This window comes from Phyllobates terribilis, unplaced genomic scaffold (assembly GCF_046119375.1).
Source record: "Phyllobates terribilis strain yellow unplaced genomic scaffold, ASM4611937v1 Scaffold_11__3_contigs__length_659146591, whole genome shotgun sequence".
NCBI classification, from domain to species: domain Eukaryota; kingdom Metazoa; phylum Chordata; class Amphibia; order Anura; family Dendrobatidae; genus Phyllobates; species Phyllobates terribilis.
The window spans coordinates 509,387,151-509,531,329 of NW_027362771.1; the positions used below are offsets into that span (position 1 = coordinate 509,387,151).

General features: G+C 44.7%; 1 protein-coding gene across 3 annotated transcripts; it reads right to left on the reverse strand.

Moving 5' to 3' along the window:
• Window positions 1-7,100: 7,100 nt before the first annotated feature.
• On the reverse strand, window positions 7,101-91,267 carry ANXA4 (annexin A4). Of its 3 annotated transcripts, XM_073653611.1 has the most exons (14): window positions 91,164-91,182; window positions 75,659-75,721; window positions 74,416-74,469; window positions 58,461-58,548; window positions 57,793-57,887; window positions 42,342-42,455; window positions 40,844-40,934; window positions 37,302-37,381; window positions 29,344-29,400; window positions 19,610-19,703; window positions 17,345-17,440; window positions 15,435-15,493; window positions 8,775-8,897; window positions 7,101-7,318 (listed from the first exon to the last, which is right to left on the reverse strand). In XM_073653611.1, exons 3-14 carry the CDS (start codon window positions 74,422-74,424, stop codon window positions 7,259-7,261), a joined length of 966 nt encoding a protein of 321 aa, XP_073509712.1. In that variant the 5' UTR covers window positions 74,425-74,469; window positions 75,659-75,721; window positions 91,164-91,182; the 3' UTR covers window positions 7,101-7,258. The 3 variants fall into 3 exon arrangements, with proteins under 3 accessions (XP_073509712.1, XP_073509710.1, XP_073509711.1); XM_073653609.1 differs by lacking the exon at window positions 75,659-75,721 and having other exon boundaries at window positions 91,164-91,267; XM_073653610.1 differs by lacking the exons at window positions 75,659-75,721; window positions 91,164-91,182 and adding an exon at window positions 88,707-88,841.
• Between the last annotated feature and the right edge of the window lie 52,912 nt (window positions 91,268-144,179).

The window sequence follows — 144,179 nt, forward strand, 5'->3', positions numbered from 1 at the left end:
GATGCCATCAAGTCCACTTGGGGAGTCCCCCAATGGGAGCACAGCAGTGCAAAAACTTCCGGATGAAGACTCCATTCCCCGGGATCCACCTGCTCGCGACTGAGGAAGTCCGCCATGATATTCAGCACTCCTGGGATGTGAATCGCGGATATGGCCGGAACCCTGGATTCGGCCCAAACCAGGATCCGAGAGACCTCCATCACGAGTCTGGAACTCCTCGTCCTGCCCTGATGGTTGATATATGCGACCGCTGTCGCATTGTCCGTCTGAATCCGGACCGGCAGACCGCTCAAAGGGACCGTCCAATGTCGGAGGCAGAGAAATATCGCTCTCAACTCCAAGATGTTGATCGGCAGAGACAACTCTTGACGACCAGACCCCCTGAACCCAGAGATTGTTCCAAACCCCCCCCCCCCCAGCCAGTCAGGCTGGCATCGGTGGTAATGACCGACCACCGTGGGAGGAGGAAGGATTTCCCCAGGGATAAAGTCTCTGGACGTAACCACCATCCAAGAGACTCTAGCACCTTGCGGGAGATACCGACACAGCGATCCAGCGAAGCCAGCGATCAGTCCCAACGGGTCAGAATAAGATCTTGAAGACCCCGGGAATGAAATTGTGCAAACGGTACCGCTTCCATTGCCGCCACCATCAGACCCAGAAGGCGCATACACCTCCGAAGAGACATCGTCATCTCCGACCTCATAGCCTGGACATGGTGACGAAGGATCGCTTGTTTGTCCGGAGGCTGGGATACCACTGCCCGTACCGTGTCGAAATGCATCCCCAAGAACAGGATTGAGTGCGACGGCTCCAATGACGACTTCTTCCAACTGACCAGCCACCCGAAGTCCTCCAGGTGCTGAAGGGAGAGATTGCGAGCTGTCACCGCCTCCTCCGCTGTGGGTGACACAATTAACAGGTCGTCCAGGTAGGGGAGAATCGTAACTCCCTGCTTTCGAAGGAGCGCCATGAGCGACGCCAGAATCTTTGTAAAAACCCTGGGCGCCGAGGCCAACCCGAACGGTAGGGCCACAAACTGGTAATGGGCCTGACCTATGGCGAACCGCAGGAAGCGCTGGTGAGCCCTGCCGATAGGGACATGCAAATAGGAGTCGCGGATGTCGATCGACACCAAAAAAATCGTGCTGCGACAGGGCCGCCACGACGGAGCGAAGAGACTCCATACGGAATTTCCGGGTCCGGACATGCAAATTCAATTCTTTGAGGTCCAGAATGGGGCGAAACTTGTCCTCCTTTTTGGGAACCACAAAAAGGTTGGAGTAAAACCCCCTTCCCTGGTCCTCGGGCGGAACCGGAATCACCACACCCTGCTGCAGAAGAGAGTCGACCTCCCGCAGCAGTGCGGTAGCAAGCCTGGGCTCGGACGGTATGCGCGACTGACGAAACCTGTCCGGAGGTCGAGAATGAAACTATGAAATAACCTTCCGACATAACCCGCGTCCGATACGTGTGACGCCCAAATAGACCCGAATTGTAGCAGACGACCTCCCACCCGAGAGGGTTCCTGACGTCAGTCCGCCTTAGCGGGCTTTTTGTCAGCCTCCCGCTTGTCCTGACGGAAATGTTGTTTCCAGGGAGTACGGGATTTCTGGGAGGTCTTTTTTTCCGGAAGACGAGGGACGATCCGATCTCCAAGAAGGCTGACCGAACCGACCCCTGGGCCGAAAGGATCGACGACCACTACCGGCACTTGACTTGCCGGACGTAGAAACCGCTGCCTTTCGCTGCGGCAAGGCCGTATCTTTGGCCTTGGCTTTAGCAATCAGCTCCGTGAGGTCCGAACCAAACAGCTGACCGCCCTTGTACACCAGACTCAGCAAACTTTGTTTGGATACTGCGTCTCCGGTCCACTGTTTAAGCCACAGTGCTCTCTTGACAGAGACGGCCGAGGATTGAGCCCTGGACATCACCGAAGTAGTATCCAGCACTGCGTCCCTGCCATATCGGGCCGCTTCTTCCAAGAGCTGGAAGAGCCTTTCCACTTTAGACAGCGGAGTTCCATCTTGCCATGCCGTCCGCAGCTGATCCAACCACCGCAGCGAAGCCTCACCAGCCCACATGGCCCCCAAGGCCGCTCGGAATCAGTGACCCGCGGCCTCGTAGATGGACTTTGCCGCTAACTCCGTCCTTCTGTCCAGCGGGTCCTGAAGACTCGCCTTCCCTTTAACAGGAAGCAAAGAGGATTTGCTCAGCTGAGACAATGGCACATCCACTTCAGGAGAGGGGACCCAATTAGTGATAGTTTCCATGGAACAGGGATACAGGGCATCAAACAACCGCAACCCTTGGAAACGTTTATCCGGACACAGGCGTTCTTTCTCCACCGCCTTAAGTTCCTCGTGCATCGGCAGCGTCGAGCGAGCCCGACGCGACTCCTGATACAGCGGGCCGATTTGCCAGGGCGCCCCGTCACCTCTTCAGACAGTTGTAACGCTTCCCGCATAGCTTCAACAAAAGCGTCCACGCGGCCCGAAAGCGAAGCAGAGCGACCCCGCCGATTCTCTTCATCAGAATCGGAGATCTCACCAGAAGAGAGTCTGTCGGCGATTCTGAAGCCTCCGACGCACTGCGCGGAGGGGACGGCGCCGCCACAGGCCTGTGACGTTTCTTGCTTCTAGACGTCGGTTGGGACTTAGCAGAGACCCAATGACCCAGGAGGTCAGACAGACTGTCAATGGAGCGAGTGAGCGCCTCCACCTTAACATCACTGAGACCCCCCAACTAGCGTCGAACCTGACGCCGTTGAAGACCCCGGCGTATCAGATACGCGTGACTGATCCTGAAGCGGACAGAGAGAGGTCCGCGCCCGCTGGTCCCTGATCCGACATGCCCCCACACAGTTGCGAGCGTTGCGGATAAGGTGGTAATAACCTTACAATGGGTGCAGTGACCAAGGATGTGTGAATTCCACTACCACAGCCTGTTCCTGCACAAAAAATCACCTGGCACTGAAGGGTTAAAGCTCCTCCTTAGAAGGAGAAAAGCTACCCCAGTGGCCTGCAGAGCAAAAGTTAACCTGACAGACTAGAGAGAAGCACCCTCTGATCCCAGAAGGGTGCACCTCCAGAGAGGGTTAACAGCCTGATAGGCCAGACCCCGTTCAGAAGGGGTTAATGCTACTGATCCGCACTACCCTTTTTGTGAGGTGTGCGTCAGAGCCATGTCAGCAGGGAAGTAGCAGAGCCATATACAGCACACCCTGTCAGCTAGGACATAAGGAAAGTGCTCTGCGCTGTAGAAGGAACTTTCTGCCTAAAAGGCAGGAGAGACTCACCAGCTGGGGTAGAGACTGCTCTTCTCGGTGTGATGAGAGCGGGGAGCAGGGAGTAGGAGACGCTGCACGAGGATGGACGCTGGCCGGAAGAAGGGGCTGGGACATCTCCAGCGCGCGCTTTCCCGGCACTTCCTGTCACGAACTGACAGCAGAGAGACGCTAAGCCACGCCCCCCACCGGGCTACGAACGGAGCGTGCGAATCCTCCGTCCCTGCTCCCCTGCCAGCCGAGGATCAAACGCTGCATGCAGAAGAGAAATCCCTGCAAGCAGAAAAAAACAGCAGTCACCACAAACACATATAGTGACAGCGGCTGCCGCAGCAGCCGCTGAAAGCACTCAATAAGAGCACTTACCCAGCTGAGCGCCACAGGGACCCCCAGGGATGTGTGGCGCCGTGGCCCTTGCTCCCCCCCACTGCGGAGCTCGCAGGGACCCCACAAGAGCGGTGTGTGTCTCCGCCAGGGAGCGCCCTGTATCTCCCAGGGCCAGCAGGGTTCTGCGGGGACCTCCTTAGGGGGTACGGCAATCCACCAGGGGAGGGTCAGAGGTCCCAGCAGCGCTGAGACCCCCTGAGACCTCTAGACCACGGGGGGTCCAGGTCTCCGGAATAAAAATAAGAAAATCTTCTGAGGAGCTGCAAAGGCAGCGACTATCCTCTGCGACCTCAAATTTAAAACTGAGGAACATGGGAGTAGGAGGAGCCTAAGCTGGAGGGGCCAGTCGTCACTTTTTTCTAATCTGAGGTGAACTATCCTGTGGGGCTCTGCCTACCCACTAGTAATGGATCTGTGTCTCCCTTCCTTCCCTTCTGCTGCTGAAAAGGGCATGACCTGTCATGTCAACCATGCACCAACCAATGAGTAAAATTTGTGCACAAATTTTGACAGCAGCATTAAAGTAAAGCCATTGTATCAGACGACCGTTCCAGCGCCCATATTTCCCCAGCGATATGATCTCACAGTTCTGATAGTATGCCACTAGGGTCAGGGGTCGACTAAAGGCCTTCATCATCACCATCTCTGCTTAGGCTGGGCTTCTTTTGAGATCATTTCTTTCATATACTGCAATACTGTAGGATTACAGTATAAGGCCACGGCCCCACTATCAGTATTTGGTCAGTATTTTTTCTCAGGAGTGGGTGATAAATGCAGAATTGGTGACTTGTTTCTATTATACCTTTTCTCTGATTGTTCCTCACCTGGTTTTGGCTCCCACTCCTGAGAAAACATACTGACCGAATACTGACCAAATACTGATAGTGAGGCCGTAGCGCAAGAAGCAAGCAACCGCGGGTTCAAATCCCCTACAGGGACTATAAATCAAAAACTTTGAAAAAGTATAAAAATATGAGTAAGAGCTCTTTCAGATGTCAGTTTTTCTTGTACAAGAGCTATACATGATTTTCACAGATAGACTATTACAGATACGAGTGCTGGGAGGCTATTCACATGTCTGTCATTCGGCTTCGCACAGGTCCATTTGGTTTAACTGTTTGTTGCTTGTTTGTAGTTAAAAAAATAATTTGCTACTGAAGTCAACATGTTATGCACAGAAATCTGACATGAGTTATGAGTGGAAATAATTACATCTCTTTAGTATTGTCCAGAAGAGAATTAAATTAATATTTTCTTTTGCATTCAATTATTCTTTGTAAATACTTAAAGGGACTGTCAGCACAGAATGACTGTTCAGACTACGTCCCGCCACTAGGTGCTTAATGGAAGCGCCAATCATTTATATACACATCCCCACCTGCTCTACCTGCACCGCCCTCTTCTTTGATTTGACAGCTCTGGCTTCATAGTGTCAGAGATGGAAACCAAGTAGGTGGGAAGCTGTAGTTAAAGGGGTTGTGTGGTACTTTAGATTACTAAAAGTCTTCGGGACCAGGGGGTATACATGAGGGGGGGTAAATACCTTCTGCTGTTGATAATGCCTGTGAGCGGCGCTATAGCTGGCCGCTCACAGGCATCACATGACCCCCGGCTGCAGCCGGCTCTGACATCCGCTGATGTCACAACAAGTGCTGGCAGCAGCCGGGGGTCACGATCTTCCTGGTTCCAGGTGGATGCCAGGCTGTGGGGGGGGGGGTTACCCCCATTGTTGCACCCGGCATCCACCGGGTGTGACGCGGGGACCCCAGCGCTGAGTCACGCCTCACTTGTGACATCAGCGCTGGGGTCACGTGATGCCTGTGAGCGGCCACCGACAGCACCGCTCACAGGCATTATCAACAGCAGAAGGTATTTACAAAAAGTCTTAGGGACCTGGAGGGGGGGGGGGGGGGGAGTAATCTAAAGTACCGCACAACCCCTTTAAAGAGGTTGTCCACTACTTTTACACTGAGGACCTGTACTTGGTTTGACAGTCATCTGGTGCTGACAGTCCTTTTAAGAGAATGTTCGATCCTAGAAATCTGAAATCCGGTCTAAAACCTTCCAAAGGACCTGATTTACCTTTGTGCCAAATATGGGGCAGATTCACCCAGTGGTTTGTCTGAAAAATAAAGCTTTTCTTTTGTATCCCGCTGTAATTGTTGGTGCAAATATGTTGATAGCATTAAGTCCTATAGAGCTAAAACCCTGTGTAAACACGTTGGCCCAATTTACTTATGTGCAAAATTTGGGGAAAATTGGTCCAGTTTGGCTGTAAATTAATATTTGCTTTTGTATTCTTTTTTTTTTGGCGAATGTGTTGATCATAGTAGTTCCTACAAACCTGGCGTAAAATCTTTTGAAGCACCAGGTTTGCTTATGTGTGAAATTTGAGGCAGATTAGTACAGTCATTTGGCCTTAAATTAATATTCACCAAAAAATGGAACATGAAAGCAAAAAAATCTCATGAATGCTTTTGTACAGTATACAGTACATCCTGGAGAGCTGAAACCCAGTTGAAAACTTTCCACAAAATAAAAAAACCACAACACACACCAAACTAATTGTTCAGACCTGGAAAATCCATGTCACATATAGCACAATTAACCTCGTAAGAACGAGACCCAAGAAAATATGGTGATTTTTTTTTTTGACATTTCACGTCACTTGTTTTCCCTGTTTTGCAGTACAATTTGGTAAAGTGAACTAGATCATTTAAAACAACAACTCCTTTCGCAAGGATATAAATCCTCATACAGTTCTATTTAAAGCACCACTCCAGCGTGATCTTTATTTTTTTTATTCAGCGCTGGAGTGGTTCTTTAAATCTAAGCTCCCTGCTACCGGTCATATCCTCTGGGGTGTTTTTTTTTTTTTGGTGCCGCTCGGGTCCCCCTCGTGTCATCTTGTGAGCGCAGCTTCTGACTGTCCGGAAGTCAGAAGCTACATCACACGCTCTCAATACAAGTCTGAGAGGCAGAAAGAGGTGCTCATAGACTTGTATTGAGAAGTGACCGCCGTGCAGCTCCATGAAACACTGGAGCTGCGAGCAGGTCACTTTTCACCGGAAACGGACCGATGCGATGCTGGAAAACGATGAAGGCGGAGGCATGTCAGTATCAGACAGGGGACATACATGTAAAGCACCACTCTAGCGGTGCAATAAAAAAAACATAACGCTGGAGTGGTGCTTTAAGGAAAAAGAAAAAAAAGTTATGGCACTTAGAAAGGGAGGATAAAACAGAAGTGCAGAAACAATCAATCAATCATCTAGGCTGTGCCAAGTCTGTGCCTTTTTAAACCATTTTCTGATTACTTTATGATGGGTGGGATAGAGCAGTCTCTTAAAAGAACAGTGCGGCACAATGAAATATGAATAGATGTGGATCCTAACGAGCATCAGAAAATAAATCCTCACATCAGCAATAAATGTAAAAATGTATATTTAATTAAACATTATACTGTTAAAGTGATATATTGGAATCTTAAAAAATAGTTATTTTTCCTGCGAGCAGTACACGATTGTTAAGCACATGAGATGATCTCTTAGTCTTCGAAGATGTTATTCTGGGAATACTGTAGATTTAGTCTTCCCCTCCACAAAGTTTCAGGAGAACCTTCCTGTAATCTCCAGAACAGTCTCCCTGGAAAGCAAAGTGAAATGTCAGAACATCACACTCTATAAACAAGGAAAAAATAATCAGGTTGGTCTCCCTTTAATAGTTATATCAATGCCTCTACTTTCTTTATTCTTCAAGCAACCTCTTTGTTCATCATTCTTGCAATCTATATTTCAGGCAAATCCTTATGGTTAATCATTTTCCCCCTTGTCAAAACTTCTCTTGTGCAGCACTTTTATTCAATGCTTTGCCTTGGACAATCAGACTTGCGGCCCATTTAGCTGAGCCGACCAAGATAGTTAGATAACGGCTTACTGGCTACGTACAAGCCGATCGGCAGTTTTTATGCCGGTTTAGCCCAGCATTCTATGTGCACAGAGGGATTGCTGTCCTATGTGCGCAGATCGATCATATTATCATTACTGGCAGACCATCTGATTACACAGGATGTGATGTCAAGAACGATGATTTTAATGCCAGCATAAACCATCCAATCCAAGAAATGAGCATTTTGCATATTAGTCGGGTGACTGCACATTTACAAGAGCCGCCAATCCGAGAACAAGTGTATTAATGAACCCTCTTTCCCAAATTATCAGCTCGTATAAATGGGTCCCAAAAACACTATTACCCTGCAGATCAGGGTTAATGTGCATGTTAATAGCGTTCCAAAGCTGGCCAGTGCCTGTAGTATTGAAAGCATAGCTACAGGGAGGGAATTGACTTTATTCCTCTCAGCAGCCTCAGGCTTTCAGTCATAGAGGTGCGGCCGGCACAGCTTCAGTCACCGCTCAGTACACAGTGAGTGGCGGCTGTGACCATGCCCCGGCACTGACTGACAGCCAGCATTGTACTGATGAGCTGGCTGTCAGTCAGTGCTGGGGCGTGGTTACAGCAGCCACTATGTACTGAGCGGTGACTGAAGCCCCGCTGGCCGCGCCTCTATGAATTAAAGCCAGAAGCTGCCAGGAGGAATAAAAGTTAAAATTTCTTTCCAGTAGCCGGGCTTTCAGTGCAGCGGCCGAACAGCTTTAGGAACCAATGTCTGCAGGTTAATAGCATTTTGAAACATAAAAGTTCCCTTTAAACCTTACCATATAAAAAGCTGCCAATCATTTAGCAGACAGGGACAATTTTGCCATTAACATACAACTATCTTGTTTCTGTGACTACAGTAGGGACGCTCCCTGAACGAGGGGGAATTTACATATAACAAAGCAAGTCGTTGCCCATTAGTGGACTTGATTGAATGGCAATAGAAACTAGTGAAATCTCTGCTCAGCGAGGAGTAGCATTTACCTATATAGAGGGCTGAGACTGACTACATGGGGTAAAAGAACATATGCCCTTTTTGGAGGTTTATGTAACGGTTCAGATTCTGTTGATACTTCTAGTAATGGTATGACATAACCAAATATGACGTGGAGTTTGACACTCTGACCAATACTATATAGTTTGCGTCATGGATTAGGACTCTCACCTTGATAAAAGAGTGCAGGGACTTTCCATACAACTTCTTGAACTCTGAGCGGATTTCCAACATGTCAATTTCACAGCGTGAGACCATCACTCTGATCAGTGTGTCATCATCAGTGCCCAGACCCTGTGATGTGAGCACACACATGTAATGGCAGCCTGGATTATTATATGAGACTCTTGGCACATACTGTAGCTTGTATATTGAGCATAATAGCACATGTATGGGTGCATTTGGTTTGCTTTTACCGAAATATCAATGGGTGTTCTAGAACATTTCAGAAATAAACCCATTAAAAAGAAAGAAGCAGTAATTACATTATGCAAACTTTTCCTTAGAAATAATGCTGCAGTGTTATTAGATAGTTCTGTGCTGTGGAAATCAGCAAAAAGTATGTATAGATCTTAAAAAGGCATAAATACTGTGAGGAGCTGACTATTTACTAAAGACTTATCCAGCATGGAGTACCAATTTTCGTTGATTTTATTGTTGTATTCTGGCTGTTTTTTTGTTCTGCTTGCTCAGTGAAGGAGAACAAGTACCTACATGTTTAGTGGGGAGTGGGTGAAATGTCATAGAAGGGATAGGATCTAGTCTGAGGACCTGGACCATGGATGGATTGATGGCTTATGGAGTAGAGCTTAGCTGCTGAATGGGCTGGATAAACGTGCTACAGTTATGGGATCTGTCGTTTGGATTTGATAAACTTTCTTAAAGGACTGTTGCTACTGGATACCTTTGCTTCTATTGTTTTAACTGTCATATGGAGGATAATGGACTGTGACTACAGACTATACTGGCTGGAGATATGAAATCTGTGGGCCAACCAAAAGTTGGGGGACTGAGTATCGCCTGGTACAAAGGCAGTGGAACTACCGCCCCCGGGGAGGGGATCTTGTGGACTGAGACAATTGTATTTTGGACATTTACCTGGAATTGCTGTATTACCATGGATGTAAGCAATAAAATATTGTTCCATAGTTAACCTGCCTGGGTGATTAGTAAAACCAACAATCTCAGATCTTCACAAATACAATAACCATAAAGAGGGGCATACATGTCATAGTGATTGATTGAGTCTGTCACTTTTTACGTCTTCACTTTTAAAAGGGGAATCTGTCAGCAGGTTTGTGCTATGCAATCTGAGCACAGCATGATACAGAAGCAGAGACACTATGGTTCTGGTTCTCCAAAGGATAGGTAGTGATGAGCGAGCGTGTTCTGTTAACCCTTTTGGCAAGCATGCTCGGGTGCTCGCCAGTATTTACGCCTTGCTCGAGTGTTATGTTTTAGTCTCTGCGTATTCATGATTTGCGACAGTTAGGCATTCCTCGCATGTATTAAAGCTGTCAAACTGTTGCAAATCATGGACACGCAGCGACAAACACATAACACTTGAGCATGCCGTAAATACTCGGCAACCACCCGAGCATGCTTGCCGAAAGGGATAACATTACACGCTCGCTCATCACTAGTAGTAACTTATTGATCAGGGGGGACGGACAGCTGGGACCAGCAGAACTCAGGCACTTATGCCAGAATGGAGCGGCCGTGTGCATGCGCGATTGCCCCTCTATTCATTCCCTGGGGGGATGCGGCTAGTTCTGGCAGCCACATACAGAAGAGTTGTGGTCAAGCATTTGCACTGCCGCTAACAGGGATATAAAATGCCACGTTCTGCCTCCACGGATCAATAAATGATCACCTATCCCACAGATGGGTGATAAATGGTTCCCATTTTTCATCTTTACACTGGTGTGAAGATCCAGAGCAGCCATACTTTTACACAGGTGTTAGAGTCAATACACTAATAGATCAAGTTGCAGATCCACTTCAAATATTCATTCAATTAAAATCAGTTTTATTTTTCTGCTCATTGATCGAATTTAAATAGGAAGAGAAATCTTCCATCCAAAACATTGCCCACCCCGTCATACTTCTGTTTCTACACTAATTTCTCATCCGTTATTCGTCCCTCCGTGCATCTCGCTTGCTCTCCTTATTCTCTATCTCTCCCGCCTGCTCTGAGCAGACAGGAGAGCTGTAATGAATGCCGAGCAGAGCTGCCGCTTCTCCGCTCATTTGTCACTTGTGGTTCAGCTTCACTGGAGCTTAAAAAGAGCAAATCCTTCAGCAAGTGAGAAAGATACCGGGGCTGTACCAGGAGAGTATGCCAGACAGTGTCCCTCCTGGGAGAAGGCGGCAAAGTGACATGACCGAAAAAAAAAAAGTATTACAGGCATTTATTTTTATCCAGTCATATTCCTGCAGTCCTATCCTAATCCAACACTTCTAATTTATTCTAGATCTTAATAGGTGACGCTCATTAATATTTATAACCACAAAATAAGTACTCTAAATAAGCATTCATTATGTCACGGTTAGGTCTCATACGGTGTCAGTCACATGTATGAAAGCCTTGTCCTGTTGCCCTCTCTTCCTCGCAGAAGGTCATCACAAAAAGCAGCCCCCATAATCTGCTCCCATCACTGTTGTCAGGAAATCCAAAGAGAAATCATCATGCCTTCTGTGAGAAAGCTAAAGCCTGGGCGTCATTGGACCATCCAAAATGACAATGATCCCAAGTATACCTCCTAGGCGACCAAGGCTTAATTTCAGAAGTAGCCCTAAAGAGTTTGGAGCAGCTGTCACAGTCCCTGACTTGAACCCCATTGGAAAACTTTGATGGGTTTGGTGCTGCACCTGCCTTCTTCAAAAGATCAAAATTATCCAATGAACTGGAAGCCATTGCCCATGAGAAATCGGCTTTGAAACCTCAGGAATGCTCCCTAGAAGCTGGTGTCTGGCTATGCATCATATTTGCAGCAGGTCTTAACATCCAAAAGGGGCTCAACTAAGAATTATTGAGCCCCTTTTTAACAAGCATCTTTACACTGTGTGCAGAATTATTAGGCAAGTTGTATTTTAGAGGATTATTTTTATTATTGATCAACAACTATGTTCTCAATCAACCGAAAAGACTCAAATATCCAAGCTTAATATTTTTGGAAGTTGGAGCGGGGTTTTTTTTTAGATTTGGCTATCTTAGGAGGATATCTGTTTGTGCAGGTAACTATTACTGTGCCGAATTATTAGGCAACTTAATAAAAACCAAATATAATCCCATCTCACTTGTTTATTTTCACCAGGTAAACCAATATCAGTGCACAAAATGTAGAAAAACATTTCTGACATGCAAAAACCCAAAGCAAAAAAATTAGTGATCAATATAGCCACCTTTATTTATGAGGACACTCAACAGCCTACCATCCATAGATTCTGTCAGTTGCTTGATCTGTTTTCCAACAACATTGCGTGTAGCAGCCACCACAGCCTCCCAGACACTGTTCCGAGAGGTGTACCGTTTTCCCTCCCTGTAGATCTCACATTTTATGATGGAACACAGGTTCTCTATGGGGTTCAGATCAGGTGAACAAGGGGGCCATGTCATTATTTTTTCTTCGTTTAGACCTTTACTGGCCAGCCATGCTGTGGAGTAGTTGGATGCATGTGATGGAGCATTGTCCTGCATGAAAATCATGTTTTTCTTGAACGATACCGACTTTTTCCTGTACCACCGCTTGAAGAAGTTGTCTTCCAGAAACTGGTAGTAGGTCTGGGAGTTGATCTTCACTCCATCCTCAACCCGAAAAGGTCCCACAAGTTCATCTTTGATGATACCAGCCCATACCAGTACCCCACCTCCACCTTGCTGGCGTCTGAGTCGGAGTGGAGCTCTCTGCCCTTTACTGATTGATCCATCCATCTGGCCCATCAAGAGTCACTCTCCTTTCATCAGTCCATAAAACCTTTGAAAAATCAGTCTTAAGGTATTTCTTGGCCCATTCTTGACGTTTTATCTTATGTTTCTTGTTCAAAGGTGATCGTTTTTCAGCCTTCCTTACCTTGGCCATGTCCCCGAGTATCGCACACCTTGTGCTTTTTGATACTCCAGTAACGTTGCAGCTCTGAAATATGGTAATACTGGTGGCGAATGGCATCTTGGCAGCTTCACGCTTGATTTTCCTCAATTCATGGGCTGTTATTTTGTGCCTTTTTTGGCCAACACGCTTCTTGCGACCTTGTTAGCTATTTTCCATGAAACGCTTGATTGTTCGGTGATCACGCTACAAAAGTTTGGAAATTTCAAGACTGCTGCATCCCTCTGCAAGACATCTCACAATTTTGGACTTTTCAGTGCCCATCAAATCTCTCTTCTGACCCATTTTGCCAAAGGAAAGGAAGTTGCCTAATAATTAAGCACACCTTATATAGGGTGTTGATGTCATTAGTCAACACCCCTCCTCATTACAGAGATGCACATCACCAGATTTACTTAATTGGTAGTTAGCTCTCAAGCCTATGCAGCTTGGAGTAGGACAACATGTATAATTAGTATCATGTGATCAAAATACTCATTTGCCTAACAATTCGGCACACAGTGTAGTACTGAGATTACAGTAGTCAGTAAAAACTTCATTTTGGCCCATATTCATTACAATGTTTTTGCATTTTTTTTTTTTTTTTTTTTTTTAAGTGATTTACGTCCGAATTCTGGCATAATTCTTGCAGAACCCCATGGTGAGCCAAAATTTTGTAACTTTTTCGTTTTCACACCAGTTTTGACTAGCTTTGCCATCATGGGTGGAGCTAGGATGGGACGGAGGTGTCCCAACACCCGCCTATCTAATTCATAATCAGTTGTGGCATACCTTATGCCAAAGAGGTTACTCCAGTCCCTGAATGGAATAAGATTTGTAGCAAGGCTTAGGCACCTTTTATTCCACCATGCTCCTTCATCGAGACTGGCGTGTACAACGCAAGTGTTAATGAATTGGGGCTGTGTGTACAAACCACATTTGTTATATTCCTTGTGTTGAGCTATTTACATGGTCTTTGTTTGATTGGATTATTGCAAACAGCAGAAAGTGTGTACATTTTTCTAAAACCTAAATTTGCAAATGGGGAAGTTGAATAATTTTGCTTGCAACTGTATGTAATAGTTAAAAGGGTACTTTTTTGGTTTTGAGTGGAGAATGGTAATAAATGATAAGCCCCTTAAAAAGATAAGTTGCTAGCATGTTATTCTGCCTTACAGCATATCCAAAAGGGTTGTCTACTCTGGCTAGTGAAAGATCCTACACTATTAGATATACATGCCTTACAGAGGATCTTTCACCAGTTGTAGCATGATAAACTGTCCACACTATGGACTCGTGGGTGCAGAGCTGAATTTTTTTTTTTTTTTTTAAATTTCTCCCCTCTATTGTGGATATATTAGCTAATAAATTGAAGTCATAATTTATCTCAGTTCAACTGGATGTTAGCAGAGATTTGTCTCTGGGGGCATGTACTGTATGAGGTTGACCAATCATTAACAGCCAGTGTCATGCAGAGGAGAAAAGAACATTTCCTCCTCTCCTCACTGATCTCTGCAGCTACTGTGTAGAGATACTGCAGTGCTGAGTTATTACAAACACTTCCAGATTTCATCTCACGACAGTCAGTGTGGGATGAGTGAGAGCTGACAGAACTATGAATTGAGAACTGGAACTGTGTGTAATGATGCATACCTCAGCTGAAATATGTTTCCAACATGCCAAAAGGAGCCCACTTGCTATGTTAGGTCAATGAGGGTCTATGGATACTTTTAGTTTTGTACAAGGAGCCTTCAGCTTACCTTGTGCATGCTGTACCACAACTACATAATGTTTGAATTTGAACAAATTAGGAAAATTGTCCTGGTCCTTAAAGAGACCCTGCATCCCATGAAAGATAGGGGGACTATAAAATTTCTCATGTACAGACTATTCCTGATGCCCTCAGTTTGCCTCCTCCGCTTATATTGGCGTTCCATTTCTCCTGGTTCCAAGATGTCCACTGCAGAGTCATGGGGAGCACCGTTTTAAGTTTACACCACTCCCTTTATGATTTTTACTGTGCAGTGGGATAGGAAAAGCAATAGAGGCATGGTTCAGATTCACCACGGAGTTCTTCATGCCACTTCAGTGGACAACTTGGAAGGAGAAACGCAACTCCGATCTGAGCGGAGGAGGCAGCGAGAGGCAAACGGAGGACAGGGTGACCATTTATGAGAAAGGTGTAGTCATTTTCAGTGACAGGGTGTAGGATTGCTTTGAGGGCTCGCTTACACTTGTGTATAAATTGAAAGAGTACAATCAAAATCACCTGCCATACAGACCATCAGTATGGCATGCGATTTTTGCGGACACATTGCAACTCTAGCATGGGAAACTGGAAATGGTCCTATAAATGATTAATAGCTGCTGAGTAAAAAAAAAAAAATCAGATTACATACAAATGAGAAAAAACTTATAAGCAAGTGTGAGCGAACCCTAGATGTTCCACTCACTGGCTTCACAACGTCCAACACTTATGATCATGTAATTGATAAACTCTTGTTTTACATAACTGCAAAATTCCCAGAATTTAGTCTTCTGATAATACTGAGAAAAAGACTTGCCAGAAGAACTTGTATCCTCTGCAACGCGCAGCAGTCACAGCTTACAATTATTTATGTCTCTGCCTAGTATATAAAGGTGAGGATTTCACACGTTACAATCCCTAGAGGAATTATTATTGATCTCATGTATAGATTTGTTAGATGCAATAAAACCTTTCATTTAGCAGAGAACAACTCACCTTCATGGATTTATATAATCTCTCAGCAAAGTAAGTGGGTTTATTTTTGATACACTTTACTGCAAAATGAACAGAAAAAAAATGGCATAGATTAGAAATACAATTCCTATGCCTGGTTATTCATACATAGCCGCCATACAAAAAGTCTCTTCTGTGGGCTTAATACACCAGGAAATATGGATGATTAATAGGATAATGTTATTTTACAGGGGCAGAATGGAACAATGCACACAGTGACATCACAGTACAGAAGTAATGATCAACATGAAGCCATTAAGAAAAGGTTTGTTAAAAATTGTAGTGCCCAGTATGGGAGTAGTATGCACAGTGATGTCACAGTATGGTGTTCTGACCAAAGCAAACTAACAGTACAGGAATAGTAGAACTACACTGTGCAGTATCACTGTAACTGTGTACATCATTATAAATGGATGATGCAAAGTGACATCACAAGACAAGAATACAAAGCACAGTGAAGTCCGAGCATAGATTATGAACACTAGTCACTGGAAAGGTTTGGCACATAGTGATGTCATTGTGCATAGAACACACAAAAAAAAATCATCTTTAAAAAACAAAAATACATGATTTTTTTTTTTCAAGTTTTCCTGTATATAAACGGATTTGTTGATTTGGTCTTCGAGCGGTCGGCTCACCATTACATATCACATTCTCTGTATAAATCATTAGTATGAAAAAAAAAGAAGAAAATTGAGTAAAAGTTATAACTTCCACTCCAATATGGCACCACCTGGTGGTCAAAGTGTACAGCAATATGCAGGTCCGTCTAAGGAGCTGAACAATACTGGTCACACATGCTCAGTCACTGCCTCCAGCCAAGCGTCTGCATAGTAAGCCCTTTGGTCACTGCAGAGCAGCTAATACAAATGGGAAATGGGGTAGAAAGCCAATTCTCTTGGCTGCTCTGCAGTGAACAAAGGGTTATGATGCAGACACTTGACTGTAGGAGAGTATTTGAGCAGGTGTGACCTTTTCAGCTCCTGTAGAATTTGACCACCTGGTGGTGCCATATTAAAAAGGCCATAACTCTTAAAAAAAAAAAAAAATCCAGTAAAGAGTAGTATCAGCAGGTTTTTGCTATTTAAATCGGAGCATAGGGTAATGTAAGGGCAGAAAACCTGATTCAAAGCAAGTGTCGCTTGCTGTAGTTTCAACACAATTCGTGTTTTATCAGCAGGATATTATCAGGGCAGGACTAGGTCTCACGTGCAGGCCAGTCAGGCTAACCTGTGTAAACCCGCCCTGTCCACTGACTGGCAGCTTTCACTGTACATTGTCAGCAATCTGCCAATCAGTGGTGAGGGTAGGGTTATAAACAGCTCAGAATTCATTGCTGCACTTAGATCTACAACCTAGAATACAGGCATTTTATCAAACCTGCACCAAGCAGTCCAGTAAGTGATACATTGCTGGAATCAGGATCTCTGCTCCAACATCATTCAGCTCTCAGATTCTTTAGCTAAAACCTACTGACAGATTCTCTTTAAACAGCGTGTTAATCTAGGTTTTTTTTTTGTAAGAATAAATAATTTTTGCAGTGAGAGATGGGGAATGTGTGACACAAAAAGTAATATGCCACCTTAAATTCTCTACACTATGGGACCTGAAGCCTTCTGTTTTTCCACACACAGATTGATACAGTATCTCACCACTGTAGAGTTATACAGAGATCTGCTCAAGCACAACCACAACACAAGCCTATAGGAAGGGCAGCAGCATTCGGCATGTATCTGGCCGCCTTTCTCAGACAACTACAAGTTTCAGCAGGTCTATTTGACATAACTAGTAATGAGAATGTTACCTTACAATGACTAAATATTCAAGGTTTATAGCATATCTTTCTATGTCTTGCACAGAAGAAAAACTTAACAGTATGATCAACACTGTACCGATAGCCAAGAGAGCGTCTTCAAAGTCACCAGACATCTCAGACTTGATACTGGCCTCAATATCCTTCTTTGAAATCTTCTTGTATTCATCAAACACTGGAGACGGCACAGAGCAAAGAGTTAAGTTAAAGCTGTGTGCACAAGCTAGAAAATCCATTTAATAGTTGCGTTTATCTTTGACTTGGTACAATGATTGTGCTGAGAATTCAGCAAAGCTCTAAATCTCCTACATAGACTCAGGAGTAGATTATTGCCATCGGGCCAGTTCCTAGCACTCGGAGCATGCCGTATTTATGCTAAAGGCCAGTACAGTACAGACAGTATAGTGAGCAATGTCTGTAGCTGTGCCAGCACACCTGTATGACTGAAAGCTGGCAGCTCCCAGGAGGAATAAATGTCTGTAGCTGCGCCAGCACACCTGTATGACTGAAAGCTGGCAGCTCCCAGGAGGAATAAATGTCTGTAGCTGCGCCGGCACACCTGTATGACTGAAAGCTGGCAGCTCCCAGGAGGAATAAATGTCTGTAGCTGCACCAGCACACCTGTATGACTGAAAGCTGGCAGCTCCCAGGAGGAATAAATGTCTGTAGCTGTGCCAGCACACCTGTATGACTGAAAGCTGGCAGCTCCCAGGAGGAATAAATGTCTGTAGCTGCGCCGGCACACCTGTATGACTGAAAGCTGGCAGCTCCCAGGAGGAATAAATGTCTGTAGCTGCGCCGGCACACCTGTATGACTGAAAGCTGGCAGCTCCCAGGAGGAATAAATGTCTGTAGCTGCGCCAGCACACCTGTATGACTGAAAGCTGGCAGCTCCCAGGAGGAATAAAGTTAATTTTCTCCCAGATGCCGCTCAGTCAGTACTGTGTTTAAGTAGCTTCATAGCATCATTAGACTGCAGATTAAGAGTGTTATTCAGCCTGACAGGATCCCTTGAAGATGCGCCATTGTAGTGCCACATCTGTTTATGGCATCATTGACCCAAACCCAGAGTCATTATTGTGTGGTGCATAGCAGATGAGGACATGCTGAAATGGTTATTGTTTTTTTAATACAATTTTGAACTACCCTTTTTTTTGGCTCATCTAAAAATAATGTAAAAAATTATTTAAATATTTGATATTACCATGTCCAGAAAAAAATATATATATATGGGTCTCATAATGGTAAACAAACACTTTTTCCCCACGACTTAAAATAAACAAAATAAATATACACATTTGGTATTGCTGACATCATATTGTTAACTCTTTAAAAACCAACCCCAAGAAAAAAAATGGCGGAATTGGACTTTGTTTTTAGTTTTTTTCCTCACCATGTTACCGCACTTAGGGTCCCTGAGCAGGCCGGGGGGGAATCCACTCGCGGTCGGGCACCCCGTCGGGCTATGGGCGGAGGAGAGCGGTGCCAGCGCCCGCCCTTCTCCCCCGCTTGCACAGGGCCCCGGCATGCCTCTGCAGATCCGCTGTCTTCGTGCTGCACGCTCCCTGTGACGTCTCAGGTGAGAGGGTGCGGTGACGCCTTTCCACCACACCCTCCCCTGAGCCATCACAGGCAGCGCAGAGCGGGAAGAGGCCAGCGACTTTGGAGTCTGGACCTGAACAGCGGCAGCAGGTGAAAAGTGAGGTGAGTATTTGATTTTTTTTTTTTATGTATGGAGCATTGCATTGGGGGCCAGTACTCCGCATGGAGCATTGCATTGGGGGCCAGTACTCCGCATGGAGCATTGCATTGGGGGCCAGTACTCCGCATGGAGCATTGCATTGGGGGCCAGTACTCCGCATGGAGCATTATATGGGGTCCATAAGACTGTATGGAGGACTATACTGTCCTGTCTGCACTGTGCGCTGCGAGAATTCGCCGGTTTCTGAGCTACTGTGGAATTTATAATAGATATCACTCATGTAATGGAAGAAGTGAAATCTTCGGCATTGTACTATATATAGATATATTTCTCTGCGGTATCTGTGAATCATGAATCGTGTATGTGTTAAAGGGGCCCACCGAGAGTTTTTCGTCCGGGGCCCAGAAAAACCTGGAGCCGGCCCTGGACCAAAACTACAACTTGGTCAGCAAAAAACAAGCCCTCGTATGGCCAAGTTGACAGGGAGTGGGGGGGCACGAAAACAAAATTGGTCAGTGGCATTTTGGGGTTAATATGGTTTATTTGTATTCATGAGAATGACCTATTAACACATCTGAATGTTCCAGGATAGAAAATGAAATTCAGAACAAAGCCATGTTATAAGAGGTGTACATATTTTACCTTTAAGTAAATGTTTCCTGTTCCTTGCGCAGAGAATGGTCAAAAATTTGACTTCGTCTGTTCCCCATTTCTTCTCACCAGCTTCGTACAAGTCCTGGAACAAGTTGAGCAAAGTTCAAGGTCAATGTACCACTTAAACTAGGGTGCTGTGTAAAGAGAAGAATCGGTGTGGCGCTAACAGAACCAGATTTTTTTTCCCTATTCAGAAGGGAATTCAGTCAGAATCCCAAAAGGGAAGAGCAGCTATAAAGGACATCTTCTCTGGGGGTCCTAATAGTGAGGCATCTTATCTGTGTACTGCTGGAGAAAAAACTCTGGAAAAGTGAAGACAGAATTTCCAAGTTGTGAAAATTAAAAAGGTCTTTACTGTACATTTCCATTCATTAACAGCAAGCAAAAAGGTTGAACATGTGAAGAACATTAAAAAGTTCAGTTACTTTCTATCATACAATGTCTAAGAAATAGTTATTTAAAATCTGTAAACTAACATTAAACCTAGACAGAAAAAAAAAAAAAAAAAAAAAATCTAGTCACCCTCAGTTTTCTAGTCTGCAAGATCCTTAAAAGGGGTAATCCAAAACTTTTTTTTTAGATGGACTACGGGACTTCTCATAGGCAAGTACTTAACTACCGGCTTGTGCTTCCCTACAACGATCTTTCCTGATTCCTTAAAATCACAGACCGCTCCTGCAGCCAATTCTCCCGCTTCCTGTGATGCCACATCGACAGAGCAGTCCCTTCTCTTCCGCTCTGCTCTGTCCATGGGGCATCACTGCTTACATCATTGATTGACCTCCAGCTCAGCCTAACAGCAGGGAGCCGGCTGTCAATCAACATAACAGCAGTGAGATTGTCATGTTGACAGAGCGGAAGAGAAGGGACTGCTCTAGCGACATGACCTCACAGGAAGCAGGAGAACCTGCGGCAGGAGCGGTCTATGACAGCTTTGAGTCCAGAGAGATGATCGCAGGGCAGAACAGGCAGGCATTTGGCAATTAAATTTTTCCTGGGTCTGATCAATATGGATCATCAGTTGATTGAATTACTTCTCCAGCTGCTGCGATATATCCTTACACAATTTTTTCCTGTTTAAGGACAGAATATATCTCCAGGAGAGGGGCATGGCTATGGGGGCGTCTTGTGCGCCCTCATATGCGTGCCTCTTCCTGGGTTACTGGGAACATGGTATAAACTACCCGGACAAAGACGATGGAGTGGTCTACATGTGGGTCCGCTTCATTGATGATTTGTTTCTGATCTGGCAGGTTGGGGCGCACCAGCTGGAGAGTTTCTTTGATGAATTGAATAGAAACGCACGAAACATACGACTGACATTCTTTGAGCCCTACGGACATCAAATTTATTGATTTACGAATTAAGAAGGAGATGGATGCTCAAATTTCAACTGACATACAGTACAGACCAAAAGTTTGGACACATTCTCATTTAAGGATTTTTCTGTATTTTCATGACTATGAAAATTGTACATTCACACTGAAGGCATCAAAACTATGAATTAACACAAGTGGAATTATATACTTAACAAAAAAACTGTGAGACAACTGAAAATATGTCTTATATTCTAGGTTCTACAAAGTAGCCACCTTTTGCTTTGATGACTGCTTTGCACACTCTTGGCACTCTCTTGATGAGCTTCAAGAGGTAGTCACCGGAAATGGTCTTCCAACAATCTTGAAGGAGTTCCCAGAGATGCTTAGCACTTGTTGGCCCTTTTGCCTTCACTCTGCGGTCCAGCTCACCCCAAACCATCTCGATTGGGTTCTGGTCTGGTGACTATGGAGGCCAGGTCATCTGGCGTAGCACCCCATCACTCTCCTTCTTGGTCAAATAGCCCTTACACAGCCTGGAGGTGTGTTTGGGGTCATTGTCCTGTTGAAAAATAAGTGATGGTCCAACTAAACGCAAACCGGATGGAATAGCATGCCGCTGCAAGATTCTGTAGTAGCCATGCTGACTCAGTAAGCCTTCAATTTTGAATAAATCCCCAACAGTGTCACCAGCAAAGCACCCCCACACCATCACACCTCCTCCTCCATGCTTCACGGTGGGAACCAGGCATGTAGAGTCCATCCGTTCACCTTTTCTGCGTCACACAAAGACACGGTGGTTGGAACCAAAGATCTCAAATTTGGACTCATCAGACCAAAGCACAGATTTCCACTGGTCTAATGTCCATTCCTTGTGTTCTTTAGCCCAAACAAGTCGCTTCTCCTTGTTGCCTGTCCTAAGCAGTGGTTTCCTAGCAGCTATTTTATCATGAAGGCCTGCTGCACAAAGTCTCCTCTTAACAGTTGTTGAAGAGATGTGTCTGCTGCTAGAACTCTGTGTGGCATTGACCTGGTCTCTAATCTGAGCTGCTGTTAACCTGTGATTTCTGAGGCTGGTGACTCGGATAAACTTATCCTCAGAAGCAGAGGTGACTCTTGGGCTTCCTTTCCTGGGGCGGTCCTCATGTGAGCCAGTTTCTTTGTAGCGCTTGATGGTTTTTGCAACTGCATTTGGGGACACTTTCAAAGTTTGCTCAATTTTTCAGACTGACTGACCTTCATTTCTTAAAGTAATGATGGCCATTTGTTTTTCTTTGCTTAGCTGCTTTTTTCTTGCCATAATACAAATTCTAACAGTCTATTCAGTAGGACTATCAGCTGTGTATCCACCTGACTTCTGCACAACACAACTAATGGTCTCAACCCCATTTATAAGGCAAGAAATCCCACTTATTAAACCTGACAGGGCACACCTGTGAAGTGAAAACCATTTCCGGTGACTACCTCTTGAAGCTCATCAAGAGAATGCCAAGAGTGTGCAAAGCAGTCATCAAAGCAAAAGGTGGCTACTTTGAAGAACTTAGAATATAAGACATATTTTCAGTTGTTTCACACTTTTTTTGCTAAGTATATAATTCCACATGTGTTAATTCATAGTTTTGATGCCTTCAGTGTGAATGTACAATTTTCATAGTCATGAAAATACAGAAAAATCTTTAAATGAGAAGGTGTGTCCAAACTTTTGGTCTGTACTGTATATAGAAAAAGAGGCAGTAAATTCACTGCTTAGTGCAAAATCCTCTCATCCCCCTCAAGTAATTAAATCGATCCCTACGGGACAATTCCTCCGGGCTCAGAGAATATGTTCCTCAAATGCTCTATTCGTAAATAAAGCTAATGAATTGCAAAAACGCTTTAAAGCCCGTAATTATAACAATGATGTTATCCAACAGGGCTATACTAGAGCAGCGGCAACCTCAAGGGATCAACTTCTGAGAAATAAACAAAAGAAAAAAGATGATCAGGTGAGATTGATAACTCCATATCATGCACATTGAAGGGAAATGTCTGCAATATTTACAAGATACTGGCCGGTGCTTATGTCGGATCCCATCCTTAAAAATATCATATCCTCAAAACCTTTGATAACCCCAAAAAGATCTCAAAATTTAAATGATGTACTGGTAAGAAGTCACTATATACCACCTTCAATAGAAGGGTCATTTTTTTGGCTCCTGTAGTCCGAAATGGGGCTGTTACCCCTGTGGCTCCTGTGGAGCTTTCGGTTTTCATGATTCCTCCAATACTCGTACTTTTAAAATTCTTCATCGGATAACTTGTCGCTCAACTGATGTAATCTATTTGGCAATTTGTCCCTGAAAATTAATTTATGTGGGACTAACATCCAGAGAATTTTGTGTTAGAACCCTAGAACACATACGGGACATCAAGAATGCGGCTAAAATTTCTGATCCAGAACAAATAGCCAAACTAAAAAATGTCCCTAAAACATTTTCGTGAGTGCCATAACTAACTGGCGCCTTTTACGATTTCGAGCGATCGATCAAATCCATTTAGGTGCGAGAGGAGAAGAAGCTAAAAATCTACGATATAAAACGGAAGCAAAATGGATTACCGTTCTTGATACAGTCAAACCTAAGGGTTTGAATGACCTAGTGAGCTTGGCCCCATTTCTGCGGTGATCGTGACATTGATGTGATTGCATCTGTACTACTTACTCTACTTACTCCCATGCCAATATACCGTACTGCTTTTCCTGGGAAACGTATATTATTTAATAATGCATATAATAATATTTGAATAAATGATAAATGTGAAATATTCATGAGGGATTGATTAGCTTGTTGTTTTCATTATACTAATGTATGAATATGGAAATTTGAATCTATTGATTTTTTTATCCTTAAGATTATGAACCCGGATAAAATGAAGATAATACCCTCTGAAACGACATAGGAGATTTATTATATATATATATATATATATATATATATATATATATATATATATATATATATATATATATATATATATATATATATATATATATATATATATATATATATATATATATATATATATATATATATATATATATACACACACACACACATACACCTGACTTTCCTGCATGTATTGTATTATATGTGGTTATAAATGGATACTGGGGAAACTTTGCCCTAATCCAAAATGGCGCCATGTGATCTCCCATGTGGTGCGCGTGTGTGCCGTGTCATCGTGGGCTCGCCTCCACCACCCGGCGTCCAACTGGAACTCTGGCCTTGCAGACATGCACAGTTTGACTTCCGGGACGCTGGCCGTGGGAGTGCGACGCATGATGGACGCAATACACGCGCCCATGATCATGGGTCGCTCCAGGTGACCCGGATCTATTCACTAGATAAAAACCCAGGCATAGCACTGCCTCAGTACCCCCCGACGAAGCAGAACGCAAAACGCGTGTTGGGGTACGAGGCAGTGTGGTTCCTTACAAGATGGCACATGGTCTGTATGTTTATACTGACTAAACAGATTCTCATCAAGCTGTGGGGGTCACAGCATGTTTCTTTGGCTGCTACTTTCTTGATTTATCTCTGGGTGGCTTTTGACACTAGCTAACCAGATAATCTTCTGACCCATTGAGATAATAGACATAACACTTTAATTTCTGTATATGAGATACATATGCTGGCTTCTAAAATTTCAATATTATGCACTACAAGTAGAATTATTGTTATGATTGACTTATTATTAAGCTATATGTATATGAATTCACAATATATACTATTTATGTAACCATATTTTTTTGAGTATGTGTATTGAACTTCTGTATCATGTCTGTTACTATAGTTGAATGAACCAATCATGATCCCAAATTAGATTTTCATCTAGAACCACACTGCCCTAGTCTTTTAAATGGGTCTTTTTTAGGGGCAATTTTACACAAGGGGTGTCTGTTGATCGTGTAATGTAACTCTTTGATCTAATAAACTTATAAATTTTGATAGCACATAAACTTTCATTCTTTGATTTATTCCAATGAGGGATGAGAATTAATATAGTTAATATTGGGTATCCTCATTGTCTTTCTAAATAGAGTTTTATATTTGAAATGAGCCTGATTGTCCAATTATGTGTATTTATAGGCAGTTGGCAATTACCTTCCAGTAAGTGTTTAGTCCCACAGGGAAAATAAAAAGTCCCTGAATCTCTTTAAACTCTCAATACCATGCCACACCTATAGAGGCCATATTATGGCCGCAAAAAAACACACGACCGCTCTATGGTTGTGTACGTTTTGTAGAAATCCTGCAGGAAGAAAGTTGCGTAAAAAAATACAAGTTTTTGCTGAGTTTTTGACTTTTTACTGCATATTTTTCTCCACTCATTGGTATAGGTGAAATCTGCTGCAAAAATGCTGCAAGAATTGACATACTGCAGATTAGAATCTGCAAGCATAAAATAAGCAACATGTGCATGAGGCTTCAGAAAACTCATTTTGCTAGTCCTGTAAAATGCTGCAGAATTTCTGCATCAAATCCGTGCAGAAAAAAAAAAACGCAATGTGTGAACATAGCCTAATGGAGAAATTGTTGTTAAAGGAACAGTAAACACAGAAAAAATACAGTTTGACTAAAAGAAAAAGGATGACACTAAGCGCAATAGGATCTTATCCAGAGTGAGGAATAAGGTATTAGGTGAGCAGTTCCTCAATTTCACCTGTCAGGGTTATATTAACCCACAATAGAGGAATCGGGATGTATCAGTTGATGCAGCACCCTTAGATCGGCTGTCCAGTTTTAACAATTAATTGGTAGGAGAATGTGGGCGAGTCCAGGGAGCAGCAGTGATCAAATCAAGCGGTTTGTTCTCTACGCATTTCTAGGTTGAACTAACTTCTTCCTCAGAAAAACCACAATAGTAAATCAGGAAATACAACTGCGAAACGCGTAGAGAATAAACCGTTCGATCTTATCGACACTGCTCCCTGGCCTCTTGTTCTCTACATCAACCCCGAGGACTATCACCCACACTCTCCTACCAACTGATTTTAACAAAAGTTTAACAGAATGAAGCTTACCATGCGCCTCAACGTTTAATGGTTTAGTCAATTCCATGTACGGTCCGTCCCCAGTTCGTTAAACCACTGTTTCCCAACTGCAGTCCTCAAGGCCCATAAACAGGTCATGTTTTCAGGATTTCCTTAGTATCGCACAGGTGATAATTACATCACCTGCACAGGCAATAATTCCATCACCTGTACAATACTAAGGAAATCCTGAAAACATGACATGTTGGTGGGCCTTGAGGACTGGAGTTGGGGAACACTGCGTTAAATGACATCTGAACCATGTTAGTACAATTCCTTGCCATTTAAAGGGCTGCTCCACTACTTTTAGAATAGATAATATCAGATTAATGGAGGTGTGGTACCCAGCACCACAATTGGTCATCTGATCTCCGTGCCAGCTGTGACCAGATGTTAGTTGATGGACCTGTGCATTTTAGGTCCGCAACTGCTTCGTAGTAGTCGCTGCCAGGTAATGGAGATCCTATACTATTCAGTATGGTGCAGCGGCCACTAAACAGTTGATTGAGCTGTTCTGTTCAGCTCCGCAAATGTGAATATTTGGCTAATGGCAGCACTGAGAACAGATGATCAGTGGCAGTGCCAGGTGTCAGACCCCCACTGATCAGATACGGATTACCTATCTGAATTGGTTATGAATATAAAAGGTAGTGGAATAAACCCTTTAACTAAATGGAGGAGCAAAGGCCCCTCTATGGTTTCCAACTGCACGTACAGTGCTGTGGCTGAACAGATGCGCCTGGTACTGTAGTTCACTTTAGCTTTGAGATGGAGCTATGTTGAAGTAAGTGAAGGCAACTTCATTTAGTTATTTGCTGGGTTTTCCTGGCAGCTCTAAAAATGGCCCGATCCCAGACATTGTCCTGACCTTTACCCTCTAACTGCTGTACAGGAACCTGGACTTATGCAGGGACTCCAGGGCTGGGGCTACGGGGTAGGCTGCTGGCCTGTGATGCAGGCTGGCAGGTTGCTGGGTCAGAACCGGTGGGGGTTGAGGTGTGGGGGAGGGGGGCAGTAAAAGCACGTGATAAGATGCAAGAAAAGTCCCTAAATGGGCTGAGATCAGAATAGAAAACCAAAATACAGGAGTTGAGGAGCAGCAGCAGCAAACCAGAGGAAGAACAAACTATATGTGGCAGCTACCAGCAATAAGCTGCGAGCTTTAGTAAGGTGTGGTGCGTTCCAATTGGCTGAAGCAGGGAGCCAATTACTCCAGCTGGACATCAGACATACCCATACTGCAAGGCACTACAGGTCCCAGCCATCCTAATGTTAGTGGCTGGACAGAACTTGCCCCACACAGAGCTACTGGTCCCAATGTCACCTCCATCACCAGCATAATCAATCAATATAGCGGCGCCTGGTGACCGAAGATGTCGCAAGAGAAGATCTTGAAGGAGATGTGACAGTGGAGGTGTAAGGAGCCAGACCCCCTCCCCAAGCAATAAATAATTGATTAATTGAGAAGGAGGAGTTACTAGACTGTAATTTTCCTGGCTTAAGAACCATAAGGCTATGTACAACACACATGGAAATAGATGCATTGTATACATAGATGCCAGTTACAGACATTTGTAAGTATTCCCTCAGTGGAAGTGCAGAAGTTACAGGAAAATATCTGCTAAATATTTAATAGCGGGCATTATTATTATTCCAGCTGAAGTTATTGTTCACCATTATATTGCTAAAACGCAGCTGCGACAGCAGCCTCCGAACACTGTAAATCTCTTCCTAAAGAAAAAAAATAAATAAGATTCATTTTAAGTTAAAAAAAAAACAACTATGACATTCATAATCTACAGAAAATTCCACCTGAGGTGTTAAAAGAGGCACAAGTACAAAGCATGGACTGAGCTGAAAGGAAGGCAGCGTCTCCGAGGAAGATGTAGAACTGTGAGCCGAATTCCTTGCGAGGGGGAAAGCTCAGCGTGCGTCTGTACGGGGGATGGCACAGGGCGAATAAGCAGCGGAAAAACAATGAAGGAAAATATAGCAGCAAGAAATTTGTCAGAAATGGAGGATTTTTTTTTTTTTTTAAAGCAGAACAAAAAAGACTGAATCCCGCTGTCTTCACAAAGCCTTCACATGTCTCAGACATTCTGCAGACGGCTCGGAATTATCCATGTGAAACCTGCAGTTTATTTTAGACTTTACAGTTCTGACAGGAGCAGCGCTGGGGAAAGATTTGAGAAGGTTAAACTCACATTTCAGTCTATATGTAGATGTAATTTGCTTATGTGGAGTATCTTAGTAAAGATTATTGTTTTACTGATCTTGAGCTCACATTAAATGATGCGTTAGAAATTCTACCTGCAGTTTCTTAAAGGGGCTATCCACAATGGGGGGTGTGAGGGAGGGGCACTGGAAGTTGGGGAAGAATACAATAAAAACAAGGATTCCCTACTTATCTACCGTCACTCAAGCTCCTCCTGCATTACCGTGCTCCAAACATCTACAGGTAACCACTGCAGCCAATCACTGACCTCAGTGGGGAAACCACTCAGATCAGTGATTGGCTACAGAGGTCATAGCTGCGGGACAGTAAATCAAGACAAGCTACACACAACAGCAGTGGCGTCGATGCTGTATAAAATCTAACAGGCAAGTGATGCTTGTTTTATTATTTTCTAGTGTGACTCCCTTTTATCCAAGTTAATGAAACCCCTTTAATTCTCATCACATTGCCTACATTACCCTTCACCCTCAGGATCTGTACAAAGCATATTCTGCTGTATTGCATTTTGGGTGATGTGTAATTTACCCCATGAACAATAGAGCTAATCTGAATATATAATATATTCCTCCCAGAATATACTCTGGTGGCAGAGCAGTCGGCATCCATTCGGTCTTTTATTACCCTTGACTGGCAAAATTTCCTTCTGAAAAGGGGTTGTTTTGCCTTCTTTTGGATCAACACTGGAGAAACTAGTTGTTGAACTAGGTCACTTTTAACCAATGTATTCCAGCCAAGGACACACAGGAAATCTAGGGAAACACAAGTCAATTGCATCGGCTTCAGCTTTGATACTGGATTGATGAAGAAGTCAAGAACATCTGTTTTCATGTAGATGTTAAGAGCCATACTGAAGCCAGTGATTTACTGAACACTACAGGCCCAGATGCTGAAACCCAAGAAAATTCACTCACAGTGCCCACTCTAATGAAAGGAGACCCCGATCGTGCCACTTTGGCCAGTAGAGGAGGAAATGAAAAATGAGAAAATCCATTTAGCTTCTTACCATGCTTTCAATATAATCAGGACAATTAAGTTTAGATCACCTAATCGAGAGGAGTTGCATTAAGAACCGTGAATTGCACAGAACACACACACATACCTTGGCATCCTGCTTGGCAAGTGAATCATCAACATTATCACTTTGGTCTCGGCCGCCCTGTAGAACAAGATCGTTAATATATTAGGTCTATAAGATTACACTAGTTTTCAGAAGCGAACATTTGCATGTTACCTATAGTCCACCTCTGCAGAAGAAGAGTATTCCAATCTTACTGTTAAAATAGTATTTAATACAACTCCTCAGCAGCGCTATGTGCCGACGACTGCCAACAGGGTGGAACAGATTTGTCCACAGATGGGTTACTTTAGTTAGCTAGTATTAAAGTCACTTAATTCTTTTGTACAGGGATAGGAATTATTTTACTATTAAACTATGTAAATTATTAAAAAATAAATAAAAACACGCATCTACCAGACCCCATAACTAAACTTTACTACCAATCCCTTGGCTACTACTTCCTGCAAGGGTCATCACTACAGTGGACACATTTTGTCTGAGCTGTAAGAAAGTCACCCAGATGCCCTCACCGGAAGTGGAAGCCAGCGGCAGCAGTACGGAGGTGTGGGTGGGCTAAAATAAGTCAAATATGTGGATATTTCTAGATTAGCTTCAAAGCTAAGTGAATGTAGTGGACAGCCCCATTAAGTCATGCGTTTTATTAATTTATGCGGCCTTATTTTCACGCCTCAAATAGCACAAAGAAATTTTATGCCGTTTGGCTAATAGCTATTAGAATACAGCTGAGGGGAGCTGTCTCACAACTTCTCAGCAGTGACTGATGGGCTGTGGGTATCTACTTCTATACCTGCAGCCTGTAAATCACAGGACGTAGACAGGGGCATGAATGCTTCAAATATTTATTAAAACACTAAAAAAAATAATAAAAAAAAAAAAGGCAGGAACTACTCGTGTCATCATGGAGGGTTCTAGAAAAAGAATTACCATCAAGTCTTTTTCCCATTTTCTCCAATCACCCTCCAGGACAGCACCACAGGAGGAATACCAAAGAATAATGTCAGAGAGGGACAACAGTTTGGAAAACTTTTCTTCCAAAAGCCAGGTCTTTATTGGACATTAAGTCTAATCTATAATGCTTAGATAAGGTATGGACCTAGGACCTGGTAGAGACTCTGCAGGTGAGCTTGATGGAGGCACTTGCTCTTAGTCCAAGATACAGACACGGCCCTACTAGAATGAGCTGCTAATTTCTCCAGAGGTGATAGATTCTCCTTTCTATACGCTCCACAGATTGCCCTCTCAATCCAGTTAGCAATTGTGCTCAGACGTCTTTCCCCACCCCTTGATTTGACAGTAGTGCCAAACAGATTCTGATCCTTCCTCCAGGATTCTGATTGTTGAAGATAGTTAAAGGGGAGCCATTTCATATGAATGATGGATCCAAGCAAAAAAATATATTTTCAAGAAACTGTAGGTAGGGATCTCTGATGGAGAGGGCATGAAGTTTATAGATTCTCCTAGCCATTGTAATTGCTACCAGGAAAGCCGCTTTCCAGGATAGTTATGCCAAGTCCAGTGAGTATATCTGTTAGAATGGAGGCAGTGTTTTTCTGGGATCAGAATATCGTCCTTAAAAAAAGTCCATCTTGGATGTAGAAGGCTACAGATATGAATCTCATTATCCAATGATTGTCTGCCAGGCTCAGATCAAAGAATGAGCTTAGAGCTGAAACCTGGACTTTGAGGGTACTAAGCTTTAAGTCTCTGTCTAGACCACTTTGTAGAAAATCTAGAATTTGGGCCATTTCCGGATGAAGGGGTCTGGAGGATTAAAGCCACACCATAATAATAATAAAAAAAATCTTCCATATCTTGGTATAGATGGTATTTGGTTTCTTCTTCTGCTTCCTACCTGAAGGGTGCCAATGACATAGTCTGAGAGTCCTTTAGCATTTAGGATCATGAATTCCGAAGCAACGCCACCAGATACAAGCTCTGGGGGTCTGCATGATAAATCTGACTTTTTTTGAAGGCTGCTGATTGGTGGGAGAATTAAGGAGCCTTCTAATCTCAGGCTGTTCAATGTCCTGAACCAGCTCCTCTTTGGCTAGAAAGGCACTGGGATGAAGAGACCAGATCAGTGGGGGAACAGGCAGAGGTGAGTAGTTATTTTTTTAATGTGGGGCCCATTATACTGTATGGAGGACTTTGTGGGGCCCATTACACTGTATGGAGGACTGTGTGGGGGTCACCATTATTTGTCGGGGGGGTTTGAAGGAGGGGGATACAGTAGGGTCATCATACTATATGTGTAGAGTAATTCACTGTGGGGGTATCATTGTATTTGAGGGCACTTTTGCATCACACTGTTTTATACAAGGTTTTTTTTATCCTTTGTTATTACATATTTAAATTAGGCTATTGGGCCATATGCTTTTTATTGCTCTTACATAACATATTATTCCACTATAATTACTAAAGTTAATTGTTTTATTTGATAAAAAAAGTCTACAATTTGAAGTTTTTCCTTATTTCTTTTTTTTTTTATAAATATTAAAGGTTGGCCAAGCTTTTAATTTTGGCCCCCTGTGTATTGGAGTTTGACATCCCTGGCTTAAAGGGTTATGCTCATCATGATAAAGAGTTACAATTGCAAAGAGGCTGTAAAAACAAAACAACTTTGCAGTTTTACTTTTGGATTAAAAAATCCTCTCCATTCTCAAGAACAGACCTCCTCTGCAATCCATGGCTGATATTTTAGGCTTGGAGTGCAGCGCTTACAAGCTCTTTGCTATAGACTATCGCGCGCTAATGTACAAGTTGTTTTTCTAAATGAAAACATCAGTATTCAGGTTAAATTGCCATGTTGGCACTTTGCGATACATAAGTGGGTTTTGGATTGCAGTTTGGGCACTCGGTCTCTAAAAGATTCACCATCACTGCTATACGTGTTGTCAGCTGTAGTTTACACGTCGTTAAATCTTTTATTAAAGCTTAATATAGAATATAAATAAATGTGAGGCATTTATCTACATGGATATGAGGGGACTGCAAATGCAGCAGGTAACCTGAAGTCTTTTTTAATCTAGAAAAGAATCTGCTTAGCATCATCAGATGAGGACCTCCAATCCTGCACTCACGCAGCTGATCGCTATAGATAAAGCTCCTTTTTGCACATGTGACACTGACTTCAGCAGTTCACATCAGCTTTTAAATATGCTTTTATCACATTAGCTTAATGCGTATAATAATCTGTTCAATTGACCCAATTATCTGCTCTGATTGATCCCTTCACACTGGGCTCATTTACATTACATAAAAGGGATATTCTATTTATAAAACTCTTTAGGGTTCAACTTAATGAGTGACCCAAAACTGAAAAAAAATCCCCATTTTGTGGAGAGGACATGCAAGCCATCTTTATTAATTGGACATACATGTTATCTACTTATGTAAGGTTACTGTAGTGCCCATGAACACAATATCTTATATGTACGTGCACCCGCATGGTAAAAAGGAACACCACTAGGGAATTATATGAATTAAGTGGTATTATAGTGCACCATTATAGCATATCTGTACAGGAGAGGGGAGAATTCAGAGATTCCTCGAATATTTTTCTTCAGATATTACGGGGTGTGATTTAGGTCCAGGCGCAGTGTTGAAAGGAAAAAAAAACAGAAAAAAAAATGTTTGACACAGGAGCTTTATATTTACTTTTATTTTAATTTATTTTTTTTTGCAGATGTGATGTTTAATTTCTTTATAATTAGTAGTTTTCGCCAGAGATCATAAAAAAAAAAAAAAAAATCCCGGAAAGATCTTTTTTGATAAATGGAGAAAAAAAAAAATATATATATATATATATATATATATATATATATATATATATATATATATATATATATATATATATATATATATATATATATATATATATATATATATATATATATATATATATATATATATATATATATATATATATATATATAATTTTTTTAATATTTTCTGCAAAAAAGAAATAACGTACATGTAAAGTGTTAATGTGAGGTTTTTTGTTTTTTTAAAAAATGTTTTTAGAAAATACAGCGATCAGCTGGGCGAGTCGAGCACGCCGACTGCGTGTGTAGGTAGCGGGATCAGAGGTGTAAGGAGTAGTCCGGACCAACGGACTACCCCTCACCATGACATTACATCAGTAACCGCCTGACAGCTTGGCAGCTAGGTGATCATGCTTTACCGGCGGCGAACAGCCGTGCCGATTAGCTAGGCTGACATATGATATGCGCAGCAGCACATTCACATTGCTGCTGCCGTACCGTCAAGCACCCTATCCACAATTCTAATCATATAACATACTTAGCTGGGGTGAGGATTGATAGTGGCTCAAGCCCAATAACTGGATGCCTCACCTGTGAGCTGTGCCACGGCAATTACTTGCTGTGACATATTAAGGCAAATATCTATCTATGGGGAATTCCATGTACAATATACAGCTATAGCCCAATGAATTAAGGGTCTGGGCTATAGCATTCCAAATTTGAATCCAACACACCATTCAACCAGATTTATCAGTGGGTACCGTCTTTGGCTATAACAGTATGGTCACCCTATATGCATCTGTGGATGCATGAGTAATTTGCACTCATTATCTATTTTAATAACCTAATAAAGTATATGAGTTTTTAAATTCGTATATATCCACACCTTTTTCCCTTTCCCCCCTTTTTGATATGATTTAATTGGTGGTGTACACCTGTGGATAACAGGTCTGATGAGATTTGACTACGTTCCAGGTAAAAAAAAATAAATAAAAACTAAGCCATAATTGTTTGTTTTTTTTTCTCCTCTATATTGTGTGACTGAATAATTTATACAGAATTTGCTTTGCAATTTAAATGTACTATACGCCAAAAGAAAAAATACACAAACAGCCCCCCTGTTGTGCCAGGTGTCACTGGCAGAGTTGATCTGGGTCTGCTAGGATTTAAATGGTTAACAGCTGCGGCCAGAACATAGTTACATAGTTTATAAGGCCGAAAAAAGACAAGCGTCCATCCAGTTCAGCCTAATTCTTGTGCACTGCAGCTATTCAGCAGCGTTGATCCAGGGGAAGGCAAAAAAAAACCATGCGGTATAGGCCAATTTACATCATTGAGGAAAAATTCACTTCCCGACACAAATCTGGCAGTCAGATTAAATCCCTGGATTAATTAACTAAGCATAAGATGTAATTTTATTGTTCTCAAGAAAGGCGTCCAGGCCTCTCTTGAACTCATTAAGTGAGTTGGACATCACCACTTCCTCTCCCAGAGAGTTCCAGAGTCTCACGGCTCTGACCATAAAGAATCCCCTTCTATGCTGGTGCAGGAACCTCCTTTCCTCCAGACGCATAGTGTGCCCCCTCGTCTTTGTCACCATCCTTGGTATAAACAGGTCATGGGAGAGATCTCTGTACTGCCCCCTGATGTATTTATACATGTTTATGAGGTCTCCCCTAAGCCTTCTCTTTTCCAATGTAAATAGGCCTAATTTTGACAACCTCTCTGGGTATTCTAGTCCCTCCATTCCCTTTATTACCTTAGTCACCCTCCTTTGTACCCTCTCTAGCTCCAATAATGTCTTTCCTGAGCACCGGAGCCCAGAACTGTGCACAATATTCTAAGTGCGGCCTTACCAGCGCTTTATACAGAGGAAGAACAATGTTCTCATCATATGCCCCTATTCCTCTTCTGATGCATGCCATGACTCTATTTGCCTTCGCAGCTGCTGCCTGACACTGGGCACTCCTATTTAATTTGCTATTAACCAAGACGCCCAGGTCCTTCTCACACATCTCATCTGTACCATGGTGCCTGAAGATTGGACTGCATTTTCATGGTGACAGGTTCCTTTTAAAGGGTTTGTACTAAGTTAGAACCCATCTTTTGGATACCGAATGTCATCATCCTGATCACTTGGGGTCTGACCACTAGCTCAGCGCAGCATTTGGCTCCTTCAGTCCCATACAGAAAAAAAAAAAAGTGTAGGGGAGATGTGTACGCTTAACATCTGCTCCATTCAGAAGAGGCCCTGCACAGTTCTTCAGGATTGGTGGGGGTCCCAGGTATTGAATAGGGCAGAACTTAAAGTCTTGGTAGAGACTCTTTAAACATTAACTATTAAGGATACCCTTTTATTTTAGAAAAGCTGTTACATGTGGTTTTATCCACAGCAACTAATATTAGACTCAATTCTTCAAGGCTGTATCTTGTCCTCCAGTCTTGATGAACAGTGCATTGGAGGAAGATGCAGCAAATTCATTAAAGGGGTTGTCAGAAGGCAAAGCATTTTTCCCCTATATAGTCCCATAACTAAGCTAAGATATACTTGCATTAGACATTCCCTACCGTTCCCTCACTACACTGTCTAAAAGCCATTATACTTTTTTCTCTACTTCCTGTATGATGACAATTCGTTTGAGTATATCCAATGCATGCTGGGATACGCAAAGCATCATCACTGTCACAGACCCCGTCTCCTCCCTGAAACGAAGAGTCATCAGTAAACTGTAAGGAATTTTTAAAGGAAGCATATTAGAAGAAAAATTATATATAATACACACATTTGAGTCATCGAAAATTGACTTAAGTCAGGTTTTTATTTCAACTCCGTGAGAAGTCTTTAGAGGAAATCTGTCAGCAGGTTTTTGCTATGTAATCTGAGGACAGCATGAGGTAGGGGCTGAGGCACTGATTTCAGTGAGATGTCACTTATTAGGCTGTGTGGTCTCTGGTTGCCGTGGTTACGCTTCTCTCCAGCATAGCCCTCCTCTCACACCTCCTGACTCTTCGGAGGTGACTGGTGATGTGGCACACCGAACCTGCCGCTTCCAATGCTCTGCATGGTGGCCGTAAGCGCCATTTTCTCGCTGACACTCTTCCTATTTAAAGTAACGCATCACCCCCCTCCCTGCATACACACCCCCAAGAAGAAGCTATCAGCGAAACGTACGTCGGGGTTCCCATCCTGTGCCTCATCAATCCCACCAAGGTATAATCAGTTATTATTTACGAAGTCTTGTGGTACATGCTATTTCCGTATACCAGTGTGCAATTACAAAGTGTTAACCTTACTTGGGTATAACTCCTTTCTTTGCCTGTACACTATTTGTACATATTTCCCTACATTTGTACTTCTTTGTGTCATATTTACAGCAAATATTAGGAAGTATAATAAAGTGCAAGCGCAGCGTATTCTATGTGCATATATAGTTAAGCCTTAGGTAGCACTAACTACTCTTTTGGCCATTTCCATCTTCTTTACCCAAGTTAGCCTCATTTTTTACATCTTTTATAGACATGCCATAGCACATCAGACTGCATTTGCACTTTACTGGTCTATACTACTGACAGACTATCTAGGCACTTTGAGCCTCAAATTTTTTATTTTTTTTTGACCACTAGAGATATCTAACACTTTATAGCATCTGCACTTTATGATTAATGATTTTGATTGTCTTGGCTAAGTAATTATTTATTAATACCTTCTACATGTATGTGGTGATTACTACTGCACAGGACTCTCTCCATATCACCTTTTTATATTTTCACTGTTATACATTTCTCAATAAAGATTTTTGTTAATTTTTTGATATTTGGGCTTAACTGCTTTCCTTTTTAGATTTGTAAATCAGTGGTGTGGCGGGGTCAGCTTTTGAGCACTGCCAATGTACATCTAGAACAGAGAAAACTGATAGTTTACTGGGTGCAGCAGTTGTGATACAAAGTGACATCGCTGGAATCAGGGTCTCTTATCCAACATTATGTTGTAGATAAGATAGCAAATCCTGGTGACCGACTTCTTTCAAAATTCTAACAGTTTTTCTTAGAATATAGAGCTGATCGCAATAGGTGGACATTAAAGAATAATTTAGACTGGTGCATAATACTGTACAGAAGAACATCTATATTAACGACATCTTCTTTACATCTACCATGTATACACCAGCCTAATGCAGGTGGAAGGGATAGCGTTACAGACTGATGAGGACTTACAGCAGAGAGAGATACCAGCACTCTCTGGAACATGCCAGATGTGTCAGAACAAATATCATCCTCCAGGGACTTGCTGTATTCTGCAAGAGATAGAAGAATGGAAAGCATGATCAGGAAGAGGCTTCTGAATACCTGCTGGCAACACACACTGCTCTGCTTTTCATGCGGTTCTTAATGGCGATTTTAGAAATACACCATACATTTATTATGGGGATACATATAAGGCAGGAAAAAATAGTAGTCTGTCACTTTGATGAATTCTACTATGGCTTTTCCCATCGGCTCAGAAACGGATGTATGCTGGGACTATTAAAAAGGGGAAATTTTTAGAATTACAGTAGGAAAAAAAAGTTATATATATTTATATTAAACCCATCACATGACATACACTAAGGCACCATCATTAGTTACTCTTATAGAGAGCTTCTCAGAGAATATATAATCTATATATAATCACTTATAGAGAGCTTCTCAGAGAGACAGAATAATAATATATATTATTCTGTCTCTCTGAGAAGCTCTCTATAAGCGATTGTACTGTCGGTGGTATAATTAGGATAGAGGATTGTCGGATTACATGGGAAAATTCTATCACCGCCGTGAAATAGAGGGTTAAACCAATCAAGTTCTTTTCACTTGTAGCAAATGTCAGATGGGGACCAAGAGTCAGTTATTGATAACCTTTCAAGTAATCATTTATTCTGAATGCTCTGGAAAATATAGGCCTGATGATCATTTATCTTCTTGCAAGCCTATACTCTCATTCTGCTATACAAAGCCAACAAGAGTGATGCGTCATTGTGGATACTGCACACATCCTTCTGCGACAGAGTCTGTCTATCCATCACTCAACATTTAGGACTGAAATACACACAAGCATAATCTGTTAAGTCTCGTTCATTGGTAAAATTAATGTTTATATGTAATAGATAGATAGATATAGACAGATATAGATATGTGTGTCTATTTCTATTTATAGTGTATCTATCCACACATGTACACACACACACACACACACACACACACACACGCGTACAGTGAAGGAAATAATTATTTGATCCCTTGTGTTACTTCTCACTGCAAAAGAAAAAAAAATGTATCCAATGTGATTCTTGATATTCTCTCTCTCAATGTTAAAATTAACCTACTCTTAAAATTATAGTTCATGTCTTCGTCAATGGGCAAACTTACAAAGCAAGGGATCAAATCATTTTTTCCTTCAGAGTGAGTTAGCTTGTGATTTTTGTATTTCACCTTTTAGTTGTTGACATATTAGCAATCAAATATTTGGCACCTAATGAGTTCATTTTTCATTTAAGAGGATGTCCACTACTATTTAAAATGCCCCCAATGTATTTAAACAGTGGAGAGAAGTTTTTTTTGTAAATACCTTGTGTGGTCTTTATTGCGCTATTGCTGACCACTCGCAGTCATCACGTGACCCCGGGCTGCAGCCTCCTCTGGCATCCGCTGATGTCACATCAAGTCGGGCGTGACCCAGTGACGCCCTCCCCGCTGATTGATGGGCTGTGGACGGGAATTCCCCCACGTCACAGCCCAGCATCCACAGCGCGCTTTTCCTCTCCTGCATTCATTGGGAAAGCGCGTGGTGGATGCTGGGCTGTGACGCGTGGGGAAACCCCGCCTACAGCCCAACAATCAGCGGGGAACAAGTCACTGGGTCACGCCCGGCTGCAGCCGGAACTTGACATATCAGCGAATGCCAGAGCCGGCTGCAGCTGGGGGTCACGTAATGCCTGTGAGCGGTCAGCGATAGCGCCGCTCACAGGCAATAAAAGAACACGCAAGATATTTATAAAAGAAAAAAAAAAAAAACCAAACACTTCTCTCCACAGTTTAAATACATTTGGGGGCATTTTAAATATTAGTGGACAACCTCTTTAAGTCTAAGTGGGACTTAGATAGTTTTCACTGGGGGGGGGGGGTACTTCTCCCCTTGTAAAGACTTTGCCCAATAATAAGAAGTCAACACTCAAAAAAAAAACAAAAAAAAAAAACACACGCCCCCAACCATAGCTTAGGTTTCTCAGTGTGTGAGCTATAATGATACAGCTCTGATCTGCTGGTCTAACCACCTGTATGATTAGAAAGTGCTGGGAGATTGGAGTACAGATGACTGCCACCTTTCAGTCAATGTGTATGTAACACAATCAGCTTTGTTGTACTGTCCATCCCGCACACTGACTGTCCTGATTGAGATGTAATGAAACTGGCAAGCTGCTCCCGTGTGAGGCATAAATAAAAGACAGCCCGATCTACTGCTGACCGATTACAGCACACATAAGGACGATTACTGACACCTTTGAGCTCTCTGCCCCTACTCCTCACACTGCCGGTCCAGAGCCAAGGGACAGTGCCATGAGAGAAGGAGAGCTGATAACCAAATTCAGCTGTGCTGCGTCCAGATTGCCGGCACTTATATGAAAGGTATTTGACATCTGTTCCGCCAGCACTGTATAATCATGCCCAAGGTTAAACCAGGAGTCCAGGACTGTGTCATTACATCTCACACACTGAAAAACCTGCGCAAAGTCATCGTGGGGGAGTGTTCTTTTTCTACTGTCTTGCTGCCTGCTTACGATTGGGCAAGACATACAGAGGGAAGAAGTACATTCCCCCAGGAAGTGTGGATTGGGGGGGGCGCACCACACACACACACCTGACACCCATAGATAGGACTTAAAGAGGTTTTCCACAAACAAAAGTTCATTTTAAATGAATAGATCTTTGCATAATAATAAGTTCCACAATTGAATGTATTGAAATAAAATGTTCCTGTGCTGAGATAATCTTATAAATGTGCCCCTGCTGTGTACTGTGTAATGGCTGTGTCTGACCGTGCAGGAACATGGTCTGATCATACCACATCTCCTGGGCAGGGGGGAAGTAAAAGAGTATACAGACATTACAGCACAGGATCACAGCTGATTCTTTCTTTGAAGTAAAATATTGTTTAAAAACAGGCAGGGAAATGTTTTACCTGACAAAAAGAATCAGCTGTGATCCCGTGCTGTAATGTCTGTATACTCTTTTGCTTCCTTCCCTGTCCAAGGAGATGTGGTTTGATCAGACCATGTTCCTGTACGGTCAGACACAGCCATTACACCGTACACAGAAGGGGCACATTTAGAAGATTATCTCAGCACGGGAACATTTTATTTAAAACACATCCAATTGTGGAATTATTATTACAAGATCTATTGATTAAAATGAACTTTCGTTCGTGGGAAAACCCCTTTAATGAAAATTAACTCATTAGAGGTGCCAAATACTTTTATGACAATAATGCTGCAAAGGAAAGGTTAAATAAACACAAGTTTTATTCTGCTCTGCATCCACCATTACATGTCCAGTTCAAGATGGGTGGTGAAGATAATATACAGACGTGGAAAGAGCCTGCAGTCTCCATGCTATCAGGTTTAAAAGACAGACAGCACATGAATGAGAACAACATTTATAAAGTCTGAACAAAATCATTTTTCAGGAAGAAGACGACGCAATGATTTTTCCAGTTTCCTTACTCAATCTATAACCGATATTGATGTGTCGGATCTCTTCTGCAGAACGAGAGGCCAGGATTTCAATAAGACAACCTTCATCAGTTCCGGCTCCCTTAAAAAAAATAAATTAAAAAAAAATGTAATTAAATCTACCTTGATTCAGAAGAGCAATATTAGATATTGTACATATATTTTACTAAATAAATATATATCACACACACACGACAAAAGTATTGGAGACGTCTTAATTATTGAATTCAGACTTTTCATTCAGTCCCATTTCCTTAAGTGTATAAAAACCAGCCCCTCGCCTTATAGTCTGCTTTTATTAAAATTTATTCTAAAGAGCTCACTGGTACAAGCATGGTCCTTTAATAGAAGCCACCGCTGTAACAAGTCAGTTCATGATATTCTTTCCCTCCTAAATATTTCACCATCAACTGAGTTATTCTAGAAAAGTGGAAGGAACCGCAGCAACTCAGCTGCAAAATGGAGACCACGTAAGGTTACAGAGCGGAGTCATCGAATTCTAAAAAGGAGCAATATAAAAGTCACCATAGCGCTGCTGAACCCATAACTACACAGTCCAAAAAGTCCTCTGGTCTTAACATCAGTAGAAAAATTGCCAGGAACATCATGACATGGGTTTCCACAGCAGAGCTGCTGCATGTAGCCTTACATTACCAAGCACAATGCCAAGTGTCAGATGGAGTGGTGTAACGTGTACGATAACCCCTGGACTCTAGAGCAATGGATATGTTGTGTGGAGAATCTAAATCACACTTCTCTATCTGGAAGTCTGGTGGGTGAGTATGGGTTTGGTGCCTGGAGAATGTTACCTGACAGCCTTATCCCTCCTTCACCAAAACGTTACAGTTTGCACAATTCAACTGGGGAGTTTTTCTTTGTTCCAGTGAAGGGAAATCTTAATACTTCAGCATACCAAGACATTTTGGTCAATTGTAATTACCAACTTTGTGGGAACAGTTGGAGGTGGTCATTTTCTGAACTTAATGACTGTGCCCAGCACACAAGGTCCAAAAAAGCTCGATCGACTGCTCAAACTCACCCAATCATGTTCTTCCACCCCAGAGTTCTGACCTCATCCCACAACTTTGGAATTAACTAAAACAGATCTCCTCTCCTCCAATATCAGTGTCTGACCTCACAAATGCTCTTCTGGATGAATGGGAATTTATGCTCAGACACATTCAAAAATCAGAAAGCCTTCCCAAAAGAGTGGGAGCTACTATAGTTGCAGAGTGAGCACCTCCATATGAATGGCTATGGATTTAGAATGAAGTGTGAAAACTCCTGCAGGTATAATGTGTAGGAGTCCCAACTCTTTTGCCCTTGTAGTGTATGTATGGATAAATGTATAAAACACACAACTTATTATATACTTGCATCTTAAGAAACCGCTGTGCATTTGGTCTGACACTTCATGCACCGTGTGCCTTCATTTGATAGCATCATGGTAACTAGTCACTTTATAATGTCCACCCCGCCCTTGTGTTACCTTCATTGCCTTCTTGAGTTCCAGCACATCATACATTGTTATTGGGGTGATCAGGCCTAAAATCACTTTTTCAAAGTTTCCGGTGAGCTCAGATTTTAAATCATCCTCCAAATCCTGTATAATAGAAAATAAAAGTTTTAGTACAGAAAATCAAGATGTTCAAATGGACATGAACTTACTGAGGAGAAATTTCATGGCGGTATTTTTCTTACAAGAACTCATGACATTTTGCATCTTATCCCTATTGTGATATACAGTGCTGGCCAAAAGTATTGGCGCCCCTGCAATTCTGTCAGATAATACTCAGTTTCTTCCTGAAAATGATTGCAATCACAAATTCTTTGGTATTATCATCTTCATTTAATTTGCTTGCAAGGAAAAAACACAAAAAGAGAATGAAGCAAAAATCAAATCATTGATCATTTCACACAAAACTCCAAAAAAGGGCCGGACAAAAGTATTGGCACCCTCAGCCTAATACTCGGTTGCACAACCTTTAGCCAAAATAACTGCGAACAACCGCTTCCGGTAACCATCAATGAGTTTCTTACAATGCTCTGCTGGAATTGTAGACCATTCTTCTTTGGCAAACTGCTCCAGGTCCCTGATATTTGAAGGGTGCCTTCTCCAAACTGCCATTTTGAGATCTCTCCACAGGTGTTCTATGGGATTCAGATTTTTTTCCTGTACTCTATATTGATGCTTTTTCACAAAAAGCTCTACTTTTGTCTCATCTGACCAGAGAAAATTCTTCCAAAACGTTTTAGGCTTTCTCAGGTAAGTTTTGGCAAACTCCAGCCTGGCTTTTTTAGGTCTCGGGGTAAGAAGTGGGGTCTTCCTGGGTATCCTACCATACAGTCACTTTTCATTCAGACGCCGACGGATAGTACGGGTTGACACTGTTGTACCCTCGGACTGCTGGGCAGCTTGAACTTGTTTGGATGTTAGTCGAGGTTCTTTATCCACCATCCGCACAATCTTGCGTTGAAATCTCTCGTCAATTTTTCTTTTCTGTCCACATCTAGGGAGGTTAGCCACAGTGCCATGGGCTTTAAACTTCTTGATGACACTGCGCACGGAAGACACAGGAACATTCAGGTCTTTGGAGATGGACTTGTAGCCTTGAGATTGCTCATGCTTCCTCACAATTTGGTTTCTCAAGTCCTCAGACAGTTCTTTGGTCTTTCTTTTCTCCGTGCTCAATGTGGTACACACAAGGACACAGGACAGAGGTTGAGTCCACTTTAATCCATGTTAACTGGCTGGAAGTGTGATTTACTTATTGCCAACACCTGTTAGGTGCCACAGGTAAGTTACAGGTGCTGTTAATTACACGAATTAGAGAAGCATCACATGATTTTTCAAAGGGTGCCAATACTTTTGTCCACCCCTTTTTTAGGTTTGGTGTGGAATTATATCCAATTTGGCTTCAGGACAATTTTTTTTGTGTGTTTGTCATTGAAGGCAAATTAAATGAAGAGAACAATACCAAAGAGTTTGTGATTGCAATCATTTTCAGGAAGAAACTGAGTATTATCTGACAGAATTGCAGGGGTGCCAATACTTTTGGCCAGCACTGTACAGTAGACGACCTGTCCCGACTAACTACAAGACAGGGCAGCTCAGGTCTTTGTTAGTCAGCAAACGGAATAAGAAACCTATAATTTCAAGGTAAAATATATTAAATGAACACATTTTTTGGACATCTCATGCAATCTGGTCAGGTCATTTTTACTGTGAAGAATTGACTTATAGCAAGACTTCTCTTCAAGGACAAAGAATGTTGTGCTCCAGCCCAATATGTAAATGGCAGTCCAAAATGGCAAAATGTACTAAGTTCACCCTCCTCAGCTACAGGTCCTCCTTAATTTTGCTATGGTTCCCTTATGCCTGTGGATGCCCATATTTGAAGATAAAGTATGTGTCGTATTGATATGTATTTAGATAGTATTGATGTTTGGATCTGTGAGACCTTCTGGCAAAAGAGTCACTGCGGAAATTTGAGTAGAACTAGAATTTACGTTGTCTCTCCTGAACCTAAGAAGGATTTCTTTTGGGCAGATATTATAAGAGGTCTCATCCACACACCACTCACAAAAAGTTGAGATATTTAGCTTGTGGATGAAATATCAGGATGATCTTAAAATGCATTCACCTTTTCAGATGAACTTAATGTGACCATCTCTAAACTTTTAAATACATATGTCCAACTGTTCAATGTTTTAGGACAACTTGCTGTTCACCAACAAGGAGGTTAATGGCAAAATTCACAACAGGTGTTGATCCATGAATCTCCCAATACATTTTGGGGTTCAATTAGAATTAGTATTTAAACAGTCATCCTGAAGCTGTTCAAATTTTGACATCATGAGACCAAGACAACACCTAACAATTGATCAACAGTACGTCGCCATTGCAAGGCTTCAATCAGGATGTTCTCAGAAGGAAGTAGACACTGAGCTTAGAGTGTCACAGAGTGTCAGCAGCAGATTCCAGAGATACAGAGAGACTGGGAGAGTCACAGAAAGGCAGAGAAGTGGACGTCCTTTGGCCACATTTGACATTGATGACGGCTTCATTGTGAACAATGCCCTTCGGAACTGGATGATGAATGCCACACAACTCCAGGCACATTTATGGGAGGTGAGAGGCACCCAAGTGTCACGTTAGACCAATCAAAACCATTTACATCAGCGTGGTCTGCGTGCTAGACGACCTGTAAGGGCACCTGACCACACCACCATAGTCTTGCAGGAAGCATCTACTCTGGACAAGGGACCAGTGGGCCTCTGAGCTGTTCACTGATAAAAGTTGATTCACGCTGAGCAAAAATGATGGCAACCAACAATGTTGGAGACGTCAGGGAGAGCGCTATGTATCAGCCACATGAGCCTTTGGTGGTGGTGGTGTTACAGTGTGGGCAGGTGTGTCTTACAATACATTACTGCCCTACACTTTGTGACAAGCCCCTACTATTTGAATAACATAATTAACCCAGTCATTGTACCTCTGCATGAACACTACAGGCCCAATTTCATCACCTTCACGGATGACAATGCTCCAGCTCATCGAGGTCGCATCATTAGGGAACTGCTGCATCTCAAATAGAGTGGCCTGCACTTTCTCCAGACCTGAATCTCATAGAAAATCTATGGGATCAGCTGTGTCACCGTGTAGAAGCTCTTAACTCTGTAACCCAGAACTTCAAAGACTTGAGGGCCATCCTTCAAGAAGAGTGGGATGCCATGCCTCAGCAGGCAATAACTGGACTTGTGAACAGCATGAGAAGTTGTCGTCAAGCTGTAATTAATGCTCAAAGCCATATGAAAAATTGAGACATTAACATTTTTTTGGGGGGTATAACCAGGGCCGGCTCCAGGTTTTTATGGGCCCCGGGCGAAAGAGTCTCAGTGGGCCCCTTTAATACATACCACGATTCATGATGCACAGATACCGCAGAGAAATATATTATTATATATATATATATATATATATATATATATATATATATATATATATATATATATATATATATATATATATATATATATATACATATATATACACACAGCCTACAAGTAGTATTCAACCCCCTGCAGATTTAGCATGTGTCATCAGCCTGGAAGTGGGAAATGCACTGCAGCAAATTTTGTTTTTGTTTTTTTTAAAAGTTAATTCAGAGTGTCATTTATTACTCAAACCACAAGAATTCTGTTTGGTCCCCCTAAAGTATTAAGAAGTAGTTCAGGCACCAAGAATAATGAGCTTCACATGTGTGGATTAAAGATCTCTTTTGCCAGCCTTTTCTGACTATTTAAGACCCTCCCCAAACTTGTGAACAGCACTCAGACATGGTCAACATGGGAAAGACAAAGGAGCATTCCAAGGCCATCAGAGACAAGATCGTGGAGGGTCACAAGGCTGGCAAGGGGTACAAAACCCTTTCCAAGGAGTTGGGCCTACCTGTCTCCACTGTTGGGAGCATCATCCGTAAGTGGAAGGCTTATGGAACTACTGTTAGCCTTCCACGGCCTGGACAGCCTTTGAAAGTGTCCTCCCGTGCCGAGGCCAGGCTTGTCCGAAGAGTCAAGGCTAACCCAAGGACAACAAGGAAGGAGCTCTGGGAAGATCTCATGGCAGTGGGGACATTGGTTTCAGTCAATACCATAAGTAACGTACTCCAAAGCAATGGTCTCCGTTCCAGACGAGCCCGTAAGGTACCTTTACTTTCAAAGCGTCATGTCAAGGCTCGTCTACAGTTTGCTCATGATCACTTGGAGGACTCTGAGACAGACTGGTTCAAGGTTCTATGGTCTGATGAGACCAAGATCGAGATCTTTGGTGCCAACCACACACGTGACGTTTGGAGACTGGATGGCACTGCATACGACCCCAAGAATACCATCCCTACAGTCAAGCATGGTGGTGGCAGCATCATGCTGTGGGGCTGTTTCTCAGCCAAGGGGCCTGGCCATCTGGTCCGCATCCATGGGAAGATGGATAGCACGGCCTACCTGGAGATTTTGGCCAAGAACCTCCGCTCCTCCATCAAGGATCTTAAGATGGGTCGTAATTTCATCTTCCAACAAGACAACGACCCAAAGCACACAGCCAAGAAAACCAAGGCCTGGTTCAAGAGGGAAAAAGTCAAGGTGTTGGAGTGGCCTAGTCAGTCTCCTGACCTTAACCCAATTGAAAACTTGTGGAAGGAGCTCAAGAATAAAGTCCACATGAGACACCCAAAGAACCTAGATAACTTGGAGAAGATCTGCATGGAGGAGTGGGCCAAGATAACTCCACAGACCTGTGCCGGCCTGATCAGGTCTTATAAAAGACGATTATTAGCTGTAATTGCAAACAAGGGTTATTCCACAAAATATTAAACATAGGGGTTGAATAATAATTGACCCACACTTTTATGTTTAAAATTTAATAAAATTCAACTGAGCAACATAACTTTTTGGTTTGTAAGATTTATGCTTCTGTTCATAAAACCTACTCTCGTTTGCAGTTTGAAGGCTCTAACTTATTTGCATCTTATCAAACCAGCTAAATCTGCAGGGGGTTGAATACTACTTGTAGGCACTGTATATATATATATATATATATATATATATATATATATATATATATATATATATATATATATTACAATGCAAAGATTTCACTTCTTACATTACATGAGCAATATCTATTGTAAATTCAACAATAGCTCAGAAACCGGCGAATCGCTCCACACAGAATACTGGCGCCCATATAAGGCCCCATACGGAATACTGGCCCCCATACGGAATACTGGCCCCCATATAAGGCTCCATACGGAATACTGGCCCCCATATAAGGCTCCTTAAGGAATACTGGCCCCCATATAAGGCTCCTTAAGGAATACTGGCCCCCATATAACGCTCCATGCAGGATACTGGTCCCCTTATAACGCTCCATACAGGATACTGGCCATCATATAATGCTCCATGCAGGCTGTTACCCCCCACATAATGCCCCATACAGGCTGTCCCCCCCCCCCCTTATAATGCTCCATGCAGGCTGTCCCCCCCCCCCTTATAATGCCCCATGCAGGCCGTCACCCCCTCTCTCTATAATGCCCCATGCAGGATGTCACCCCCCCTCTCTTTATAATGCCCCATGCAGGATGTCACCCCCCCCTCTCTTTATAATGCCCCATGAAGGATGTCACCCCCCTCTCTTTATAATGCCCCATGAAGGATGTCACCCCCCTCTCCCTATAATGCCTCATGCAGGCTGTCACCCCCTCTCCCTATAATGCCTCATGCAGGCTGTCACCCCCTCTCTCTATAATGCCCCATGCAGGCTGTCACCCCCTCTCTCTATAATGCCCCATGCAGGCTGTCACCCCCTCTCTCTATAATGCCCCATGCAGGCTGTCACCCCCTCTCTCTATAATGCCCCATGCAGGCTGTCACCCCCTCTCTCTTTAATGCCCCATGCAGGATGTCACCCCCTCTCTTTATAAGGCCCCATGCAAGATGTCACCCCCTCTCTTTATAAGGCCCCATGCAAGATGTCACCCCCTCTCTTTATAAGGCCCCATGCAAGATGTCACCCCTAATATAATGCCCCATGCAGGATGTCACCCCTAATATAATGCCCCATGCAGGATGTCACCCCTAATATAATGCCCTATGCAGGATGTCACCCCTAATATAATGCCCCATGCCTCCATACATTAAAAAAAAAAAAAAAAAACACACAATACTCACCTCCCTCCTCCTCACCTGCTGCAGCTGCTCGGGTCCGGACTCCAGCGTCGCTGGCATCTTCCCGCTCTGCGCTCCCTGTGACGGCTCAGGGGAGCGCGCGGTGGAAAGACGTCTCCGCACCCTCTGACCTGAGACGTCACAGGGAGCGCAGAGCAGGAAGACAGCGGATCTGCGGAGGCACGGGGAGAGGTAAGTATCCGGCTGCCGGGGCCCTGAGCAAGCGGGAGAGAAGGGCGAGCGCTGGCACCGCTCTCCTCCGCCCATAGCCCGGCGGGGTGCGCGACCGCCAGTGGGCCCCTCTGCCTGCTCAGGGCCCCGGCACTTGCCCGGGTGCCGACGCCGGCCCTGGCTATAACCACCTCTTGTTGGCTTTTGTTTCAATTGTTTGAGATGAGGAAATCACCATTGCATGCTTCTACTTAAATGCCCTACAATCATGATAAAATATCACTGTAGCATGAGCATTTTCCTTGAACTAAACTCACCAAAATTTAAGGATATTTAGCTTTTGGGTAGTGTGTATATACACACAAAATACTCTATGGGATCATACTGTGAATAGTGAGTCTTTGAGGACCATCATAGTGTGGAGCGCCTTCATATTGTGTGGGTGGGTGGGAAGGGGGGGGGTTTACACTTTCTATGGGGGAACGTGACGACCTTCATACTGTGCATGTGTGGAGCGTTATACGGTCTGTGAGAACATCATACTGTGTGGGGGGATGCAGTTCATCAAGATACAAGGGCTGAATAACGTGATTTAATAAAAATAATTTATATGGTTGGATTAGCTGCATGTGGTAAGAATACATATTACAATAAGCCTTATTGCAACATGCATTTGCATTAGCAGGGAGTCAGACTGTATTTTGCTCAATATTAAGGGAATTTTTTTTTAATTGTAATAAAGGTTATTAAATTGAGCAGAATTAAAGTTTCAGCCCTCCACAAAACAGTTCAAGGGAACCTGTCAGCAGACATAACGCTGTTAACCTGCAGATATGCGGTTAATAGTGTTATTATGCTGCCAGGCTACCAGCACTCGTTTTCAGTCATGTGGGTGGGTGCGCCACCGCCCTGCTTTCATAGAGCGATGACTGTACTAGCAGTGGCCCCCGCCTCCATGACTGAATCCGAATGCTGGCAGGGAGAATAAAAGTTAAATTTTCTCCCAGCTGCATTCGGCTGCGTACAGTCGGCGGGCAGCATAATAACGCTATTAACCTGCAGATTAACCGCATATCTACAGGTTAACAGCATTCTCTCTCATGACAGGTTCCTTTTAAAGGTCTCAAAAATGAAATTCTCCACCCGTGATCTACAACAATTAAGTGTCAAGTGTACACTTGGTCGCAGTGGGATGGCTTTTACGCTCTTGATCAAACTAGTGATAACCAAGTACCCCATGTTATTTATATGTACCATTACTATTTACTTACTGCAAGGTATTTGCTCATTTTGTTTTTATCCTAGGTTCTCACATACATAAATGCCTTAGCGTGTCATGTGGTCAATCCAATTACACAGTGGGAATATTTAAGTTACAAACCTACATGCTAAGGCATATGATTATATTTACCCCCCCACACACACACACACACATTTTATTAGGATTAGTGGCCTAATGTCTCGTGTAGCTAAAGGCCAAATACTTGCTTAGCTGACAGCTATTCCTCCCGACTCCCTCCATACCCATGCACAGTGCACGCGCGGCATTACATTACAATAAGGCTTTCATGACGGATGTGCCATCTGCCACCTGTTTCATCACTAGATGCTGCCGATGTCCTGGATTAGATACCAGCAATTTGTGGTTTCTTAATATGTCCTCTGTATCAAAATAGTAGGTGTCCCCAAATCAGAACTTTTATTGTAATTAGCTTAATGTCGATGACAAATACCCTAACATTTCCAGGCCAAATATAATTATTGAGCATCTGGCTGATTAATGAGAAAAGGGTGTTTATCCATCAGCTGCTCTATAAAATCTAAAACTTCAGATTTATTAGAATTAACAATAAAAACTTGGAAAAAATAAAATCAGGGCAGTAGTTGTCCAGACGTCTGAATGCCTACTGCCATGATTTTATTTTTTCCCAGTTTTTAATGTTAATCCAAATATATGTGAAGTTTTAAAAAATGTATTTTTTTTTATTATAGCGACTAGATAGTGGATTAACACCCTTTTCTCTTGCATGTTCAACCCAGGAACCATCCGTGCATTGCAGCCTATATGGCGTTCCTCCTTCACAGGAGAGCTGATCCTCCTTCCCCACCCCCCTTCCTCATATTATATATTAATTTTGACTCTTATTAATGTGACCCTACCACTAGAAGGTCACATTAAGGCCACATTCACACGTTCAGTATTTGTAAGCCAAAATCAGGAGTGGAACAATCACCAAAAAAAAAAAAAAAAAATAGAAACAAGTCACTACTTCGGCATTAATCACCCACTCCTGGTTTTGGCTTACAAATATGGATGTAAAATACTGACCAAATTCTGAATGTGGCCCAACAGTCTGATTCTTCTTTGGTTACATTGTATGCAGTTTTTCGATTACACATTTATATGCAAGTGCTTTTGTATTCAATGAGTAACACGTCCATCAGGAAAGAAAAGAAAAAAAGCAAAAACGACATACTTACCATTACCTGGTCACGATGCTGAGGTAATGTAGAATGCTGAAGACACCATGATAAAAGAGGAAGCCGCACTTGTGCAAAGTGCCGATAAGTCAACCAGTCACATACCTACTATCCTGGGGGGTGGGAGGAGGTGGTTCCTTTAGATCAGGGGTGGGGAACCTCTGGCCTGCAGGCTTTTTACTGCCCACGATAACCCCTTTTCTACAGCCCCCAGGAAGACTCCCGGGAACTGCAATGTTTGGACTAGTGGACAAATTCCACTAGTCCAATTTCTTCTTGCACTGTAAGCACGTAGGATTCACTACTGAATGCTGCGGTACATACAATGAAGGATTACATCCCGACGTCCGTGCAAGGACGTTCTTTGTAGGGGAGAGGTAGCAAGCAATGCTCTCCCATCCCACAGATATAGACAGCAGCGGCAGACCTAGCATCCTCTGTGACTCCTATTTAATGTATATGGTCCTTCCCAGTGTCTCCTAAATGATGTGTATACAGCAGTCTCGATGTCTCCTATGTGCTGTATATACAGCAGTCTCGGTGTATCCTATGTGATGTATACTGCAGACCTCCCACTGCTTGAGTTCTATGATACATGAGCAGTGATTATTTTCCCTCTTTGAGGAGACATGCAGTGTAATATACATCTGTGTTCGGAGTAACTTACTGCTGCGAGCTCTTTGCACTTATCCCTCAGTTAGGTAGTGGGAAGCCGGCTGTAAATCGGCATGACGTCGGCAGTCACGCCCAGTCAAGAGAGCAGAAAAGAAAGATGCCGCTCTGTCGACGCGATGCCGGCAGAAGTAGCTGAACCGCCGGCAGCAGCTGTTTGACCAAAAGTAGCAGGCTCATTTTTTAAAGTTCATATATACACCATCATTCGGGGGCTGTACAAACCTATTGAACTAGCCCTTTGCAGAACCAAGGATTCCCCAACTATGCTTTAGAAGCCATTAAAAAAAAAAAACACATGGATAAGTCTTGTAATTAAGTACCACTCACACAGATACATGTAGTGCACCAACGCAGCTTACAGCCCATTGACCATGCTCATACTATTAGATCAGGCGAGCTGCCCAGCACTTTATAAATGCACGCACAGGGACAGAAACCCCAGTTACCCAAACAAAAATTTGATGTTTACTAGCTGCACAGAGAATTATTAGCTATGACAAACCAATCAGGAAATGTGACAGAAAAACGCGTGAGCTGATCATCTCTGATCATAAGTAATCAACTGGGCATCTGTAAGTAGCAACTTAGTCACAATTATTTAAAACAGAAATTTTTCTGACTTTCTTACCTGAAGATGGGAGAAATCCAGTACATTATAGTCTGGGTATTAAAAGGGAATCTGTCAGTAGGATAAACCTTCTTAAGCCGTCTATATGGGCATGTAGGTCATATTAAAATGAATAAGATGACATTTTGAAATCTGCGATCTAATGTCTTATTCCAGAGAAATCCATGTTTTTCTTAATATTTAAGTTAGCTCTTAAGATCTATGGGTGGGACAGATTCTCAGGGAGATGGATCATAAATGAATGGCAGCGTTACCAGTGTGAGACATGTAATGACTGACAGCCTGCTCTTATCATACACAGCTTTGCAGGGAGATCAGAACAGTTAAAGGGGTTGTGTTGCCATATCATGTGTGCCAACACTGTAAAAGTCTTGTAAATAGATATTTTTACAATTTACATGTATTAAAAAAGTGTTCTCTATTCAAAAGATAACCTTTGATGCTTTCTATGGCATCCCCTAGTGCTCCTGCCCACTTTGTCTGTCCATCATAACTTCACTTCAAGTGGCCAAGCAAGTGCAGTTCCACTTATCATTGATCTTCGGAAATGGCGCTGCCACCAGAAAGATCCCTCCACCTAAGCTGGTTCACGCTGGGAGCGTCTACAGTGACTGCAACCACATGCTCCTTGCACATCACCAGGGAAGGAGTTTCTCCCTGGCCACCCAGTATAGATTTTAAAAGCAAGTTTAATATAAATGAATACATTGGTATTTAAGACCATTAGACCCCTCATCCATTCTTAAGAGGAAAGCAGATTCAGTAAGACTGTTTTGTCTTCTCCATTGCTGTTGCCCATCTCCATGTCTAAAATAGTAGTGGAGAGGAGATTGTCATCTTGGTTGCTGCCTATGGAGAGTGCAGCAGGTGATGACAGTCAGTTTAATGAAGTAAGCTACAATTTGTGCTAATACCTATGCAGAGCTAAACAGCCAATGACAAACTCATCTGCACTGCTACGTTCTGCATAGGAAACACCAAAAGTAGGGATTGCCTCTATATTTGACTGAACTCCTCCGATTAGCTTTCGGACATGTGCACATGGCGCCTTTACGATACTGCTAGAGGTTTTCATAGGCAAAGCAGCTTCAGGAAAGTGCCAGTGGTCATTTTTTCCCTGAAGTGGTTTCACCATGGTTTTTGCACCGGCTCCACCACTGGGCTGTTTTCTACAAATTGCACTAGAACTAGTGAGCAGTTTACTAGTGAAAGTGGCCCTGAACATGCTACTTTTTTTATCCACTTTGTTTTTACATTGTATCATATTCACTCTTTGCGGCGCTTTTTCAGATGGGTCAGAATTCACCTGAAAAAGATGCTGTATACACATAGCACAAGTCTATTTCTAAGTAGTGCTGGATCCTACCAGCCCTTTAAATTTGTAGGTTTTAGGCCAGGAGAGGCAGGTTTTATAAAATATTAGATTTTATGTTCTACCAGAGAAAGCGCGCCTTGTCGAGGCTGGTGGGCTCATGAATTGGCCAATTTGTGAGTGAAGCACCCTCATTTTAGAATGCAGAATAATGCAGTCCACATCTGTATATCCAGTGCTTGCATACATCCTAGTGCGACAGTGTGCTGCTGTATTATTTGGTTTGTATATTAATGTTTTACTAAACATTTCCATATTTTTAAAAGCAATACTTGGCTTCTGCAGCTGAAGAGAACTCAGATCTCTCAACTTCACCCACAGGTTACTTCTGCTACAAAGGCCCCGACCTCCTAAGTCTAGTTATAGAAACTCAATAAGTCCTAGTGAAGTGTCCCTTGAGCTGATGTGCTGGCATTACTGACTCATACCTGACAACCTGCTGTAGTTCCTCAGCAACTGAACGTCACACTCGCCCTTCACTAATTTTAGATTCCACCAGAGCTCCTAGCTGTGAATGAGCAGTGTGGCGGGGAAGCGTGTCATTCACGGAGGCGAGGGCATGGAGGAGTTGTGACCTAGAAAGGTGGCATGATTAGATGCTGACCATCACTAGCCCTGCTCTGCTTCGTTACTGTAATTAGCATAATGAGTAGTTAACCCACACATCATTTACTGGATTTTCACATAAAACTCTAAATTTTCCCATAAAGTAAGAGACAAGAAGGGACTAAAAATAGAAGAAAAGTCAGAACCAGTATCTTAAAGGGGACCTGTCACCAAGTGAAAAATGTTTAGTTTTTGCTCTTATTTTATTCCTGCTGCTCCCTTGAGATAGATAGATCTAGTACAGACCAAAAGTTTGGACACACCTTCTCATTTAAAGAAATTTCTGTATTTTCAGGACTATGAAAATTGTACAGTCACACTGAAGGCATCAAAACTATGAATTAACACATGTGGAATTATATAGTTAACAAAAAAGTGTGAAACAACTGAAAATATGTCTTATATTCTAGGTTCTTCAAAGTAGCCACCTTTTGCTTTGATGACTGCTTTGCACACTCTTGGCATTCTCTTGATGAGCTTCAAGATGTAGTCACCGGAAATGGTCTTCCAACAATCTTGAAGGAGTTCCCAGAGATGCTTAGCACTTGTTGGCCCTTTTGCCTCACTCTGCGGTCCAGCTCACCCCAAACCATCTCGATTGGGTTCAGGTCTGGTGACTGTGGAGGCCAGGTCATCTGGCGTAGCAACCCATCACTCTCCTCCTTGATCAAATAGCTCTTACACAGCCTGGAGGTGTGTTTGGGGTCATTGTCCTGTTGAAAAATAAATGATGGTCCAACTAAACGCAAACGGATGGAATAGCATGCCGCTGCAAGATGCTGTGGTAGCCATGCTGGTTCAGTATGCCTTCAATTTTGAATAAATTCCCAACTGTGTCACCAGCAAAGAACCCCCACACCATCACTCCTCCTCCTCAATGCTTCACGGTGGGAACCAGGCATGTAGCGTCCATCTGTTCACCTTCTCTGCGTCGCACAAAGACACGGTGGTTGGAACCAAAGATCTCAAATTTGGACTCATCAGACCAAAGCACAGATTTCCACTGGTCTAATGTCCATTTCTTGTGTTCTTTAGCCCAAACAAGTCTCTTCTGCTTGTTGCCTGTCCTTAGCAGTGGTTTCCTAGCAGCTATTTTACCATGAAGGCCTGCAGCACAAAGTCTCCTCTTAACAGTTGTTGTAGAGATGTGTCTGCTGCTAGAACTCTGTGTGGCATTGACCTGGTCTCTAATCTGAGCTGCTGTTAACCTGCGATTTCTGAGGCTGGTAACTCGGATAAACTTATACTCAGAAGCAGAGGTGACTCTTGGTCTTCCTTTCCTTGGGGCGGTCCTCATGTGAGCCAGTTTCTTTGTAGCGCTTGATGGTTTTTGCAACTGCACTTGGGGACACTTTCAAAGTATGCCCAATTTTTCGGATTGACTGACCTTCATTTCTTAAAGTAATGATGGCAACTCGTTTTCCTTTAGACTGTCAGAATTTGTATTATGGCAAGAAAAAAGCAGCTATTCAGTAGGACTATAAGCTGTGTATCCAGCAGACTTCTGCACAACACAACTGATGGTCCCAACCCCATTTATAAGGCAAGAAATCCCACTTATTAAACCTGACAGGGCACACCTGTGAAGTGAAAACCATTTCCGGTGACTACCTCTTGAAGCTCATCAAGAGAATGCCAAGAGTGTGCAAAGCAGTCATCAAAGCAAAAGGTGGCTACTTTGAAGAACCTAGAATATAAGACATATTTTCAGTTGTTTCACACTTTTTTGTTAAGTATATAATTCCACATGTGTTAATTCATAGTTTTGATGCTTTCAGTGTGAATGTACAATTTTCAAAGTCATGAAAATACAGAAAAATCTTTAAATGAGGTGTGTCCAAACTTTTGGTCTGTACTGTATATGCGCCACACAGTTCCAGAGATCTGAGCCTTTATTAAGTGCTAATATTCATGGTCTTTGCTAAGCTGGAGTTGCTTACAGGGTAATTACATCAAAGAAATGAGCTGGAGCATAAGTTGGTATACGTGCAATGTGTAAGAACATGTTCACACTGTGACCATTTCACAGACAAAACCCAAGAAAAGAACTATATATGCATATGCTCATTTTGTAAGAAAATAACATGGTGTACTTATTTAATACTACTTTGATCAAAAAAAGCAGAAAAGCCATCCCACCACGGCAAGGTGTACACAATCGGGACGGTCCTATCCTGTCTCTAGTATTAAAACTTCACCTTGTGTCAGCCGACCTCAATGTTAATGGGGGCAGAGCAGGACATGGGGCCAACTCCTCAGACACCTGCTCATGGGTCGGCTGACACAAGATGAGGCTTAAAAATACTATAGATAGTATAGGACAGTACCGATTGGGTACACCTTGTCAAGGTGGGATGGCTTTTATGCTTTTTTGATCCAAGTAATGTTAGCTAAGTACACCATGTTATGTACATGTACTAATACCATTTACTTACTACAGGGTATATGCTCATCTTGTTTTCTTCTTGGGTTTTACAGGGTAATAATGCAGAGCAGAGTAACAACATGCCACCAGAGAATCATGTGCACCACGCACACCTGGTAAAGGCTATAAAAAAAGTAGCACTAAATAAGTCCCATATCTCTGGAACTAAATGGTGGATGCAAAATAAAAAAAAAAAAAAGAATCCTGGAGAATGGAGAATCAAATCTGGTTATGAATTTTTTTCTGCAACACACTCTGGTGACCAATAATATTTTTTATTTTTTATTTATTTTTTTGAGTATTGAAAGAGTAATAAGAAAAATAATGTGTCTCAATGTTGACCTATATTGTACGGACCAGTACAAAAACCAGCAGTAGGTGGAGGACTGTGAGAACGGCTTCCCCAGGTATTCTGCACGTATTATGCTTGGCAGATCATTGTTGAAAGGGTTGGTACATGCTAACTAGCAAAATAACATGCGTGGAAAAAGTCAGATTATGGATGCAGTCAATCACACCTTGCCCAATACTAGGGTGAAAACAAGGCCTTCAGCGTCAGATATGGGTGTTATTGGTACCAATGTCCCAATTGTGAGCAGGGGTTTCAGGAAGGGGAGATTTGTCGTCAGTAGCTGGTTTTCGTCACCTCACCTGTACATCTCATCGCCAACACAATTTTACATCGGGTAAATGCGCCCTTTACAACAAGTACAATTTTTACAAAATTTTCGCTACATTATAGAATTTGTAGTTCCACACGTCTAACTAAACTGATTTATATTATGAACAGAGAAAAGAAAGTTTACATTCATAACATCATATTTATGATCTGCGCTGCCCATGTATTCAGGTCTTACCTTTCCAATACTGGTCTTATAAGCAGATTTGATTTCCTGGCGTTGGGCAATTGTCCGGTTTGCAATCACATCAATGATGGCATCTTCGTCCGTGCCTGACAATAATGAGAGGAGGACGAGCATAAGATAAGGTGGGGCAGGAGATCAGGAGTTTTACATCATTACTAAAACCATTATTATTAATTATTATTAAAACCAAACAAAAGACTGTAGAATATATTTAAATATTGGTTTTAAAAACTTCCAGAATACAATAATTAGATCAAATATCAGAAAGAAGATCACACTGACCTGCTCTACTCCTGGGCATTAACATTGCACCATAACATATTTGTGCCGTGTCAGTGATATTTTATAGACTTACTAGCCTGTGAAAATGCCATTTATATCCACATTCCTACAGTCGCTGCTATATACACTGATCTATTGTCTAAAAGCTGCTCATCCGGATTTACACACTATGGAAAAGCCATACAACAGGTCAGCATAAAATATTATGCCCAGTAACCTTATAAGATTTATATCCCCTACACCCTTATGTTGCTCCATCTCAGAATTCACATTCCAAAAAGAAGTCCAGATCTACATTGCTTGGACCAATACGATTAGTCCAAACAAAGTTCTTTCAGAACAGTTACTGGAATGGATATAGACTCCCTGGCACTCACCCATCCCCTTCATGGCTTTCTGCAGTCTCAGGACATCGTCCGCTGCTTTGAAGTTAGAGTAAGGCTTGACGGTTCCCTTAGTTCCAGCCTGCAAATATGAACATGTGAGACAATGACCACCAACAGGGAATTTAGCGTAAAGTTAATAAATAAAAACTGACTGTACAGTATTAAATGTATAGGTTTTTTTTCTGCAGCTGCTGAGTGTAGCCATTTTCTATTTGCTGGTGTGCAAGTGTCTGAGCTAATATGACAGTCCCTGGGTATAAGGGATTGTGGTCGGTGTCTGACCGCATTTCCTGCATTGGGGCTGCCTCCTCCGGTCGCCGCTCAGTGTTCTGTGGTGAGCTTTGACAGGAGCAGTGAGGGTTGATTAGGTAGATCCAGCAGGACAGGCTGCGGTGGTGTCAGGAACTCAAGGAACGTAGTGGTGAGTACAGGTCGGCTGCCTGGTATTGCACTACTAGTACCAGGCTACCGACCTGTTTTCCCCACCGCAGATCTGCTCTGAACGATGAGTGGTGTTGCAGCATTAAGTTCTTCCACTGGTGAGAACAGGTCGGCAGCCTGGTACTAGTGGTATAATGTCAGGCTACAGACTTGTGCCCACTACCGCTGTCACCGTAGTGTCCAGAGTACAGTAGTGTAATCATCTCGCTGCTGTGCTCTGAGCACTGACTGAGCTCTGCAATATCAGCTCAAAGCCTCATTCAGACGTCCCTGCATTATAGGACATCTAAATGAGGCTTTGTGTGATTACATATGCGGCTCTGCTGTCTGCAGAAATGTATTATAGCCCGCAGACCTGCATATCTAATGCCCATCGTGATACAGCCCGCAGATACAAGCATCTAATCCCTGCGTGTGATGTAGACAGATGTTTATCTAATCCAGCGCGTGATTGCAACGTATTTAATCCCTACGTGAGATGCACTTTGGGCATCTAATCTCAGTGCAGAACGCACTTTGTGCATCTAATACTAATGTGTGATACTGTCTGCGTATCCAATCCCAGTTCATAATACAGTGTGCATATCTAATCACAGTGTGTGATACGACGAGCAGCATCAACTAACAGAAACGGTGCTGCCGGCTGTCCTCGGGGACGTTGTCCACATCCCAGCAGTCACCAACAAAGTGTTCTGCAAAATCATAAGGGAGGATGAAGTTTAGGATCACAGTCCAAATGCACAGAAGGGGAGGGGAGTAGTGACGTCACAAACGTGTGAAGATCTCGCCCACATTTACTGCAGTAGTAATGTGAGCTAGCAGTACACTAGGTTTTCATGGCAAATTTCAGCAGCTGCTCCCCCAAGTTGAAAATATCAAGCAAAAATTATTTTTCATATTTTGAACCATTAAAAGAATTTTTTTTTTTTTTTTTTTTTTTTTAAATAACACATTAATACTTTCATTTTTTTCAACAATTTAAAATTTCTTTATGGCACATTCCCTTTAATATGTATTTAAAAAAGGGGATAGCGTGATATGGTAATCCCTTTAAAAAAGGATTTTATTTGCATATGACAGGTTGTATAGCAGCACACAGCCTTATTAATGGAGGAACCCTCACTAAAAAAACAATATACACACTCAAATATTGAACTTGCAACACCAAGAAGGAAAGGTCATGGAATTATGGAAATTAATTTAATGCAGAGTTGTTCGGGTGCCCGGAGGTGTCCTGCTATCATGCAGTGTGCCAAGCCTCACCAAAATCCCAGGAGTAGGACCAATGTAATGTTCCTTTGAAGGCCTCTTCATGGCATTGACCTGGACACAACGTAGACATCTCCAGCTATCGTGTCCAACAAAAAAGCAAGACTCGGTAAAAAGGTTATACCTCCATTCTAGCCTCCATTGTGATCTTTCTCTGCACCATGATAGCCTTTGAGAGCAGAGGCGTGAGGTCAATAGAACAGCTGTAGTGGGACATCTAGCTCACAGGCCAATGTCGTGCAAACACCTCTTGATGGTTTGTGTAGACGTCTTAGGCTTGGTATGCGATGCCTAATGTCACTTCCAGTACAGAATGCATCAATTGTGAAACCAGTGGTATATCCATTTCTTTAAAGTGTCTCAAGAGTTGTTTATCAACACAACAATTCCAGGCCACATGCTGCTTGTGCTACTGAGCTGCCTGTGTGGGCCTAAACATGCAACCATGGCCTGCAGCGTCCAGATTTGTCTCTTATCTGTGATGTCATTGGTCGGCAATTGCAAAGGGAGATGCCAGCAGCAGATCTTGATGATTTGCCCAAGTGCAATCAACGTGGCAGAACATTCCTCAGGCAACCATTAATCTCATTGAGAGCAGCCAGGGTGTACTAGTGTGGGGATTTCTGTGCATGGCGCTCATACTGAATAAATCAAGATGTTTTGAAAATTTTATTTCCATTTTTTTTCCCCATGATTAACATATCATTACCATGCCTAGCGATACAGTGATTTTATACATTTCACAACTTTTCATGGTGTTACAATTTCAATGTTGAGGAGTGTTGAAATCACTAGCATAGGTACAGACTATAGTAGAGTAGGACCTCAGATTTCTCCAGGTGCCACATTACCGCTCCATACAAGTAAAACTGCATACAGTGAACTGAAATTCAGAAAAGATAATTACTTAACGGTAATTGGATTTTCCCGAACCATATGGAGAGAGTATCCACCCCCAGGAACAGGAAGACTACAGAATAAAAAGGCGGAACCTCTCCATACCCATCAGTGTGTTTACAAAGCATAAGAGGTAGCCATGCCATTAGAGACACCAAAAAACATGCACCATATAAAAATATCCCCCCCTCCCCACCAGATGAATTAAAGGGAAGACATTCCACCACCAGTAAAAATAAGGGAGGTAATATGCTCGGTGCTGTCATGTTTCAGGAAAATCCAATTATCAGTAAGTAATTATCTTTTCCCTACACATGACAGCATCGTACTGAGAGACTAAGATAAAAGAAATCCTTAGGGAGGAGCCACCGCAGAAAGAACCTCTCTTCCAAAAGGAAAGATCAGAATCAGAGTATCCAGGTCTAACCTGTGGTGTTTAAAGAAATTAGAAGGAGAGGACCAGACTGCGTCTTTGTAGATCTGAGCAATGGAAGTATTAGCCCTCTCTGCCCAAGAAGTAGCCACTAGTGAGGAGCGAGTACGTTCTGCTAACCCTTCCGTTGAGCATGCCCCAGTGCTAGCCGAGTATATTCAGCGTGCTCGGGGGCGAAGTTTGAGTCACTCTGTGAGCATGATTTGCGACTGACAGTTTTAATACGTGTGAGGAATGCCTAAGAAACAGGCATTCATCACGTGTATTAAAGCTGTCAAACAGTCTCAAATCATGCGCACACAGTAACTCAAACTTAACCCCCGATCACGCTGAAGATACTCGGAAAACACCCAAGCATGCGTGTAAATATCGAGTAACAAGCATGCTCGCTCATCACTAGTAGCCACGTCTCTTGTAGAATGAGCCTAAGGTTATGGCTGTTCTAACCCACCTAGATATGATGGATTTAGTAGCCCCCTTACCTTTATTGGGACCAGTAAACAATACAAACATTGACGAAGACTTACCTTGAAGTCAAGAGCCCCTGATGTATTTAAGCAGTCACCTCCTCACATCCAAAGAATAAAAATTAACTCGCCCTGAGATTTTGGATTCTCACAGAAAGACGGCAAAACCATTTCCTGGGGTCTATGAAAACTGGAAACTATTTTCAGGTGAAAAGCTGGATCCCTTGTCTTCTGGGAAGGATGTGAAGGGTGAGATATCCTGTTACTCACCCCCCCCCCCCCTCCCGCCTAGCTGAGGTTAGGGCCACCAAAAGGACTGTTGTTTTCAGGGTGGATACCCCAATAGTGGCAGATGAAACTGGCTCAAATGCATCATACATAAGGGCATTTAGTACTAGATTCAAGTCCCAGGGAGCTATAATGGAGCTCCTCAATGGTCTGAACGCAAAGGATAAATATATGTACCCATGGGTGGTCAGCAATTTTTTGATCAAACAGAGCTCCTAAGGCAGTGACATGAACTTTTAGTGTACTGGTAGACAGGCCTTCTCTAGAACCTTTTGAAGAAACTCAGCTCTAAGTGGAACCTGCTGTTGCATTGCTAGAGTCCAGCTGGAAAATTCTAAGAATTTATCCCATACTTCTGTAATAGTGGGGGAAGGACGTAGCCTTCCTTTGGCACTGAAGTAGTTAAAGAAAGTGTTCCCGTAGTTAAACCTCTCTGGACTGTCGGAAGGCCAAGCTAAGGGGTTAGCTTCAGTGGTCCAGTTAGTAGAGTACAGGGGGAAACTTAGTGCCCTGATCAAGCCTTGAGTGTTTATAGAGCTTGTTCCTGGCATAATTCCTTGTGGGCTGCAGTGCTTGTAATCAGCCACAAGATGCCACTGTTCCGGGTGCAGATGTCAGGTTGAGTCTGCCAGCAGTGTTACAGACAGTGATGGGGTTAATGTGGTGTGAGGACAGCCCACAGAGGGTGGGCACATCAAGAAAATCTTGGCTTAGTTTCCAGAAGCAGGAAGTGATGAGTCAGTAAGAGTTAGGACAGTGAACCATACGGGCAGCCTGATTATATGGTGGCTGCTAGGGTAGACGGCAGCTCCATACCCTCAGACAGTGGGATCACCAGTGTAAAAGTCTCCCTACGCATGAATCATGTTGGCCGGCCGGAGAAACTCAATGGAGGTATTGAGGACCCGGGGCACTTCTAGTCTGCAGGTAGCAGAGGAAGATAAATAGGACTCCAGCTAAGACATGGGGGAGATATCGGATCCGGAACACTGTTGGTATTGTAGAAGAGTCTCTTGGGCTAGAGATTAGAGTCACAGAGATGCTTCACTTAAAGAGGGAACCAGGGCTGAAGATGTTGCCAGCTCCTGTGAGAGAGATAATAACCTGTCGGGCCTTATCCATTATATCTGCCTGTAAATATTGTACATATTCCTCTTCCCCAAGTAAAGTCCAAGTTCTGGTTAAGAACCTCATGTCCTCTGAACTTATTGCTGCCCTGGTCCCAGAAGAGAAATGCCTGGAGACAGCCGCGATCGGATGGTTTGAAGTAAGTGGAGAACACCACATACACAGCCACACATCAGAGAGGACACGTATTGTCTGCAGGGTGCCAGAGCGAGCCGGGGCTACAGCTCGCCCACGACTACCTCGCTGAGGCACCTTACACTTCATCATATTTTAAAAGGGAGGTAACTTTTTTCCTGCTTAAAAGGAGAGTGGAAACTAACTCCTGTTAAAACCCCCCTGGCTGATAATCCCCTCTGGTTTCAAGCTGCGAGATGCAGATGGCGAACATGAGGGCGCAGGACTTGCCCCTGGTACAGAAGATGGACTGTCGGGCAATATTTACGGGTCTGAGAGTGACCCAATTCTCAGCCAAGTAAACCAAGCCCTTCTGGGCCAGAAGGGGGTGATTAGTATGACCCTGGCTCCAGCTTCCCACATCTTCAACACCATTAGAATTATAGGAAAGGGTGGAAACACCTAGACCAGACGAAAGTCCCACTTCTGTGGAAGAAAATCCAGCCCACTTGGGGATTCCCCTGGGTTCAGGGATTTTTATTTATTTATTTTTTTAAACACACACACACACACACACACGCCACTTGTCGAGTCTCTTTTCTAGGAGACCCCAACAAGGCACAGATTTGGCTAAAGATTCAAAGACCATTCACTTTGAGGGCATGATGACTTAGGCAGTCGGCTATGACTTTTTTTGTCCCTTTCAGGTGGAAATCAAGAAGGAAAGAATCTTTTCTGCTAACTTGAAGGTCTTCATCACTTCGTTTATCAGTGAACCTGATCTGGTCCCCCCAGATTTATGTAAGCCACCAATGTTCTGTTGTCAGACATGACCACTACATTTCTCCTCGACATCCACTTCACTGAAACCTGTATCACTTTCCTTACCACTGTTAATTCTTTAGATTTGATTAACTTTTCTTTATTGTGATGCCCCATAGACCAGGAAAAAAGCGACAATCTAGGTGGACTCCTCACCCTTCGGGACTTGCGTCCGTGGTAATAACCACTAGTTCCTGAACTGTCCACGAACCTCATCTCCGGAAGTTCCTTTTGTCCAACCACCTGCAGATAACTGGAATTTTTGGTCTAGATGATCAATCATTCTGGCCTGCATTGCCAGTATCGCCCATTGAAGGCATCTGAAATTAATTTGAGGGCACTGTACTGCTGGAATTCTAGCTGTTAATGAGCCTAACAGGAAATTGTTCCCCTTATCGAAATCTCCCTATTCGCCTGAACTTTCAAGATTCTGTGTCTAAATTTTAAAATGTTCTGCGGAAGAACGCACCATTAAAGGAGTTGAATCCTGAAAGATCCCTAGAAAAATCTAAACCTGTAGAGGTCTCAACATTGATTTGCCTTTGTTCCTATCTAACCTAGCGGTGATATGATAGCTAGAACCTGATTGTCTGCTTTTGTATGGTCTTCCTTCTATTATCCTACAAATAGGAGATAGTCTAGGTAAGGCACTTCTCAAAATGTCTGTTTTCCTTATGTAGGGCTATGTTCACACTAGGCATTTTTTCAGCAGCAAAACCTGATCTCTTGGCAGGAAAGAAGCTGTCAAAAATGCAGGTTTTGGTGCATTTTTCAGGATCCCAAAGTTCAGCTTTGCTTCCACCACAGAAGCATCAAGACATGTCACCAATGTAAGACATATGTGAAACCACATTAACCAGAATTACAAATGTAACAGTGTGGGATGTAAATTGTTCAGGAATAGTTTTTCTAAGACACTGGCAGTGCATTGAGTTTGTAGGACACCATTTTCGCACTATGGTCTGCCATGGAGTTGCTCAGATTGTTCAATTTCACACCTCCGTGGGATACAGGTTCTGTTCACTCTCACACCTAGCTCAGTCAATGTTTACCCCACTAATTTAATGGAACTGTACTAATCCAAACTGCCATCTCAGGTGACCAAGACAAGATGGTAAAAATCACAAAAATAAATGAGTTTCACATGCAGCTGTACTTGCTTTTTTTTTTTTCACTAAAAACGTAGCAAAACCTGATGGCCATGTTCACACTAGGCATTTTTTTCAGCCTTTTTTTCACCACCCATTACTTTCAATGGGTGAAAAACCCTGAAAAAAAAACGCTGTAAGAAGTGACATGCTTTATTGTGCAAAATACCATGCAATGCACAAAATAGTGTGTGCAGGAGATTTCTGAAATCTTAGATTTTGCTGGTACTGTAAAACACAGCTGAAAATTTGCTTAGAAAAAAACACCTAGGGAGACATTTCTGCTACAATCTTAGTGAAAGCTCTGGGTGCAATGGAAACCCACAAGGGAAGGCACTGGTATTGCAGATGGAGTCAGTTCTCTCCGATCTACACCGCTACCCTGAGGAATTTCTGATGGTCTGGATGTATTGGGACGTGGTAATATGCATCCTTCAGGTCTATCACTGCCATCAAATAAAACGGGTATGATAGCCACACGGTGGCTTTCAGGGTTTCCATTATAATTTTTTTTTTTTTTTTTTTTATGGGAAAGTAAACCCATCTGGTTTTTCCAAAGCCCCAAAAGGCTTTTTTGTATCCAAGGAAAAAAAAAAGTGTAGGGAATTTTTTTTAATTTTTTTATTTATTATTATTTTTTTTTTTTATTTAAATAGGCTGCTTTCTCTAAAATTTCATCTACAGCAGAGACGAACAGATAACACCCCCCCGCCCCTCCCCCCCTTCCCGACAAGGAACAGAACAAAGTTTGATTATAGACTGAAAATCCACCAACCAGATTTTAAGCCAAAGAGCTCTAAGGGCGGAGTTAGAGAGGGCACAGGAGCGGGCGGCCAGCCTAATGCTATCCACGGATGCGTCTGCTAGGAAATCCGCTGCCTTCTGAATCGTAGACATGGCCTCCAAAATTTAATCTCTTGGACATCTATTTCTTACCTGGGAGTCTAATTCCTGTAACCATTTAATTAGGGATCTAGCTGTTCAAGTAGCGGAAATACTGGCCTTAAAATAACCACAGCTGCTGCTTCCCATGCTCCTTGAAGAAAAGTGTCAGCTTTTTTTTATCTAAAGGGTCTTTAAAGGGAGCGCCACATATTTGAGATTTTATCTACAGCAACATCAATTTGGGGGGGGGGGGGGGATTTCTCCCATCCCTCTCACAAATCTTCCTCAAAATGAGTACATCCTCTTAAGTGTGTTAGGATCCGAGACTAACAGTTTTTTTCCACTCTTTCCTAATGAGGGAAAGTAGATTCTTAGGTACTGGGAATTCTCAGTCTAGGCTCCTCTAACCCTCTAAACAAAGACCTGGATAGACAAGTGTTCTCTTGGAGATTACACTCCCATTGTAGATCTGAGGACCTTGAGCAATGTTCCCGTATCTTCAACCGGGAAGCATGGACGCCCATATGCATCATCAGAGGAGTATGACTGAAGAATAATCAACAATTAATTCCCTAGAATCTTCTAAATCTTCCTCGGAACTGGTTTTAACAGGGACGTGGCGCTAACTGGAAGGGGGAGTTGATCTAAACCATCTCTTTCTTAACTTCTTCCTCGCTCCATACGGTGCTGTCAGGGTGCAGGGAAAAACATGTATCTTATAAGGAACTAAAAACCCTACAGCGGCACTAATCCCATATAAACAGCATTGCCTACCTTACATGACCAGCATTAGTTTACCTTCGGGATTAGCATTTTGTTTTTGTTTTAAATATAAAGGAATCCCTATAGTGCTCACTCAGACGATCCCCTGTGCCCAGCAAGCCGCTTGTGGAACATAACACAAGTTAATTCTCTCTTATCTCTATGGTTTACACTATGCCCAGATTTCAAACTATTACATAATAGGGAAAGTTTTTACAGATGAGCAAACACGGAATAAAGCTTGTTACATGATTCATGCAAGCAAATACTTATCCGGTTACCAAACAGATATACGGCAGTCTATATCCACCCCACATTTACAAAAAGGATTATTATAGATGTACAAGAATAGCACAGACTCTATATCTGATATACGGATCATGTAATGCTGCACAGACACCATATTCCGAACCTCCCAATACAATTGTATGATCGGATCCCCTGACAATACACGGTGTGAATACGAATGTGCTCCAACACAGCCTTCTAACTCTTCTTGGGAGGACATCTTGAAAATAGTTTCTTTGGAGACCGTAGCAGCAGGGCTGTGGAGTCGGAGCCCATTTTGGTGGAGTCGGTATAAAATGGACCGACTCCTAAAATATATAATAAATTGGGGACAGTAGTTCAATGCAGTTTGTGGGGAATATTTTTTCAAAAGAATTTGGGAAAGTTATGAAATGTCCTATAAATGTCTGTCCTACTCCTGATCTAAGGGTCTAGACTTAGCGGAGATGAATCTGTGCTACAGTAAATTTATTACTTAAACATGAGCCATGTATGAGGGAGTCAGTGTCATGGAAATTGAGGAGTCGAAGGTTAAGCTTACCGACTCGACAGCCCTGCTTAGCAGGTGAGCATTCTAGCTTATTGTAGAGGGTAGGTGCATGGAATTAAGTATTTAATTTCCCTGCAGCTTTAACACTGCGAAAATAAAGCATTACCCACTCAAATCAGTGATCTGTCTGGCATACTGGACGAGCCCTACAAAGTGAAAGGCTCCTGGTAACCTCTGTAATCGCTGGCCAAGAGTGGACCTCCACTATAAATACTTGAACTTCCCCCAAAAATGTAAAGAGCAATAACAACTCCCATGTTCCTAGAGCCCAGTCTTGAATGGAGTGGAGATATGCATGCTCAAGATCCACTCTACTTACTGTCTATGGGATGGCCAGAAATAGCTTAGCGCTGTATATGGCTTACTAAAGCAGTCTTGTTGACAATGAATGGAACAAAGGTTGACCATTTGGACCTCCACTTCATTCTAGATCTAGAGTCAGGATCAGACTCCCAGTGATCAGCAAATTATAGCCTATCCCATAGACAGGGGGATAACTTGAAGTCTAGAAATACCCCTCTAAATGTATTATTTAGAGAGAAGGAAAGTGACAAGATTGGCAAAGAAAGTATTCTAAAGAAAAGTATAAACAAAAATATGAGCTAATTAATACAGCAGTAGACTGTACAAACAGAGCTTACATCCAGCCTACATTACACAGAGAAACACTCCAAAATGAGGAAAATCTGAAACCTGCATTTCAGGAGGTCCGAATATGAAAAAAAGATTGCATACTGAAACTTCATTAACTAAAAAAAGTCATAAGTTACTTACCGGTAACGGGATTTTTCGGAGACCATGACAGCACCACGAGAGAGGGGATCCGCCCACCAAGGACAGGAAACCTACAGGCTTAAAAGGGGCGGCCCTCTCTCTCACCTCAGTTTGGATTACAGAGCACTGAGAGGACCACCAGGTTAGTAGACATAGCAAACAATCATAAAAATAATATTTTTATACACCACTAAGTGAGAAAATTTTAATTAATAAATGAGGAGTGCTCCCATAAAGTGAAGGGAGGGAATATAAAGTGTGCTGTCATGGTCTCCGAAAAATCCAATTACCGGTAAGTAACTTATGACTTTATCGGTCGATCATGACAGCACCAGGAGAGAATTGCAGAGATGAAGAAGTCTAGGGAGGGACCACAGCCTGGAGCACCCTTCTCCCAAATGTGAGGTCAGATGAAACACCCAAATCCAGTCTATAGCGCCTATAGAAGGTAGATGGAGAAGACCAGGTAGCAGCCTTTCATATGTCTTCCATCGAGACACCCGTCTTCTCCGCCCACAAGGTCGCCACTGCTCGGGTAAAGTGAGCCTTCAACACCTGTGGCGCTTCCTCACCGCTGGAGACATAGGTTAGAGTAATAGCTTCCCTGATCCGCCTAGCTATGGTGGGCTTAGCAACCTTAAGCCCCTTTCTAACCCCTTGGTAGGAGATAAAGAACTATCTTTCCTGAAAGCCTGGGTGACCGAAAGGTACCTAATCACACATCTTCTTACATCTAAGGTATGGAATTCTGCCTCTTTTTGGTTACTTGAATTAGGACAGAACGAGGGTAGGATTATTTCTTGGAGTCAATGGAAACGGGAAGCTACTTTAGGGAGATATGCTGGGTCAGTTCCTAGATTTATTCTATCGTCCAGGATCTGAGTGAAAGGTGAAGCAGAAGACAGTGCCCGGATGTCACTAATCCTTCTAGATGATGTTAGAGCTATTAGAAGCACTGTTTTAAAGGGAGATGGACTTAAGGGATGCTGAATCTATTGGTTCAAAGGGTGAACCAGTTAATGCTTTAAGAACTAAATTTAGATCCCAGGGTACTAAATAGCTTTTGATAACAGGCCTGGATCTAAACACAACTTTGATAAAGCGAGAAATCCAGCAATTTCCTGCCAAGTCAGTTATATAGGGCACCGAAGGCAGAGACTTGGACTTTAAGGGTACTTGATGCCAACCTCAACTCGAGGCCCTTCGGCAAAAACTCTAACATTTTACCAATTGGCGCCCCCCTCACCAACTGTAGAACAAGAGAAAGATAAAAATTTCTTCCAAGTTCTAGCGTAAATCCTGGTAGTGACAGGTTTTCTACTACGCATTAGTGTAGGTCTAGGTCTCGAGAGAATCCTTTGCGTTCTAACAGACCTTTCAAGTTCTACACCGTCAAGTGGAGGACAGGAGCTTGAGGATGGACTATTGGACCCTAGCCAAGGAAATCTGGAATGTCAGGCAGGATTCAAGGATCGGAGATGGACATGTTCCTCAGGCATGAGAACCAGGGCCTCCTGGGCCAGAAGGGGGCGACCAGAAGAACACTCGCCTTGTCCTCGCTGATCTTTCTTAGGACCATGGGAAGAAGATTCAATGGGGGGGGAGGCATAGGCCAGACTGAAATCCCAAGTTACTTGGAGAGCGTCCACTGCCAGGGGTTTTTCTCTGGGATTTAGGGAGCAAAACAACTCTGTCTTTCGATTTAGCCTTGTGGCAAAGATCTACCACTGGAAGCCCCCATCTTCGGACTGTTTGGGAAAAAATATGCTGCTTTAGTTCCATTCGCCCTGCCTCAGAGAAAAACGGCTTAAGTTGTCTGCCTTTAGGTTTTCTTTTCCTTTGATGTGGAGGGCCGGTAAGGAAAGGAGATGGCATTCCGAAATCTGAAAAAGATGAACCCTGATGGTTCACGTAAGCTACCGCTATCCTATTATCTGAAAGGATCTTAAACATTTTTATCATGAAGGAAAGGCAAGAAATGATTAATCGCTTTATCTACTGCTAGCAGTTCTTTAGTGTTGGAGGAAAGACCCTATTCAGCGTCTGACCAGGACCCCTGGGCCACCATATCCCCCAGATGGGCCCCCCACTCACAGAAGCTTGCATCGGTTGTAATTATCTTAGTGACTCTAAACACCCAGGGAACTCCTCGTGACAGGTTCGCCTCGTTCACCAATCACTGCAAGGACTAAACAGATCGGGGTGACAAGGACATTCGTCCTTCTAAGTGCCCATCTAACAAAATCTCATTATGTAGAACGTCCCACTGTAGAACTCTGAAGTGGTATTTTGCCCACAGAACCCCGGGAAGGCAAGATGACAGGGTACCCAACAAGGACATCGCAGCTCTAGGGGACATGACCGAGTTTTGTTTTTTGGCTTCCGGGAGGAAACATATTTGAAGGTCTGAATCCAGCATAACACCCAAGAACTGCTGTATTTTTGAAGGCACTACCCTAGACTTTCTAAGATGGAGGATACTAATTTTAGGTGATTATCACATTGGGAGGCTGAGTCTCCAACTATCAAGAAATCATCCAGGTAAGGGATAATTAAAATATTATGTTCCCCAACATGAGCCATGACTTCCGCTATAACCTTAGTAAATACCCTGGGGGCTATGGCCAGACAGAACGGTAAGGCTCTAAACTGGAAATGTTTAATTTCTCCATCTATGATCAAAGCCACCCTAAGGTATTTCTGGAAATCCATATGTATAGGTACATGGTAACAGGCGTCTTTTAGATCTAACACTACCATGTAACAGTCTGAAAAAAGTAACTTTATTGTAGATTTAATGGATTCCATCTTAAAAGCTGGGAACTATCAAAAACTTATTAAGGGCTTTAAGGTTAATGATGCACCTAAATGAACCGTCACGCATAGAAACCAAAAAGAGAGGCGAGTAGAATCCTAGCCCCTTTTCTGCTGTCGGGACTTCCATTAGGACTGCTTTACGAACCAAGTCCAGGAATTCCACTTGTAGGGCCGTCTGCTCTAATACCGAGGAACAGTTTCGGGTCAAGATGAATCTCCCACGAGGAATCTGCCGAAACTCGAACCTACCAGATCAAGGATCCAGTTACTAGCAAAAATTTTTGTCCAGGCAGGAAAGAAGCCCAACAGCCTCCCGCCTACCTGGGCTGCGAGTCATTGACTCGGTTTCCGGGGCCCTCGGTTAGAAGGAGAAGAGCCGAATAGGAGCCCTCTACCTTTCGGTCTGCGGTCTTCCCATTTTTCCTGACCCTTCTGCGGTCTTTTTCGTAGAAATCATCTTCTATGGAAAGGACGTTTATAAGCGGGAATAGACAAGCTAGGGAAACCTTTCCTTTTGTCACTAGCTTTATCCAGAAGCTAGTCCAGAACAGGCCCAAAAAGATGCTCTCCTTCACATGGAATAGTAAAGAGTCTCGTTCTTGCCTGAATATCACCTGGCCAACATTTAAGCCACAGGGCTCTACAGGCTGCTGTAACATTCCTGGCGGCGTGCTTGCATGGTGCACCACCTCCCACCATGCAAGAAAGCAATCTTACCTGTCAGTCCATGCTGCACTCTTTGTTTCAGCTCCTGCTGTGTCCATGTCTCTAGTCTGATTGCTTAGGGCGTCGGCGCAGCTTTCTGCTTGTTTTTTATAGCTACTGTGTGCACAGTCCTAATGGGTCCCCAGTCTATTGCTGTCAGTCACTGGATACTTAAACCTCCTCCACCCACCTTCACTCAGTTTGTCTTTGCAACTGAGTTGCCAGGTCCTGTCCTGTATTTAGTCTGTTTCCGCCACCCTGGGGGCTGAGTTCCCAGGCTCGTTCCTGTATCTTGTTCCCAGTTCAGTTCCTGTCTGAACAGTGTCCTAGCCCATTACTTGTTTCTCTCTATGTCCGTACCTTCCCTTTGCCTGCAGTGTCGGAACCTGCACCTAACTCCAACTCGTTGTCTCTGTACTTCTGTTTGTGAGTTCTGTGTCCACTCGCTACTTCATTGTAAGTACCTTGTGTGTATCTGGTTCTGCTTGTCCCCTTTCCCTGCCTCCGTATCTACCTCCTGTGTTCTAACCATCTTCCTGTATTTTCCAGTCTGTTCCATGTTAACAGAGCCCTGTACTGTCTGCCTTCACCTTTCGCTCTGCTTGTTCACCGCACCTGCGGTTTTGCTCCGCTCTGCTTGTTCATCGCACCTGCGGTTTTGCTCCGCTCTGCTTGTTCACCGCACCTGCGGGTTTGCTCCCGTATCCCAGTCTGTACTGGTCCCTATCCAGCCTGCGTTCATACCTGCCAGTATCTGCCTGTCTGCATTCCAGCCGTGCCTGCCAGTACCCACCTGCCTTCATACCAGCCGTGCCTGCTAAGTACCCACCTGCCGTCATACCAGCCGTGCCTGCATACCAGCTAACCTGCCTGTTCCTGCATTCCCCAGTGTGGGTCAACAGCTGTGACCGGGGGTCTGACCTGGAGTAGCACCTGGTCCCTCTGCTCGGTTCCTCCCTGGTTCACGGAGTCGACTGAGCCGCCGTGCGACCTTGGTCGGACCGGGTTGATACTTAGTTACGCCCCTCCAGGCACTCCTCGGTTCATGGTACAGTGGGATCACTAATCACGCTCACGCCAGTCAGTCCGGGCGCGAGCGCAACAGCTGTGTTGGACATGGCAGCTGACCTCGCTGCCAATCTGACTGAATCCGCAGAGGCATCCACCAGGAAGAGAGGATTTTACTAATTTCAGACTTGACCAAGGTTTTCAAACATTATTCCTATTGGGATTTAAACTCTGATACTGTAGTTTCAGAGGCTGACGCCTTACCATTGCGCTATCCAGTCAAGTGATAGCAACTAGCAGCTTTTCTTGTCTTATGAGATCAACCATGAAAGTGCTCAGGGTGACAAAGTCATTGTGATTCTGATGTTTGAAGAAAGTCACACATCAGACTCGCACATCAAAAGCAAACATCATTTGAATTTGGCTTGCTTGCAGTCTGAACATAAGTCCCAATGAGTTTCAATCAGGTTTGCACTGAAAATCATATAACCAAATAGAACTCTCAGGTTTTTACAACTGAGTATATAGCTCAGTGGTTAGTGCACTGGCTTCTGGAGATGGGACTTGAACCCAAAATTCTATCAGCAAACAGGGACATATAAAAAAAAAAAAAAAATATATATATTATTATTACAGTTGTAAAAGACACTTGTCAGACAGGGTATTTAGCCTCAAACTGACATTCTGATGTTTGATTTTGATATCAGATCATGTCCTAAAATGGACACTGTACAACTCAGCACAGTGTCAATTTCAGTGTTTTTCACCCTTTAAAATGAATGGGACAAAAGACGTAGTATTTTTCCTGTCAAGAGACACAATTTTGGGGGAAGAAAAGTCTGCTGCAAATACATAAAGTGTGCACATGTCTTTATACAGCCATCTGCTAGGGATTTTTTTAAAGTAAGTACACTAGTCTCATCAGGACTAAAATCTATTTACTAACAGAAAGCAGTTTGTATTGTGAAATCTGGTGACAAGGAAGTTTTAAGACAATAAGGGTATAACAATAATGAATCTGGTGATAAGTGGAAGATTCAATATAAGGTGATTTGTTCTAACAGGTGGAATCACGGCTCTAAAATCTATTTACAACTCATGCAATAAAGATATTGATGTGACAACGTACGGGGACATGGGGAATACTTACTGCAGCCATGATTTGCTCCTAATGACACACCACAGATTATTAGACAGATGTCAGCTGCAATAAAAAACAGATAAGATGTATATTACAAAGAGGAAACAGAATGCTTATATCCACATCTGATCAGCGAGAAGTATAAATAGTAAGTAAAGTCCCTGGTTACACATTACAGGTGATCTGAACATATGTTATGCCAATACATTCTTAGGAAACCATGTTTCAAGGTCCTAATGTAAACAGCGACTATGAGACGTATCTGCTAAGATACATGAACAATAGTGTGAGGGCAACACTGATCAGGCCATGCAAAGCTTGCATAAAGGCTGTACAGCATTTCGCTCTATTTAGACAATAATGTAAAGGCTACCATATACAGTACATTACCATAAGCATTTTTTTTTTTGCATACTTAACATCCCATTTTCAACATCTGTCAGATATTAATCCAGAAGTTGTCCAAATCTGATAACCACTTAAGTGCGAATTAACAATGGGGGTGAAAGCGGAATGAAAACCAGCTTTCTTTATGCTGGAGGTCCCAAATAGGAAAACATCCTCTATGATGTACATATAAGCAAACAGACAAGGCTTGTACATGTAGTAAAACACATACAAAATACATTTTAAAGGGCTCATTCAGATGTCCGTGCAAATGGCTCTGATCTCAGACTGGCCACGGCTCTCCCGACCTGAGCACGACAGCCTCATAGAAATATACGTTGTCACTCTCTGGTCGCGAGAGCTGAGGCCAGTCAGTGCATTGTAGTCCGATATCAGATTGATTTCCACAGATGTCTGAGTGAGCCCTTACGGTGTGTTAAAGGGACCATAGGGAAGCTCTTTGGAAGCCTGGTAATTTCACTGGTCCAACAAGGCAAGTTTTGTTGTCTCCATAAACGCAAAACAAGGGTAAACAAAAAGAAAGCAATCCATACAGGGGCGGTCAATGTCCAGCAATGCGGGCTCACATATATTAAATCCAAGTCCAGCCCTGTCAAAACAGTGGCCGAGACTGTTGAACACTAGAGGGTTTTCCTCCTCCTACACACAGACAGCTCAGCTGCCTTAAATAGACCATGTAAATGCCCAGATAGGTGGGAATGGGCGCTCCCATAGGTCCTAAGTTCTACTGGTCACTCCTAAAACCCAGACATCAAATCTGGTCCATAAAAAAAAAAAAAAAAAAAATACCCACACACTTCTCAGCAAGCTACTGCTGCTGGAACCTTTCATATCCAGGACTTACTTCACCGAGGCTAGCCACTTCGGTGACGCATACCCCGCGTCCAGGACTTTACCAGCTGCTTTCCTACAGGAGATTTAATATAAAAAAAAAATAATAATTTTGGATCATAGAGTTTCCTCTTTTTGAAAACAATTGATTTTTCAATACAGAGATTTGACACTACAATGTGGGTCTCATTTTCCAAAAGTGTGGGATCCCCACAAGTTCTCCATCGGTCTCCACTGTCTTTGATCCTATGCAGCGATAGTCCTAATATTATGTAATATAATGCCAATTAACCAATTTCAAAAGAACAAAGTAACAGATGTGATTCATCACCAAGGGTTAAATACAAATCATTTAAATACAATATGGTGCCGTTTATTTGCATCCCAAATAGCCCCAAAATAATCCTTCTCTCCAGCGTATTTGTTTAGTAGATTGGTTGCCCCCATATATACACCGTCACTATACACGAAGAACATAAACTTCCTGACTCACATTATCAGGAATGCAAATCAATGGCTGCTCCGATCACAGGACTTTTTGCTAAATTTGACTCATTTTGCTTATCTTGATCTTTTTCTTTACTGTGGTTGATAATTTGCAAATATTAGACATTTCTTCCTTGCCACCTGCTCCGTTGTCTCACAATGAAATCTATTGTCTAACTAAAAGCAGCATAAAACACCTGTTTAGTTCAGGAAAGTAGTATTTTCCTTCTGTGTGTGGCAGGTTTTCTAGATTTGAGTTATTAGGAGTCATTACATGGGGCATTATTATAAATGAGGGAATATAAATCTAGATTTGCACATCAATCTGGCATAGTCACCAGTAGTGTTGAGCGATACCTTCCGATATCAGGAAATATCGTATCGGATTGGATCAGACCGATACTCAAAAAGTATCGTATATCGCCGATTCCGATACCGGAAACCAATGCAAGTCAATGGGACACTAATATCGGAATGAAAATAAACCCTTTCTTTCCTTGTAGGTTAATTCTACATGAAGTAAAACAACTAAGAATAATGTAGAATGTATTATGCGAAAAGCCGGCAATTCATCAGCGGCATACACCGGTCCCCGACAATTTACAACAGAAAGAATAGAGCTTCACACATAGATTAGATAGATAGAAACAAGTCAGTCACATATATATGAAGTACAGTGACAGTGTTGGTTACTGTACTTGTCATTTAGTGTAAAGGATTTATTTAAAATAATAGTGTTTTCATGCACCGTCTCTTTAAAAAAGCCGGCCGGCAATTCAGCATCTGTACCCGACAATTTATAACAGACAGAATAGAGTTTCACACATAGATAGAAACATGTCAGTCACATATATATGAAGTACAGTGACAGTGTTGGTTACTGTACTTGTCATTTAGTGTTAAAATAAAGGATTTATTTAAAAAAAAATTGGCGTGGGGTTCCCCTTAATTTTAGGCTCTAGCGGAGGTTAAGCAGACAGCTGGGGCAGATGTTTGAAGCCTGGGAAGGGGTTAGTACCCACGGAGCTTCCCAGGCTACTAATATCAGCCCCCAGCTGAATACCTAGCCTTTACTAGCTATTAAAATGGGGGACCCCCCCCCAAAAAAAAATGACGTGGGGTCCCCGCTAATTTAATAGCTAGCAAAGGCTAGGCAGACAGCTGGGGGCTGATATTAATAGCCCAGGAAGGGTGCCATGAATATTGGCCCCCTCTCAGGCTAGAAACACCAGCCGTCAGCCGCCCCAGAAATGGCGCATCCATAGGATGCGCCAATTCTGGCACTTAGCCTCGCTCTTCCACGCTGCCCTGGTGCGGTGGCAGGGGGTAATAGGGCTGGGGTTGATGTCAGCTTATAATGCCAGCTGACATCAAGCCCAGGTTAGTAATGGAGAGGCGTCTATAAGACACCCCCATTACTAACCCCATAGTGAAAGTTAAAAAAAAAAACACAACACCCAGAATAAAGTCCTTTAATTGAAATAAACACACAATTCTTTATTGTTCTAAATTAAACCATACTTACCGTCACGCCCATTCCAGCTGAAGCCAACGATCTCCTGCAATAAAAGTAAAATAATAAAGCAACCTCATCCTTACCTTTCCATGGTTCCCACGATGGCTCCAGCTCTGCTACATCGAGATGACAGGCTGGACCGCAGCAGAACGCTGCCATCCAGCCTGTCATCCCGCGGACACTGAGAAGCGCAGGAATGCTTCCGCTCCTCAGCGTCTCTCTGTGATGGCATCCAGATGAGCCGACAATGAACTCGGCTCACCTCATGCACGTCACTGACAGCGTGGAAGAATTCTCACGCTGAAGCGCTGAGTGCAGGAGAATTCTCCCACGCTGTCAGTGACGTGCATGAGGTGAGCCGAGTTCATTGTCGGCTCATCTGGATGCCGTCACAGAGAGACGCTGAGGAGCGGAAGCATTCCTGCGCTTCTCAGTGTCCGCGGGATGACAGGCTGGATGGCAGCGTTCTGCTGCGGTCCAGCCTGTCATCTCGATGTAGCAGAGCTGGAGCCATCGTGGGAACCATGGAAAGGTAAGGATGATGTTGCTTTATTATTTTTCTTTTATTGCAGGAGATCGTTGGCTTCAGCTGGAATGGGCGTGACGGTAAGTATGGTTTAATTTAGAACAATAAAGAATTGTGTCTTTATTTCAATTAAAGGACTTTATTCTGGGTGTTGTGTTTTTTTTTTTTAAATACTTTACTAGAAATTCATGGTGGTCATGTCTAATATTGGCGTGACCCCATGAATTTCGGGCTTAGGGCCAGCTGATAATGCCAAGCTGGCCCTAACCCCTTTATTACCCAGTGAGCCACCGCACCAGGGCCCTGGATGAGTTGGGTACAGCGCCAGAAGATGGCGGTTCTATGAACGCGCCATTTTCCGGGGTGGCTGCGGACTGCAATTTGCAGCGGGTGGGGCCCAGAAAGCTTGGGCCTCCCTGCGCTGCGGATTCCAGCCCCCAGCTGCCTAGTTGTTCCTGGCTGGACACAAAAATAGGGCGAAGCCCCACGTATTTTTTTTTTTTTAATTTCATGAAATTCATGAAATAATAAAGAAAAAAAGGGCTTCCCTATATTGTTGTGTCCGGCCAGGTACAAATAGGCAGCTGGTGGTTGGGGGCAGCCCGTTCCTGCCTGCTGTACCTGGCTGGACACAAATATAGGGCGAAGCCCCACATCAATTTTTTTTTAATTATTTCATGAATTTCCTGAAATAATTAAAAAAAAATTGATGTGGGGCTTCGCATTATATTTGTGTCCAGCCAGGTACAGCAGGCAGGAACGGGCTGCCCCCAACCACCAGATGCCTATTTGTACCTGGCCGGACACAACAATATAGGGAAGCCCTTTTTTTCTTAATTATTTCATGAATTTCATGAAATAATTAAAAAAAATAAATACGTGGGGCTTCTCCCTATTTTTGTGTCCAGCCAGGTACAACTAGGCAGCTGGGGGATGGAATCTGCAGTGCAGGGAGACCCAAGCTTTCTGCCCCCCCCCCCCCCCACCGCTGCAAATTGCAGTCCGCAGCCGCCCCGGAAAATGGCGCGTTCATAGAAGCTGGATGCTGTACCTGGCTGGCATACAAAAATATGGCAAAGCCCACGTCAAAATTTTTGGGAAAAATTAATTAAAAAATAATAAAAAAAATAATAATTTAGGGACTGCATCTTTATTAACTCCTCAAATGTCATTTAGTGTTAAAATAAAGGATTTATTTAAAAAAAAAATTGGCGTGGGATCCCCCATAATTTCAGTCTCTATCGGAGGTTAAGCAGACAGCTGGGGCAGATGTTTGAAGCCTGGGAAGGGGGTAATACCCACGGAGCTTCCCAGACTACTAATATCAGCCCCCAGCTGAATACCTAGCCTTTACTAGCTATTAAAATGGGGGACCCCCCCCCCCCCAAAAAATGACGTGGGGTCCCCCCTATTTTAATAGCTAGCAAAGGCTAGGCAGACAGCTGGGGGCTGATATTAATAGCCCAGGAAGGGTGCCATGAATATTGGCCCCCTCCCAGGCTAGAAACACCAGCCGTCAGCCGCCCCAGAAATGGCGCATCCATAGGATGCGCCAATTCTGGCACTTAGCCTCGCTCTTCCCACTGTCCTGTAGCGGTGGCAGTGGGGTAATAGGGTTGGGGTTGATGTCAGCGCCAGCTGCCATGAAGCACAGGTTAGTAATGATGGGCGTCTATAAGACACCCCCATTACTAACCTACAAAGTGTTAAAAAGAAAAAATACACTACACCCAGAAAAAAATAATTTATTTGAAATAAAACACACAATTTTATTTAATTCTTAGTTTACTAAAAAAAATAGTTACCTGTCCACGTTCCTGCGCTGATCTCCCATGCACAGCTGTCACATCTGGAGATGGTGACAGCTGTGCATGGCTGCTGTAAGCTCACGCTGCCGGGAACACGTCCGCTCCCGGCAGCGGGAGCCACTGACTGAGGTCACCGGAGTGCATTCAGGCAGCGCAGCTCCGGAGACCTCCTTTACGGCACTGCTGTACCGTAGGAATTTCTCACGATACAGCGGGGCCGTAAAGCAGCTAACCGGAGCAGCGCTGCCTGAACTCCGGTGAACCCGCTTATGCAATGACGGGGCTGCTTTACGGCCCCATCATTCTAGCGGCGGCAGCGGTTCAGAGCGGTCACATTCTATGTGGCTGCTCTGAACTGGAGATCATCGTGGGACACTCGTGGACTACTACGGAGGGGTAAGGATAAGGTTGTGGTTTATTATTTTATATTTTATTACAGGAGATCGATGGCTTCGGGGAATTAGGTTTTTTATTTTTTACTTTATTTTAGGTTGCGATCGGCAGGGACAGGTAATGTATGAACTAATTTATTGCAGGTAACCACTGGCCACCAATGACATGTATTTAAAATTTATTGGGGACACAGTAGGGCAATTTAAATAGCAGGATCAGGCTGATGGGAACTACTGCTCCCATCGAGCTGATCCTGCTAGCACGAGTGGACCGGGGACAGACATAGGCCGATGGGAGTAGTAGTGTCACATCGGCCTATGTCTGCCTGCACGCGCACACATCGCACAGACACCGCGCACACACCCCGCTTTCACCCGCACACATCGCACAGACACCGCACAGACACCGCACACACCCGCAGACATCGCACAGACACCCACACACACTAATCATGACGGGTCTGGGAGGTGAGGCTGACCTGTGCGACCGTGGGAAAGTTCATGTGAGTTCATGCAATGCAGTCAAGCATGAACTCACATGAACCCTCTGAGGGCACCGCGGCGACTTCAAATGAACAGCTGATCGGCATCACCTGATACCTCAGCTGTTCATTTGAAATAACCGGCGGGAAAGCGCAGCACAGAACGGGAAAGCCGGCGGTGAAGTCTTTTCACTGCCGGCTTCCCCGCCCGGGTCCTTCGCTCCCCGCTCCTTGGTGCTGCGCTCCCCGCCCGGTCCTAACTTACGATCGGGATGTGAGGTGGCGAGGGGAGCGGAGGATCGGGGTGGGAGGCTGCGGGGAAGCAGTATGGGGCTGTGTGATTGTTTAAACGCCGGCAGCTTTTTACCGCCCGCCGGCTTTTAAACAATCAGGAGAATTCTCTCACGTTGGGATGGCATTCTGATGACAGGCTGGATCGCAGCTGAGCGCTGCCACCCAGCTTGTCATCGTTCAGAGACACTGCAGAGCGCAGGCATTATGGGAACTTCCGATTCCGGTATTCGATATTGTAAAAGTATCGGAATTCCGATATCGGGTATCGGCCGATATTCGCGGTATTTCAGTATCGGAATGCTCAACACTAGTCACCAGTTTTCTTACGCCGTTAGGAATACCTGCAGTGGACGCAATCATCCTCTTCCGGTTTCCAGGCGGTTCTGTCAGAGCTGGAGGCGAAGCCATCGCGCACTTGGGTGGTGTAACTACAAACTGTGGTGCTTTGTGTGTGGAAGTAGCGAGTGATGTGGGAACATGGGACGCCATGCTTCTCACTTGTTACACGGCCCGGGAGATATGGGACGCTGTGTCTCCGGGATGCCAGTCAGTGCAGGACGCTGCCTTGCCTGGTGTTGGCCAACAGTGGGAATGTCTGTACCCTGCGCTGTGCACATGAGCAGGGAGTGGCTCCCTGGACATGATTGGGAGGAATGCATCACCTGATTGCCATCTTTAGATTTTGGCTGGTTATTTAAGGCCTGCTACTAATCCAGTGCCTTGCTGTTTATTCCGTTCCCTTGCGTGGTGGTATGGTGAGTGTTCCCTGGTTGGGTTCTGGTTGCTTCTCAGCAATTGCTAATATTCTTTACTGGTTCTTCTTCATTAGCTAGTGTCCCGGGGTTTCTATTTGTCTTTTATGCTGCTAGCTTTGGTGACATGGAAAATGTAGTGTCAAGTAACAAGAGAAAATGCAGACGCCAGATATCCTGCAACAGCAGTCTGGGAAGGGCTCTGTAAAGCCCACCTCCCCATCAGGAGTGGGGGAACAATATCCCGGCCCTTACGGTCTTGCCTGGCAGTGGTGGCTTGCGCAAAGTGCGTCTCTTACTGCGCATTTGCTGGTCCGATGAGAGTTGCTACAGAGTAGTTATTCCAGAATAAAACAAGTACCTTAGAGATGGGATTTGCGAAAATTTTCACAATTTTGTCCAAACACGTTTGAAAGAATAAACCATCTTCACAGTAATTTAAGTCTGGTCTATGATCTGGTACAAGCACATCATACTTAGGTATACATCATACACTCAGACAGAAAAGATGGGCGTCGGTGTTAACTTAGCCAATTAGATATGTGCTGGCATTAGCTTACATACATTTAAAGATAAGCTGAACCAATTATATGGTTTTAAAGTATGAATACTAATAACCTATATAAACCTGGACCAGGGCATGTAATAAAGTAGTTCTATTCTGATACTGAGAGTGTCAGTGTGGTCCTCTCTCTTTGTACATGTATGTAACACGCACGCCGCTAGGTTCAGATAGGGGTGAGACAGGTTACATGAATTCTTTGGAATCCTGGGGGAACAGTTACTCGGGGAGACCATAGACCATGTGCTGCAGCTTCTCTCAGGCACACAGGGGTATTGACCCTCAGCACAGACACGTAGGTTGTTTCACTTGCTGACCATTCACACTTGACAAGAGTCCTCATAAAAGTTAGAACAGTAGCATTTAATAAGAAGCCGCACAGCCAGTGCAAGTTAAGTCTTAGGCTGGGTGCCCACGTAGCGTTTTTCAAGCGTTTATGCTGCGTACAAAAATCCGCAGCATGTCATTTAATTTTGCGGAAGCGCAGCGGAACTCCCGCCATTGACTTGCATTGAAACCGCGACTGTACATTTGTACAAGCGGCTTCTATGCGTCTCTATGTGCGGATGGTATCCAGTTCTGGAGGAGAGGAGACTCTCCTCCAGACCTGGATACCATTGTACCTGTAAAAAAAGAATAAAATAACAAATAAAGTTATATTCACCTGTCCGGCGGCTTCTCTCTGAATGCCGGCATCGCTTGAGGACCTGCAGTGACGTCACAGTCATGTGACCGCAGGCCCTTCACCGCTCTGTCTCGCGATATGCCGGCAGCCGGGAACCAGACAGGAACGAGCGCTGCAGCCACACCGGGGCCTCGGGGGTGAGTATAGCTTTATTTGTTTTAATTTTTACGGTTCACACTGTATAAATCCATGCCTTTTGCATGGATTTATATAGTGTGACCTAGTTGTCAAGCACTTTCCAAGTGATGCTATCGCCTGGAAAGCGCTTGTCAATCTGCATGCGGAAACGCATGTGGATCCGCATGTATTCTGCAGGAAAAACGCATGCACAATCTGCATGCGTTTTTTCTGCCAGGGAGATGCAGAAATGCTGCAGAAATTTTCTGCTTCATTTCTGCATCGTGGGCACATAGCCTTACGAACAACAGGCTCCAGTGACAAACAGTACAGTTTCCTTAGCAGCACAGCTGTTCACAGTCTTCCCAGTAGTACAGGACAGCACAGTTCTAATGCAAAGGCACATTAATGAACGTTCCAGAGTAACTACCTCAGAGTGACAGTGGTCAGAATTGTAAAAATTGGCCTGGTCATTAATGTGCAAACCACCCTCGGGGGTAAAGGGGTTAAATATGGCTAAGCGCTTGGACAAGAGTGAGAATGATTTTAAGAAAGCAATCATGCTATTCTAATCTCACACAACTTGTTTAATAATAATGCTACTGTTCAATCATCACCGGCCTAATATTGTGTAACTCTCCCTTGTCAAAGTAGATCTGATCCTTACGCTTGTCCATTACGTTTCCAAAACTTCAACTTAAAAGACCTGACTGTTCCACCTGCTGCCGAATATATCCCACCCGACACATCATTATCACTAGGAAGTCAATGTAATTTACATCACCCATCAGTGGTATAATTGATTACTCTACAATACAAAGTTATATTGAGGTACAGTGTTAGCCAGAAATATTGATGTAAATACTTCTGTCATTTTTCGGCATAAGTATTTTCGGAGTGGTACCTTTATTGGTTAACCAGACAAAAATATATATGTAAACTTTCAGAGCACAGAGGCTCCTTCGTCAGGCAGGATTACAAATTAGTTAATCCTAATAGTAATCCAGCCTGAAGAAGGAGCCTCTGTGCTCTGAAAGCTTACATATCTTTATTGGCTAACCATAAAAAATATATATCACTCAGAGAATACCTTTGTCATTTTGGCCATAAAAGTATTTACTGTACATCTACAATATAGACAAATAGATTAAGGGGCTGATTCACCAGAGTATGTGGGCATTTTTTGTGATTTTAATTTGTACCTCATCTTTGTGCATATATAAAAAAAACAAACGTGCGAATGATGACTTGGGCCTTTTATGAATAGGATTATAGAAATGAGAATCTACAATATAATCAGTTTTTCAGCTTGTGAAACAAGTGCATTGGGATTGAACTATATCACAAATTACGCTTTCAAATAGCAAACTATCTCCTTAATCAAAATGTAGCATAATTTATCATTGGCATTATGACAGGAGAGATCATTAACCAATGCTGAACTGAATAAACAAATTCTCTTCCCTCATGGCAGCGGTACCGACACTGCATGAAGAGACCGATAATGACTATGTGCCTGAGGCCAAATGTAGGAGATCCAATATGATACTTAAAGAGGTTTAGAAAACCCAATTAATGCACTCTATAGTAAATGCAGAGAATTCATCATTTAGGGCCCACATCTATTAGCTGGAACTTTGGAGGTCAATTAAAACATTAATACATTTAAGAGATATCCAAACATGACTGAAAAACCACCCACTGATATTGCATAGTTAAGGCGGGTTTCAGATGACATCTGTATCTTCGTTTGTCTCCCAAGTGAATCCCCCCCCAAAAGATGAGAAATCAGGCATGAAATGATGTCCACCTTAAGCCAGCTAAAGACGGACAGTGTTAAAAAAGGAGGTCAAAATAAGTAAAAAGTTTCATGTTCTTGAATTAATGGCGTTTCAGAGAGAAACCTCAGATAAAGTCATAACGTAATCACAGGCTAGAAAAGATAGTGGGGTTTTTTTGGTTTTGTTTTTTTAACCTCCAGTCATTAATAATTTTAGAACAGTGTAGAATGACATGTAACAGTCGTCCAAACAGCTCAGGTGGCCGTGAAAAAGAACGTTGGGAAATGTTGTGTACATTGATCATTGGTTTTGTTTTTACAGTTTAATACATGCTCGCTTTGTAAAACACTCATGGCATACAGTATATCTAGTTTCTTTTGACATCAGTTTTTAGTCTGTAGAAGTTCAGATTCCTAAACTGAGATAAAGACATTAATGTGACCAAACATCATACTCCAGTACTACTGGAAAATCAACTGAGAATTACTGGAGAGTGGCAGTCCCAGTTCTCTGGACGGGGTTGAGTGTTTACTTGAAACATTTTTTCTATTTTACAGGGATCCTTCACCCTTTTGACTCGTATGTTAAACTGGAAACATTGGGGAATAATGGCTGTAGTAAAAAAGTATACATATATATTTTTTTTTATTTGTAGCCATCTCTTGTTGCCAGATTTCAATAAAATGGATATGAAAATGCACACATATAATGGAAGGTAGATGAAATGCACCTACCAGCCCTGAGCTTTTTTTCAGACAGGGTGTCAGAACTGTAACAGGCCGGAACGCTACAAACCACGCAGTGCGGATCCAATTCAGAGGACTCGATCCATTTGCCAGCATCCAATATCCACATCGATCAGGTCATCAAGAACTGAACTACTATATCAAAAGGTGATTCTTCACCTTGGTGTGGATTCACACATATGGGAAAGCACAATTCATTTAAATGTGTGTATTTTTATATACATTTTATTGAAATCTGTTTGTATTTAGAGCATATTATCTTTCCTTTTAACGGTTTATTGTGTTATGATTGAGGGCAGATTGCGCGTCATTATATACAGCCGTGATATAGTGACAGCGCTGGTATATCTATTCATTCAAAGTTTAGATTCTAATTTCCTCTTCAACCAAGAGGCCCTTAGCAGAGAATTGTCTGAGGGAGGTGTAATTTTTCCCCTGTATAATGTTGTCCAGTCATAAGCAGGAGGCATCATGCATGTGAGAAGAAAAACTCCACACACCCCTTAGAGAAAAATTTGAGCAGGCTTCCTCCAAGTACCAACACACAGCCCTACGTCCCATGATCTCTGCACTAACAACTCTGCTCCACTCTACACAGTGTTATTACAAACACCTCTTACAGCTTGTCAACTCTACTGTACTCAGCCTCCTCCCACACTGACTGCCATGAGATGAGAGCTGCAAGAGATGTTTGTAATGACACACAGCTCTGCTCTACCCTGCACAGTAGGTTTAGTGATAAGGGGGAGATCAGAAGGGAGCAGAACAGGGCTGTGTGTCATTACATGTCTCATAAGGGAAAGCCTGCTGTAAGCTTCTCTGGCAGCATGTTATTTTTCCTCCCACCGGATGATACCAACTGTTCACGATTGGAAACAGTAAATGAAGAATCTCAGCCAATGCCCTCTTGGTTCAAGGTGAAATTATAATCTTAACTTTACAACCCAATATTTCCACAACAGAGATGGTGGGGATTGGTGAATGTGTTGTACTCAACCCTGCAGCCACTATTCCATTATGTGGCCAGTTTAACATTCTAAAACTTGTAAAAGGTCCTCTTTAAAGCGTGACTGATTTAATGTATTGAACACCATAACTGTGAACCCAGCACCAGGGCAAACAGTCAGTGTTATATCTCTCCCCAAAGCAAGGATTATCAGATTTTATATTGTGACCCAGAGCATTAAAGGTATGTCTCTGGTGGGACTGTACAATATATATTACTGCATATATACAAGGATGCACCCACCCTGATGCAAGCCCCTGACGAAGGCAGACTCCAAAACACGCGTCGGGGTGGGCGCATCCTCGTGACAATCCCTGCTGGCTCCCATACAGTTAACTCATAAAATGGGCAATATACAGTGCTGTGCAAATTAATTGAGACAAAGCAAAAAAAAACAAAAAAAAAAAACACATTTTTGAATATTTAATAAAATGTTATAATGCACTGTTACATACTAATTTTAGTAAGAAATATGTACTCATTTAGCAGATATGAGATTTTCAATGTATTTTGGTACTGATTCTACAAAGTTTTTGCATAAATTCTTCAATTCTTCATCATGGAACCATACTTGAACGCATGATAAACAGTGCCATACTTTGGTTGTACAGTCCATTTTGCCAAGACGTCTCTTCACAATGCTCCACAAATTTTCTATAGGATTTAAGTCTGGTGAATTACCAGGCCAGTCCAGCACTTTTACTTTATTTTCTTCCAGGAATTTCTTCACACACTTGGAATTGTGGCATGGAGCCAAATCTTGTTGGAATGTCCCTTCCAATTTACGCATGAATGGCACAATAAAACGTTTTAAAACGACTATGTATTTGGATGAATTCATCAAACCACATTTTATTACTCAAGGTTGTACACTCACACCTGTTCAAAGCAGTTAAAACTGGTTTGAATCACTGACTGGTAACCAACTTACAATTTTACTTAAAAAATGCTTTGTCCCAATTAATTTGCACAGCACTGTATAGTTACTTATCTGAGCAGCAAATATTCCAATTCATTAAGAGTTATCTGTTATAGGTGTTCATGCACTGTAGCACAATTAGAGCTTATATACAGCTGTACTCATTTATCTGTGGGTTAACACCATTATACTTAGTCACTGCACCTTCTTTTATATATCCCACAATCTACCTCCATACATGATATTTCCAGCACTATAGGCGTTTGTCGTGCAATCCTTTTGAATACATATATGTTTTGGATACCTAGCAGCTCTTTATTTATGTTATATCCATTTATTATTCATGATTTTTAAATATCTGCTTGTCATTTGGATTAGTGCCCGCTTTCTCTCCTGATTCTTCTTCCTACCCTTGCACAACAAAATTCTTGATCAATAAAGTGTTGAACTATTTTTCACCATTACCATGGACCTTTTTGTCTTGTTCTATAGTAATATACAATTAATGGCACTCCTTTGTTTGAGAAGTGACAATAAGAGCATAGGAGTGCCTCAGAAACTTTACAACTGCACTTTCGGTCATATCCATATCGCTGTCTAAACCAAACCTAAAAAGGCATACATGCAGACAGCAGGGGAACAGCTCAAGGGGATTTTTCCCACGATACATTTTTTAACCCTATCAGCCTGCTTTGGCGGCAAGTGCTATCTACATTGGCAAATCCACTGAGTGATAGGCTGCATCGGTCACATGTCCTATAGCTGTGATGACACTGCTGCAGCCTGTCAAAAAAAGGCCAGCAGCAGCGTAGGGGAGGCAGTGCTGGTAATTGTAGTAGATGATTTTTTTTATTTTTTTTTTTCCCCCCAACTTTGGAAACACGATGGAGTAAAATAATTTAGAGGTGAAAAACCTATTTAATAGAATATTTTAAAGCCATTAAAAAGGTAGTATAAATGGCTATTACTAAGCAAAAAAAAACACCAACCTTGCCAGTAATAGCGCAGGACACGTCCTCTGTGTGCTCTGGACTACAGGTCACTGATGAGCCCACAACTGAGCAAGTATTTACAGTGCACACGGGCGGCATTGTACATAACTCCACCGTACAGGGATTACGACAGAGTAAGAAACCTATTCTCCCAGCCTACCCCACCCACTGTCCGCCTCAGGCCATCACCACGTACTTCACTCAGCCACACCTAACTGAGGAATAGGAACTCATTCATATCTCATCTAAGAACGTGTCCTGAGCCTACACCAATGACCTCCCACCAACCAGCCCCATATTACACATACTGAGGGTCGCCCACGTTAGCCATTCACACTGACAAATATTTTACAAAGATAGACTCAGCTGTGATCTTAAATCGGTCTAATATAGGACGGTCTTGCTTCTTGCAAAAAAAAAAATAAAAGTTGTCTTTCAGATGACGTTTACGCTCTACAATCATGATTGACAGATTCATTTGCAAGCGAATCAGATCAGAGATTTCAGTAAGATTGATTGATATTGTGTCACTGAGTAGAAATTGAACAGATATCAAAAGTCCTGGGACGATTTCCTAATCGTACTTAAATCATGCATGTAATAATTAACACTTTCTTTTCCTTATGTTGTGCGCCATTGATGAGTTATTGATGCAATGTTGTACAGTTCCAGCAAAGTGGATGGGATTTATAGAAACCCGATGCCCTCTGGGTTTTGTTTTTTTACTCTGTGTCATACTCCGGGTATGCAGAGCTATGTGCGGAATTTTCCTATAAATTTGGATTACATGCGGAAATACCGAAGGTAAAAGACTCACATGCTTTTTTTTTTTAAATAGTGGGTTTCCACAGTGGAAATGCATCAAAAATGCAAGTAATCTGCACATCATTATATCAATAACATGTCAGTGTCAAAGGTGAATACCAAGAAGTATCAAAAACATGGCAGCTTTATTTAAAACATGTCACTCGATACCGTAAGTTGCCAGTGTCCTGCTTTGTACTACTCATTAGAGTTGCATTGTCCCCAGTCGGCTCTTCAAACTAGGTTTTCTCCGAAAACGCCACAGAGTTTCAGAGTAGAACATATACGGCTGCAATAACGCAACCAACGTCTGATTTATGCTGCAGTATGAACATTGAAGTGGATGGATCTGCGGTCAGGTAAAATCCACACCAAAAAGGTGCATTTGCACAACAGAAATTGACACGCTGCCGATCTATAGCACATGATAAAAGCCAATATCTGCACAGAACCCACACAAAGAACACCCACAGTATGTCATGGAGATAAAACTTACCCAAACCAAATATACAATTTAGCCAACCACTCTGGGTAGCGTGCCATGTAGGGGGGGTAGGTAAAGGTGCCCATGTAGGTGGTGGGGGGTGCAGAGTGTGTGTGTGTGTGTGTGGTAGAGTGCCATGTATTGGTCACCACACGCTCACTGCACAGCCATGTCATGAAAGTAGCAGCCGCTTTCCTCAAGATCATCGATGATGAGCAATTCAATTTGAGCTGCCCTTGTCCGGCCACCAATATGGCCTTCGTGACTCTTTTGCACAGCAGTGAAGACCAGCAGTCACAGAGGACGCAATGGCCAAGGGCAGCGCAAATCGTATTGCTCTTTTCTGATTATTATTAATAACCGAGTGTAAACTGATCGCAGCTGCACAGATGTAATGGGCGCGCGGCAGGGGTGTACAGATCATAGGTGCAGCCACACAGGAGCCCAAGAGTTAAGGGGGCCCCCATTTCCGCCTCCAAAACATGTGGAATTGTGCATGATGATGGAATATCGGACTGCAAAGGGCTCACATACTGTTCTTGCACAGAGACAGTTTCTGTTGCCCACCAGTGGCATGCAGTGACCATTACATGGGACTGCTCAGTGGTCAGATGGGACCGATACAAGCGACCCCCATCCCCCTTCCTCAGAGGCACCGGACCACCATTCCCTCTGTACAGACATTCCTACAATAAAAGTATAAAATAAAGAGGGGGAGGGGGATGACAGGGACACAAACATCATATCCTCAGATGGGAAGAGGAACAATATGAACAACCATCAGTGCACCCACAACCTCCTGCAGGACACCCACATCATTTAGAGGTTATCCTCAGGACTAGCTCTTCACGTTACTCAGACGGGAAGTTTTCCTCGGCCGTCACATGACAGACTGACTGCTATGGCATTAAAATTATACGTCTGTCAGAAACAAAAGTGTCATTGTGCTACTGAAAGCACTCAACGACTACAAACATCAGTTATCACAACACACAAAAGAAGGTCAAAAACACATTCAGCTCTGCTACATTTGCTCAAGTACTTGAAGAAAAGTTACAGTGTAAGTAACAAAGTTACCCAGACCATAGAAGTATGTATTCCTAGTGCTGTGTCAGCGGTCACACCTGTGTGCTGCTGTGAGGTAGCAGACAAGACCCCAGACTCACCTCAGTAGATGGCAGGCCTGCACAGGAGCCTCCTCAGATGTGCACTGGTATAAGGGAGGACTGCTGGCTGGGAGGGGACTGCTCTTCCAGGCTGGGTGTGGTGCCTGTGTCTGTACCTCCTACTATAACAGTTCCTGTGGGTTTAGGAAGCAGTTTATCATTCAGTGCAGAACTTCCTTGCTTTTGTGATAATGCATGGTTCAGCTTGCTGGGCTTTGTGGTTCTACAATTGCTGAACAGCTGCAGTGTGGGAGGTTCCTATGTAAAGAACAGACTCTGAAGCACAATTCCCCCAAAAAACAACTAAGTTCTGGTCAGGGTTTGCACTTGGGACATTAGTCACATGCTTACTGCATGTTATAACTTTTATATATATATATACTGTGTGTATATATATACATCTATATTAATATTTTGTCTTTGTTTCTTTTTTCTGCAGGCAAAAACTACTCTGGGCAGAAAAGCATGCTTTTGCTGCATTTTTGCTGCTTTTTTTTTGCTAAGAATTTTAGTTTGGATTATTTGTCAGAATGACAGTACATGTTTAATAACTTTAGTTTTTTCACCATAAGGAAAAAAAAAATGCATGTGTTTTCTGCAGCTTTTAATTTCCATAAAAAAAACCTGCAAAAACGCAACACGTGAGCATTTTGAGGGGTTTTTTGTGCGAATTTTATGTGTTGTTTGTCTACAGTACATCTTTAGGCTATGTGCCCCCGATGCAGAAATGAAGCGGAAAATTTCCGCTTCATTTCTGCATGTCCTTGCCTGGAAAAACGCATGCGGAATTTCACACGCGTTTTGGAAGCACTTTGCACATGCGGAATTGCCTTGCATTTTTCTAATGCATTGAAGAAGGCTATTCCGCATGCAAATAATGGACATGCTGCGGATTTTTCCGCACATCAAAAACGCTGCAGAAAATTCCGCAGCATGGGCATTGAAAGTGTGGATTGTCATTGGAGATCATGGGGCACGGATTACCAAGCGTTTTACAAGCGTTTACGCTGCGCAAATTCTGCAGCAAAAACGCTTAAAAAAAACGCATCGTGGGCACACACCCTTAAAGGTACGCTCCCACTATCAAGAATAGCAGCGTTTTGGACGCAACATATTTTCACTGCGTCCAAAATGCTGCATTCTAATCACGCTAGGAAACTATACGGATTTACCACATTTAATGACTGGCTATTGTGGGAAACTACGCAGCGGAGACTAGCGACTCCGCTACAGAAATTAACATTCTGCGGCTCGGAAACGGCACCGTGGGTGAGTTTTACGCAGCGTTAAAAAGAAGCACAGTGGACATGGGATTTCTATAAATCCATCCACTGTGCTTGTAATGTAGAATGCAGCAAAAATACACTGCTATTCCTGATCCTGGGCACGTACCCTAATTAAGTTTTATTCACCAAAAACACATGGTTGCGTTTTTTACATTCTCATTGCCACCTCTCTGTAGGGGTAAAAAAAAGCTACAAAAACACTGAAAGAATTGACCTGCTGCAGATTTCGAAAAGTTTTCCAATTTAGTCAGGAAAAAAAAAACAAGCATCTGCATGAGTTTATGAAATCTCAAAGCTTTTGCTAGTACTGTAAAAGCAGTTTTTAATCTGCATTTAAAAACTCTGCAAAACACAAGGCTATGTTCCCACACTGAGTATTTAGTGAGTTGTTTGTGTTGGATTTTCTGCAGCATTTATGCACTTATTATATAAATTAGGTAACGCGTTTTTGTCTTTTGGGCATTTGTTATCATGTTTTTGTCTTTTTGTTATATCATGTTTTAAATAAATCTGTTTTTTTTCCTACTTTCTGCTATTTTGATTTCACAAAACTATATCTATACAGTCATGTGTGGATTACATGCATTTTTGATGTGTGTCTGCAGTGGAAATGCACTAAAAATACATATGCTTTTATTTTTACCTGTGGATTTTCCACATCTAATGCAATTCTATGAGGAACCTCCGCACATAAGGCCACTGCCCCACTATCAGTATTTGGTCAGTATTCGGTCAGTATTTTTTCTCAGGAGTGGGAGCCAAAACCAGGTGAGGAACAAGTATAATAGAAACAAGTCACCAATTCTGAATTTATCATACACTCCTGGTTTTGTCTCCCACTCCTGAGAAAAAATACTGACCGAATACTGATAGTGGGGCCGTGCCCTAAAACTCAGCGTGCCCACAAGAGAAATTGACATGTTGTGGAATTGAAACACGCACCGTAGGTCAGTTTATGCTGCGCTGTAAAAATATGCAGCTTCAAAAATCCATCATATAAAAGGGTTTTAAACTTTACCAATATTGATGACTTATCTTTGGGACAGTTCATCATAAGAGATTGGTGGTGGGCTGACACTTGGCATCTCCACTGATCAGCTATTAGCAGCTCTGGCAGCGGCGGGATACTAAGAGCTACTGTTGAACGAGCACTAAAATGCTCGGGTGCTCGAAGCTCGGGCCGAGCTCGCCGTGATACTCGGGTGCTTGACCCGAGAAACGAGCCCAATGTTAGTCTATGGGAGACCCGAGCATTTTTGCGGCGGCACCCCCGGCAGTCTGTAGAAAGCCTAAAAAGTGCCCAAAACGATAGTGACAGTGCTCAAAAGACATGGGGACAGCATGGGCATCGCCACAGGAAGCATTTATGACCCCCAGGTCACTGCTGTCAGCAACGTGGTCAGAGGTATTAAGCCACTTTAACGGGCTCACAATAAAACGTTCAAAAACAAAACTGAAACGGTTTTCCTGTGAAATATGTTAAGGAACTTCCTTTCCAGGGTAAAGACTTGTGTATAAGGTAAAATAAATAACCAGAAACAAAAATACTCCTCCACACCTTGGGCTATGTTCACAAGTAGCATTTTTTATGCGTTTTGGCACTTCTGTATTGCTTTCAACCGTGACAAATGCATTCACCGGGAAATGTCATTTTAACATTTTACAATCTTATCTGGCCATGTGCTGTGTGACACATGCATACAGACAGCAACTGATCCCACACTTGGACACTCTGAAGAGCTGTTCACTGGTCCATTTCCATATTTGTGCCCCGTGTCTGCTCCGCTTGAAGTGGTGGAAGAGGAGATCCCATGTAGCGATGCCCAAATATTTGAATAGCCACAGCCACAGGAAGTCGACGCTGGCAATTTGTCACAAGAGGTGGACGATGACGAGACACAATTGCCACGAAGTGAGGAGGAGGATCGTGGTGCACAAGTGGAAGAGGAGGAGGTGGTGGATGATCTAGTAACTGACCCAACGTGGCAGGAGTTCACGCAGAACGAGGCCAGCAGCACACAGGGGGAGGGAGGCAGAGTACCCCAACAGGCAGGAAGAAGCAGTGTGGTAGCCGCACACAGAAGGCGGGCAACAGTTCCCCGTAACACCAACACGAGGGACATTGCCAGTACAACCGGTAGGTCTTCCAGAGGCTGGAATTTTTTTAAAGACTCTGCTGATAACCCCAAAAAGGCCATTTGTACCACCTGCCATACCAGCATCAGCAGGGGTGACAAAACTACCAGCCTGACCACCACCAGAATGATCAGGCACATGGCAGAAAAGCACCCGACTTTATGGGGCGAACCCCAGGGTCCACGGCCAGTGTCAGCGGGTGTCACCACTGCTTCTTCCGCTGTTGTGCGTGTAACAGAACCCCCTGTTATGCGTGCAAGGCAATCCCCTGTCCATACTGCATGCAAAGATGCCCCCTCCTCTCAGTCTTCACTTGTTATGGCAGTTTCTCAAGAAACAGCATCAACGTCCACGTCCCACCGCAGCGTTCAATTGTCCATATCCTAGAGCTTTGAACGAAAGCGCAAATTCGCAGCCAACGCCCCACAGGCCACAGTCCTAAATTCGCACATTTCACGACTGCTTGCGTTGGAAATGCTGCCTTTTAGGCTGGTGGAGACGGAATCCTTCCGCAACCTTATGGCGGTGGCCGTCCCTCGGTACTCGGTCCCCAGCCGACACTATTTTGCCCGGTGTGCCATCCCTGCACTACACAAGCACGTGTCCCTAAACATCTGCCGTGCCCTCAGCAACGCAGTAACTGGGAGAGTCCACCTGACAACCACCCACCCACCCCCAGGCTGCAATACCATACTGCTAGCTTGCACTTGAAATGGGGCCTTTTAGTTTGGAGGAGGCCGAAACTGGCCACTACCTCATGGCTGCTTTGGCAGCGAGGTATCCATACTTAGTCCCCAGCCGCCCGGCGGCCGGGTGTCCACGCTCGGTCCCCAGCCACCAGGGGGCGGCCGGGTGTCCATACTCAGCCCCCCCCTATTTCTCCTTGGAACATCCACCCACATATTTCTTAGCCCGGCCTGCTTTAGGCAATTGCACTTGAAATTGGGCCTTTTAGGCATGTGGAGGCAGACGCCGGCCACCATGTCATGGCTGTGTCGGCGGCCTGGTATCCATACTCAGTTCCCAGCCGCCAGGGGGCGACCGGGTGTCCATAAACTGTCCCCAGCCGCCCCTATTTCTCCTTGGAACATTCCCCCACACTTTTCTTAGCCCGGCCTGCTTTAGGGCAGCATTGGACGAGCCCACCAGAGAACCAGACTCCGCCGGTGGGCCCTGGCTTCTCCATCAGGGGAGTTGAGAGTGCCAAGGCGAGTAGCATGATGATGATGATAGAAGTTAGCATCTGCTTTGTTTTCTTGGAATGCAAGCGCATGTATGTAGTAGCGGCTAGGCCTGAGGTGGTCAGCGTTTTGGCGCATATCCTACCTCCTCCGAGGATTGGTGGATGTTTTCCTGCTACTATCCCAGTTCTATGACTCCCGTTAAAACAAAGCTTCAGGTGATGAATGATGGATGAGGTGGTGGCAAAGGAGAAAGAGCAGGAGGAACAGGGACCATTCACATCAATATCAGGCTAGTCAACCACACATGTCTAGTAGGATATGTTTCTGTACCAAAAGGAGAGGTTCTGCTACACAGTTATAGGGCATGCAGTGAGTGCAATGCCTACCAAAAATTTCGAGGCACTCCAATGGCCCTTGGAAGTGACATGGAGGTCAGAGGGCCTTAACTAAACCGTTTTTTCCATTTATAGCAACTGGGTCTCCTGTGCACTATTGGCCTAAGCAGTGAATGGAAGGCTTTCCAAAAATTATGAGGAACTGCAATGCCCCTTGAAACAGACGTGGATTACAGCATACTAAAAATCTTCTACCCATTATTGGGGAGTGGGTCTCCCTTAGTGTTCGCCTATGCATTGAAAAGCAAAAGCTGACTAAAATTAGGAGGAAATGCAATGCACATTGGAAGAATGGTGGAGTTCGCAGTGGAATAAAAAGACAATATCAATGCCCCTTGAAAAAGTGGTGGAGGTCGCAGTAGCTTAACAAGACGGTTTTAATGTCCCTTGGAAAAGTGGTGGAGATCGCAGTGGAATAAAAAGACAATATCAAAGCCCCTGGGAAAAGTGGTGGAGGTCGCAGTAGCTTAACAAGATGGTTTTAATGCCTTTTGGAAGAGACGTGGAGGTCGCATTAGCTTAACAAGACGGTTTTAATGCCCCTTGGAAGAGATGTGGAGTTCGCAGTAGCTTAACAAGATGGTTTTAATGCCCCTTGGAAGAGTGGTGGAGGTCACAGCAGCTTAACAAGACAGCTTTAATGCCCTTTTTCAAAAGTGGTGGAGGTCGCATTAGCTTAACAAGACTGTTTTAATGCCCCTTGGATGAGACGTGGAGGTTGCAGTAGCTTAACAAGATGATTTTAATGCCCCTTGGAAGAGACGCGGAGGTTGCAGTAGCTTAACAAGATGGTTTTAATGTCCCTTGGAAGAGAAGTGGAGGTTGCAGTAGCTTAACAAGGCGGTTTTAATGCCCCTTGGAAGAGACGTGGAGGTCGCAGTAGCTTAACAAGATGGTTTTAATGCCCTTTGGAAGAGACGTGGAGGTCGCATTAGCTTAACAAGACGGTTTAAATGCCCCTTGGAAGAGACGTGGAGGTCAGAGTGGTTTAACAAGATGGTTTTAATGCCCCTTACAAGAGCCATGCAGTACAGCATATTAAAAACATTATTCCTATTATTGGGGAGTGGGTCTCCCATAGTCTTTGCCTATGCCTTCCAAGCAAAAGCTGCCAAAAATTATGACGGAGGAACTTGCAATGCTGGCAACACGGACCACGGTCACCCTGGTGGTATAGTGGCAGTGGAGGCTGAGGATAAGGAGAAGAGCAAAAAAAAGCCGAATTGAGGAAGCGTATACCCATGTGTGCGTGTGAAGCGGTGCATGGGAATACACCTCCCGAAATAACACAGTGGGTTTGACTTTGTTACTCTGCTGTCATTTGGTGGTGATGAGAAGTCTGGCCCAATCCAGCACTTGTTTATTTTGATAAGGGTCAGCTTGTCAGCATTGTCAGTTGACAGGCGAGTGCGCTTATCAGTTATAATTCCCCCAGCGGCACTAAAAACACGCTCCGATAACACGCTAGCGGCAGGGCAGGCCAGGACCTCCAAGGCGTACAGAGTGAGTTCATTCCAAGTGTCCAGCTTGGATACCCAATAATTAAAAGGCACAGAGGAATCACGGAGGACGCTGGTACGGTCGGCAAGGTACTCCCTCACCATCTTTTGAAACTTTCCACTGCTTGTGAGAGTACCCCGCGCCTCAGGGCCTGTAAGCTGGGCGGGTCTCAGAAAACTGTCCCAGAACGTTGACAGTGTTCCCCTGCCTCTGCTGGATTGGAGTTGCGTCTCTCTCGCCTGTACGCCTTGGTTTGTCAACGAACTGTGACCTCTGCCGCTAGCGTGTTCAGATGGGAATTTTTTTAACAGTTCTGCAGCAAGGGCCTTCTGGTACTGCCCCATTTTTGTAGACCTCTCCACCTCAGGAATAAGAGATTGAAAGTTCTCCTTGTAGCTGGGGTCTAAAAGTGTCACCAACCAGTAATGACTGTCACCCAACATTTTGGCAACGCGAGGGTCACGGTTAAGGCAGCGTAACATAAAGTCAGCCATGCGTGCCCGACTGGTAACGGGCAAGACTTCCGTGTCCTCACCAAGATGACGACTGACCATGCTCCTCTTCTCCTCCTCCTCCTCCCCCCTGTCCTCAGGCCTCCCACGTTGAACCGACTGTATGACAGTTGTACAGGTACTACCGTCTACAGCGCATGATACCAGCTCCTGTTCTTCCTCCTCCTCCTCCTCCTCTCCCTCATTGTCCCCCAATGCACGCTGGGATGAGATGAGGCTGGGCTGTGTGTAATCGCCCATTACGGGTTCTTGATCCATCTCATCATACTCTGGCTGCAATGCCTCCTCTTTAATTCTCTGCAGAGAGCATTGCAAAAGACAGACAAGTGGGATGCTGACGCTAGTGATGGCGTCCTCGCCACTCACCATCTTGGTGGACTCCTCAAAGTTAGTCAGGATGGTACATATGTCAGACATCCAGGTCCACTCCTGAGGTCTTATGTGTGGAGTCTGACCTGAATATCGACGGCCTTGTTGCAGCTGGTACTCTACAACTGCTCTCTTCTGCTCACAAATCCTTTGCAACATTTGGAGGGTAGAGTTCCAACGTTTGGGGACATCACACACCAGTCAGTGTGCCAGAAGCTGCAATTGCTGCTGCAACACAGCAAGGGCGGCGGAAGCTGTAGCCGACTTCTGAAAATGAGCTGACAGGCGGTGTACTTTGACGAGCAGATCTGGCAACTCGGGGTACGATTTAAGAAACCGCTGAACCACGAGGTTAAGCACATGAGCCAGGCATGGTACGTGTGTGATCTCGCTTCGCCTCAGAGCCGCTACCAGGTTACGGCCATTGTCACACACAACCATGCCTGGATGTAGTTTCAGCGGTCTCAGCCACAGATCTGCCTGCTCTTTCACAGCTGCCCACAACTCACAAGCAGTGTGAGGTTTCTCACCTAAGCTTATGAGTTTCAGCACAGCCTGTTGCCACTGGGCTGAGGCAGTACTGCAGTGCTTCCAGCTTGTAACTGATGTGGTGATATCTGAGATGGAGGCTGAACATGAGGAGGAGGAGGATTATGCGCAGGAGTTGTACACTGTGGGGGCAACTCTGACTGACATAGGGCCCGCAATCCTCGGTGTGGGGAGGATGTGTTCCGTCCCAAGGTCCGACTTCCACTATGTTTACCCAGTGTGTCGTCAGGGAGATGTACCGTCCCTGGCCACAAGCACTTGTCCACGTGTCCGTTGTCAGGTGGACTCTCCCAGTTACTGCGTTGTTGAGGGCACGGCAGATGTTTTGGGACACGTGCTTTTGTAGTGCGGGGATGGCACACCGGGCAAAATAGTGTCGGCTGGGGACCGAGTACCGAGGGACGGCCACCGCCATAAGGTTGCGGAAGGATTCCGTCTCCACCAGCCTAAAAGGCAGCATTTCCAACGCAAGCAGTCGTGAAATGTGCGAATTTAGGACTGTGGCCTGTGGGGCGTTGGCTGCGAATTTGCGTTTCGTTCAAAGCTCTGGGATATGGACAATTGAACGCTGCGGTGGGACGTGGACGTGGACGTTGATGCTGTTTCTTGAGAAACTGCCATAACAAGTGAAGACTGAGAGGAGGGGGCATCTTTGCATGCAGTATGGATAGGGGATTGCCTTGCACGCACAACAGGGGGTTCTGTTACACGCACAACAGCGGAAGAAGCAGTGGTGACACCCGCTGACACTGGTCGTGGACCCTGGGGTTCGCCCCATAAAGTCGGGTGCTTTTCTTCCATGTGCCTGATCATTCTGGTGATGGTCAGGCTGGTAGTTTTGTCACCCCAGCCTCTGGAAGACGTACCGGTTGTACTGGCAATGTCCCTCGTGTTTGTGTTACGGGGAACTGTTGCCCGCCTTCTGTGTGCGGCCACCACACTTCTTCTTCCTGCCTGTTGGGGTACTCTGCCTCCCTCCCCCTGTGTGCTGCTGGCCTCGCTCTGCGTGAACTCCTGCCACGTTGGGTCAGTTACTAGATCATCCACCACCTCCTCCTCTTCCACTTGCGCACCATGATCCTCCTCCTCACTTCGTGGCAATTGTATCTCGTCATCGTCCACCTCTTGTGACAAATTGCCAGCGTCGACTTCCTGTGGCCGTGGCTGTTCAAATATTTGGGCATCGCTACATGGGATCTCCTCTTCCACCACTTCAAGCAGAGCAGGCGCGGGGCACAAATATGGAAATGGACCAGTGAACAGCTCTTCAGAGTGTCCAAGTGTGGGATCAGTTGCTGTCTGACGACACTCGGCATGGTGGGAGGAAGGAGCATCAGGGTGAGGAGGAGTATGCGGTCGAGACTCACGCCTACTAAAACTTGACCGTGTGGAAGACAGACCGGAGGTGGCGGTGCTCAGGTAACTGGAAGTATTATCTGCTATCCAATTAATAACCTGTTCACACTGATCAGTTCGCAATACTGGTGTTGTAGTGTGCTTCCCTAGTAATTCGGTCAAGAAGTGGGAGCGAGAAAATGTGGCTGTTGGTTGTGGCACATTTTCACCTTGGCCACGGCCCCGTCCTCTACACGCACCATCACCAGAACGTCCAGTTCCACGTCCCTTGCCACGCGCCTTGCCCATTGTAAGGGAAGTAAAATAGCTTACACTCGCACTATCAATGGAAAAATGGTAATAAAAAGTAGATTAGAACCGTGGAAGAGGAAAACCACAGTTCTATTTCTCTGGCCTACACCAGAATCTTTTAAACAGATATATTTGTGACTGAACAGACAGGGAGACACTATTACTGTTTTTTTTTTACGTAAAACAGGCCAAAAGCTGGATAATATTGAGATTTGAACAGTGGAACTGCAAAACCACAGTTCTAATTTACTGGCGTATACCAGACTTTTTTAAATAGATATATTTGGGGCTGAACAGTCAGCGACATACTCAAACTGTTTTTTTTATGTAAAAAAGGCCCAAAAGTGGATAATACAGAGATTTGAACCGTGGAACTGCAAAACCACAGTTATATTTTTCTGGCCTTCACCAGACTCTTTTAAACAGATATATTGGTGTCTGAACAGTCACAGACACACTCAATTTTTTTTTTTTCGGGGGGGGGGGGCGATACCAAAAGGTTAATAAGACGCGTATTTGGACAGTCTGACTGATGAAAAAAAAATACAGAATTTAGATGAAAAAAAAAAATTTTTTCCTGGCCCCTGAGACCGGGGTGATAGGTCTAGCAATTTGACCAACAGGAGCACACAGGACTGTAATGCAGCGTTTGCTGGTATAACCACTGTGTCCACAGCCTACCTGCCTGCCTGCCTGATATCTGGGATGGATATTAGTCCTGAGAAGGACTGTTTGTTTGATTTGGCAGGCTTTAAAGACCCTACACTACCTATTTCGCACTATATATCTCTCCCTAACTCAGCAGCACTCTCCCTACACTGTCTGATCCGGAGCGACTGTGTCCAAGATGGCGGCGCCCAGTTTTAAATATTCGAGGTGACGCTGTGCGGCCAGCTAATCACTGTAATGCCCACAAACAACATGGCTGCGGCATTACAGTGACTGGCTAGCAATCCCTGCATGTTCATTGGCTCTGTAAAGAGCGCCAAACGTGCAGGACGGAGACCCGAGCTCCCGCCCGAGTAACCCGGAAATGCTCGGTGCTCGCCGAACATCCCGAGTAGCGTGATGCTCGGTTGAGTAACGAGCAGTGTCGAGCATGCTCGCTCAACACTACTAAGAGCCTTATGAAGCAAGACACCACCACTCCATAATTTTGTTTAGTTGCCTCTCTCAAATGACTGGAGGTGATCCGCAGTTCCTGAGGACAGGTCTTCAGTATCAGTGTAGTGAAAAAACACTTTTATGCCCAAGAGTTTGCAGTAGTGACCTCAGCAACAAAGGGGCTTACGATCAATGGTTGTAGATGGGTCATAACAAAGACTTCCAGGGCCTCTAAAACGGTCATTATTAGACCCTGTCTACAGCGGACAGACTCCTATTGTATTAAAAGCATTACAGAATAAACTTAAAAGGAGTTCCAGAGTTTTAAAGGGTGAATTATTGTTTTGTGTTTATTCGTATTTATTTGCAGTTTTTGCACCGGGCGGAAAATCTCGTCCAGAGCCGGAATCCAACTAGGATCTGTGCACTCATCAGGTTGGCAGGCATGTGAGATGATGAATAATTGAATATTAAAAAAGTAAAATGTTAACAAGGTTCTCTTTCTTCTTGTAAAAAAAAACTCCCTTGCCATAAAAATATTAAAGAGTTGTTCTCAAGTTTGGCAGTTATAATATATCCATGGAATAGGGAATAACTTCCCAACCACTGGTACCCTCAGCGATCAAGAAATTATCCCCGAGAATAACTTCCAAACTTGAGAATACTACTTTAATAAAATTGGACATACCTCACTGACGCGCTCCCGGGGCCGTGGGATACTCGGCTGTCGGGCCTCTGGTTGCCGGGGGGATATCACGATGGCTGGCCCGATCCGTGGCCCAGGGCGGTCACTGAAGAAGGGGGAATATGTATGGGGGATTTGTCGTGACGCCACCTGTGGTGTCTGGTGAGGATCACCAGCGCTGCAACAGTCCTCTGAGGCAGGTGGTAGGGCAGCTTGTGATGGAACGGCTCCCCACAGGTGGAGCAGGCCTCAGGGCAGTGTAGAAGAAGATGGAGGAGGTGCGCTGGGCTTTGTAGTGCAGGGAGGGAAAAGGTACCGGCGAAATGAAGGAGCGGAGGCAGTTCAGTGCAGTCATCCGAGTTTACTCACAGTTCCGTACAAGTTCCTCAGGTGTACAGTACTAGTGCAAGCCTCCCGCGTTGCACTGCGTTCACCGGGCAGGGGTTTGGTCCTTCCTCAGGAGGCTCGGGTGTACCTGACAGAACCCCACTTTCAAATGTACCTTCCTAGACCGACTTCACGCTGGGTCTTTACTCCCTACACCTTCTCACTGTGAATCCTATTCGGGTGCTGCGAGGTCCCCCCTGTCCGTCGGAGTTGCTCAGACCTGCTCGACCTTACTCTTGGATTGAAGTGAGAGGTTGGCTTCTGCTATAGAAGTCAGAAGCCTCCGGTATTTTCCAGCCGAGTCTTGAAGCTGCACGACTGGGCCAGGGGCCGGTCCCCTTCTTGCGGCCTAGATCCTCCTGACACTTGGCAGGTTCGGGGTGTACAGGTGCCACCTGCACTCGCCGTACCCCCTAGGATCCCTTCTGTAGATCGGAGCCTACTCCCTGCTCCCCTCCTGGGCCACAGTCCTGGGCCTTTGTAGTGGAGCAGAGCTCCTAGAGAGACTCTGCTCCCACACTGTACTCCAACCACTAGACTCTCTGTTCTGCCACCCTAAGATGGCTTCCCTATTTTATACCTTTACTGTACGAGTGCTCCCATGAACTTCTTCCTCCACCCACACCCACTACTGGTTCCCCCCACCCCAGCCAGGGTCAGGGCTCAGCAGAAAACTACATTGCGTCTTGCCCCTCCTTCTGGCCTGGGATAGTGTAGTGTTGGATGCAGGTATTGGGGTTCCGTGCAGCACACCCTCCTTACCTGAGAGAAAGGGAGACACCACACCTCTGGGTGAGGTGCAGTACCTCTGTGGCGACCGAACCCTTAGGGGCGCCACATCACAACTTTAAAAGATAAGAAAGAGGAAGACATAATTTTTACTTTATGCTAAGCATGTCCACTAACCAAGCCCAGCTTCATTTCCGCCAGTGAATTTAGCGAGACAGTGACCCAGGCAATTTGAATAACATGTCCTTTATTGTCCAAATACTTCATACATGAAAATTGTTCACCTCCAGATCGCAGCCGGGAACATGTGAATAAAGTCCAATGCTGCTGGCACTTGCACCCCAGTAAGGTACTCGGGTGATAACATGTTTGCTCACATCGCTGGCTCTTGTCTGTGTTCGCTTCACACAGCCAGGCATATATGTCTACAGCACCTTCAGCTCTGCTACATGTGAAATCCTCAAACACAAAACTGACAAACTCAAACCTTAACTGCAAGTTAGAATAAAAACTGTGGCCAAGGGCCACTTGTAAGACCCGGGCTGGAGAGAAAGATCTGTCCTACTACCATCCTACAAATCTCTCCAAAAATAAAAGCTTAAGAGAAGTTTTTCTAAACTCACTTTGTCAAATAACTTGACCCAGTTCATACTTATTTTGCACGGTAACCACAGCTGTGACTGTGATTAGAATGCACTCCAATGTTTCAGTATGCTTCTAAGCACATTCTGGGGGATACATAATGAACCTTGCATATGGTTCCCCACACTGTCTCACATACCCCCCTCCTCTGTTCAAACTTGTGGGGTTGAACATCTGTCATCATTCATCATAAAGGTTGCTCACAACATGGCATCCGTATTCCCTTGCGACTTCCCAGCTCAATGTTCCACTGAAAACTAAAATTTTGCAAGGACAGAAACCATCTGGTGACTCGAGCATTCCTCTCCTTAGCACTTACTGTCACCCCAGTAAATAATAGCGTGGAGACTCCAAGGTCCACTTAACGGCCAAGCACTCCTTCTCCATTACACTATAATTTTTCTCTGCCAGGGTAAGTTTCCTGCTCAAGTAGGTGACCGGATGTTTTTCTCCATTAATCTTTTGCGACAGAGCCGCTGCTAGGCCTACCTCAGAGGCATCCGTTTGCATTATAAACCAATTCCTAAAGTTGGAATTGATATGAATGGACTGTCCGCACAGCGCCAACTTAATCGACTGGAAGGCGTCCACCGCCTGAAGATTTCACCATGACCGGCTTCAGTCCATTTAAGAGATCCATCAACGGTGCCAATCTCCCAGAAGAATTAGGTATAAACCATCTACAATATCCCATGATATAGAGGAAGGCTCTCACCTGTTTTGTAGTAAGAGGTTGGGGCCAGTTTCGAATGGCTTTGATTTTATATAATTGGGGTTTGATAAATCTGACGGCCAGTCCAGTACCCCAAGTGCCAGGCTTCCTCAAGGCCTATCGCACATTTTTTTGGATTCGCTGTCAAGCCGGCGGCTCTGAGCAAATTCACTACCACTTGCACCTGTGACACGTGGGTAAGCCGGTCCCTACTATAGATGATGATATCATTAAATAGTCAGACGAATACTTCTGATGGGGCTCTAAAACTATGTCTAGTGATGAGAGAGCGTGCTCGCAACTGCTCGGTATTTGCCCGAGCATCTCACTGCTCGAGAAGCTCGGCGAGTACTTCCAAGTTGCTTGGGCGGGAGTTCTGGGCCCCGACCCGCATCTTTGGACAGCGAATAAACATGCGAGGATTGCCTACCACTCACTGTAATGCCATAGCCATGTTGGTTGTGGTATTACAGTGATTGGCTGGCCGCACAGCGTCATCAAGTCTATATAAGACCCAGTGACCCTATGCTCGTCACAGTCTATCCCAGAAACAGAACCTACAAAAGACAAAAAATATCTCATACCCTACCATCATTATATATAAATGTAAAGCAAAGTTGCATATGAAATATAGGGTACTTAGTGAACTATTTTTGATCAAAACAAGTATACAAGCCGTCCCACTAGCGACAAGGTGACCCTAAATTGGGACGGTCCTACACTGTCTATATTAAAAACCAGACTGTATATCAAAGTTGAAGTAATGCATATAAAAGGGTAGACAAATAGAACAGGGTCCCAATATCAGACCACCTAAGCCCGTGGTAAGCTACGTATATACTAACCAGCTCAACAAGGGGGATGCCACACCCCTAATTTGCACAGAATGCAAACAAGACAAAAAACCAAGCAATGTGAACTGAGGTCTAAGATGGTACACATGCAAGAAATAGGAGCATGTTCACACTAGCAAAAAGATGCAAAACCTACAAAAGACAAAAAATATCTCATACCCTACCATCATTATATATAAATGTAAAGCAAAGTTGCATATGAAATATAGGGTACTTAGTGAACTATTTTTGATCAAAAAAAGTATACAAGCCGTACCACCAGCGACAAGGTGACCCTAAATTGGGACGGTCCTACACTGTCTATATTAAAAACCTTACTGTATATCAAAGTTCACTAAGTACCCTATATTTCATATGCAACTTTGCTTTACATTTATATATAATAATGGTAGGGTATGAGATATTTTTTGTCTTTTGTAGGTTTTGCATCTTTTTGCTAGTGTGAACATGCTCCTATTTCTTACATGTGTACCATCTTAGACCTCAGTTCACATTGCTTGGTTTTTTATCCCAGAAACAGGCAGAGTAGGGAGAGGTGCTGCTGAGTGAGGGAGAGGTAGAGGTATTCCACAGCAAGATATATATCCATCTGAACTAACAGTCCTTCTAAGGACTAATCCTGCTGCATATATTACTGGTGATAGCAGGAGTTAGGCAGGCAGAGTTTGTGGATAGTATATACAGCAGAATAGGGTCCATTGCACGTTCTGTCTGCTGCTGTTACAGATACCCATGGCCCTAGATATCAGGGCTGATTTTTTTTTTTGCTCTTAATCCTGATTATTTGCTTAAAAAGCAATACAGTACACCATTTTACTGCTCCATTTGCTTGTTAGCAGAATACAGCTTGCACACGTACCATGCCTTGACCATGTGCTCAACCTAGTGGTTCAGCGGTTTCTCAAAACCTACCCGGATTGGATCTGCCTGAGCTGCTTGTCAAAGTACGCTGCGTGTGTGCCCACTTTCACAAGTCACCTACAGTTTCCACCGCCCTCCCCATGCTTCACCAGCGTTTGCAGCTTCCAGCTCACCGACTGGTGTGTGATGTCAGCACGCATTGGAACTCAATGTTGCATATGTTGGGAAGGATTTGTGAGCAGCAGAGGGCAGTTGTTGAGTACCAGTCCACACTTACTTTTATTTTGCACAGTAAGTAACCACAGCTGTGGCTGTTATTACAATGCACTTCAGTGGTTCACTATGCTTCTAAGCACATTCTGAGGGGATACATTATGACCCTCGCATACAGTTCCCCTCACTGTCTCACAGTACCCACACAGAAATATTATCTTATTGAGCAGTAGCATACCTAGAAATCACAGGGCCCCACAGCACAAGTGCTTATTGCCCCCTGCCCCCCTCCATACTCCACCCAAAAAGAAATTTGGAGGAGTAGGTGGGAATCATACCTCTCAACATCTAAAATCAGAGAGAGGGACACATATTGAGGCAGTTACACAGTAATTATGCCAATACTGGAGCATCTTAGTGTTCTCACACACACTACTATACCCCTTTCATGGCCCTTATAGAGTATAATGACCTTGAAAATGCCCCCCATATTGCATGATACTTGCTCAATGAATTGCCCCCACAATTTCATGCCTAACGCTCAGTACCATGACACTGCCTCCAGCAATGTATGATTCCGTCACAGTGCCCCCCAGAAATTATGATGCTGTCACAGTATCCCCGACACAGTGTAATACCTCCCACAGCATGATGCCCCAGACACAATATGATGTCCCTCACAGATCCCACAGGCAGTGTGAGAGCCCCCACACAGTATAATTTCACCCATGACCCCCACAAGTTATGTGGCCCCCATACACAATATAAAGTTCCCTGCAGCCTGAAGATGCAATATGAGGGCTCCCCAGCCCTCCACTAAGTATGAGGGCCCACAAAATCTCGACTCAGTACGAGAACACCCCCCCCACACCACGTTTGTTAGTCTTCCAGCTCAAACAAACATATACTATGATGCCTCAAAGCATCATGTTCCCAACAAGTAGAGACAGTAAGAAAAAAAATACAAACTACTTCACCTTCTGTTGTTCCCGATATCTGCTCCGGCCAGTGCACTGTGCAGACTGAGGCCTTTTCCGCACAGCAGGTGCGATCTAATGAGGTAAATGTGCCTGATGTGCTGACTCCCTCTCAGACACACAGGCCTAATGGTGTAGCAATGAGCTAACGGCTGCATGCTACACCATTCTGTTCAACTATATCTGCATCAAATCAATGCAGATACCCTTGAAATCGTGACGACAGTCAGGGAGAGTTGGGGGTGGTGCCACTCGGCACAAGGCTCCTTCAGCTTGCGGTCCCCATAGCGGCTGTAAGTTTTGCCACTATGAAAACGGTATGCCCCTGCTATTTAGGCACATCATCAATTACTGAAAACAGCACCAAAACCATTATCAGTACATGAATACATCACCATAGCCATAATCAGTACATGAATGCAGAACCAGAGCCATCATTAGTACATAAATACATCACTTGAACCACCATCAGTACATCACTACATGACCAGAACCATCAGCAATATATAAATACTTCACCTGAACCACCATCAGTACAAGAAAACACCAGAACCACTATCAGTTCAAGAACCCAATCTAAATTGTTGGAAAACTCCTTTAAAATTGATTGCTTTATACTTACAGTCTGTTAAAAATATTAGACCAGTGGTGATCCGGCAGTCTGAACCCCCTTTTGATCAGCTGTTTTAAGATCATCTCAGCCTCTTCAATGTTTACAGCAGATTGCAGGCTGATTCATACTTGCCAGTACTGTACTCATGTATTGGCCGTGCAAGAAATTGCTGCATTGTTCCATTGAAGTGAACAGGACAACGCTGAAGTACCTTGCATCAATGCTGTGAAAAGTACAATGCAGGGAAACGAACCAGTCCGTAAGTTGCTATACACCTGGATATGGTGCTTTTCAAACAGCTGATCAGAGTGGGTGCTGATAGTTGGACCGACACCGATTTAACATTGATAACCTATATATGGATTAAGTTTAAAAACTGTATGGAAAAAAATAGAACAAATTTGAAATTTTAATTTATACTGCAAGGTGAATGGTGTTCAGAAAAAAAAGAGAAAATCAAATATATAATTCTCACTCCACGGTCTATTGGCCAGATGATGTAATTTAGGGTGCGAGCATTGTCTATATACATGTTGCTGCTCTGGAATGCCATTGGATGAGAGGCTTCCAAACCACCTTCCCTAAACTTTTGAATATTAACATTTCCTTTTTTAATGAAATATGTATTCTCTGTTATGGCAATAACCCGTGTGTCTCCCCAGCACCTCCCCACTCACCATGGTCACAACGCAGCATCTCCTCGCATCAGATATGTTTGCTGAGGTTTGTTTCCTGCTGGTGGTGGTTCCATCTGGCCTTAGAGGATCATGACCGATCTCTGCAGGAATTTAACCCTGCTGTGTCCTGCAGACATCTGGTTCCCCGGCCATTCCCATACAAGCAAGTTCTATATAAGGCAGCCTTCTATGATTCTATACAGAGGCTGGATAGACATCTGTCTGTGATGGTTTAGTGAATCCTGTATTGAGCAGTGGGTTGGACGCGATGACCCGATGTCCCTTCCAACTCTAACATTCTATGATTCCCACAAACCCTTGTCCAAACGTTTGGTTCCTACATCGTTTGTGTATGCTTTCTTCTGTGTCCCATTTCCATTTGCTAAAGTGGTGTACAGCCCTTCAGAGGTTACGCCTACGGAAGGGAGTGTTGGAACTGGGAGGGCCAGCCTACAGTGGGGAGTGACTGTTGCTGTAAAGTGAAGAGGAAGCAAAAGGCCCGCCCAGTAATGTGTGATCCAGGGAAATGTGCATTGACAATCGAAAAATGCGATGGTGAGTCAGAGAAGACTCCACCCAGCGAAATGGCGGAGCCATGACGGGCCTCTAGTGACGAGAGAGACGGCTCAATTGTAGGTTGTGAGTTGACGGAGAAGCAGCAGTGCAGAGAGATGATGGCAGAATGGCAGATATTGCTGGTGGAGAGTGAGGCGCATGAGGAGGCAGGAGCTTGTGGCAAGGATCCAGAACAAGTTGGCTCCACCAGGCACCTGGGGTCTGAAAGTAGGACTCGGCCTACACCTCCAGGTCTCCAAGCAACTGAAGAGAGAAGACAGGTCAGTGCCCAGTCCGGGAATATGCTGATGAGTCCCATAGACTAGCGCTACTGAGGGCTGGCGTCCAGAGAAATAGTCACACACTACAACTCGCAGTTGGGCCATGGGTTCATCCAAGAGTTTGGGACCAGCTGTAATGTCTATATGGAAAGGAGAAGGGTAAATACAGATCATTTGCCACAACGGCTACATGAACTCAAAATGGGCACGCGGGTCAGGTTTTTGAAACTCTATGGCCTTCGCAGGTGGTATGCGGTCTGAGTAGTTTATGAGTGCCGGGGATCTGCCGAGCTGCTCTAGAGGGTGGAGAGAGAGTGGGAGAGGGCCTTCTAGGCTAGTGATCAAGGATCCCCAACCACAGATTGCTGGAGAATGCCTTCACAGGTCCATGGGACGGTTCTCATTCAGGTCATGGGCAGGGCATTTGCTAATTTTCATAAGTTAGGAGGCCAGGACCAGTACCCGGAGGAGTGGGACCACCTTTCAGTACCAAAAGAAGAGGGGGAGAGAACCTTCCCTAAATAAGAAAAGAGGGAGTCGGAATATAAGAAAGCCATGTTATGCTGGTTGCACACCCATCAAAGGCCAGAATTCCAGTGGAAAACGGCCCACCTTTCCAGGACTCCCCCATGCTGATTGAGTGCTATCCTTTACTAATTTTGTTGTGCCCGTTGTGCATTTCCCTGCTGGATGGAAGAGACACTGCAGACGCTGGAGGGTCCTACAACCTCAGCCAAGGACTGAATCTTGTCCAGTAAGGAAGATGTCACAAAGACAGGACTTTAACTAAAATAATTGTGCCTCCATTCGATGGATATTGGTTTTAAGGACTGTGTTCCCATCTTACTGACTGATGGGGAACTAATGGAGTGTGTTGTTGGCCCAAATGCCATTGTTTTACAACGTTAAACTAGTCCGATGGATTGATGTTGGGTTAGACCAGCAGTAACATGGACTCGGATGGGCATAGGCTTTAGGGTCCTAACCGGGAGGACCAGCTAATACGGAACGGATAGAGACACTCATTCACCTAAGGAGAGTGGATCAGAGACTACAGTGCTAAATGGTCTTCAGGGACTTCGGTGCTAATCGATAATTCTAAGTAATGTGCAGGAGGACGTACGAGTGCCTTAATGTTTGGTGTATTATAGGTTTCAGATGTTCGAGGACAGCCATCGTTAAAGAAGAGGGGAATGTGAGGATACTGACATGCTGCCCAAGTTTCTTCCTTGAAGAAACAAATTTTAATGTTATGTGATATAATGTAAATGTGTATAATGTCATGCATTATTGTGATGGTGATGTGCAATGTGAATTGTGATGTGTGTTAGATATGTGTAGTTTGATCATAGGAACAGTTATAGTTAATGTTTGGAGCTAGCCTAGAGTGGGAGGGGCTGAGTATAGGGAAAGTGAAGTTTTTCCTCTCAGAGAGTCAGATGCATAGTGAGTGGACCAAAAGGTCCAAAGAGAGCAGTACCGCATTCTGGGGTGACCTTAAATGAGAGGAAACCGAAGAAAAGGGATAGCGAGATCTGGATTACAAATAACTAAGAGACAGAATGGCCTTACGGAAACGGGTCCTAGGAGAGGACGCCTAACTGCGAGACCCCAAGCTTAGGAAACTAGAAGGTAAAGAGCCTAAACAGGACTGGGTATGTAGGGTGAGTAGAGTATCCCAGGCGGGAATTCCAAATCATCAATATTGTCTGCCAAACTGGCACCTTATGTTACGGGTCCGGGTGGTGGAACATCTGTGCTGTGACACAAGGAGGGACCAGAGGGGCGTAACTTAGTGCCTACCCGGACTGACCCTGGCTACACGTTGGCTTAATCGACTTTGCGAACCAAGGAAGGACCGGGAAGGTGGACCAGGTGCCACTCTGGGACTGACCTCGTGTGAGAGCAGGCGACTCCCACGGGACAGATGGCCGAAACCGACAGGCACGGCAGATGAGCACGGCAGGTAGGCAGACAGGTGATGCAGGTAGGCAGGCAGGCTTGGCTAGCAGACTGACAAGTGGACACGGCTGGTAGACAGGCTGGCAGGCACGGCTCTTTGACAGGCAGCGGTCAGCACTGGAACTTGAGGACTGGAGAAGTGTTAAAACACAAAGCTAAAACTTTGCACAGGCACCTCCATTTTAGAGGAGGTGCCTTATATAGGGGCAGTCCTCCGGCCATTGGCCGGGGCCTTTTTAGGACGGCGCGCACGGCCCCTTTAAAAGGGAGGGAGCGCGCAAGCCCTAAGTACAGTGCCCGGGGATCTGCACGCGGTGCGCACGCCCCGGGCAGATGCAGCGAGGGAGCCGGAGGACGCTGGACCGGAACCGCGGCGGTGAGGGGATAGGCTTCTGTGCCTGTCAGGAGGCAGAGATGCCGACGCTACACCTTAAAGGGAAAGGAGGATGCTGAACCGCAGAACAAGTAAAGGAAACTTGCTGATCAGGACTGTAGTGTTAAAGCTGGGTTATGGTGAAGTACGGAGAAACAGTGGACATAGAGAGCCCTCAAGTAAACTACTGAGGAAGAAAACTGCGTGTAATATGCTCCGAGTTGTAAAGGAAACATTCATAAGACTTTGTACCCGCTATCCTTTGTATATATTCCCAACCAAATCCCAGTTCAGTAAAAAGTTTATTTTTGAATGGTCATCTCCCTCATTAGACTGTGAAACATCTGGTCCTGGTAAACAAGCTACATTGGTTATGTGACGCTCTCGCCCTCCCTGAGTTGTGGGGTTACTCGGAGCCGGGTCAGTGTAGATGTTGCGGGGATGCAGTCGTGGCCTAGACCCGTTCCGTGCCCAGGGCTGTCACATAAAAATTGGGCTTCTTTAGGATGAGTGGTATTTCGACTACGCCACCTGTGGTTTCCGGTGATGGACACCAGTGCTGCATCAGTCCACTGAGGCTGGTGTTATGGGCAGCTAAGATGGGACGGCTCCCCACAGGAGGAGCAGGCCTCAGGGCAGTGTGTGAAGGAATGGTGGGTGCAGTGCCGCGCAGGAAATAACAGGCTGAGGCGGTGTGTGAAGTCATCCGGGTCTTTACTCACTTTCAGATGAACTTTCAGCCACAAAGCTTCTCTCTGCTACACACGGCGAATGCGGCCACCGGGAAGGGGGTCCAGAACTTCCCAGATAGATCAGGAGCACCTGTCGAGACCCCTCTGGAGTGAGTTCCTCTCCTTGGCAAGTTCTCCCACTAAGTCTTCTCCTGACTGTGTGTGGCTAGAACGTGGTGTAAGGCCGGGTCCCACTGGATAAACGCTGTGTGAGAGATACAGGTGGCGACTCTGCTCCGTCCGTATCCCCTTGGGATCCACTAAGCCTCCGGGCTTTTCTGACTGAGACGTGAAGTAACAAAGTCAGATATCGGGGGCCGGTCACCCCTCTTGCAGCAGGAATCCCTCTGACTAGGCCAGAATAAAGAATACAGGTGGCGACTCCGCTCCGTTCGTATCCCCCTGGGATCCTTTTGCCTGTGGAGCCTATCTCCTCTGCTCCCCTCCAAGGCCTTCTTAGGTCAGGACCTTGACCGGGTAGAGACAGTGGTTAACTCTGACCCGCTCCTCGTCTCAAGGCCAGAGTACGAGGACCGCAAACCTTCCGCCAGCTACAGCCTCTTGCTGGACCCTGACAGAAGATCCTCAATCAAAGATCTTGAACTAAAGATGGCCGTAGATTAAATATGAATCTACCTAAAAGTGTGTTCTCCACCCTCACCCACTACATGGTTCCCCCTATCTTTGGTTCCCCCCATCTCCTCTATCCCGGGCCGGGGCAGCACCCTGGTGCATTTAGGCCCCCTACAGGACAGGAGTGGTGTAGTGTTGAGTGGACCATGACCGGGTAGAGACAGTGGTTAACTCTGACCCAGCTCCTCGTCTCAAGGCCAGAATACGAGGACCGCGAACCTTCCGCCAGCTACAGCCTCTTGCTGGACCCTGACAGAAGACCCTCAATCAAAGACTTGAACTAAAGATGGCCGCAGATTAAATATGAATCTATAAGTGTTTCCTAAAAGTGTGTTCTCCACCCTCACCCACTACATGGTTCCCCCTATCTTTGGTTCCCCCCATCTCCTCTATCCCGGGCTTTGGCAGCACCCTGGTGCATTTAGGCCCCCTACAGGACAGGAGTGGTGTAGTGTTGAGTGGTAAAGTGGGGTCCTGAGAAATGCTCCATCCTTACCTGGAAGAGGAGATACCACACCTCAAGCTGAGGTGCAGTACCCCTGTGGCGACTGAACCCTCAGGGGCGCCACAGTTACATGTGGCCTGCACAGGCAAAGCGCCCTCACAGCACAAGTCCACACACCCAGCCAGACCCCCACTTTCATGTAATGTGCCAGAGCGCAAGAGATGAGTGCGTCACCCTCGGCTGCATTTGCACCCAGCAGAAAATCTTGTCCAGAGCCGGAATTTATTTGACTGAACAACTAGGATATGTGCACTCAAACAGATGACAGTCATATGAGGCGATGAATAGTTGAATGTTAAGAGAATTATGTTAACAAGGTTTTCATTATTCTTGTAAAAAAAAAAACTCCCTTGCCATACAAATCGTATTAAAGACTTATTCTCAAGTTTGGCAGTTATAATATATCCATGGAATAGGGAATAACTTCCCAACCACTGGTACCCTCAGCGATCTAGAAGTTATCCTTGATCCTTTGAATAACTTCCAAACTTGAGAATACTGCTTTAATACAATTGGACATACCTCACAACTTTAAAAGATAAGAAAGAGGGACATAATTTTTACTTTATTATATGCCAGTATACTAACCAAGCCAAGTCCTTTATACGTGATGTGGTAAGACGACTCACTCGGCTGCTCCCAGAAGTAGACAAGGAATGCTTTCGTCTGCAGGTTTATTTAAATTGGCATAAAGCAATGCAGGTTCCACAAAATAAACACGGCCTTGCTGGCATAACGGCAAAATAAAAGATAAACGATAGCACAGTCCGTATGTATGCGGGATTCGTCCGCTTAAGTTGCAGCACACTTCAGCTCCTCCTGAGCTGAAGTTCCACAGTCTGGAGACTTCCTTCTCCAAACTCACAACAGAAAAAAAACCTCAATGCTAGAGATTTAACTCCTCCAGCCACACCATTGAGGTGGAGATATGGTGAGTAGGCCATCTCACACCTACTCACAAAGGACCCATAACAAAATGTCTGATTAACCTAACATGCTGAAGAAAACTTGTAGACTCAGTTCACTGAGGCTAAAGCCCCTGTCTCACATAGCGAGATCGCTAGCGAGATCGCTGCTGTGTCACGGTTTTGGTGACGCAACAACGACCTCACCAGCGATGTCGCTATGTGTGACACTTTGCAACGATCAGGCCCCTGCTGTGAGGTCGCTGATCGCTACAAATTGTCCTGGACCATTTTCTGGTCGTTGCCCTCCCGCTGGTCAGCACACATCACTGTGTGTGACCAGCGGGAGCAGCGATCAGGCTTGTAACCATGATAAACATCGGGTTACTAGGGGCACACGCGCACCTAGTAAGTAACCCGATGTTTATCATGGTTACGAGCCTGCTAAAATGAGCGGTAACCTCCCACTCACTGAAGCAGAGTGGTAACCATGATAAACAACGGGTTACTAGGTGCGCGTGTGCCCCTAGTAACCCGATGTTTACCATGGTTACCAGCCTGCTCCTGCTTCAGCAGGCTCGTAACCAGGAGCAGGACATCGTGGAAAGATTCTTTCCACGATGTCGCTGCTCCCCTGATCGTTGGTGAGCCTGCCTGTTTGACAGCTCACCAGCGACCACATAGCGACGCAGCAACGATCCCTGACAGGTCGTATCGTTGTCGGGATCGTTGCAGCGTCGCTAAGTGTGACGGGGCCTTAACAGCCACAGTGAAACATATCTCCCCTCACATATATCACCAGTGACTCTGTCACATTGCCCACACAGAAATATTATCCTATTGTGCAGTAGTGTACATAGAAATCACAGGGCCCCACAGCACAAGTCCTTATTACCCTCTGCCCCCCCTCCACACACCATTAAAAAATATATTTGGAGGAGTAGGTGAGGGTCATACCTCTCAACTTATAAAATCAGGGAGAGGGACACGTATTGTGTCAGTTACACAGTAATTGCCAATAATGGAGCCCCTTAGTGTTATCACACACTACTATACCCCTTTCATGGCCCTTATAGAGTATAATGCCCTCAAACATTCCCTCCATATTGCATGATACTCCCTCAATGAATTGCCCCCACAATTTCACCCCACACGCACAGTATGATGACACCACAGTGCCTCCAGCCAACTATGATGACGCCACAGTGCTCCCCACAAATTATGATGCTGTCACAGTAACCCCGACTTAGTGTAATACCTCCCACAGCATGATGCCCCTAAGCTGCTCTCCACACAATATGATGGTTCCACAACTCACATATCACATGACAGCCCCACAGCCCCATGTACAGCATGATGGTCCCTACAAGCAGTATGAGGGCCCCCTTGGCACCACAGACAGGATGATGATATCTCCCACGGGCATTATGAGAGCTCCCACACACAAGATGATATCCCACACAGATCCCACACGCAGTGTGAGGGCCCCCACACACAGCATAATGTCACCTACAGCCACCACAAGTTATGATCCCCCATACACAATATAACTTTCCCTTCAGCCCAAAGATGCAGTATGAGCACCCACAGCCCTCCACTTAGTTTGAGGGTCCCCACAACCCCACTCAGTATGAGAACCCCAAACACAGTTTGTTAACTTTGCAGCCACCTCAATCATACTCTATGTTGTCTCAAAGCATTATGTCCCCCACAAAGATTGACAGTAAGAAAAAAAAATACAAATTACTTCACTTATCTGCTCCGGCCAGTGCACTGTGCAGACTGAGGCTTGGTCTGCGCAGAAAGTGCAATCTAATGATGTAATCTTTTCTGGTGTGCTGAGCCATGAAACTATACATGAAAGCCATTAAATAAAAAAAAGATTCATGAATTTTCTCTATGGTTTGTTACATTACTACATGATATGTGGTTAAAATCTGCTTCTCATTCAAGTTTTCTTTGCCTAAACCCATCAGTCTCCAGACCAAAAAAATAAGCCTAAGGTCTGATGCAAATGGTCAAATTATTGTTCAATAAAACTGTGGCAACCCAGAGGGTCTGGTTGCCACAGTGGTAGTAATACCATGTCTGGGAGTAAAGCAGGGGTTTCCTGGCCAGGGACACATTACATGCAACACCTCCTGCCCCAGACCAGAAAGGGGAGGATCCTGCCCAATATAACTGGGTCTGGAGGCGGGGTTAGTCAAGTCTGAGTTCAGTCTAGTCAGTGTCAGGAGTGAGATAGGACATGAAGGAGCAAGGAGCTGAGGACTGGAGCTGGCAGAGCTCGTCCTAGCCAGAGTACACACCGTGAACCGGACACTGGAGTCCGAGGCTGTGGGACCCTTCAAGCCCAGCAGCAGAAACCGCACGGCAGGAGATTGTAGGTCTCCTGGCCAACAGAAGCCCGGAGGCTCAGCCACACGAAAGGACCAGTACCGCCACAGAGGAGCGAGGAATACACGGGATCCGAGTCGCCAGCTATACGGGTGAGCAGAAAGTTACACTCAGGGACGTGGGCTACAACACGACTATAAGCGGGATAGCCAAAAGAGAACAGTCAGAACGGCAGGCCTACAACTCCACCTGACCAGGGGAATTCTAGGATTGCTCCCAGACTGACCAGGCCCTCATCCCTAGCAAGTACTCCCGTCGGGGCCTATATAATTGTCACCAGTAAAGACCCCAGGACTGCACTGCAAAGACTCAGTGTTATTATTACTGATCCCAGCACTATAACCACCATCATCCATACACGCTGCCCTGAAGCTCCACTCTTCCTGTGGGGAGTAACATCACCTTGCTGCACATACCACCAGCTTCAGTGGACTGCTACGCAGTGGCGGTTCCTAATAACCGCATTCCACAGGTGGCGTAGTCGGACTATATAACAGAGACACATAGACTACCCTGGTTTGACCGCCCTGAGTCACGGACCGGGTCACCGCCATGGTGACTACAACCCCCAGCATCCCACAAGGCCCGGCTCCGGGTACCCCACGGCCCAGGGGGCGCGTCAACTTTGGCGTAGTCGGCAGGATTACGTGCCCGCTACCACCGGATACTGCGCGCCATTAGTACTGGCTACCTCTTGAAGCTCATCAAGAGAATGCCAAGAGTGTGCAAAGCAGTCATCAAAGCAAAAGGTGGCTACTTTGAAGAACCTAGAATATAAGACATATTTTCAGTTGTTTCACACTTTTTTGTTAAGTATATAATTCCACATGTGTTAATTCATAGTTTTGATGCCTTCAGTGTGAATGTACAATTTTCATAGTCATGAAAATACAGAAAAATCTTTAAATGAGAAGGTGTGTCCAAACTTTTGGTCTGTACTGTAGCTTTCAGTGTACATTTTATATTGACAGCGGGCTGCTTATCAGAGGAGGGGGTGGAGTCTGACCAGCTCTCATGGGAACTGTAGTCCAGGCAGTGATAATCACCCGCTGATAAAATCTTCACTGTATGGAAACAACAGCACACAGTCTAATAAGTGACACATCACTGAAATCTGTGTCTCATCTGCTACATTATGCTGTCCTCAGATTACATAGCAAAAGCCTGCTGATAGATTTCCTTAAATTGTAGGACTCACACACAATTATTTTATCATTTTATTAGGTTAAAGGGAATCTGTCACCAGGTTTGAGCTGCCTAATCTGAGAGCAGCCTCTGATTGGCAGCTTTCTGCCTATGCACAGTGTACACAGAAAGCTGTCAATCAGTGGTGTAGTCAGGGTTATACACAGCTCAGCATTCAGAAAACTGGTAGATCTACAGCAGATACATTGGTGATCTTATCAAAACTGCAGCAAGCAGCCCTGTAAGTGACACATAGCTGGAATCAATGTCTCTCCCCCTATATCATGCTGCTCTCAAATGAGTAGTAAAAACCTGTTCACAGATTCCCTTTAAATGGAATTGTCAGAACCATTTTTTTCTTACCCTAAGCTACTGTAATTAGTAAAAAGTAAAACCATCACTATGCATATGTGGCGCCCCTGAGGGTTTGGTCGCCAAAGAGGTATTGCATCTCATCCAGAGGTGTGGTATCTCATTCTCAGGTAAAGAAGGAGTATGGCTCAGGACCCTAACACCAGCATTCACTACACCACATTTCCGGGGGACAGGGTGAGATTGCTCCTACGCGAGAGCACAGTCCCTGGTCCCTGGCTGGAGTGGGGGGAACCACCTAGAGAGGGGGAACCATGTAGTGGATGGGGTGGAGGAAGTAGATCCTGGGAGCACTTGAAAGGAAGCAGTATAAAATAGATACACCATCTTAGTTCAGTCAGTGAGTCAGAGGAGGAGAAGTGACAGGAGCAGAGACTCTGTATGAGCTCTGCTCCAGAGGCGGGCCTAGCCTGTGAGGCCCAGGACTGAAGGAGAGAAGAGAGGAGAGGGAGCAGGAAGGCTCCAGGAGTAGAAGAGAAGGGACCCTAGGGGTACGGGCCGTGCAGAAAGCCACCCGTACGCCCGCTGCTGCGGGGAGATAGAGGGGTCAGGCCAGATAAGGGGAACCGGTCCCTCAACTAGTGGAGAACTGCAAGGCTCAACTAGAAACCGGAGGCTGCAGCACTTTATGTACCGTAAGCCAAAAGTCCACACCAGTCTCACTAAGAAGGTAGCCACATAGGACCCAGGGGACGGAACACACATCGCCCGCCAAGACCCGAGGGTACTGGATAGAAGTGTCACTGAGTGTGAGGTGCAGGGAGAAGGCCAGAGAAAGGATACACGGAAGGGAGTCCTGCTAAATACTCCGGAGTTACCTGGGGGTCGGCTGAGCCCCTCACTGAGTGAGCACAGAACGACGAGGGCCGTTACATGGGTCCCTGTAACCAAAACTGCAATAACTGTGAGTAAAGATCTTGGGACTGCATCACACGGACTCTGTGTTCATTACTGACTCCCTGCACTACAACCACCATCATCGACCCACACTGCCCTGAAGCTACACTCTTCCTGTGGGGATTAATAATACCCTTGCTGCAATACCACCAGCTTCCGCAGCGACAGCCTCATTAGCCGCACTCCACAGGTGGCGTAGTCGGACATTATAAAACCCATATATACAAAGAACCCCTTGGATTGACCGCCCTGGGTCACGGACCGGGTCACCGCCACTGTGACTACAACCCCCAGCATCTACCGGCCCGGCACCGAGTACCCCACGGCCAGGGGGCGCGTCACATAAGCAGTAAAATTCTCTACTTAATATAACAAGACGTCAAGATGAGGTGTCACCAGCCTATTATATATTGCAGGGTTTATTACTCACTCATGCATTAGAGGTGGGCACAGGATACTGTTTTTTTAAAAATGTCCAAGGCAGGTTCATTATGCTGCATAAACCGCACTTTTAGAAGTAAACAAAAGAGCCTTGTCCGGCACAGTGTAAAAAAACAGAAAATAAACAGTCCATACAATATGGCAGGTTTGCCCGCTCACAGTCAGTGTCCTTTTGCACAAACACTCTAGAGGTCTCCACACCTCCAGCCACAGACACTGAATGAGACACTTGGTCTCCATTTTATACACACGCCCTGGGGTGGGGATATGTGAGCAGTCAATCTCCCCCATCTCTTAAGACTGCTCGTAAAAACCAGTCCTGATACACCTAATTAACCCTCTCAGCACTACTTGTGCTGGAGCATGCTTTTTTCTGGTTTTACATCACTGAAGTTACCATCCTCAGCGATACATATCTCCCCTCAAGGACATGTCCGGTGGCCATCTTACAACCCCCCCCCCTCTGCTGAAAGCCGAGAGGCTTGGCACCTTCCGATAACAAACAGTGGACCCTTGACAATGCATCAGCATTGCCATGCAGTTTCCCAGGCCTATGTTCTACATGGAAACTAAAGTTCTGAAGGGCTAGGAACCACCTGGTCACTTGAGCATTATTCCCCTTTTCCTCACGTATCCACCTTAGTGGGGCATGGTCTGATACCAGCCTAAACTTCCTGCCCAAGAGGTAGTATCTTAAAGTGTCCAATGCCCACATGATGGCCAAACATTCCTTCTCCACTATGGATTAATTTTTATCACAGGCTTTCAGCCTCCGGCTTAGTTACATTACGGAGTGCTCCTTCCCGTTCACCTCTTGTGAAAGCACAGCCCCCAGTCTGACATCTGACGCGTCTGTCTGGACCACAAACTCCTTTGAGAAATCCGGTGCCACAAGCACTGGCTGTTTACGCTTAGCATTCTTTAGCTCTTGAAAAGCCATCTCAGCTTCTGGAGACCACTTACCCATAGCCGACTTTGTCCCTTTAAGGTGGTCTGTTAAAGGGGCGGCTATCATGGCGAAGTTAGGGATGAACCGACGGTAGTAGCCCACAACGCCCAGGAAGGCTCTAACCTGTTTTTTTGAGAGAGGTTGTGGCCAACCCTGGATCGCTTCAATTTTATTTAGTTGGGGCTTTATCTCTTTACCTCTGCCTACGACATAGCCCAAATATCTGTCTTCCTCTATGCCCATGGCACATTTCTTCGGGTTGATGGAAAACCCCGCCTTCCGTAGATCATTAAATATCGCCTGGACTTTGGTCAGATGACTTCCCCAATCCTGGCTGTAGATCACGATATCATCCAGGTAAGCCGCTGCATACTTCTTGTGGGGAGCTAGGATCTGGTCCATGGCTGTCTAGAAAGTAGCTGGAGCTCCTTGCAACCCAAATGGCATCCTGGTGTATTGGAAACACCCATCCGGCGTTGCATACCCTTGGCATTGGGTAGGCATCAAACTGACCTCATTTAGTTTCCTATAGTCATTGCAGAACTGCCACTCTCCATCTGGTTTCGGCACCAAGACTATGGGACTGAACCAGCCACTCTTGGACTCTTCAATGACACCTACACTCAGCATGCACTTCACCTCCTTTGAGATTACCTCTCGGCGGGCTTCAGGAATCCTATATGGTTTTGGGTTCACTTGGACATGAGTCTCCGTAAGCACCTCATGTTCTACAATCTGAGTACACCCCGGTAGATCCGAGAACATGTCCTTGTTCCATTGCAGCAACTCTTGGTAGTGTTGCTTCTTGGCATGTCACAGCGATTCTGCCACCTTGACGTATCTCACGTCAGCTTCCAACTTCGCCACCAAGCACGGAGCTTCCACGGGCTCCCTATCTCGCCATGGCTTTATCAGGTTGACGTGGTAAAGCTGGTAGGACTTCCTTCTCTCAGGTTGGTGGACCCTATGTAACGGGTCTGGGAGGTGGAACCTCTGAGCTACTATACAAAGGGGCAGTCCTTGTAAGGAAGCGGGTGGCTCCCAGGGAAGGCGGGCAGGTAGACACGGCAAGTGACAGGAACAGTCTCTGGGTAGAAGGGCAGGTGGTCACGGCAAGTGACGGGGAAAGTCTCTTGACAGGCGGGTGGTCACGGCAAGTGACAGCAGGGTAAGAGTCTCTAGACAGGCAGGTGGTCACGGCAAGTGACGGCAAAGCCTCCAGTGTAGGCTAGCAGGCGGGTAGCAGGTGAGCGCTCCCAGGTGAGCGGGTAAGAGTCTCTCGGCTGGCTGGCAGGTGGTCACGGCAAGTGACGGCAGGGCCTCCAGGTAGGCTAGCTGGCGGGTAGCAGGTGAGCGCTCCCAGGTGAGCGGGTAAGAGTCTCTCGGCTGGCTGGCAGGTGGTCTCAGGCAAGTATCAGGCAGGTATCAGGCAGGTGCTTCCTGATCCGCCGGCGGACTGGTCCATAGACAGACTGGCGGATGCTGGCAGACAGACTGTCGGACCGCAGGGAATGCAAGCAGGTAGACAGAGCTGGAAAACAGACTGGCAACGGGACCTGAGGGCTGAAGCAGAGGTGAAAGGCTTTGCAACAACTTTGCTCGGGCACCTCCATTTTGGGGGAGGTGCCTTATATATGGGAGCTCCACCGGCAATTGGCCGGGGATTCCTTAGGACGGCGCGCGCGGCCCCTTTAAGAGAGAGGGAGCGCGCGCGCGCCCTAAGCACAGTGCCCGGGAAGCAGCGAGCGCAGGAAGAGGACGCCGAGGATGGAGCAGGGAGGTGAGGGGAACGGCGTCTCTGCCTAGCAGGAGGCAGGGACGCCGACGCTACAGTACCCCCCCCTTAGGTCCCCCCTTTTTTAGGACGGAGAGAAATTTATCAAGGATGAGAGGGGCATGGATGTTCTCCCGGGGTTCCCATGTTCTCTCCTCAAGACCAAACCCCTTCCAATCCACTAGAAAAAAGGTCTTTCCTCTTACCCTTTTGGTGGCCAGAATGTTCTCTACCTCAAACTCGTCTTCAGCGGAAACCGGAGCAGGAGGCGTACCTGTAGACTTGGAAAAAGAGTTAAGTACCACAGGTTTGAGGAGAGATACATGGATGGAGTTAGGGATCCGCAAGTTGGCCGGGAGTTTCAATTTATAGGCCACCGGGTTGATTTGTTTGATAACTTCCAGTGGGCCGATGAACCGAGGCCCTAACTTGTTGGAAGTAATCTTGAGCCGGACATATTTGGACGAGAGCCAGACTTTATCTCCAGGACGGAATTGGGGCGGATCCAGACGTCTTTTGTCAGCCTGTTTCTTCATCCGCTCGGAGGACAGAAGAAGTGCGGATCTGGTACTTTCCCAAAATGGAGGAGAATTCGCTAACAAGAGATTCCGCGGCCGGATTATCCACCGAGGCGGAGACGGGAAACGGGATCCGAGGATGTTGACCGTAGACAATAAAAAACGGGGATTTGGAGGAAGACTCGCTCTCGTGATTATTATAGGAAAATTCGGCCCACGGTAAAAGATCCACCCAGTCGGAATGGTGGGCATTAATAAAGTGCCGGAGGTAACAGGTTAGAATTTGGTTGATTCGCTCTACTTGACCATTGGACTGTGGGTGATAAGCAGAGGAGAAGTCCAAGGTGACCCCCAGCAGTTTACACATGGCTCTCCAGAAGCGAGAGGTGAACTGAACTCCTCAGTCGGATACGATGTGGAGAGGGAGACCATGAAGACGGAAAATATGATGGATAAAGTCTTTAGCCAATTCAGATGCAGACGGAAGACCCGGCAGGGGAATGAAGTGAGCCATCTTAGAGAAGTGGTCAGCGACCACCCAAATGACCGTACAACCAGCAGAGACAGGGAGATCCATTATAAAGTCCATGGCTATATGCTGCCACGGGGCAGCAGGTATGGGAAGAGGCAGAAGGCGGGCGCAGGACGCACAGGCTGAGACAAAGTCTATTACGTCCTTGTGCAGGGTAGGCCACCAGTAATGCCGGGTAATAAGCAGGAGGGTCTTTTTCTGGCCAGCATGGCCAGCTAGCTTAGACCAATGTCCCCAATGTAGGACTTTCTCACGATCAGGTACTGTTACGAACTTCTTACCGGGTGGAAGACGATTTAGATCCATGGGAGCCACCAGCATTACCTTGGCGGGGTCGATGATGTGCTTTGGCTCCTCCTCTAGATCGGAGAACAAAAAGGATCAGGACAATGCATCAGCTTTGATATTTTTGTCTGCCGGGCGAAAATGAAGAATGAAATCAAAGCGGGCGAAGAACAAGGACCACCGGGCTTGGCGCGGGTTAAGTCTTTGGGCACTCTGGAGATAAGCCAAGTTTTTGTGATCCGTGTAGATAATTACCGGGTGAAGAGCCCCCTCGAGCAGGTAACGCCACTCCTCCAGTGCCAACTTAATGGCTAACAATTCTCGGTCTCCTATAGAATAATTGCGCTCAGATGAGGAGAAGAGTTTGGAGAAGAAGCCGCAGGTTACCATTCTTCCGGATGACGACTTTTGGGTGAGCACCGCTCCGGCTCCGGAGGAGGAAGCGTCTACTTCTAAGAAGAATTGTTTGTTGCTGTCCGGACGGTACAGCACAGGAGCGGAGGAGAAAGCTTGTTTCAAAGACAGGAAAGCCTCCTCTGCCTCGGGCGGCCATTCTTTGGGATTAGCGCCCTTACGGGTGAGCGCAGAGATAGGGGCAGTCCGGGAAGAGAAGTGCGGAATGAAGAGGCGGTAGTAGTTGGCGAAGCCCAGGAACCGCTGGATAGCCTTCAATCCCTCCAGTCGGGGCCACTTCTGGATGGCAGAAAGTTTCTCAGGATCCATTCGTAGACCGGTCTGAGAGATGATGTAGCCCAGAAATGGAAGCGAGGTCTGCTCAAAGAGGCACTTCTCAAATTTTGCGTAGAGGTGGTTTTGCCTGAGCCTGAGCAGGACCTGATGAACGTCTCTCCGGTGTGTGGGGAGATCCAGAGAGAAGACCAAGATGTCGTCCTGGTATACCACCACGCAGGAGTAGAGAAGGTCACGGAAGATATCATTGACCAACTCTTGAAAGACGGCGGGAGCATTACAGAGAACGAAGGGCATTACGAGGTATTCATAGTGGCCATCCTGGGTGTTGAATGCCGTCTTCCATTCATCCCCCTAACGGATACGAACCAGGTTATAGGCCCCACGGAGATCCAGCTTGGTGAAGATTCGAGCACCCCTCAGACGGTCAAATAATTCAGGAATGAGCGGAAGGGGGTATTTATTCTTCACCGTGATCTGCTTAAGGCCTCTATAGTCTATGCAGGGACGGAGTGAGCCGTCCTTCTTTTTAACGAAGAAGAAGCCTGCTCCCGCCGGGGAGGTAGATTTTTGGCTAAATCCCCGGGCCAGGTTCTCCTCGATATATTCAGACATGGACCGGGTCTCAGCAGCGGACAAAGGGTAGATACGCCCTCGGTGCGGAGTAGCGCCAGGTACCAAGTCGATAGGGCAATCGTATGGTCTATGAGGAGGTAATGTCTCTGCTTCCTTTTTATTAAAGATATCAGCATAAGACCAATAGGGTACTGGCAGGCCGGGTAGATTGGCTGGGGGAGGAGAATGACGGGCAGGACGAACGGGAACTAAACAAGTCTTATGGCAGTCCTGTCCCCAGCGAAGGACTTCTCCGGTCTGCCAATCAAGCACGGGTGCATGTCTCTGGAGCCAAGGTAGGCCAAGCAAAAGAGCATGAGAGAGTCCAGGTAGAACATGGAAGAAGATGCTCTCAGAGTGCAGCATTCCCACCTGCAGAGTTATGGGTTCGGTGATAAGTTGAATGGGATGCGGTAAGAGACCCCCATCCACGGAGGCGACAGATAAGGGTTCAGACAGAGGTTTGGTGGGAATGCGGTATTTCTCTACCAGGGACTGGGAAATGAGATTTCCGGCAGCTCCAGAATCAAGTTGAGCTAGTTCAAAGTAACGGTTCTCCCCGCAGATGATAGAGACCGACAGCATCAGAGATGGAGAGGGTTTATTCTTGTCTAGGACGACCTCTCTGAGCGATCCTAGACACAGGCATTTCACGACCTCTCCGGGCAGGAACGGATCCGGTGCTCCTTACTGCCACAGTAGAAGCAGCTCCCCTCGGCACGGCGTGACTCTTGACGGGTTTTGACCATCTTGGTCTGGTCGACCTGCATTGGCTCAGGTGAGTGCGCCTGGGGAGTAACAGACGAAGTGACGGGATTCTGGAAGGTAGAAGCAAGGCAAGGAATCCTCCTCTCACGGGTGACCTCTTTGGTACGCTCCTGGAACCGGATGTCAATCCGGGTGGCAAGTGTTATTAAGTCGTCGAGAGTGGTAGGAATGTCCCGACCGGCAAGTTCATATTTAATCTGGCCGGATTGACCCTCCCAGAAGACGGACACCAGGGCGTCGTTATCCCAGGCAAGCTCCGAAGCAAGGGTACGGAACCGTATGGCATATTGGCCCACGGTGAGACTCCTTTGACGGAGGCGTAGCAGAGATGAGGCGGAAGAGGTCTTTCGTCCTGGTTCGTCGAAGACTTTCCGGAAGGCCGTGAGAAAGGCTGACAGGTTGGACACCAGGGGGTCTCCTCTCTCCCATAGAGGATTTAGCCAAGCCAGCGCCTCCCCAGTGAGATGGGACATGATAAAGGCCACTTTGGCTCGGTCGGTGGAAAACTGGTGTGCCAGAAGTTTGAAGTGCAGGGTGCACTGGTTAATGAAGCCCCGTGCCTGACCAGGATCTCCACCAAAACGAGGCGGGGCGGAAAGGCGGGGACCGGGAAGGGATGCCATGGTATTGATGGGCAGCGGCGCTGCCGGGGTAGTAGTTGTGCGAGTAGAAGCAGCTCCCAACGAGGCAGTCAGTGTGTCCAGGCAGGAGTGAACACTACGCAGGTGGCCCAAGATGGAGTCCTGTTGGGACCTCTGACAGGAAAGTTCATGACATAGGTCCGAGAGCGAGGGAGCTTGGGTGCCACCGGGTTCCATGGCCCGAGCAAACTGTAACGGGTCTGGGAGGTGGAACCTCTGAGCTGCTATACAAAGGGGCAGTCCTTGTAAGGAAGCGGGTGGCTCCCAGGGAAGGCGGGCAGGTAGACACGGCAAGTGACAGGAACAGTCTCTGGGTAGAAGGGCAGGTGGTCACGGCAAGTGACGTGGAAAGTCTCTTGACAGGCGGGTGGTCACGGCAAGTGACAGCAGGGTAAGAGTCTCTAGACAGGCAGGTGGTCACAGCAAGTGACGGCAAAGCCTCCAGGGTAGGCTAGCAGGCGGGTAGCAGGTGAGCGCTCCCAGGTGAGCGGGTAAGAGTCTCTCGGCTGGCTGGCAGGTGGTCACGGCAAGTGACGGCAGAGCCTCCAGGTAGGCTAGCTGGCAGGTAGCAGGTGAGTGCTCCCAGGTGAGCGGGTAAGAGTCTCTCGGCTGGCTGGCAGGTGGTCTCAGGCTGGTATCAGGCAGGTATCAGGCAGGTGCTCCCTGATCCGCAGGCGGACTGGTCCATAGACAGACTGGCGGATGCTGGTAGACAGACTGTCGGACCGCAGGGAATGCAAGCAGGTAGACAGAGCTGGAAAACAGACTGGCAACGGGACCTGAGTGCTGAAGCAGAGGTGAAAGGCTTTGCAACAACTTTGCTCGGGCACCTCCATTTTGGGGGAGGTGCCTTATATATGGGAGCTCCACCGGCAATTGGCCGGGGACTCCTTAGGACGGCGCGCGCGGCCCCTTTAAGAGAGAGGGAGCGCGCGTGCCCTAAGCACAGTGCCCGGGAAGCAGCGAGCGCTGCCAGCAGCGCGGGAAGAGGATGCCGAGGACGGAGCAGGGAGGTGAGGGGAACGGCGTCTCTGCCTAGCAGGAGGCAGGGACGCCGACGCTACACCCTATAGTTGACATCGCCAACCTTTTCAAGCACATCATAGGGGCCCTGCCACTTGGCCAGGAATTTGCTCTCCACCGTAGATACCAGCACCAGTACTCGATCCCCAGGGTTGAAGAGTCTCACCCTCGCCGACCTGTTGTACACCCTCGACTGCACCTCTTGTGCTTTGAGGAGGTGTTCTTTCACAATGGGCATCACCTCTGCAATCCTCTCTTGCATCTGGGCCACATATTCAATTACACTCCTGTAGGGTGTGGATTTTGCCTCCCAGGTCTCCTTTGCCACGTCCAGGAGTCCACGGGAGTGTCGGCCATACAACAGCTCGAAAGGGGAGAATCCAGTAGAGGATTGTGGGACTTCTCTGATGCAAAATAGTAGGTATGGCAGTAGACAGTCCCAGTCCCAGCCGTCTTTCTCTACGACCTTCATCAACATGGCCTTCAAGGTTTTATTAAACCTCTCCACCAAGCCATCTGTCTGTGGGTGGTAGACTGAGGTCCTGAGTTGTGTGATCTGCAGGATTTTGCACAACTCCCTCATTACCTTTGCCATAAACGGAGTCCCTTGGTCCGTTAGGATCTCTTTAGGCAACTCTGTCCTGAACTGATGTTACCATCCTCAGCGATACATAGCTCCCCTCAAGGACATGTCCGGTGGCCATCTTACAATATGCATTACCTACTTTAATATTTAATGTCTATCCCATCATTAATATCAATTGCTTAGATCGTGTCATATTTATTGTTTTTCAGCTCATTACATATTACATTGTGTTGCTTTAAGGTATTTATAAGACCTTACCAGGAAATAACCTAATGTGGACACCTGCCGGCCTGCCCTAAATTAATATTGCATACTTATCATAAATGGTTTATGTTCCATGTTAGAACTATCTAAACTATATTTTCCTACTTTTTCTTGAAGATGTGTTTTCTAGTCTTTAACCACCTTTGACTTTCCAAGAAAGTCACCTTTTTATTATGTAAATTATTATTTAAAGTTCCCCTAATTCCAGGACAATCTACAAACAGACTTTTAGTATATAAAATAATATATTACATGATATCAGATTAAAAACAAGTACAATAAATAATATTAAATGAGTAACAGACCAGTACATAGGGAGGTCCACAAGTGCTGACAATCTGCAAGGGAAAAGACGCAGTAGGTGAGGGTAGAAGCTGCTCATATCGCTGTGTAGTTGTACAATGCTTATTGCAGGTTTCAAGTTTTTTTTCCAAGGTTTCAAAAGTGGGAGAGAGTATAACTGGTTAAAGTAGTAAATTCCAGAGAAAGGAGGAAGCATAAGAGAAATCTTGTAAGCAGTTGTGAGAAGCGCATATGTGGCACCCTGCTACTACAGGTACCACAGGACCCAAAAGGGTGCATGGATGGACTTCTCCACAAAAGGCCTTCACTACAAACAGACACCTCCACCCTTCTACCTCAGACCACCATAGGGAGCCCTGTTAGGGATATATAAACTGGAGGGTGGAGTCAGTTAGTGAGTCATCAGTTAGTCAGTCAGAGAGTGTGCTGACACTGAGAGCAGTGAAGATGCAGTACGTCTGCTGCTGTACTGAGGGCCCTGAGTGTGGCCGAGGCAAGGAAAGAGGAGTTAAGGAGGCAGAGGAGCGTCTGAAGCTCACCCCAAGACACAAGCCGGACACCGGGTCCGCGCCTACAGGGTTCTCTACACCCAGTAGGAACAACCGGCATACCAGGAGGCTTCCAGACCCCTGGTCATCCTGAAGCTATCATCAATGACAGGACTAGGAACCACAAAGGCCCCGGCGTCCAGGGATAGTGGTTGCCAGAGAAAAGTCCTACTACCAAGTAGTCAGGTGAGAGAGCAAAACAACATAGAAGCTAGGCCAAGTTCCAGGCTGGCCAGAAGCTTAGAGAGAGGAAGACACGGATCAGGAGGCCTACAACCCGCTCACTGGGGAAAGTTCTGAAGTGCACCCTTCCTATTAAGTACCCTGGACCCTACCTGCCATTACACCAGTAAAGGTACTGAAGCGAATCCCCTGTGTGCGTTTCTGTCATTCCCCCTGACCCGACCGGGCCACCTCTCACCTGCATCCCTTCCATCAACCCTGCCCCGGGGGCCCGCTCCGCCTGTGGGGAGCAGAAATATCCCAGCTGCCATCCCATCACCCCTGGAGGTCTGCAGCAGCTCCGGTATTCATTACCGGAAACCACAGGTGGCGTTACGAGACAAATTGTTAACAAAAACCCCCTTTTAAAGAGTGACCCCAGAGGACGGGCCCGGGAGCCGACTGCCGTGACATCCTACAAAGAAGGTAAAGGCCCGGGTACCGAGTCCCCCATATCCCCCTGGGCGAGTCACATACATGAAAAGAGCAAAGAAGGGAAGAAGGAGGTCTTGTTAGGACTGCAGATAAGAGGGAAAGTAGAGGGACATTTGGTATAAGGCTCAGGGCAATGGGTAGCCAGTGAAGGAATTAGTAGATGTCATGATTCCTCCGCTCACTGTGCCTTGGACGCATAAAGTGACAGCTCAGTCGTCCAATCTAGTGCAGGGGCATGCAGAGCTGTTGTAACTTTATATACAAATTGGCATTGAAAAATTGGCATAACATTTACAAACATTAATAATAATAATAATAATTAATAGCAACCTATTCTTACAACCTTTTTCTTGTAGGACTCCTGTAAGAAATAAACAACTAAAACAATCAGCATCTCTTCCGCTAGAGCTTTTCGTACGTCCTCAACCAGCACTCTTTCTCACTAGGCCTTAACAGTTCTTTGTTTCTACAAAGTCTTTTAAGGAAAATCAAAGCAAGAAAACAAGTCTTTCCACCAGGCAACATCTTCCATACTGCCTCTCGGTTGTGAATACCACTCAAGTGGGCTTACCTGGTGCTTAGGCAGAGATAACTGTTTCCAATCAACAGTCCTTGGCACTTGACTCGGTTCACCAAGTGTCTCATACGTCAGCATCATGGGTCTACTCACTTCTCAAGTCGACATCCTCCTGCTGGGTTGTTCCTCAGATACCACGGGTTCTTCGGTCGCAGGTGTTTCTTCCGCCGCACTCATTTCTCGTACTTCCTCAGATGCTCTTGGAACTGTTTCTGTAAGTTCCTGTACTTCTCTTGAATTGTCCGTTTCCACACGATCTGGTAATTCGGTTACTCCCAAGTGTCGATGGTCTCTTCAATGACCGGCATTCAATCGTCAGATCTGGATTGGACTTCATCTGTATTCCTTGGTACAAACTCTGGAGCTTTGAGATTAAGTTCACTCTCCTGAGGATGGTACATCTCTCTCCTTGCCGGTCGGAGAAATACAACAGTGTGCTCTGCTTCATTTGAACTCTCAAGGTCACTATCCACCTCCAGAGCTTCAGTCTGTGGTAGTCCCTTAGTCGATCTCGGACGATGTGGATCTGCTTCTGGGAAGTCTTGTTGTAGTGGGGGATAATCACAGGGTAGTAGTAAATAACGATGGACTAATCTGGTTTTCTTGTCCCCCGTTTCCAACCGGATTTAATAAACTAGGCCGTCATCGGCTTTCCTCTTTACGACCACATACACCTTGTCTTCCCAGTACGAACAAAGTTTTCCTGGACCACCTTTTTCTTTTTTTTTTTTTGAATCAGATAAATTTTTATTAACGAAATTCAAACAAAGAAACAGAGTCCAGACATTACAATGTCCAACAAGGTCACATATTTTTAATTACAGTGCATCCCCTCCGTCCCCCCTCCCTCCTCTCCCTTATAAAAACATCAACAACAAATACTTAGAAGTACATGCTCCTTTTGGGATCATAGTCTCTCCACCCACAGTGTCCACAATGCATTGAACGTTTTTTCCCTTTTTCTTTTGGCATAAATACCTTTTTCCTTATTAACAATAAAATCTGATTGTCTAAAAAATTCTTGTATCATCGGCGGTTCTTCATTTATCCAATGCCTGGCTATTAATTTACGTGCAAAGTATAACAACCTAGCAATCGCCAATTTGAACTGATTTTGAATCTGGATCTCCTCCACGTAACCTAAAATACAAACCACAGGATCCCTCTCAATTCTACAGTCATACAGTCCTTCTATAGTGTTAATAACCGCTGTCCAGTATAAGTCCAGTCTGGAGCACTGCCACAACATATGTAAGATCCCGGCCCCATCAGCCTGACAACGAGGGCATCCAGAAGTCTGCCTCAGTCCTGCCCTATATTGTCTTTCAGGGCTCCTGTATACTCTATGGAGCACATATATTTGTGTGAGTCTACCTGGCTCACTCAGTGACAATGGGGGTATGTATTCCATAATCTAACTACCCCTTTATTGCTTCCATATTAATATGTTCTAGCCATAGTGGATGGAGCCTTCACCTGCACCCCTGTCTAGATCTTCCACCCCGTCTTTTTAATAAGCATCTCTAGAGGTTTATGGTCCGAGAACACTCTCGGAAGATATTCCACTCCACAAATCAATTGTCAACAATTCATTACCCAGCGCCAAATCAATTCGCGAGAGAGATCCATGAGTAGCAGAGTAGCAGGAGTAACACACCACATCCTCATTCCTTACCCTCCACAAATCTACCATTCCAAGCTCTTTCACATAGTTCCCAAATGATGTCAATTTCCGGCCACCTTTTCCTATTCCCTGTTATTGCCTATCCCATCCCATCCCTCATCCATCACATTATTAAAATCACCAATAATTAATAACGGTAGTCCCATTTCCCTTTTGTACAACTCTATCACCTCCTGGATCTTCTTCCCCGAGTACCGAGGTGGTATGTACATGGCCACTATATATAACAATTGTTCATAAATTTTACAGTTTACAAAAATGTATTGGCCTTCACTGTCGATATGGCTTTCAATTTCCACAAAGGGTGTGGACGCTCCCACCAACAACGAGAACCCCCTGGCATATGAGGAGTACGTGGAGTGATATGCCCTCCTTTTTCATCTTCTCTTAGTAACATAGTAACATAGTAACATAGTTTGTAAAGCCGAATAAAGACTTGCGTCCATCAAGTTCGACCTGTTAGTTCTGTAATTGCTAAAGTTGATCCAACACCTCCACTTTCTCCTTAATCAAATGTGTCTCTTGAAGGCACATCACATCCGGTCCATCCTTCCTAATATAGTCCATAATCGCCACTCTTCGTGTTCCATCAGACAATCCCTTCACATTTCAATTAAGAATTTTAATGTTCTCACCCACTATATTTCCCTATACGTATACATTCCCAATCCTGTAGAGGACAATACTTCTCCCAAGAACCCCTAGAACCAACCCATAGCCTGAAGGGCTTTCCCCCTCTCAACTCCTCCCTCCCCACTGTTTTTGAACATAACAAACCATTACCAAAGGAAGGAAGGAACCCGGAAGGAGGGGCCTTATGGGAACATGGTGTGCTCTCTCTACTGCAAACAGTTTGGTCAGATTGTTAGCGCCAATTTTATTGAGGAGCCAGTCCTCACCAAATGCTGTAGGATCAGTCTCTTCTGCCTTTTCAGGGATACCCGCCAACCGCACATTGATCCACCTGGAGCAGTTTTCTAAATCATCATTTTTATCAGCCAGAATGGCACACTGCTGCAGACATTGAGTATGGGACTTCTGCAGCTTAGAAAGCTGGTCCTCCAGTGTGATCACTCTTTCTTCCACCACCCCCACTCTGGTATCAGTCTTGTTAATGGCTGCCTTCATATTGAATATCTGGACCACCTTTTTCACGTACGTTCTTGACTAGCACCCAATTTCCTGGTGTAAATTCTGCTCCATAACATTTTCGATCATAGTACTCCTTACTCTTGCTTTGCCCTTGCTTAACCACTTTGGACGCTATGTTGTATGCCTCTGCCATCCGTTCCTTCCATTCCCGAATGTACTCAGGATACGTTTTGTAAGTCTCTGACACTGGAGTATCGAACATTATGTTGATTGGCAGTCTTGGCGATCGTCCATACAATAGGAAGAAAGATGAAAAACGCATTGCCTCACTCTTTGTACAGTTGTAGGCATGTACCACTTTTGACAGAGAACTCATCAAGTGTTTCTTCTTGTCAGCTGCAAAAGTGCGCAACATTGACAATAACGTTCGGTTGAAACGTTTCACTTGTCCATTACCCTCTGGGTGATATGTTGTTGTGTGGGATCTCTGAATTGTACAGTACTTTCCTAACTTGGCAAACAGCTGGTTCTCAAATTCTCTTTCTTGGTCGTGGTGTAACGTTGTAGGGAACCCAGACTTCAAAGCAAAGTCATTGAAGATCTTCTCTGCCGCTGTTCTACCAGATTTAGTGGTGGTGGAATATGCTTGAGCAAATCGAGTAAAATGAAGCATCACCACCAAAATGTATTCGTAACCGACCTTGCATGTCTCGAGATGTAGAAAGTATATTGAGACCATCTGAAACGAGTAGGTAGTTTGGATGTTGTCCACAGGTGACCGGGTTGATGTGTTGGGACGTTTATCTTTCAGACACCCACACTCCCTGGTCACGTACCTCTGAATATCTCTCTGCATGTACGGCCAGAAGAAACGTTCACGGACTAAGTTTGTTGTCTTTTCCACTCCCAGGTGTCCCATGTTTTCATGGAGTTCTTTGAAGACCAACCTCTGAGTAGTACCAACTGTTGGTTTTGTCCTCCTTTACGATACAGGATACTGTCTACGCTGAGGTAGAGCTTTGCACATTCTTTGAATAAAACAGATACTGCTGATGACTCAGTAACTGTCTCCCTTTTACTTGGAAACCGATATTGATCCACATAAGGTAGTATTCTGCCAATTATTTGATCTTCCCGTTGTGCTCCTTTTGATAGTTGTTGAATGGACAGATGGTTCTTTTGCTTTTTACGGTCGTTTCCACCGTCAACAGACACCACAATGGTGTGTCTTCCTCTTGATGAGCTTGTACTGCTTGGGTGGTGCTAATAATAACTTTCAGACAGATTTCCTCTGAGCATTCTTGCATGAACTCCTCAGGCTATAGTGGCATTCTCGACAATCCGTCAGCATCCGTATTGTATTTTCCTGGCCTGAACTTGATACTGAAATTGAAGTCAGTTAGCTCAGCTACCCATCCCTGACCTGTAGCATTCAGTTTGGCTGTAGTGAGGACATAGGTCAAAGGGTTTTTGTCAGTGTATACCTCAAACTCTTTGCTGTAATATAAATAATCTCTAAATCGTTCACAGATAGCCCATTTCAATGCCAGCAACTCCAATTTTCCGGAATGTAGATGGTAATTCTTCTCGAAGTCTGTCAATGTTCTGGAACCGTAACCAATTACTCTCAATTGCCCATCTTGAGGCTGATACAGGGCAGCTCCCAGTCCAACTTGAGAAGCGTCACACTGAAGAACAAATGGTAAGTTGAAATCAGGATATCCCAATATGGGTGGTTTTACCAAGTAATCCACTAGTTCTTCCAATGTCTCTTGGTGGTCTGATGTCCAGAGAATGGGCTGCTGGGACGAAACTGCGTTGTTTCCTTTAAGCCCTGTCCTGCCTTCGTTTTTCTTTTTCTCCATGGGTGTTGTTGAATCTGTCATCGTCCCCCAAGAGGAGGTATAGTAGGGCGGCAATCCAGGAGAAATTCTGGACGTAAGTATGATAGTAAGAGAGGAATCCTAAGATCTGCCTTAACTTCCTGAAAGTAGATGACCGGACACAATTTTCCCTAGGAATCGGACTTTCCTTTTGAACAGTTCACACTTCTTTGGGGTTAACTTAACTCCATGTTGCTGATACCGTTGGAGTACGGTCCTCACATGTTCAACATGCTTCCGGAAGGTTTTACTGTGTACCACATTGTCATTCAAGTACGACTGGCAGATATCGTCCCTTATTCTTTCTAAGCATGTCTCCATGCTCCTCTGGAATACTGCTGGAGCTGAACTGAGCCCAAACGGTATGCGGATCCACTCATACCATCCCCACGGTCTGATGAATGCTGTCAAGGGTCTACTGGACTCATCGACAAACCCTTGGTGGTATGCCTTATCCTGATCAAATACAGAGAACCAGGTACTTCCAGGTAGGCTATCCAACATATCTTGGATCCTTGGTATTGGATTTCGATCAGGTATTGACTTTCTGTTTAGGTCCCGGTAATTACAACAGAGTCTCAACGTGCCATTCTTCTTCTTAACACAGACAATAAGAGAGGAATAAGACGACTTTGAATTTTGGACCCAGCCTCTGTTGATTAGATCTTATAAATACTCTTTCACTACACGGTGTAATGATTTTGGCACAGACATGTAACTTCTGGTTACTGGGGTCGTGTCTTTCAAACTGATTTTCAAGTGCAAAGACGGGATACAGCCTATATCCGAGTCAACTTTGGAGAATGCATGACACTCTTCTCTCAGCATCTGTTTTGCTACTGCTAGATCTTCAGCATACAAGTGTTCAATGAGTACTAGGGGGTTCCAGGCCCCCGAGGTGGGTCGTGAAATTTCCTCCCCTGGGCAACTCCTGTTCCTTGGTGGGGAGACTGAATTCACGGTAAACTCCTGGGCTGGTCTCACACTGGCTGGATATACCGCTTTAACGGTTTCAATGTGGCCTAACACCATCTTTGGATTCAATCTAATCTCGTGTTTCGTGGTATTCATCACCAGTACTATCTCTTGAGAAAAATCACCAGTAGGAATCGTAAGCACAGTCTCACCTTGAATTGCGCCTTCCGGAAGTTCTGAGGAGACTTTTAGCACTAACAGTCTCTTCTGGAATTTTCTTCCCTGCTCCACCCAGATTCCACACCTCACCCTCACCATTTGGTTTGCAGGGATGATGGTTGGGCGCAGGCCTACCTTGACTTCTTTAAGGTCCATTGTATTCTGTGCTTTCTTTATCCTATGAATCACGTTTTCCACCATGGCGTTGGGTATGGCGAGCGATGTGGCAATTGCATTCACCACCAGCGTCCCTGACTTGTGTTTCGTCATAACCTCACTGATTACATTATAACCCAGGATAGGATCCTCTGCCTCATTCTGAGTACTGGTCACAAGAAAAGGTACCAATAACTCGATGGTGTTGCTGGCCCTGAGTTAGAAAGGCACTTCCACCCAGTCTATGAAAGAAATTTTGGTCTGGTTGACTGCTTTCCCGTAAAGTTCCACTGATCCTAGGAGATCTTTTAGCGAACGAAGGCAGGTGTGTGGCAGGTGGCACCTTCTCCATTCTTCATTTAAGAGGCTCGCTTGGCTCCTGTGTCCCACAGTGCTTTCACCAGGAGTCCATCTAGCTGGCATTATATAAAACACCTTTCACCGATTAGGCAATCTTTACTGACCGAGGAATCCTCTTCCCAGGAGTATATCGTTTGACCTCTGCACTGCGCATTAAGTAGCTGATGCCCTTTTCTCTCTTCCACCAGTTGTAGATGGGAACACACTTGAGGATAGTGCTGACGCAGCCATTTTACCTCATGCACCGTTCTGGGGGTTGGTGGTATTTTTATTTGTTTCTGGGACCTCATCCGTGTCGTAGTTACCAGTTGCCCCGCACTGGTAACCTCCTGTATTTTAACCCAAACGACCGTGACCAAAGGTATTTCTTGGCATTATGTCCTTTCTCACCACATCTTAAACAGTGGACACATACCGCTCTCTGATTTGATGAATGGCACGGCACGCCTCACAAGCCAGGTATCTTCTATTCTGGAACCCACTCCTGGGTCTGAGAGATTCAGATTATGGCCTGGAACGAATCAACTTTTTCACCTCTATCAACTCAGCTCGCAGTTCTCCTATTAGTTCTTCCCAGTCAGTGCTGGCTGTCTTCTCTTTTGTTGGTGATTTAAAGTTCACTCTTGGCAGTGGTACTGGAGGGTCTCCATGATGATATTCGGACCGGCAACCGGGGGTCTCCAACTTCAGCTGACTCATTTTGGTGGTTTTAGGAGCAAAGCCTTTCTTTAACTTCTGTTCGCTCTCTGACTCCAAACTAGCTGCCTCATTCATTTTTTCAATTAGAACTTCATCCAGAATGCCAGGGTCTTCTAGGTACTGTTTCAGCTGCAACTTGATATCTTTTCTGATTAACCCCGTTCCCAACGATCTCAAAAACTTCTTCTGGACTAACCCAGCATCAAACTACTCCTCTGCCTCGACATCTCTAGATGAAAACAACAGTCTATCCTTATGTTCAATCGCTCTGAACAAGAAACTTTGGGGTGATTCATTATTGTTCTGTGAGATGTTAATGAGTCAATGGAACAATTCTGAAGTACTCTGTTCTATAGTGCCGTTTTAAAATATTCTTCAGCTGAGGTAAGGTCAAATGACTTTTCATTTCTAGCATACTACGGAGGTTCAGTTCTGGTCTGATTGCTTTGCTTTTACCACCCCCTCAATGATCTCATCTGGCTGGTAGCCTTTCTGCAATCCTGCATCGATCTGGTGCAACAAGTTCATATAAGACAGTTACTCTTTCTGCTCACGCTCTCCAATCTGTCCCAGGATCTTGAACTCTTTCCTTATGGTGATTTGTGGTGTTAGAGAGCTTTGACTTACTGATTTATCTAACCCGAGCAGGTTAAAGGTTCTGTCAGAGTTTGTCACTCATTCAGAGGTTTTGATAGATTCCAGCATGGATGTTTTTAAGTCTTTGAATTATTCTTTCAATTCCTGTAGTTCTGTTTGTGGAAGGAGATTCCCGCTCTTGATATTTGGTCCTGCCCCTCCATCTTCCAACTTCAACCTGGTTAGAAACTGCGTTGGCTCCTGCAGAAACGTCCCTATGACGCCTCCAGTTTCTTTCTCACCCAGCTCATCCATCTGTACATTAATGGCGACTAAGAGTTGTCTGCGGGTGCTTGCTTTAGAGATCTGCTCTTTTGACATCTTTATATGTTCTGCTACTTCTCTCAATTCTTCACAGGTTAACAGAAGAAGCAGCTCACTAACTCTGTCCATTTGCATTTCCACATCCATGGCTGCTAGTGAGTTTTCTTTAGGGCTGGTCCCCTTTAACTGGTGTAGTAGAGTTGAGTTGAGGTGCTGTGCTGCAGTATTTTCCAGTCCCTGTGCCTCTTCTCCCTATACTCTATTCCCTACACAGGATTCCCCGTACGGGCCATCAATGTTACAAGTATGCTGCTACATTTAGATAAGGACTATACCGATTCCATGAATTCTTTGAATCCTGGGGGAACTGTTACTCAGGGTGACCGTTGATTGCAGCTTTCTCAGTCATAAGATGTATTGATTTTCTGGCACAGACACACTGACAGTCCTTAGGAACAGTTCAACAATAGCATTTAATGCAGACACATGGCCAGCACAAAACATCAGTTCTTTGAAGCAACAGGCTTTCCATAAACAACAACAGACTTTTTTTTAACAGAGACACAATACTACTATGCACTCTTTATCTTGCAGTGAGATGGAGGGGTAAGGGGTGGTGAGGGAGATGATTCCTGTGAGACAATTCTTCCCAAGCTCTTATCTTCCTGTCAGATGATAGGATTCCTCATCTAGCAGTACAGGGTTTCTGACCTTAGCCCAGCTTTACCCTCTACTTGAATCTTGTTCACTACAGTTCACTTGCCTGGATTTCTGTGAGATACAGATAACACCAGATAACACATGACTGGACTGATCCTTTGGCTGCTCCTAGACAATAAACAACTTCCCCAAATCCCCCTGGGACTCCACTAACCACTCCCTGTCTCCCGTGACTGTGTTAACCCCTCTAGTTGCTGGATGCTTCTGAAGTAAACCACTTCCTGTCTCCTGTGATTGTGTTAACTCTTCTAGTTGCTTGATGCTTATGAAGCAACAGCAGTACTTCTGCTTGTCACATTCTGTATGTGGTTTTTATTAAAAATCCCAAAATAAGGCCCAAAATAAATACATGTACTTCCAAAAAACCCAATAAAGAAAACAAGTACACGCCCAATTCAAAAAATGTTAACCTTTATTAGTTCATAAAAAGACAATAGACAAATGTATTAAAAGAGAGCCAATGCAGAGTAACTATGTCATTCAGGAGCTAGTAAAGACCTTTAGAAAGTATATTATCCATAAAGTGCCATGGTGTGATGAGTGATGTAGAAAAAAAAACTGTGTACAATAAATAAACGGGTAACCCAAAAACAATGCTAAGTATGGGAAGAAATATTTATCATTTTTAATATAATTTAATATATCCAAAGGACTTAGTAGTCATGACTACAAAGTGCAGTACAATAAAAAAATGACTAATCATTAGTTTAGTGCAAAAACAAATCACTTGTTATATCTAGTGTAGTCACAGGACATGATAGTCAGATGTGGTAAATAAGATATACAAGTCATAGCACATCATATCATGCACATACCAGGAGCACAAAAAGGATAATACCAAGCACATAAATATTGAACAAATGAAAGATCAGACACATGAAAAGTATAAACCTGAATGGCAGTTGTAAAAGACCCCAATGCATATTTCACGTTTAGCTTCTTCCCACCAGAACAAAATTGTTGGCACCTTTCCAAATTTGTGAGTAAACAACTTTTTTTCTTGATGTTCCTTCGTCCACTGGTACAACATAATCAAGAAGTTTACAACCCATGGCACTGTAGCTAATCCCCTGGGCGTGGACGGCAGAGAAAAATTGATGAACGCAGGATAGTCCGGATGTTGGACAAAAAAATTCAAGCTTTCTGCAGGCTGAGGATGACTCTATGGCAGGAGACCCAGGAGTACCCCACTGCTGACACAGACATAAAAAGATAGACTGCAGTTTGCCAAAATGTATGTATGTGAGTAAGCCAAAATTCTTCTGGGAAAGTGTCTTGTGGACAGATAAGACTAAGATAGAGCTTTTTGGTAAAGCACATCATTCTACTGTTTACTGAAAATCAAATGACGCCTACAAAGAAAAGAACAGAGTACCTATAGTCAAATATGGTGGTGGTACAAAGGTGTTTTGGGGTTGTTTTGCTTTCTCTGGCACTCTGTACCTTGACTGTGTGTAAGGCATCATGAAATCTGAAGATTACCAAAGAATTTTGGGTCGCAATGTAGTGCCCAATGTCAGAAAGCTGGGTTTGATTCCTAGGTCATGGGTTTTACAGCAAGACAATGACCCCAAACATGTTTCTAGAAGTACCCAAAAATTAATGGAAACAAAGTGCTGGAGAGTTCTGAAGTGGCCAGCAATGAGTCTAAATCCCATTCAACACCTGTGGAGAGATCATAAAATTGCTATTGGGAGAAGGTACCCTTCAAATATGAGAGACACGGAGCAGTTTGCAAAAGAAGAGTGGTCCAAAATTCCAGTTGAGAGATGTAAGAAGCTTGCTGATGGTTATAGGAAGCGATTGATTGCAGTTTTTATTTCAAAAGGTGTGCAACCAAATATTAACCCCTTCATGACCTGGCCATTTTCGGTCTTTGCGTTTTCGTTTTTTGCTCCCCTTCTTCCCCGAGGCATAACTTTTTTATTTTTCCGTCAATATGGCCATGTGAGGGCTTGTTTTTCGCTTGGACGAGTTGTACTTTTGAACAACACCATTGGTTTTAACTAGTGCGGTGAAATTGCAAAAAAAGTGCAATTCCACAGTTTTTTTTTTTTACCATGTTCACTAAATGCTACAACTGACCTGCCATTATGATTCTCCAAGTCACTACGAGTTCGTAGATACCAAACATGTATAGGTTTGTTTTTTCTTATTTAAGTGGTGCAAAAAAAATTCAAAGTTTGTAAAAAAAAAAAAAAATGGCACCATTTTCTCAGACCTGTAGCGTCTCCATTTTTAGGGATATGGGGCCGGGTGAGGGCTTATTTTTTTGTGCGCCGAACTGATGTTTTTATTGATACAATATTGGTGTAGATACAATGTTTTTATCGACCTTTATTGCATTTTATTGCAATGTAGCGGCGACCAAAAAAACGTAATTTTGGTGATTTGAATTTTTTTTTCGTTATGCCGCTTACCGATTGGATTAATTTTTTTTTATATTGATAGATCTGGCAATTCTGAATGCGGCAATACCAAATATGTGTATATATATATATATATATATATATATATATATATATATATATATATATATATATTTTTTTCGTTTTATTTTGAATGGGGCAAAAGGGGGGTGATTTAAATTTTTATATATTTAATATTTTTAAAAATATAATTTTTTTACTTTTTGCATGCTTTAAACGTCGGAAAGGGGTTAAGTTGAGGGTGCCAACAATTTTTTCCGGACCATTTTTGGGGGTTTGTGTGAAATGATGTCAAATTTGCCTTTTTTTTCTCAGTTTTTTTGTGTATTGGAAAAACAATACACACAAAGGAAATACACTTGTGCATAATAAAATGTATGATTGAAATAATTTTCTTGGAGAAATACTTCATTTTGTGGAATAATTTCAAGGGTGCTAACACTTTCGACCATGACTGTAGCACAGATATCACTTTAATTGCAATTCTTTTCATACGTGCTACCACAGCCGCACCCTCAAACAAGTTGGCAATAACACAGAAAGACACAACATGATTGAGTAATGGCAAAGTAAGAAGAACCGCTCTAAGCAAAAGTACAAACCTTCATTAAATATTAACAATGCTACTAAATGAATGTCTTGGATAAATGGTGGAGGGTTGGCATTTGAAGATGACCACACTGCTGTAGAAGAGGAATAGTCCCCCACACTGGTGCAGCTCCAAGTAGCTTTATTTACGCCTTTCTGGTTGAACCAAACCCATTTTCAGAACAAACTGCAGATAGGGGTTAGTACAAAGGAATGGGTGTTTATATAATTGATTTAATTAAAAAAAAGAGCGCCAAGGTACTCAATGATGCCCTTCTGGGCGTGGGGAAGGTGTGGTATGAAGTAGAATCGGTAAAAGTGTCAAGTCAAAGTCTTTTAATGAATAATCTCATTCGTATAATACAGAAGGAAGATAAAATTGACTAAATTAGTATATTAAAAGGTATGATTAAAAATGTTCTGTTAAGATGAAGAAAAGGACATTAGTATTGTCTGCCTCATTCAAAGTTAATGGTGGTAAAAATGTGCTGCAGTGAGCGATCACTGTGTTCAGCTGGTTTAGTTGTCGCAGATCTCATTATGGCACTACGCTGCTTGGGGGTTTATACCTCAGTGGCAGCTCTGGGGAGAGGTGTGTCTGGGTTTATTATAATAAAGTAAGAAACAAGAGGTAGAAAATAAATTAAAGAGGTGGTTCACTACAATGTAAAAAGCACCCATCAATTTAAACCTTTTAAATAAGTATTTTTGTAAATACCTTATGTTGCCCTATTTGCCTGTGAGCGGCACTGTCGCTGCTCGCTCAGTCCCGATCACGTGATGCCCGGCTGCAGCCGCCTCTGACATTCGCTGATGTCACGTCAGATTCTGGACTTCCTTGCATCACCCAGGTGCATACCTCCCAACTTTTGAAGAACAGAAAGAAGTTAAAGCAAGCGGCGCGCATAGCGCGCAATGGCAAATTTTGGCAACGCCCCGGCCACACCAATATCCATGACCATTTACCATTATCTTTCTCCCCCAGCAGGATGAGATGTCAGAGGGGTGCTGGTAATGAGGGGCATTCAGCAGACGCCAGAGACTGCAGGGTGCAGACCCAAATCAGGGACTGCCCATTGTATCCAGGACAGTTGGGACTAGAGATGAGCGGATGGATTCCTAGGTCTCCCGTCCAGTGTCCAGATCATTGCTACCTGGCGGCTGGACAGCAGGCCGCAAATCTCTTATCTTCCGGGGCAGCACAACGTCATCTGTGCATCCTGCTCATCTCTCATTGGGACCTGAGGATTATTTTGTGTTCCATCATTCACAGTCGGGGCCGCCAGAACTTTCTCATCTTTATGTAACTTCATTATATGACAACTGGCTTTTTTGTGGGGGCTCATACTGTATATTGGTGGATCATACTGTA

Bases quoted from the DNA above. Each gene is read 5' to 3' on its own strand.
- ANXA4 (XM_073653609.1), bottom strand. The intron at 37,382-40,843 runs GTAAGGAAACTG...TATCTCTTGCAG, and splicing joins CAATATCGGTTATAGATTGA to AATACAGCAAGTCCCTGGAG. The intron at 19,704-29,343 runs GTATGTGTGTGT...AACTTGTTCCAG, and splicing joins TTGCCAAGCAGGATGCCAAG to GACTTGTACGAAGCTGGTGA.